We start from the raw sequence: 136526 nt of genomic DNA on the forward strand, positions 1-136526 counted from the left end.
CTTATCCTCTGAGTCTCACTGGGAGCAGACAGAGCAATTACGAGCTTCAGGTCGGTACAGTTAGCTAAAGCTGCTTGCTCATGTGTTCAAGTATCTTTTTTGATAATAAAAAGTTCGCGTAAAGGAAGATGCTTCACTTGTTCCATTATTTCACTTGTTGCTGACAGAGATGCTTCGGTTCTAAATTATTTTTCATCAGTATGCCAATGCTCAGCGATCACTGACTATGCCTAGGTACTCCAGCATCAAGACTTGCAGACGCCACTGTCAGGATTTGCTTATAGAATTTGCAAATTGTTCCATATGGATTCTCAGCCGAACATATCCATAGTACCAAATTACCAATCAGGTCATCGTGTCTATCACTCCATGTTTGTTTGGAATGCTGCAATGCAAGCAACCTACAACTAAACCACATATTGCCTTTTTTAATCTCTTGGCCATGAAAACCGCTGAGAACCTTGGAGATGGAATCTTCTGACAAACCAATGCACACTTCACTCCAGCCTCACCAGTAAGTCATCATCCACTCGCATAATCACATGTACCACCGAATTAACAATCCCCTTCATCACTTCACTAATAAAGCAAAACTCGTAGGCATCAACCCTCTCGCTTGTCACTCTCTACCAGAGACACACAGGCAGCCTCAATTATCTAATCAGCCATAAATTTCTCAAGCCTGCCCCCCACTGCCACAATCTCAGTTCCTGTCTACCATTTCCTCATAAAAAACAAGAGGGCAGGGCTGCAGGGCCCAGGGCCTCAGCCACAGCACAAGACCGAGGATTCAAGGAACTCCTCGCTGTTTGCTCAGTTCTGGTAGAATCTGGTCACCAGCCTCCTCCCCACTACAAGAGCCTCAGTGGCCAGTGCTAGCTGCAGGGACAGAGGACGCTAGAAACGAGTGGAGTAGCAGCTCAAGGCTTTGAAACACACACACATCCCCTGAATATAACCTCACGCACACAGCCCAACACAAAGCACAGCTCTCTAGTCAAGCAAGCATAGGTCCATTGCCTTCCTGCTTTGCTTGCTTCAAGAAGCCGAGGTAGCTCAGGTAGAAGAAGACAGCGAGCACCATGAGAACCATCACGGCGAGAAACCCCCATGACTCGCTCTCTTTCTCCCGGCGGCACTTCAAGTGGCCGGTTCTTGGCAAGAGCAAGAGCCATGGCGCCACGTTTGGGGACGAGGAGTACATGAAGAACTCGGAGGCGGAGGAGGAGGATGAGGCGACCATGGCCTTCTCCTCCGCCTGCCCGTCCTTCCACTCTGAGGACTTCGTGTCCCCTCCGCTGAAGGCGGCGGCGGGCACCGCTCCGGTGCAGCAGCAGCAGCCGCCGCCGAGGCGGAGGAAGGTCCGGACGGCCGTGTCGCGCCTGCGCTCCGCGCTGGCCAATGCCGTGGCCGGCCGGCACCGGCAGGTCGGCCTCGGCGCGCGGCTCACCGGCACGCTGTATGGGCACCGGCGCGGGCACGTGCACCTCGCGTTCCAGGTCGACCCGCGCGCGTGCCCGGCGCTGCTACTGGAGCTCGCCGCGCCCACGGCGGCGCTGGTGCGCGAGATGGCCTCGGGCCTGGTGCGCATCGCGCTGGAGTGCGAGCGCGCCAAGGGCTCCGCGCTCCCGACACCGACCGCCGGCCCCAACAGCGGCAGCGGCAACGGCAAGAAGCTGCTGGAGGAGACGGTGTGGCGCGCGTATTGCAACGGCAAGAGCTGCGGGTACGCGGTGCGGCGCGAGTGCGGCGCGGCGGACTGGCGCGTGCTCCGCGCGCTGGAGCCCGTGTCCATGGGCGCCGGCGTCATCCCCGCGGCCAGCTGCGGCGGCGGCGAGAGCGACGTCATGTACATGCGCGCGCGGTTCGAGCGCGTGGTGGGCTCCCGCGACTCGGAGGCGTTCTACATGATGAACCCGGACAACAGCGGCGGCGGCCATGGCGGACCCGAGCTCAGCGTCTACCTCCTCAGAGTCTGATCGATCATGGCACTTCAGCTGTGCGTCGATCACGTCTCCTTTTTGTGCATGGTATGCTGTGAAATTGTATTAGGCACCTAGGTGGTAGCTGGAAACGTAGCTGATGGGGTTGGAAATGGAAACGTTTTTGTGGTTTCTTGTGGTGATCAAATGTGATGCAGAGTAGGAGGAATCCATGCTGTGCTGTTTCAGGTTGTGATGGCTCTGAAGCTGAACAGTGCCCCAGTAAACCAGCTAGAGTTGTAGTAGTGCTTGTTCTGCATATGGTGTAATGATCAATAAAATAACCGTATTAGTTTCCTTGCTCTCATTTGAGATCCTATTTAAACTTTGGTTTATGTTGCAAATTCTCACGATGATTGAACAGTCCTTTTTTTTGTAAAATTTATGAAAGAGACTCGAAGCTCTTCATTTCAAGCAGGCATAAAAGTTCTTTCTATTAATTATACATTCCTTACTAGCGCTTGACTGCTTGTTGTTTAGGTCGCTGCTTGTATAGTCAACATGTCAGGTTGGGCAGGACAGTCCGCCATGTTCCTCTCAAAAGACTCAATTTTGCTTTTTTGTGGGCCTGTACCATACCAACGTGTAACTACTTTTTTCTTAAATCTGTTTCCTTTTCGTTTTTTCATCTTTACGTCCTGATTTTTCTCTTTGAACATCTATCTATCCGAGCTGAAGCAGCGGGCATTGAGTGCTCCTCGATTCGACAGGCTGACACTGCTGCGCTGCAATGGCCGTGCTTCATGTTCTATTTCTGCAGCACCGCATCACGGCTAGCATCCGACCAGAAGCATCAGTAGTTCAGAGTTTCAGACACGAAAGACACCGAGTCTCCTCTAGCATGGTGTCATGCGTCCTTGCTTCTCCCAGAGTATGTACCTTGGTCGTCGTCCAGGTTAATTCCAATCCCGTCAAATTATCCATCGGATATGATGCACAATCCGGGGATCATCGCTTCTGAACACGCCCATCGATCACACCCAGCAGAAGAGTGCACAGGCAGGCAGCCCAGCTGCCCAGCATCGCCGACCACTAACATGAGAGAGGAAACCCTGGAGGCGTGGAGAGCAGAGACAGAGGCACCGAGCGACGGACTACAGTGAACAATTGAACGTACATCGTGAATACAGTGCAATACAGACTGTTATTGCGTGTGCTTTACGGTAGAGTATGTGTCTTTTTTCTTTTTTTTCTCGTGAAAAAGTTGTGGTAGGGTATGTTGTAGAGTGATGAAAATGGAGGAAAGGGGAGCGAGGACATGAAAGTGGACGGACCTCTTGGTGGGGGCGAGAGGTGTAGTAGGCATGCATGCCTAGTCCTAGTCGCATCCCGTTTGCCATCCCGAGGCAGGCATGGCGCAGACCGCAGCGGCATGCCGGAGTAGAGTCCACTACCCATACTGTGGCAGCACCTCAGGGCCTCAGCACAGCACCAGGGATTCTGACACCTGCGGGGCCGCGGCGGCAGCAGAAGTCATCAACGCAGAGTATAGAGGTGAGCAGCTTTGCTTACGACCGAGCGGCAATGGGCCTTTCATCAGCAATGGCGATGGCCTTGCCGTCTCCAGGCCAGGGCCCCCAGCTCTGAAATTTTCTGAACGCCAACAGCCAGTACAGAGTGCCCCTGGCTGCTGGTGGCCTGGCCCCCATCATTCCGGTATCATTATCGCTAGATGCTGCTAGCTGATGATGATTACCATGTATGGTGGCGCCTGCTTTTGCAGCCTCCTCGTCTTGCTATACGCTAGTTGCTCTGAAGCACGGTCCTCGATAAAGAGCAGGGAGTGAGGCTGTGAGGTCTCTCTCTGTCTCAGGCTCTCTGACCCCTGCCTGCTTTCGTGCCTTGCGAGATCGATCCCTTTGGTACGGCAGAAGCCGGCATGTGATTGATGCGATGCGAATGCGACGTGATCTCTCGCTTTGGTCGATCCGAGGAGCATGGAGCGGAGTAGCGGACTGTACGCAGCACAGTGCTGCCAGCAGCTGGCCCTGGCCTGGCCTCCTCTGCCGAGATCTTCTCCTCGGGTTCTCACGTCTCAGGGTGTGTTCGGTACCGCTATCTAAAGACCGAATCCTCTAAAGTTTAGAGGATGGGTACCGAACGGCCCACTATTTCGCTGTACTGTTCACTTTAGAGCCCCCGTTTCTTTTAGAGGCACCGGCCACTCTATTTTTCCTCTAATCCGGCGGTCACGGTTCCCAGCGCGGCCTGCTCCTCCCCCCGCGGCGCCCCTGCTCCGCCTCCCCCGCCGCGGCCCCTCCCCCGCGGCGCCCCTGCTCCGCCCTCCCGCCGCGGCGCCCCTGCTCCGCCTCTGCCTCCGCCCCTCCCCCGCCGCGGCCCCTCCCCCGCGGCGCCCCTGCTCGCGCCCCCCGACGCGGCCCCTCCCCCGCGGCGCCCCTGCTCCGCCTCCCCCGCCGCGGCCCCTCCCCCGCGGCGCCCCTGCTCCGCCCCTCCCCCGCGGCGCCCCTGCTCCGCCCTCCCGCCGCGGCGCCCCTGCTCCGCCTCCGCCTCCGCCCCTCCCCCGCCGCGGCCCCTCCCCCGCGGCGCCCCTGCTCCGCCTCCGCCGCCGCCCCTCCCCCGCCGCGGCCCCTCCGCCGCGGCGCCCCTGCCCGCGCCCCCCGCCGCGGCCCCTCCCCCGCCGCCGCCCCTGCTCCCCCCCCCCCCGACGCGGCGCCGCCCCCGCCGCGGCCCCTCCCCCGCCGCCTGCGCCCGCGGCCCTCCCCCGCCGCCGCCCCTCCCCCGCCGCCTGCGCCCGCGGCCCTCCCGCTCCTCTTCGCCCTCGCGCTCCTAGCCGGCGCCGCCCGCTCCTCCCCCGCGCGCCGCCGCCCCGCCCCCTGCTCCTCCCCGCAAGCCGCGCGGCGCCCCTGCTCCTCCCCGCGTGCGCGCGTTAGACGCCCCGGTAACGAACGCCCCTCTAAATAGACTCTAAAATGTTTACACCTCTAATTTATCCATCTATATTTTAGACCCCTCTGGTACGAAACGAACACACCCTCAGTCTCACACCAACCAGTTGAACTCCAGCCTCGGGGCCTAAAGCTTTTACATTTCCCAATTGGATGGCAGTCGGCAGCCGCCGGCCCGGGCACGGGGCGCGTTGGAGATGCACGGGGTTGAGGACGATCGCGATCTTATCGGGACTCAGCGATCCAGCGAGCAAGGTCATCTTCCCCCTCCATGTCGCGGGGGCGGTGGCATTCTGGCATGGCAACGCGCGCGACGCCTGCGAGGTCTACGGCGTGCCGGCCACATGAGGCCAGTGGTGAAGGAGAGACGGCGCGCCGAGTCGTCGCGAGGGAATGGGTTTCCTCTCGCGTGCGGTGTTACCACGCTACGGAGTCCTTCCAACAGCCGGGAATCACCATTGCCGGCAGCGTGAGCTCAAGCCAAGGTTTTCATTACCGGAAAATAAAATTATCGGAGGTTACAGATAAACAGGATAGACAAGATAATCAGGATATATCGGATCAAATTCAAATTTTTTAAAATTTTTGGCAGAATTTCACTTGAAACTGCCTCTAATCCATTAGTTATCACTGATTGCATATAACACCAAAAGAATATTGCAATAAAGGAGCATATATGAAAGGAGCATATATGAAAGTTTCAGCATAGAATGTAACTAAGTGACACATATTACAGTCACATAGGCTATATTACAGTCCATTGGATAGCAAAGTATTGGCTGCCTCAAATATTAGCATGTTACAAAAGTTTGGAGTGCATTAATTTAAGCTACAGCACAACCACACAAAATCCTGAACTAATGAAACATGCCACATCTTTTCCTCGGAGTTGTATAGCCCTACAAATAATTACATAGGAAATGTTTAAACTCTATTCATGAAATGAAATCACACTAAAGCAATGGTTATAAAGTTAGCAAAGGAAAGGTTCATCAAACATTTTATAGTTCATTGATGCTCTTGAGAGTTGGCTTCTTTTTCCTAGTTGATCTTGGCCGTAGAGGAGCTGATTCCCCATGATTAGCACCTACAACGTATATCAAACGGACTGTTGTGGCCTGGGTAGAAAGAATGCAATGAACTTTGTTTACTCAAGCTACCACAGCTACTGCCACTGCCACTGCCAACTGTCTTGCCGACATTTCCAGCTTCACTACTAGTTCCACTTGCTCTCCCAAAAGAAGACTTGGTATTTGCCCCTCCAAGATTGGATACCCTAGAACTACTAGCAGCCCGAATGACAATACCACCACCTCTTGCTCTACCATCACGAGTCAAGTTAAAATCCCTTAGCGACTCACTCACTGCCAACTCATATTGTGCCTCTTCATCAAGGCTAGCAATAGCTGTTCTATAATCATGCTCTATGAGAGCCTTCTCAATATAGAGACGACTTTCCCTTGTGTCCCTCTTCTTTTGTTTGCTTTTTGCTAATTCATCCAACAGTATGTCCCTAACTTCGCGTGGCACCTTAGAACATGGCTGCACATTACCTTGTAATCCACACAAGTGCTCCCTTAGACGGGTAACACCTCCGCTTTGCTGGCCTGTAGGACAGTAGCCACACTTCCATCCAAATTTACCAACTTTTGTCCCATGGCTCCATGTGTCTCTAATTTTTCCTTTCAATTCTATCCGTTTCCCTGAAAAAGAATGAGATCTATTGTTACAAAAAAAAACACACAGATGGAGGAAACTTGGAAAAAATGGCATGTATTTTGTGTCAAACAAACCTGCTCTATCAACTACATATGTTTTGGACGACCCATCAGCCGCACTGCATACCTCGTCACTATCTGGTATGGCCTTCTCTTTGCCCTTGCCACTGCCACGGCAATCCATTCTCTGCAGTATGTCCTTAGCATTAATTTCAATTAATATAAAAGAAAACAAAATCTGTGTATAACCTGTTCGTTAAAGAACAATCAGACAATATATTTTTACTAGTATGTGATCCAGCAAGTCGAAACCAATAAAATAAATCATCACTCAAGCAGCTAAAATGAAAAAGGAACTTTCATTACTCAACAATTCAACATTAATCTACTACGTTCATGCACTCCAAAATTTCAATCACTTCTTACAAATTTTACACTACACATCATCACAAATAATGTTGCTTCACGGACAACCAATTGGTATTTAATACACAGATGCAGATCATATGGCTCAAAACAGAAATAAAGATGCTAGCTACAAATCAATTACTTTAGTTGAAAGGAGGAACCTTAATCGCTAGAGAAAATCAGGAGCCAGTCATAGGGAAGCTTTGCTTCAAGTCCGGCCGCTTGACGTTCTTCTCCAAGAGCTCCTCTCAGGGCCTTCAACACTGACAGGGAGCGGAGGCCAGGATTAGTAGTTGTTAAGCAGGAACACATACACATCATACTAGAAATTCAAATCAATGTGACCCATGGCAGTATGGCACTCAAATCAGCAAACAGTAAAAGCTTTAGCATGCATCCTGAATATAGATGAAGAAATAAAGACATCATATATATCTGAGATAGAGCAGAGAAGGTTATCTTTCTCTACGTCCTGCAAATTAAATTCACTAGCACTGGAAGCACTTGTAGGAGGAGGAAGAGCCGAGGATGGTGCGCCCTCTGCGGTCAGCCGGTCACAACAGGAGGCGGCACGACGGGAGGGGCGGCGGCGGCGCTCCCGCGCTTGCGCTTCTTCTTCTCGTAGGGAATGCCGCGCGCCTTGGCCTGCGCCTCCCGCACCTCGCGGAGGTAGATGTGCACGGCGCGGGCGGCGAAGGGGTTGGACTCGGGGCGGCCGCCGAACTCCTCGTATGCGGCGCGGAGGCGGCCGATGAGCGCGTCGCGGCTGCCCCAGGCCTGGCGCAGCGGGCACGCGCAGGGCGCCGGCGGGCACTTGGGCTGGCCGAAGTATGCGCAGGCGCAGCCCTCGCCGGCCTGGAGGCCGGACCGCCGCCCGCCGGAGGGTGGGGAACTGGGGATTTTAGGGAAGAAGGAACAAGCGCCGCCTGTGCCTGGAGGCTAGAGCGTGGGGGATTTTAGGGTTTGGATGGGCTGGAAAGATAAACGGGCCGGCCTGGGTAAATATTGGACCACGGTGGCGCGCGTGGAAAAGGCTGAAATTTTTGGCCGGTATTGGAAAAAATCGGACCCCACCGATAAACAAGAAATATCGGGAAAATCGGTAAAAATCGACCGATAAAAAAAAACTCTGGCTCAAGCTCGCGGCTGGGGTTTGGATGGCATCGAAATCAGCACCTCCGTTCCTTGCTGCAAGCAAAGCGAAGAGCTTTGATAGATCTAGTGGGGATGACATCGGCGTCGGGTGGCCGCGCCGGAGGAGCCAAATGACGGGTTGTAGGTAACATTCATGACCCAAATCACTAGCGGGAGCTTTTTTACATTTATAAGGATATATTTGAAAATATTCGGATCACGATTATTAATCGCGATCTGAATCAGGAGTTTATTTGAAAATGTACAGATCGCGATTATTAATCGCGATCCAATGTAGGGGTCCAAAAGAAAATATTCGGATCGCGGTTAGGGGGCTTCTGCAAATTTTAAAGTCAGCGAAAGTGGCAGCCGGCGGCCGGCGATAGTCCATCGCTACCTCCCCGGCTCCCCGCCCACCACCTTTGCCTCCATGCGTCCAGTGCTCTCCCTCCATCCAGGCGCTCGGAAGCTTCTTCCGTGGCGGCAGCGGCGCAAGAGGGAGTGCTGATTGTCACGATCTAAAGTTGATAAATATGGTTAATAATTAAAATAACATTATCATAAGCATCATCCAAGCATAATGAAGCATCATGTGCATGTGATTGGGTTGAGTTAATTAATTTTCTTGACTTGTTTAAGTGAATGTTGTGAAGTAAGTTTAAATTTTCCTGAGAAGCTGTGCTCCCAAAAATTTTATTCAAATACTAGATTTCAAATGGTGAATTTAAAATATTTTTTATTAATTTTTTGATGTTTATCTGGAGCCATAAAATTCTTGGAAGCTTTGAAAACTGCATTTTTGTTTGAATTTCTGTGAGCAATCCTTAATAGCAATTAAGTTTTAGTTCTTGCATTGTGTTCTTGGTAGTTTGATATTGCTCCAGTAAATTTTTGGCAAATTTTGGAGCTCTAAAAGTACTAGTTTTTGAATTTGGAAATTGAATCACCGTTTTTCCTTTTTCCACTCGCCCCGGGCCCACCCGTCAGCCTCCGCCTCCGCCTTCCCCACGCCTCCGGCTTCGCCTGTTGGCCCGCCCGCGCGGCAGGGCTGTGCCGTCGGCCGTTGGCTACACCAGCGTGGCCGCGGATGGAAAGCCATCCCGCGGCCGCTCACCTTCCTCCCTCACTCCATTCAAACGTCGCCCCTCTTTTCTCCCGAAAACGCCTCCCGCCGCCTCCTCCTTCCTTCTCTCCACCGGCTGCCGCGATTCGCCACCATCGATGAGCCCCCGCCCGATTCCTCGCGCGCACGGCACCTCCTCAACCCCCTTGCTCGATTCAAACCCTCACCGGCCTTCTTCTTTCTCCGCAGGAGCTCCTCGACATTGGCTTCGTCCGCCACCGCCGCTCCTCGCCGTGCCGCCGCTCGCCGCCCTGCTGCACCCGTTGGTGCTGCGGGTGAGCGTCCCCGCCGCGCCAAGCCGCTTGTGCGCACGCCGCCCTCGCCCCGCTCACACTCTTGGCCGCATCCCCTCGCCTTCCGCAGTCGTGCGCGCTCGTGCGCGGGCCGCGTCGTGGGCGCGCCCTAGCCGTGCCCCTGCGGCGAGTCAAGGCCAGCGGCCGGCCTTGACTCGGCCCGGTCCTGCCTGGCCTCCTAGGTCCACTTGTCGGCGCCTGGGAGCGCCGGATCCGGGTGGCCCCTAGTGTTTTTCCAAGCTTTTATTTGTTTCATTTGAGCTGTTTCATGGAAATTTGTGTAGGTCTCCAAAAATTATGAAAATTATTTTTTTGTTCCTATGTGATAGATCTACATGGCAAAATTATTGTTGTTCTTTCTAATGTTTTGTATACTTATTTATGATTTATCTTTGCCAAAATGATTTAATTGCTTGATAAATGGTAGAATGCTCTAAAAATGCTAAATTAAATATTGTTGGAATTTTGTAAAATGTGCTATCTAATGGTGCAACTTGTGCAAATAAATCTATGCTTTTTGGTAGGATTTTAGTGTGTTTAATTGTCCTCTGCCTACAATCTTGTTTAATTCATAGCTTTTGTTTGAAAGGTGATAAATGGCAAAGCCACTTTTTTTATCTTTTTATTCATGTATTTAACCTCTGATAATTTTTTGAGAATTTATGGACAAGTTTTGCATGTCTTTTAAGATTTAACTTGTTTAGAGTAGCTGAAAATTATGAATTGCATAAGTAATTCTTCAAAAATAATTTTTCTGAAATCCAACTCCCATGAGTTTATTGTGATGTCCCCTATATGCAAAAATTAAATCTTAATTTATGCTTGCTAGATGAATTGTTTTGAGCAATCATCGCTTTCGGTCTTTATGTTTAAGAGCGTAGTAAGCGAGATCTTTTTTCTAGCATTCGTGATGCTTTCTTGTTTAAGTGTGATATTCATTCCTCATTTCATATCATATCGTTTTCATATCATCGCCATCATTCTAATATATGCATTTTATTCATGCATTATAGTGACCTAAACGCCAGAGAACAAGCCAGTTGAGCCTGCCAAGACCGTCAAAACCGAGCTGGGAGTTGAGTTCGTTGTCAAGTTGGAAGAAAACTAAGGCAATCAGCTAAGCATGATTCCTTGACCCGCTTACCTTAATTGGATTTAGTTATCTTACTTAGATATACGTGTTTATGCTATATATTTATCTATTGCATCGTTGATCCTACTTTCGCACATTGACCTCCCTTGTTTTTATATGTCCATATCTTTGACACTTGTAGTTAGTAGCTAATCAATTGAATAAATGCTTAGTCATGCTTAGAGTTGATCTATAACTTGTAAGGAATTCTTGGAATAGCATCACTTTGCTCACTATACGACTTGTTACCTTGATCACGCTTGTCCGGTTTTGGAACGTTGGAAGTTCGGATTGGTCTAGTTGGAAAAATGGTTTCGTGGTTTGGATGAAATGTAGGACCTAGAGAATGGAGTCTCAGAGGCATGGTCCGCTTGAATCGGTTAAGGACTGTCCGTGGATGACCTCAGTTTTGAGCATTTTATCGTACGACCACATATCCATTCGTGGTATGGATGAGCTGATTACCTTCTAAGTTTTAATCTTTGATGCACGGTCCTAGATGCCTGGTCGTAGGGTTTTGTAGAGAGGGTTAGGGGTGTCCACGGTGGACCTAGGTGACTCTTCGCGCAAGCTAGGCGTGATGTTCAACGGTTGAGACTTGTCGGAAAAGGTTGATGCGGAGTACCCTTTGCCTAACATGATCGGTTGGGTGAGTCGTATCGTTCTTGTATCATGTGGGTAAAGAAGTACACCCTTGCAAGGTTAATTAATCAATTTGAATTACCATGCTCTCGGTTATGAGTAAGCTCAATATCCAATAATTTTTTGAAGAAATATCGTTTATGCTTGATTATAGCTCATGTTACCCTATGTTACCTTATTTGTTCAGTAATTCAATCAAGTAAAATTTGAGGTGGTTGGGCAAGATAATTAAAATGCTAGAAAGTTTGGTGTTGGATTAGAGAGCTCATGATTTTGCAAATTTACTTAACCCTAAAGCGTACGAGCCTTCATTTGCATACTCCTTGGTTATTAATTACGTAAGTCTTGCGAGTATATTTGTACTCACGTTGATTTTTAAACTAAGTTGCAGGTGAGCCGGAAGTTGTGTTTGGCCACTTCTACCCCGTCGATCCCGGTGTGGGTGAGGAGTATGTTGATGTGGCCTTGATGGTGTCCTTGAGCAAGACTCCGTTATTTTATCGCGTTATCAAATTATTTGCCGCGCAATTGTTGTTTTGGGGATATCATGTTAAATGTTAAACTTTATGATTTGTCCCTCTTAAATGCTAAATTGTGAGCCCAAGGTTTATATATTGTTGTTAAACCTTAAATTTCAGATTCGAACCCTCCCATGTAATATTTATTTGTTAAACCTTGTTATGCTTAAAAATTGCTCTTTATGGATCATCGATAATTTACGTGATCGTAAACGGTACCTGTGTATGCGTGATCTTGGTATATGGTGGAGTACGTACCGGGAGTATCCGATTTGATATTATTTTTATCGAATGATGTATCAGTTGTGTATAATTTAGATGTAGATTAACACGTGGCGTGCTCTTAGATCTCATCTTAATAAAAAGAGCGGCGGTTCACAGTGGCCTGACACGGTGAGGCCGCGAGGGTGCGAGGGGACCGTGCCGTCGCGAACGCGGTGGCGGCGCTCGAGGTTGGAGTCCTCCTCGGGGCAGAATCAAATGCGTCCGGCGACAGAGAGGCCTCGCTCGTCGGCTTTGCCATGGGAGGAACAGGGTCGAGAATTCCGTTTCAGCACGGGGCCATGGGGCGCCGCCATGGCTGAGCTTCATCGTCCGGTTGCCAGCGGCAGAAGCATACCAAACGCGCACTGCAGGCAACAATGAAACCCGCAAAGAATCAGAAGGTATCACTATCACCACCACCGAATGCCGCTCACGATTTCTCTCTTTATCTCGCAGCCTCCTCCGCGTCGCTTGCTTCTCAGCTGGTCCGCCGGCGCAGGCTTCGCCGGCTCGCGAGCTACCCCGCCGTGCGCAGCAGCGTGCCCGCGAGCGCGAGAGCACGACGCATCACCTGGACCTCCTCCTCGCCGCCTCCTCCCTGGCGCTGCTGGCCTTCCTCGCGGGCGCGATGCTCGCGGCGCTCGCGTGGTTCAGGGAGGTGGATGAGAGAGAGAGAGAGAGAGAATTGGCAGGCACTGGGCCGGCGGTGAAAGGCTCGGGAGAGACAGCGGGCGCCGTGTGTGGTCCGGTATGACATGGGGCTCGGCCCGGAACGTGACGAACTCACGCGCTTGCTGGCTGCGCGGGATAGCCAGCCCAGCAGCAAAGCCGTGGGCCACTTTCTTCTGGGCTGCCGGTAGTACGACTTGATCTTTCAATCTACACTCACTTGACTCGTTCCTGCTCACTCCTACCTCTCTGCATGCAGACCGACTCGTTCTCACAGAACTACCTCCTCATTGCACGCGAACTGACTGTTCCTACACTCTCGACCAACCACATTCAATCAACAGAATTCCCCCCCGCGCGACCCAGGAGGGATCGGCAGATCGGGAGTGAGTTCCCGGCGATCTCTACCGCCGCCAGCAGGACGCCGCCATGATATCGTGGCACGACCTGTACACGGTGCTGTGCGCGGTGGTGCCGCTGTACGTGGCCATGATCCTGGCGTACGGCTCCGTGCGGTGGTGGGGCGTCCTCACGCCGGAGCAGTGCTCGGGCATCAACCGCTTCGTTTCCGTCTTCGCCGTGCCGCTCCTCTCCTTCCACTGCATCGCCGCCAGCAACCCCTACGTCATGAACCTGCGCTTCGTCGCCGCCGACACGCTGCAGAAGGTCCTCGTCCTCGCCGCGCTCGCCGCCTGGTCGTGCATCCCCGCGCGCGGCGGCAGGACCCGGGCGCCGACGATCGACTGGTCCATCACGCTCTTCTCCCTCGCCACGCTGCCCAACACGCTCATCATGGGCCTGCCGCTCCTCGTCGCCATGTACGGCCGCTACTGCGGGGACCTCCTGGTGCAGGTCGTCGTGCTCCAGTGCATCGTGTGGTACACGATCCTGCTCGTGCTCTTCGAGTTCCGCGCCGCGCGGGTGCTCATCGCGGGCCAGTGCCCGGACACCGCGGCGTCCATCGCAGAGGTGCACGTCGACCCGGACGTCGTGTCCCTCGCGGGAAGCCAGGCGGAGGCGCAGGCCGAGGTCTCGCCGGACGGCAAGACGCGCCTCGTCGTGCGCCGGTCAACGTCACGGCAGTCCCTGGCGGTCGCCGGGACGCCGCGGCCGTCGAACCTGACGGGCGTGGAGATATACTCGGTGAGCTCGTCACGGAACGCCACCCCTAGGGGATCCAGCTCCGCGCACGCCGACGTCTACGCCGCCGGCTTCGCGCCGCTGCACAGCGCGTCGATGCGCATGTCGAGCTTCGGCGCGGCGGATCTCTTCTCGCTGCACTCGTCGAGGCAGCACACGCCGCGGGCGTCCAACTTCGACGAGCACGCGGTCCGGGCCAGATCAGCCGCCGCGGTGGCGCCCAGCTACGACCCCAAGGACATGCCCACGTTCGAGTGGAGCTCCGGTGCTTCCGCCGCGTCGGAGGTAAACGGCTTGCCAGTGTTCCGCGGCGGCGATCACCGCGCCAAGGATGTACGCCGACTAGTCCCCTCCGAGGAGCCGCCCGTTGGCTTGTCGAGAGGTCAGCCTCGACATCCAAAACTCCTTTCCATGATTCCGTCGCACGAGAACTGTCGAAGCCAATGCGGAACACGCACTTACCGATGCAAGTGCATGGGGCCGGGTTTGGTTTCAGCGATGCGGCCCGAGGAGCGTGTCGGCAGCTTCAAGGCGGAGGCCGTGCAGGACGCGCTGGCGAAGCTGGAGTCCGGCTCGACGGAGCAGCGGCAGAACGGGAAGGATGCCGGCGGGGAGAACGCCGGCGGCGCGGGCGCGGGAGGGCAGCAAAAGGCACCGGCCGGCGTGATGATGCAGCTCATCGTCACGATGGTGTGGCGGCGGCTGATCCGCAACCCCAACACGTACGCCAGCCTCGTCGGCCTCACTTGGTCTCTAATCTCATTCAGGTAAATCGACCTCCTAGTGTTGCTACATATGCTACTGCATTTGAGTTTGCTGCATCAGAGTATCGGACAGAATTTTCCATGATTCCTATTGCATTATTATATATTTATTGGAATGGTTTCTGCAGATTCCACATCGCGATGCCAATCATAGTGAAGAATTCCATCTCCATACTCTCCGATGCAGGGCTAGGGATGGCCATGTTCAGCTTGGGTCTGTTCACCCCCACGATTACTTCCCAAATAATTTTCTTTTGTTTAGTTCACTGTTCAGACCGTACTCACGCACCATCTAACACATGCCCGGGCTATCCCTGCAACAATTCTTTTCCTTCCAGGACTCTTCATGGCCATGCAACCGAAGATAATCGCCTGCGGAAACTCGGTCGCGGCCATCACCATGGCCATCCGCTTCCTCTTCGGCCCCGCGGTCATGGCCGTCACGTCTGCCGCTGTCGGCCTCCGAGGCACGCTCCTCTGCATCGCCATTGTTCAGGTAATCGCTGGTCGAGGATTTTTGGTACACACATTGAGCCAGCCAGAATGCTGCTCATTCTGTGCGTACATCTTGGTAGGCCGCTCTGCCGCAAGGAATTGTGCCTTTTGTGTTCGCCAAGGAGTACGATCTGCACGCCGCCATTCTCTGCACCGGGTAAGCCAACGCAAACAGAGCATCTCCATTCTGTTGGTTGCCATCAGGGTCGTTGTTACTGAATTGTGAAAGGAGTGGGTGTGTGCCTATTTTTTTTTTGGCAAATGTTTACATCCTTTTCAGGGTCATATTTGGCATGCTAGTCGGTCTTCCCATCGCCTTGGTCTACTATATCATCCTCGGATTTCTATGACTGGTGGCCAAGAACGACTGCGCCAAAGCTCATTCCTAGCACATGGAGATTGGACGATGCAAAACCACGGACGGAACAGTGCATGTCCAGGAAGTTGTAGCCATGCCTGCAGCTGCTGACTCGGCGTTCATTTGATCTTAATAGATCATAAGGAGACCGAGAGACCGCCCATGGAACCTCATGGTCATGGCCAAGATAAATGAGTTCACTAGCTACAAGAACAACAATTGCTGGCTGGAGGACCAAAGGAATAACACTCGTGGAGACGACAACTGAATTGAAGTTTGAATTTGTGTTGTGGCGGGAAGTAAACTAAAGATTGTCCACATTTGGTTTCTATATTCTTTTGATCTCATCCGCATGATGCATAGCTAGAAGCTATTTGTGCCTGTATTCCCAACTTCCTGGCATAGTACGTGATACCATGATGATGTGTAATAACGACATAAATGGCCATGATGTGTAGTAATCACATGGAGTAATTGCACATGATGCGTGTGATAACCACATTCCAAACACGTGTTAACGCAAATAAAAAAGGACACCATCATATGCCGTTTAGGACAAGCCACACATGCCGGTGTGTCGACTGTCAATCTGTATTCCTGCATTTCGATCTTCTTGACTAGAGATACAGCATGGTGAAGTCTATTTTGTGATTCAATACTTCTCAAAACTGGATGATCTGGTTTTATAAAATTGAATGATGCCACTTTCCTAGAGCTGCCAATTTTGGTTGTCAACAACATGTTATTTAAGTTCAGGAGATAGATATAAGTTGAAATTTCACATGCTCTAGACTTAGCTGTTGGATGTGTGAAGAACCAGCTAGAACTCCTGTAATCTCGCTGCTTCTTAGTAATGAAATCAAGGTGAGGCCTGTGTTGGGAAAAAAGTTGGAATGGAACATGATTGAAATATCAGTCATGTCGAACCGAAGTACTACTATAGATCAAGTAAGATCTATAATGAATATGAAAGTTCACTCAATTATCAATACTTGATTATTATTGTGCACGCACGTAATTATGTGCGTGCACGTAAACTACTGATAGTATTTATCAATACTTGATTATTATTGTGCACGCACGTAATTATGTGTTGTTTGTGCACGCGGGCGCACGTTGTGTGTGTACCCCACAGACTATTCCAGGATCCCATGGAACGAAGGAAATGGGATAGGTCAAATGAAAAGCTGCAGGAGAATTTCCTACCAGAGGTCTTATCCTTAAGAGTTTATGTGGATGGAAGGAGCCATAGACGGCAACCTTTTCTTTTCCCAAGGGACGAAATGGGTTGTATGCATATAAGCGAACAACCATAAACGACTCGGGTGATCTATATTCAGCTCTTCAATACCTTCTGTTTTGTTGGATGGTGCTTATCTTTAGCAATCTAGTTACAGATAACAGGTTTTTAATCACACTATATTAGCTTATGATATGATTAAAGTTAATGACAATGGTGAAGCATAAGGAGGGTCATGCTTATGTAATAAGCACACAATTAAACATATAAAATTTGTAGTTTGAGAGAGAGAGAGAGAGAGAGAGAGAGAGAGAGAGAGAGAGATTTATGACGGAGAAGAACCTTGGTCTATTATATATGTTTTATCACTCTCGCTCGAACTACAGGTGCACGCCATACATGTAGGCATGAGAAGACGTGCAGCTGCCAACTCGGGATTCACATGAGCATATCACGCAGAGGCTGATGACGAGAGATGACCCATGCATAGCATCTCGCGGACAAGCTCAATATAGTTCACTAGAAGAACTTGTTGCCATTTAACAATTATTGCTAATAATTGCCAGACCAACAATATAATTGAATAGTATTCTCGTGCCAAACAATAGCGGCTGAATTGAAATTTAAAGTTGTTCGGAACTGAAGCTTGTCCACATGTGTGCTATCTGTATTCTTTTGATCTGAACCGTGCAATTCATACCTGAAAGCTTCTTAACAAAAATTTATTCCATTTGTCTAAAAATAATTACGTAGGTATCCCCAAATTTTCAGAAGACTAGATCATAACATCTTAGCATTATTTGAAACCACATTTCGACACATTTTGTTCTCGTTTGAGAATTTGAAATAGATGGGGGGAAGCTAGCATAGTACGCAATTTGTGATGTATATGTACTTTTCTAAATGACATGATTGACAGGACCAAATATGATGTCGTGGGAAACGACCATTCAGTTGAGTTTAATTTGAAATTTTGAATTGGTCGTGGGAAATGAAGCTTAAACACGCAGTTCCTTGTATTTGTTTTTTGATCTGATCCTTGCATACCCCAAGTTGTTTGCGGCCATCTGTACTCGCAACAGAGCATGATATGTAGTAACCACTCAACTGAACCCATGAAATTTTATTTCTAGTTTGAGGGATAGAGGATGGTGGTGGATAATAATGTATAGTCCATGACACATGCATATCAGTCCTTTTTCAAAAATGACATGATCGAACTAAGCTGATGCAACAGAAGATGACATCACTGTTGATCAATACATGATCGATATATAGTACTGAATCATAGACGCACATACATAAGTTCAAAGGAAGGAATTGAAGAAACAAACGATGATCTAGCTAGTGAAACTCCGATCGCATAAATGCGGCTGAATAGTTGACCATCCACGATCTCAAATGACACCAGGGACGAACCTTGTTCCATCCCTGTTGAGCATACACTCAACACATCAGATGCTGGAACGGCCGTCGGAAGGCGGCACTGGTGGAGCGCTAGAAGAGGGTAAAGCAGCAGCGGCCGCACTGCCTTGCTGTGTGTTGAGGGCAGCTGCAGCCGCGGCTGCCATGTCTGTCACCTTGCCCTCGAAGCCGGGGTACAGTCCTGCAAGTGTGTTAAGCCCCGCCGGGAGAGGGACCAGCATGACAGATGGTGATGGTTGTGGTGGTGGTGGTGGTGGTGCCTTAGGTGTTGTTGCTTCCTTAAGCTTCGCTTTTAGCTCCTTGTTGCGCTTCTTGAGCTTGTCTATCTTGCGCTGGAGGCGGTCCTTTTGCTTGGTCAGTTCTTCAACTTTCTTCTTATGCTGCATAAGGTCCTCCTCAGCCTGCTGCTTCCTCAACCTACAGTCACATACAAGATACGTAAGATTTTGTTAGATGAAACATGATATATATATGATGCAATAGTGGTCAACCGCAAACACTGTAACCCGTAAGCTAGAGACGTGTGTGTGTGTGTGTGTGTGTGTGTGTGTGTGAGACTCTTCTTGTGTGATGGAGTTACCTGGATCTGCGGTTCAAAAACCAGACATCCACCTGCTTCGGCGTTATCTTGAGCCTCTCAGCCAAGGCCTCTTTCGTCCTCTGAAAAGTGTTCCATTCATTTCATAGGTCATTAGAGCTAAATTGATCCATTCGGTTCACATTGAACAGTACTGCTATATTAGTGCCCGCTTCAGAACAGCATGCTAGAAATATTGCATGATTTAGAAAAATAGATTTTTTTTCTGAGCTAACAAACAACAACAACAGATGCATATAGTTTCAGATTCTACAAGCATTTCCAAAGGCCTGAATGAAACTACACCATATGCGTACAGTTCAAACAGATCGAAATCGAAGTGCTAATAAATAAAAATAAACCTGCAAAACTACTCTTTGGTCCATGATCTACCCAACCGAACTACGAAACATCGACTAGATCTACCACAGATCATGCATGAAAGTTCGTTCAAAAGAGGGCTCGACGGCTCTGGATTGGAAACCGAAAACTAGCTAGCTAAGTAAGGAAAACCGATCTCACCTTGTCTATGAAACTGTTTTGCTGAAAGGCTGCATCCAGCTCGTCACTCTGCTCCTTTGAGAGCTTCCTGTACTGGGTGCGTGTCACAAATGACCCGCCACCGGCATCGCCCTCCACGTCCACGCCGCTCCTCATCAGGGCGTCCTCCTCTTGTCCGCCATGCTGTGAGTGATTATTGAAGGTGTCCACGAGGGCCAGCTCCGTCGCGTTCTCGTTGCTAGACCCGTCGTTACCACCACCTGTGTAGCGCACACACAAAAACGATCGATCATTTTGTGCTACGATAATCATTCCATCATCACTGCATCGATCGATCCTAAGACAAAGGAGATTGAATAACAAAGTTGAAAAGGATCGCTACAGGCTCCTGCATCTATTTTTTTTTTCGAGCAACAGGCGTGTGCATCTAGTTTCATAAAAAAAACAGGCGTGTGCATGTATGATTTGTTTGCAAGCTTACTGGATCCGAAGGAGTTGAGGTCGATTCCTGCTGGTGCTGGGGTAGCAATGGTGAGCTCTAAGCCCGAACCAAGCTCGCCGAGGCCATTGAACTCCATTGGGACACACGGAGGTATAGCTAGCACTAGAACCCTAGGAAGGGGAAACTGGAAATGACTGAGAGGGGCTAAGGAAGAGAGAAATGGCTGCGGGCCTGAAATGATGGAGGAGCAGGTACCAGGAAGGGTTTTTTATAGGATGGTGAAGGGAGGTATAGAATGGCAATTGTCAAGAAGGGGCCAAATGAGTTGCGTGCTGATTAGCATACAGCCAAAAACGATTTGGTGATTTCAACACATCCTGCTTAATCTGGAATCTGGTGGGTAATGATGGTCTGTAGTATCAACGTCTTATAGCTAGCAAGCTGTTTATGGCATGCTAATGAAGATTTTGAAATACAGAAATATTTCTTTCTGGTTAAGGCTAGTGACAAAAATTAAGCAGATGGAGTGAGCGAGAAAAATCATGCACTTGCAAGAACCCCTTGTTATTATTATTATTATTATTATTATTATTATTATTATTATTATTATTATTATTAATATTATTATTATTATTATTATTATTATTATTATTATTTTTACGGGACAAGGACGTCGTTGTGCTCCAGTCATCAACTTATATTAGCCGAAGTACATAGTAGAAGCTCTTATCGGGTTAGCACACATAGTATTATATCGTTAGCAACATTACCTGCTGAACAATTCTTTAAGCTGTGTATAAAAGCATTACCCACAATGCGGCATTATGTCATTGTGAAATTAGAACTCATGACCTATAACTATAAAAATAAAATTACTTTGCCTAGCTAGATGCCAATCCATCGGCAAGGTGAAGATGAGTAAACGTCAAAGCTAAGCTTAGGTGATTTATATATATATATATATATATATATATATATATATATATATATATATATATATATCCAATTCTTTAGTTCCTTAGGGTATGGCAAGTACTTATTATCTTTAATATCATCATTTTAGCCATCTTGTTGAGCTTTGTCCAATAAAAACCACAACTAAGTTGAATTAATAACGGTAACTATTAATCTAGTGCACGTAACCAACAGAACCGCTTTCGGACAACTTTGGTTTCTCTATATATATGTCCATAAATCATTGCTCATAACGCGGCATCGTATCTAGTAATCGAAAGGTGGGTTTTTAAATTACTGTAGAAAACAGTGTTGATGACTTAAAATAATAATTAAACATCATTTTCCACATGAATAATTTTTTTGAAATTAAAAAAAAAATCATGATGGTGATATCGCTGGGGCATGAGATGTACTGTGCATTTGTGTCAAATCTTGACAGTTGTGCTTTGAGAAATTCTCATTACTAACATGGTCATCATCCAGTTAGACACATAACGTGCAGCAGAAATTAATAGCATGCAAAATCAGCAGTCTGATGAATCCAACCCATTTTTGAACTTCACCAACGTTGCAGTATAATAGGTAAAATGCGGTAGGTCACACGATACGCGTCTCCGTATTAACGCTCGTTTGGAGCCAGACACGTCGCAGAAAGAAATGTTAAGTCCTTTTACGTTCTGACCGTATGTATCATGGTGATGTCCTCGTGAGCGCCTGAGGACTCTACATATATCTGCGTGACAGCATGTCCGTAGGAACGCTAGGTTTACTACTGAACGAATGACTGAGATGATCTCGTCCGAGTAAACGGCCCCATTTTTTCCGGCCTTCGTGTCCTGGCCAACAAAATGCACTGGCAGTCTAGCATTGGGAGACGTCACACACATCCATTTTTTGTGTAGGGCCGGGTATGCATTGTTGGGGGACCTGATCACATATTCACATCGCCCAGCTGCGAGGCTGCAACTGGGACACCTGATCTCATCATATTCACGAGAAGAGAGAAAAGGTTGGCCACTTTATTAACAAATTATGTTATTTTTTAGGTAAAGGAAAAGTTCCGGCCTTTTCCATACGTGATGTATATATACAACCAGCATTATTATACATTACAATCAACTGCATAATAACAGAACGGGTTAAAATAAAATGAAACAAAGACTACATGTGACATCAAATACAGTCTAGTGTGTGAAACCGCCACCCATTCTTGACAAAATTAAAAAAAATTCATGGCAAAACCACTTCTATGGAATGGCATGCCTACATAATACTTCCTCCGTTCCAAAATGTAGGTCGTTTTGGCAAATCTATATCCATATCTTTTGTTATGCATCTAGATAAACATTATGTCTAGATATATAGCAAAAATTAAGCATCTAAACTTGCCAAAACGACCTACATTTTAGACGGAGGGAGTATCCTCTAGCTCTGCTGCCTTTTGCAACAGTCTCCAAAATCTTAACCAGTGTATGCACTTAATAAACCTGTATAAAGGAGATTATTGATTATACTAAAAGTGGTATCATTTTGACACAACCACATAGCCTACAAGAGACCATAATGAGTTTCTCCTCTATGTTACTCCTGTATTGCTAAATCAATCTAGGGCAATGTCAATTTTTACTATACACCAAATGGACTTAGATAGCAAAGTGACACTCAGATAGAACAAATGATGAATATAGTTCCATTTAAAGTAGAGTCTTTCTAATTTCTTAAAAAAATAATGAAATTATGCTAATATTAGAGACGATCTATTGAGGGATGAATTGTGTTTAGTGTTTTGTCTCTATATGACACATGGATAAAGCTTAGTTACGGAGACAATGATAGTCTTTAGTATTGAACACGCCTAATAGCCCTTCCTTCCGGTTCCCAAAAAAAAGATCTTCCCCCATCAGCTTGGTTTGCTCTTCATTTTGGACTACCATATGACCGGTCAAGACTGACAGTGCCAAAGACTCATATGTGGTGGGGGAATTTCGATCAGGAGATTTCATGACCTGATGGTGCTGATCCGTGTGCATACAATGGTAAATACTTGAGGTTATTATTGCGAGTTGGGCATGTATAGTTCCATCTGATGCCGTCTCGTCATTCTTTGATCGCCCACAGGTCACAGAGATGTACGGCCAATGTAACTTCCTGGTCAAGATCATCACTAGCAAATGACTGAAGGGACAATAAACTCGAAGTTCGAAATTGTTGTGGTAATTGAATTGAAATCACTGTTAAATGGAGGTTAGCGCAATGAGATCAGCTTTCTGTGGTTGAGCACTTTCTATGAGAATCACCATTTGGTGGTCTTGTAGCAACTATATAACTATTGTAATAATGAATAGCCACAAACACCTCTCTATGTAGAGGTTGGGATTTTTATCCGATCATGTAACAAAATGTTCCTTCTATGATCTTTTGATCTGATTGTTATTTGTACCTCAAAAGTTATTTGTCCATTCCCAACTTTCCATCAGAGTACCTACATATAATAACACCATGTTCATCATGTTAATGCAAAATAAAATAATGAACATGATTCGAGACCACACAATTTTTCTGGTTTGAGAGATACAAATAGGTGGGAAGATCCACATTTTTTAATGAAACAAGAGGGATGCCCCCTACCGAATATAATATATTAAAAGGAGGAAATTTCATGAACAAAAATAAAGAGATTTCTGATTTGGAATTTAATGTATTACAGGAAACCAAAAACATCGCATTAAAAATTATAATTCATGACAGTCTTTTTTAAATAACATGATTGATTGTCCCAAATTAACATCACATGTATGTCCAAAATAAAGGTACAACAAAAATTGTTTGGAATGACATAGTTTTTCTGATTTGGAATCTAGAAATAGATTTCTAGTTTATTGAAAGATAGAAATAGACGGGGGGAAATTATAGTTTACAATAGCCTTTTGGATGGTGCAGTGCTACTAAGGCAGTTGTCACTGAATTTTGCAATACCAAGACTAGTCATATCGATAAACTTTTTACACTGATATATGTCCTTGTATTAGATTGGTTTATTTTTCTTACATGTATTTGAAAATTGATACTAAGTTATATGGTTATTTTTCATTGTGTTATTAGGCAGAAGATCCCAGTAAACTTCGATAAAATGGCTACCCGTATGCAAGGTCTTATCCAGATTGCCTCAAGGTTAGTTTGCATTTCCCACTTTTTCTTTTTTTTTTACCTCGGCTTGACTTATTAGAACTAGAAACTAATGCCTTGCAAAAGAGATACTTTTGGATTTAGCTTAATGGTAGTTGTTACTATTTAGAATACTACAGAATCTTTAGCTTTCCTACCACACGGAAGAATGCATTGATGCTATATTAGTAGCAATTTTATTCTAGAAAAAAATATAGTAGTATATGTATACCAGCAGCAATTTGCCTAGATATGCAAGTTTGTGTAAAAATGGCTCTCTTTTGATCGAAACTCATGGGGTGTGTCAATGATCAGTTTTTGCTCCCTTTTAACGAGTAGTTCTTTTGCTGATGTTTTTCAACATGTCTAGGTTGGGGCTGCAAAACTGAAGAGTAGATGTGAGGAGTTTATTGAGTTTTGCAAAGAAAATGACGAGACGAGGAATTAATGTAGCTTAGCCATATATGTTAGTTGTGTGGCCTTTGCTATGGTCTTCCGAAGTGGCCGTGGTCTGTTGATCTAATGCTACATTACCTCTTTGAAGATAATAGTTTAATATTTATTTTATATATTTTAATAAAGAAAAGAGAAAATATCTTCTGTTAGATCTAACTTCCCTGCATGATTAGATGAGGTCTAATATTTCTGTTTTCCCCCTATCACGTGGGCATAGATGCAGGATATACATCGTGCATATTACATAAGTGTACGCTACAAGTTTGGAAAAAAAAAACTACCCTAACCTGCTGTAGTTTCCCTAACATGGTCTAATGTGACACGTGCGAACTTGCAGGAAAAAAAGTTTGGCTAAATTTTCCATGGCTAGATGCGTGCATGTGAACCTTTTGTTTTTTTTTCAAAGAACAACCTCACACGCAGGGGCGGGCCCAGTATTGATCCTACTCCTACATACCTTATTAACAAGTCAAAGAATACTTCAATTCCTCTAACTGAATACCAATAGGAAAGAATACCAATTGCATGGTATTCACAGCTGAATACCCAAAACTTTTGGGAAAAAATTATATACATAGTATATAACATATATATGTATCAAAAATAGAAAATAATATCACAAAACAGGCTTCCCAATCTTATATTGCCTCTTGGGCTTAAATAGCTCATTTATCAATCTCATTTTGGTATTTAGTTAAATCTATACTTTATGTTGTCAAAAAAAACCACTCTTTGTAAGTTTTTGAATACCCAAATCCCAAATCATGAGCCCGTCCCTGCTCACATGTTCTCATATGCAGAAGTGAAGATGCAAACCAGAACCAAAACTAATTTGAGCCCTTCTCTTGCACGATGGCAGCCAATAACCAATTTTCCTACTTATATCATCAGCATGTAATCAACTTGCACAGTTAAATCCTAACTAAATGTGGGAGAGTTCAGGAGTTGGATATTATCAGGCATGTATAGATGCAAAAATGCATGTTGTGATCCAAGGATGCACGCCGACGCCACTCTCGCCATCATTCAGGTGCCCAAGGACCAGGTCCTCTGCGTCCCGCGCCCGACCCGGCGCCGCCTCCGCCGCCGCGCCTGCTGCATGCTGCACCTGCGCCGCCGTCCTCCTCCTCGCCGCGGCCTTCATCGGCGCAGTCTACCTCATCTACCACCCCAGCGCGCCCACCTTCTCCGTCGCTCGCCTCCCTCTCCATCCGCGGCCTCGACAGCCTCACCATCCCCTCGTCCACGCTGTCCCCTGAGATCGACGCCGCCGTGCGCGCCGACAACGGCCGGAACAAGAAGGTCGGCACGAACACCGCGTCGGCGGGAGCGTCACGGCGGTCTCCTACTCCGGCCAGCGGCTTGACACGGGGCATTGTCCCGCGTTCCGGCAGGAGCCGCGGAACGTGACGGTGTTCGTGGCGGCGATGAGGGCCCAGGGCGTGCGGCTCGGGGCAGGCCGCGGGCGCTGTGACGTTGGCGGCGCGTTCCGGACACGCTACTGGCTGGTGCCGGCCGCGCCAAATCCACGCGCCAGCAGGTTCTGGTAGCCACCAGTCCAGGCGGCGCCGGGACAACCTCGCCGGAGCTGGGGGCTTCCGCAAACGAAGACGCCCTCCGCGGTGCGCCTAATCTGGACCGCCGAATCCCGATCGCACGGCTCGTACACACTCAGGGGGTGGACAGTATACGAAACACCGCCCCACCCCCCCCCACCAACTCCGCGCCCGCGCTGACTCACGCCGTGGCTCGCCGGAGCGGCAGAGCACCCAGACCGTCCCTAGCTTCCGGCGCCGGCAGTCTCGCCGCTTCTCCGCATTTCCGGCACGCCGCGTGTTGCCTTCCACAATGCTCGCAGCTTACGCCTGATGGCCGGCGCTGTCGTCCAGCAGGGGGTCGGGCCCGGTGGCGTGAGCGCACAGGGAGGCCTCATCGGAGGTCAGTGCGCGGTGACTGCTTGGGCAATGTGGTTACTCATGGTCGATTGCGAGGGTCCTCATCGGGAAGAACCGGAGAAGGATTATTGCAGTTGCAGCTAACGAACAAGGATGATGCGTGTCTCGTTCCTACTGTAAAATCAGCTCACTGTAGCATCCGATATACGAGCAGAGGAAGACTGCCAGAGTTGACTCCTCTGTTCCATCACTTCTGTTTCCATCAGGGGGGGGCACACAACGACGACGAACCGCCATTAACGAGCAGAGAGGATGGCATGCGTGTCACAGCTCCATCACCTCTGTTTCCATCAGGTAGAACCGTAGAGGTAGTAGTACATAATGTCATTTAACAAAATGCGAAAATGAGTAGTATTGGGAGGCATTGAGGAATAAACTTTTGAGTAGTACGGGGAGGTAGTACATAATAATGCTACTCCAGCAAGAGGCTGCTGCTGGGTTGACATTTACATCATGAACGCTTTGATTTTATTTGCCATTTTGGCTATTTAGCTAATTTTTAGTTCTTTTTCGTTTAATTGGCATGGGAAATGACGAATCTGCCCATAAGATCCTGTGACGTTATCTTTATGGTCGCTGGTTGCCGCTGCGGCTCTGGCCGTCTGCTCGTCGCTTGCTTGGCCGTCCGCTCGCCGCTCGCTCTGGCGTCCGCTCACCGCCGCGGCTTGCGCCAGCTGCTCACCGTCCTGCCCGCCCGGCCCTGCACGCTCCTCGCCGCCCTGCTCACTGTGCTTGCTGACAGCCGCCGCTCGCTCGACCCGGCGTGGCCGCTCGCCGTCGCCGCGAGCTCCATCCACTCCGAGCTATTTGTAAATTACGGGGCCTATATGAAAATTTATCGGATCGCGATTAAGAATCGCGATCCAAATTAGGATCGCGATTAACATACCGGGGTCTATATGCAAATAGTCGGATCGCGATTATGCTTGTAAATGGATCGCGATTACCAGGGGGTGTTTTGCAAAATTGTGCCGGCTTCACGCACGGCGGCCGGTGAGGCCGGCGCCGGCGCCGGCGACTGCAGCCAGACGGGCCGCTAGGCATCCCACGCGAACCTCCTTTCAGAAGCGGCGCTGGTTCCCGGCAAACCCCTACCGACGGCCCTATCTGCTCCGGCGGCGGTGCCGGCTCATCGCGCCGCGGCTCGCCGGAGAACCGCCGGAATCCGGGCGTCCCCGCCAGGCATCTCCTGGACCCTGTGGATCTCTGGCCGCATACATCAACCATGGTCTCCGTGCTCCTGATCTCGTGCCTCCGTTAACTGAAGCCTGATTTGCGCCGCGCGAGCCACATCGGTGAAGAAACACTCTACACTGTCCGGCTGGACATCAGTTATTCAGTTGTTGCAAATAAGCATGCTCTGAGCCTCTGGTGAATTCCGCTCAGGGCATTGTAGCGCTGGTGTCCGCCTTTGGGACTGATCAAAGCACTCGCACAAGAACGAGAATCGAGCACTGCAGGAGAACACAAGATGTACCTCTCCTTCCGTTACAGGAGAGATGACAGCGACGAAATATGATCTCACATTACATAGCAACTGAAAGCATGGCCGTCTCCATGTAAGTGTAGGCAGAATCGTTTTCTTGAGATGCGATCAACATGGTTTGGTTATACAGTTCATGTGACCCGTGCAAGGCCCGGAGTGATGCGTGTTCATCATCTTCGTAAGGATGTGATCGATAGCCCCATTTAAAGCACAGAGACAGTCAAACCTTGACCGATTTCTCTGAATTTACAAAGAGACAGCCAATGTGTCTCCTTTTAGAACATATATAATACAAGGAGAATCGATCAGATTAGGACAGATTAGGTGACAGGATTATCTCGGTGCAATTTGGTTACCTTCACCAAGATCTTGCTCTCGGACCAAGGTAAAGCTTGGCTTCGATCAGCCGTTTCTGAAACTCTGAACCTGTTGAAGAAATCTCTTGGACAACCTCTACTATCAATCTGGTGTATAACCCACAAGTCTGCATTGTATTTGGCTATTACTGAACAGTGAACAAGAACTGAGCAATCCACTAGGTTCAGATGTGCATCTGCATGCAGATCCGAGCTAAAAGATCAGGCACTGAATGAGGCACGGCGCCAACTGCCAACTGTGACATGTGCGGAGCCAGGACTTGCTGGAAACAAGATCGAATACTCATTTGCGTAAATATTTACTTCCAACTGAAAAATTTACAGGATTGTGATGGCTCCACAGAGGAAAACACGCGGAGCTATTCAGTCAGACATAAGTTTGCTTGCAGTCAAAAAACGGGAGGAAATTTACATCGCAACAAAGTTACTGGCATGAGAGCTTGTGGTCTTATTGGCTATAGACTCTTGTCGTAGGTTCATTCTCAGCTTGAGGGAAGCTATCATGCTACTCCAGTGACCTTTGAGAGAATCATGTTTTCAGTTGAGCAATCTTCTTCGACACTTCATCAACTGTTTCGTCAGTCTCCATAATAGGGTCCTCCTGGAAAAATGTAGATTATCCATGGTACATCAGTTCATACTTTATATCAAGAATGAGATATTTACATCGAATAAGGAAGTGAATATACTAGCAGTTTTTGCCCAAAAGAAAACACCGGTGCATGTATTTAATGATGAAGAAATTATGCGCTGATGTGGATTACTTACATCATTGACATGCTTTGATTTTTCACCTATACACTTGGAAGCACTGATGCTTTCACTTTTCAGCAAGCTTCTCGCACTCAAGCCCGGTTGGTTTACCCCATCCGTCACTGAAGCTTGCGCTGGCTTATTACCTGCATTGCCATCTCCATGTTTGTTGCCAATTACTCTTTCCCTGATACAAGATACAAGGATTATTAGTTTCAAGTAGATTCTAACTAGTACGATAATAGGCAGCTCAATGGAATTGTACTTTAAGGTCTCTCTTTGTTTACACAAAACTAATGAACCTAAGCAAACTACACATGCCTAATCGATTGCAACGTCACTGGCCTTGTCCAAATAGAAGGTTCTCTAGGAACAACTAGCATAAAATTCTCAACAAGATAAAAGAAAATGAAAGTTTTGATGATAACCTTGGTAAAGAAACATTCTGCCGCAGCTGTGGACTGGGCTTTTCACCCTTTGCAGTACCTTCTTCCAAATGAGCGAATTGTCGTCTAAAGCGATCCACCCCACTGTCATACAAGATACCAAAGTTATATTTCCAATAAACCCTCAACCAATCATGCATATAATTCGGCAACTAGCATAATCAGCAGAGTTTTACAACGCAAGTGTGTTTGTTAAACAAAAGCAGTAGACCCACCTTGGAAACATGAAGGTCATCTGGTTCTGGTCACCTCCACGTAGGTATTCTTGCAACATCTGAGGATGGTACTCCAAAATCTAAAGAGAAGTAACGAGAGTTAGTAAAGTAACAAGACAGATAGCAGCTCTACCATATGTTAAGAACATAGTTGAGCAATCACACCTCTCGGTAAATTAATTCTCGGACATCATCTTTTCCCAGTTTCCTCTTCTCAAACTCAAACTCAAGTTTTGAGATAGGCTGTGCTATGGGTTCACGTTCAGAATTTGCTAGTCCATTAAAGTATGGATCTGTCAGGGCCTTGAATAACATTTACATATATCAGAATTTGGAGCAACATATCCAAGGTTTCAAAGTGAAATCTATCATTATGGTGAAAATGTTGGTCTCAACTACTCCTACCTCAGCAGCACTTGGTCGTTCCTTGGGATCAAAAGCAAGAAGACGTTCAAGCAAATGGAGGGCCATAGGATCTACCCCTGGAAACTTTTTAGTAAATGGAACCCGAGGCTTTTTCCTCATATTGCTTAAGTATCGTCGAGCTTTCTCATTCCTTATCTGCAATAGTTCAATAGTTTAGTGCAGAATACTGAACGCACGGTTTTGCATCCAACAATTTACATTTCATTTCTAAAAAATCCATAAAAAGAACAGCAAAAGTTTGTTGCTATTGAATATTGATGTCTACTGGTGCAGAACTCTGTGCTTTTTGGAAACTAAACATTCAAGCACTTGTTAAAAGATTTTGGAGTCTCTAGCTATGGGTATGAACACAATATCAAGGGGCATAGTGAAATAGTCCAAAAAAAGGTACAAGGTTATATATAATAAACACTCAATACACTCGAAAGTTTTTGTACTGAAAATCTGAAATAGACGTGCCTGGAATAAAAAGGAATGTTTTCTAAAACTATGGAGGAAATCAGATGCAAGGACTCGCTAATGATGAGTGAGCATGCCTTAGAGATGGACTCTGCTGAAGGTGTACCAAGTAGATCAGTCATAAGATCCAACTGATGCACCACATTCTTCCCTGGAAAGAGTGGCTTCCCCGTGAGCAATTCTGCAAATATACATCCTACGCTCCAAATATCAATAGCAGGAGTGTACTGCAAAAATCAATGCCAAAATTCAGAACCTTGCAATTCTATAACACTAGTAAAACAAGCACAGAGATAATTCCTCACTATGTACACTATTCAATTAATACCAGCCAGTTCTGCAACATTAAATTAGCATGTAATACACGCCTATATGTTCCATATTCGAGATTCAATGAAAGTGGCATTGGTGGGGTATATGTTCTTTAGAAATTGAAGGGAAGAAAAACATGCATATCATAATTTAATGCTGTCCGAAGAAAGGGAAAAGAAAATAGAATAAACATCTGAAGAATACATCTTGCAAGAGCTATAGATACTCTAAAAATAAAAGGAGAAATGATGTTGCACCCAGGGAAGTTAACCAATGTAACTATAATTGGTTAAATCAAGACCTCAAGACATCACCTGATGCTTAAGATTAACCTGAACAACGGATGATAATCTGGAACCAATATCGCTTTATTGGATACAAACTTATCATATCAATACAACAATTTCAGAAGAACACAAGACATGCTCATGGCAAAATGAAGCTCAGGTGAAAATTCCCTCACCTTCGAGAAAAAGGAGCCACATAATTCTGGAGCTCGATACCATCTAGTTGCCACATAATCCTACAGAAAAGGATGCAAAATCATAGGCAACAAGTTTTGGCTGTTCAGTAAATAAAATTATGCTCAACAGTATCAAAATGTCTACCGTCCAGAATATGGCTGATGGGGTGTCACAGAATGACACACGGGCAAGGCCAAAATCACAAATCTTCAGCTTGCAGTCAGCATTGGCTAGAATATTCTTGGGCTTAAGATCCCGATGGAAAACGCTTGCTGCAAAATCAAGACTTACAGAATGAGCATAGAAACCATACATAACAAGATCTGAAAAACTATTAACAAATCCCATATATGTGGAATCTAACAACCTGCATGAATGTACTTCATTCCACGGAGCAGCTGGTACAAGAAGAACTGGTGATGCTCTGCTGTCAGATCATCATTTGCTTTTATTACCTGATGGAGATCCGACTCCATCAACTCAAAGATTACATATATGTCCCTGAATTCTCTCCTCGAAGGAGGAAGCATAATGTGCTTGATCTCAACTAAGTCTGGGTGACGCAGCAACCGGAGCAGCTTGATCTCCCTAAGGATGCGAGTTGCATCGGAGACATGATCAAAGACATCAACAATCTTCTTGATAGCCACACGCTCACCAGTCTGGGTGTCGACAGCAGCAGCCACAACACCGTAGCTACCTTTGCCAATGACTTCGCTAACCTGATACCGGTTTGCCTCACCATACTCTGTAAAGAATTCAGACTCCTGAAAGAGAGCAAGCGAACTGTTACCAAATGCTAGATGGTGCAAATATTCCAGTGTGGTACAGCGGACATATAGGATTATTATGCGAACAGGAAAAAAATACCGCATTTCACTGTACAGACTCTGGTAACCAAGGATTGAAGCTTCAAAAACATGAACCTACTGGAGGACATTTTGTGATCCTTTCAGATTTAGTTTGGATTAGAGGGTCACTGCTACTTGGTTAGTAAAGACTGAATGCGATTGTTCCCAAATCAATAGTAAGTTGGCAACCACCAGTGCCCCATCAAAAGTCAACAAGGAACACTGCACCCCCAAAAGAAAACTTCTACTGCAATCGGCCTGTGCCCTGTTCTACTGCTGGCATTGATTCAGTTTCAAATGACAGGGACATGAAAAAGGCAGTACACCAGTAGTAGTCCCCTGAATCTTCCAAAAGTCAGTACTGCAGATTGCACGATGTTTCCCTGAAGCACAAGGATTGTCCCAAACGCACATTGGTTATCGAAGCATCGTTCGGATGCCTCATTGAGCACGACCATCTCTGAAGTCAGAACCCAACTATGCAGATCCAAAAGCACTTACAAGAAGGCACAAGATCATTCAATGGAATTCTGTTCACCCTGCCCAGGACGCGAAGAGTTAAACTTCCGCACCCCACTATGAAACGGTAACCGCCATCAGGAATCTCGTGACCTCGCAACGAGGGTAATGTGAGCAGCCGCCGTCCGCGCACGGATCCAAACATCACGATCAGAGCAGATGGGAACAGAAAAGAAGCAAAGGAAGGAGAGCAGAACAGGCCGCAAAGATCCACGAGAGCGATCACGGGGACGCTGTTGAGTTGACCCACCTTCTTGCTCGGATCCATGGGTGGCGGCTTCGTGCGCACCGGCGCGCGCGGACCTGCGCACCGCTCCTCGAAGACAATGCACCCCTCGGGCGCGGACTCCGGGCCCTCGGCGACCTCCTGCCACCCTTCCTCCTCCTGCTCCTCCTCCTCGGCGTTGTACTGGCGCGGGAGCGAGTGGGCGTGGAGGTCTTTGCTGGTGGCGGTGTGGTCGTTGTTGGTGGTGGAGGTCAGGTGGAAGGAGGGTGAGGAGGAGACGCGGCGCGAGCGGTGTCGGAGCCAGCGGAGGAGGGAGCGGGCGCGGCCGCCCATAAACCGCGCGCCCTGGGCATCGGGCGCGCGCGCGGCCCGGGCGGTGGGCGTGCTCCCGGCACCTGGGGACGCCCGGCCGCCGCGGGGAGCGCGTCGCGGGGGAGGAACGGAGGGGGAGCAGCGCAGCGAGGCCGAGGCCGAGGCGCGCGGGGCGGTGCCGTGGCGAGGCGTGCGGGGACGTGGCGGTTCGTGCCTGTTGGGACTTTGGGGTGGCCGGGCCGGGGGATGGGCGGGGAACGGCGGAACTCGAGTGGGAGGGGCGTGGGGAGCACGAGCACGGACGGTAGGCTAGGGAACGGCGTTTCAATCTGCAGACTGGGGAACACGTCGGCGTGGCACGGGAAACTGTTTCTGCTTCCCCCTCGAGTATGTCTTGTTTATTTATCTTTATGGGAGGTGAAATCTTAGAAAACACAAAGTCTAATGAAAATGATGGAAATTGCAGTCAATCGAATCCGTCCATTTTTCATCTGACGGCCATCTATCTTTCTTCATTATCTCTCTCTCTTTTCAAACTACTTTCATGCTATGGGAGCATAGGAAATAGTGGTCAAAGTTGTTTGTTGAAGATTACTATGTCAGATATCCAAAACATTACAGATTTTAATAATGAATGGAGTAGGGTTTTATCTCTCAGCAAAAAGAAGAGCAATGAGATTTTCACAGAATCAAAATAGCTATTGCATGCACCACCATGTGAAATGTATCGCTGTTGCTACAGTTGAGCCACGAGGTCTGTTTGGTTGCCAATGCCATGATCAAGTTGTCAGCCACTTTGTCCACAAACACTCTGCACTGCATGTAGATTCCAGATGTGAAAACATACACAACGGGTAAAAGGTTAAAGCTCCTGTCAGTGAAAAAGCTCAGTTTATCAAACAAAAACGATCTACAGTAAAAAATGTCAGGGTTTCAACTTTCAACTAATTACAGAGGTAAATAGTTGAAGGCCGGTGCTTCCAATAATATCCAGGAAAAAAATAGTGTAAATTTCCAGCATGGCAGCACATATATCTAACAGTAAGAATCCACTATTCCTTTGGATAAAATAAATCTAGACTAGCATCCAGGTTCCATGATAGGGTAATGATGACATGCTCCATCCTGTGAGCCTGATAAACTCCCCTCATTTTTCCTGTGACACCCAAGCGAACCAGCAACCACCCATTATCAAATGAGCTACAAGCTTCCAAGCCACAGGTCTTTTTGTGTACCACAGCACTACAGCAAGGCCAAATCAAAAGACACGAAGATGCGGTCTTCCCTCCCTGTACCATCAGCATATGGAAATTTTGTCAGCTACCAGGTAGTACCACACTGCTGGACACAGAGATATGAAAGCGACTTGTGTGATACATGACTTCGTTTTTGCAAGGGGATAAACAAAGATAGGCAATTGCAGAGCCAATATGGGATGAATAAGGCCAGCCACATGTTCTGGTGGTGTATGTTCACCAGCTCTCGCAGGCACCGAGTTCCTCCTCCTCCAATCCGTCTTCAGGCTAAAGATATGAAGAGAGTTTAGCCGGCTAGGCCATTCATACTTGCTTTAGCTCTGCTTCGGCGTCTTTTTGATGAGTAGAGGCTCTCCGTCTCGGCCCTCCTGCCGGTTGAGGCCGGCAGAGTGATGAGTGATCTGAGTCATGCTTGTGAGATTGGGCTTCGTCGTTGTAGCCTCCGTCGCAGCTTTTACTCTTAAGAGAGCTAACAGTGGGGGCAGGCATCATAAAGGTAAGATTCAATAGTTCAATAGCCCCTTCTGTTCAGTTCAGTTAGTCACTCAAGCTTCCGTGCTTTCAGACAATGGCCAAGCAAGGGAAAGGAAGGACAAGACAAGCAATTCTGAACATGTATGTATATCTTATTCCAGTTGCAACTTCCTAAAAGAATTATGTTGTATGGGTGGCCTATGTCATACTGATCTCCCCAACTGCTGTTGCAGGGTGAGAAAGAAGACGAGAAGGAAGAGGTTAAAACAATCAGCAGCATGATCAACTCAGCCCGATCGCTAGACGATGACGATGATGATATGCTTTCCGAGATTGAGAGCCTCCTGTCAGGAGACATTGACATTCCTATACCAAGGGATCGGTTCGATGTAAATGGACGGTCAGGGTACAACGCTCACATGGCTAATGAGGCCGCTGAAATAGACAGGCTGCGCAGCCTGGTGCGGGAGATGGAGGAGAGGGAGGTGAAGCTCGAAGGCGAGCTGCTGGAGTACTACGGCATGAAGGAGATGGAGACCGACGTCGCTGAGCTGCAGAAGCAGCTCAAGACCAAGACGGTGGAGATTAACTTGCTCAACAACACCATCAATTCAATGCAGGCGGAGCGGAAGAAGCTGCAGGATGAGGTTGCGCGTGGAGAGGTAGCCAAGAAAGAGCTCGAAACGGCTAGGAGCAAGATTAAGGAGCTGCAGCGGCAGATACAGCTGGAGGCTGGCCAGACAAAAAGTCAGCTGATGCTGCTGAAACAGCAGGTCATCGGATTGAAGGCCAAGGAGGAAGAGGCGGCCAAAAAAGAAGCCGAGGTCCAGCGAAAGCTGAAGAAGCTCAAGGAATTGGAAGTGGAGGTAATTGAGCTCAGGAGGAAGAACAAGGAGCTTCTGTACGAGAAGAGAGATCTAATAGTGAAGTTGGATGCAGCAGAAGGGAAAATAACAGAGGTATATTACCACTGTTACTCTACAATCAATGGAGCTTTGAATTCACATGATATTATTGTGAATTTCCTCTTATGCATGAGCCATGACTGTCATTATGCAAGATATTGCACAGCCTAATTATCAACATATTTCATGGCTAGCTCAACAGAAATTCAGTTAGCTAAAATATTTTACTAAAGCATGAGTTAAGAGATAGCCATATTTAACAATCAAATCAGAATTTATTTACAAAGGAGGAATGAACCTACTAGTTTCCTGCAAAATATCATTTAGTCTTGATATACACTTGAGATGTGTGCTAATGGCATACCCAATCATGTATCATGCAGAGTGATGTAGTCGCCCACGCAAGAGAAGAGATAAACAAACTGAGGCATACAAATGAGGACCTCGCAAAGCAAGTGGAAGGGCTACAAATGAACAGATTCAGTGAAGTAGAGGAGTTGGTGTACCTGCGTTGGGTCAATGCTTGTCTGAGATTCGAGCTACGCAACTATCAGATGCCATCAGGGAAAGTCTCTGCCCGTGATCTTAACAGGACCCTGAGCCCCAAGTCACAGGAAAGGGCCAAACAGCTTATGTTGGAGTATGCAGGATCTGAACGAGGTCAGGGTGATACAGACCTTGAGAGTGCTTCTTCAATGCCTTCTTCAATGCCTTCTTCACCTGGAAGTGAAGACTTTGACAATGTTTCAATTGATAGTTCTTCCAGCAGATACAGCTTCCTAAGCAAAAGGCCTAATCTGATGCAAAAGCTCAAAAAGTGGGGAAGCAGGAAGGATGACAGCAGTACTTTAGCCTCCCCAATCAGTGGCTCTCCAAGGAGAAAACCAAAGGGCCCCCTGGAAGCTCTCATGCTAAAAAATGCAGGAGATGGTACAGCCATAACGACGTTTGGACAGAGAGATCCCAATGACATCTTGGACGAGGAAAATGTTGCATCCTCATTCCAATTGATGTCAAAGACAGTCGAAGGTTTTGCAGATGAGAAATATCCTGCTTACAAAGATAGGCACAAACTTGCAACTGAACGGGAGAAGGCGATAAAAGAGAAGGCTGGGCAAGCAAGAGCACAAAGGTTTGGCGGTGGCCATAGTTCAGCTCTTGTTTCTTCTCCAAATGGTGCACTCCCACCAAAACTTGCTCAGATTAAGGAGAGAGCCCCTGCAGCTAATGCTGCATCCAGTGATCAATCTAGTGACAATCAGAACAACACCCTGGTGGTGAGCCAGTTGAAGCTCGCCAACATTGAGAAGAGAGCAACAAGAGTCCCCAGGCCACCTCCCACTCGATCAACCGCTGCTTCAGGGGCTACCAATACTTCAAGTGGAGTACAAACACCACGTCCACCAGGTGCACCTCCTCCTCCACCGCCACCTCCTGGGAAAGCTGGTGGCCCACCGCCACCACCACCGCCTCCAGGTGCTCTACCCAGGAGCCTTGCTGGGGGTGACAAGGTACACCGTGCACCAGAGATCGTGGAGTTCTATCAAAGTCTCATGAAGCGTGAAGCAAAGAAGGAGACATCTCTAGGATCAGTGTCATCCAATGTTTCTGATGCCAGGAGTAATATGATTGGAGAGATTGAGAACAGATCAACATTCCTCTTGGCTGTAAGTATTTTCTGCTGGCAACACCTTGCATAAAAATCCTGCCAAATTTATGCATTCCATTATTAATGTGGAATATAATTGATAATCTAAATTTGATCTGAAAATGATGTTTTTTTATTAAAAAAACATGGAATGTTGCAGGTCAAAGCTGATGTAGAGACACAAGGAGAATTTGTCGAGTCTCTAGCAAGCGAGGTCCGAGCAGCAAGCTTTGCAAATATTGATGTTGTTGTTGCATTTGTTAATTGGTTGGATGAGGAGTTATCCTTCTTGGTAAGTAGCCCAACCATACATCGCATACAAAGTAGTAGAATATTTTGTCCCAGGTATTGTACTTAGGACACATATGATATAATACTAAAGAGGATCAATGACATTTTAGGTTGATGAACGAGCAGTGCTAAAACATTTCGATTGGCCAGAGAGCAAAACTGATGCAATAAGAGAAGCAGCTTTTGAGTACCAAGACCTGATAAAGTTACAAAACAAGGTCTCATCCTTTACCGATGATCCACAACTTGCATGTGAAGAAGCTCTCAAGAAGATGTATTCCTTGCTTGAGAAGTAAGTGTCGCATCTGACATATCCCTAACGTAGTTCTTCTGAGTGAAACAGGAAATGTTTTTTGCTGAGTATAAGACATATTGATAAAATGATTGTACCTAAACTGATGACTTCACGAACTAACTGGTATCATACTTATACCAGGGTGGAGCAGAGTGTTTACGCACTACTCCGTACTAGAGACATGGCCGTCTCACGTTACAAGGAGTATGGGATCCCAGTTGACTGGCTGTCTGATTCTGGAGTAGTTGGCAAGGTGTGCAGCTCTAGCGCATACCCCATTTATGTTCGCCTAATAAGCAACCTATTTTTCCATCCTTAATTTTAAAAGATACATGTCTAATTTCCTTACAAAGGTGAGTATGTTTTAAGTCAGAGTATGCATCGAAACTAACTCAAATCTATTTTACATGTTGGAATAGATAAAATTGGCATCTGTCCAGCTCGCAAACAAGTATATGAAGAGGGTTGCTTCAGAACTTGATGCTTTGCAAGGCACCGAGAAAGAGCCCAATAGAGAGTTTTTGCTTCTCCAGGGTGTGAGGTTCGCTTTCCGAGTTCATCAGGTAAAAACCTCAAATCTATATTCGAAATCAGTCATTTAACAGGTGATTTCGAATCAATAACTTATTCCTCGACCTTCTGCAGTTTGCCGGAGGCTTTGATGCAGAAAGCATGAAAGCTTTTGAAGAGCTAAGAAGCAAGATGGCTGCACAGCCATCAGCTCCGCAGATAACTGAGGCGTAATTTGAACACAGGAGTTAATACACATCTGGTTCGGAAAGCCATTTTTAGTTGATTAGCTTACGTGTACAAAAGAGAAGTGTAAATTTCAGTGTTGCGTAAGACAATAAAAGTCTTCAGGTTTTGTTCATAGATATACCAGTTTTACTTAAAGCGTATAGCTTTTCATTTAAAGGCTGTAAATTGTACACAAGCAATTTCTGAAAAGGAAACCTAGCAGGTAGCCAGATATGTAGTTTTGCTACTGTTTTTTGAACTGAGAGCATAGTTTTGCTGCTAATGAATGTCCATTCAGGTAGTCTGAAACTATGGAGATTATTGTTGTAAATGAACCTTACTACCTTGCTGGATTTGCAATTCTGAAGGAATTTCCCAGTCACTACCCACAGACATACAGTGCTGGAATAGCAGATCTAACTTTGAAAAATCATATCAGGACAAAAGTCCACCTGATGGGAGAAGGTCGAGGTTGCGGCGGCGAGCTCCACCTGAACGGAGAAGCAACCGCTTGCGGTGGGCCGTGGGCGACTTCCCTCGTTTCGCCGCCTACTAGCCGCCGGAGCCTCCTCGGCTCGCGTCAGCGATCAGAACGGTTACCGGTGGCGACGCCGCTCGCCAGTGGAAGAAAGTCACTGCAGAGGAGGCTCCTTCCGGATTCAGTAAGGTGAAGCAAGGTCATCGACATCGTTGATTATTTGGACCCACGTGCAGTCTAACAAGGATCCAGCCCATCTCAACTCGCCCCGCCGCCAGCTCGAAATTTCCCCCCGCAGGCCGCAGCCGCAGCAAGGTCACTGACTCACTGCTACCGCAGTGAACACTACCAGCTCCGACTCGGACTCGGCCTCCGCCTCCGCCGGCCATCTTGACCGGCGACTCCGAGTTCAGCACGGGATCGTACTCATCAGAGTTCCTACATTTATTATGCTGCGCTACCCAGACCGAGAGCGCCGAGGCCGATCCAATTCCCGGCGCGCTCCCGTGATGGAGCGAGCGCGCTTGGCGGCGGAAGCGAGGGCGATGTGGAAGGGGTCGCGGGCAGAGGACGCGAGAGCGGAACGAGAGACGGGGCCGCTCGACTCCCTCGCCATCTAGGCCGGCGAGTATCGCCGCCACTGGGTCGCCACACTGTCGCGCTCCCACGGATCATTCGACGACGCCACCAGGATCCCTCCCATGCGCTTCACCGATGAGCCCGCGCCGCCCAGAACCGCGGGCCTCTTCGAGACCCTACAGGTCTTCTCGGTCAGAGTCGCGGGGAGGACAGAAGCAGGAGCCGGCGCCGGGGCCGCGTTGCGGTGGCCGCTCGACGTGTTCGGCCTCGTCGCCGTGCGCGACGGCGTCGACTACAACCGCAACGTGATCTTCCGCCGCGCGAGGGATGAGTGCCAGACCCTCACCGAGGAGGACCCGTACCTGGAGCTCACGGGCCCCACCCGCGCCGGGCTCCTGGACTGCGTGGTCGTCGAGGCCGCGCTGAAGGTGAAAGGCGCCACCGAATCCGACGACAGGGACCTTAGCTTCCTTGCCGTGCCGATGATGCGCCAGTCAACGCTTGCTTCGTGCCTGCTTATTGGTGGGGAACACAGCAGCAAGCTCAGCACGTTGGAGGTTAAGCTCGGGCACATCGTCTTCTCCGTCGAGGCCACGATCCTGGTGCGCGTCGTCGGTGGCTCTTGGCCGGACGGAATCCACGGGCTATTTGCCGCTCGCACGGCAAGCATTGAGCACGAGGAAATCGTCCTGCTTCGTTCCAAGGATAATAAGAGGTGAGTAGTTGTTGCCGGCGATGGCATCGTCAGGATTTCGCGGTCCGTCGCTTCTGTTGAAGTTGAGGAAGAGCTCAAGGTTTCTGTCAGGGCGTGGGCGGCGTATTTTACTGGAACATGAATTTAGGTAAAAAAACACGCTATAAAAATATATTTAAAGGTTTATACTTTTTATTAGGAATATATTTGTTTATATTTGGACCGACGATGTGTATTTTTTTTAGAGTTCTAGCTATGGTGATAAATTATCCTTTGATTTTTTAAAAAATATCTACCTAAGTGATTTGATGTGTACCACCAGAACTAATAAGTAGAATTAAATTTGAGTTCATATTGAAACCTTAATGAGTATTGGAGGCATCCTTTTTAGTTGTTATTGTACCAAAATCTCTTTCCTTTCCTTTGTTCTCTGATCTCTGCATACTACATCCCCATACATGCATGTTCCCATGCTATATATTTGTTGCATCTTTTTTTTTCAGAATGAACCGTGTGGCTGAGTCAACAAATTAGTTGTTATTGCTAGGAAGGTGTAGCCTTATCATTTGTACTCCTCCCTTCCCCTCTTTTCTGTCTCCCTTTCACTCCATCCCTCCCTAGCTCTCTATCCTAAGGATCTTTGCCTGCTACCTTTCAGTCATCAAAGATACAACTTTGATTGTGTGCGCCATTTTGTCTTATCAAACACTAACCTGCAACTTATATGGATGGCATGCATGACAAACTTTAATGTCTAAGTTTCTTTATTCTAGATCACATCGCCACCCTACAGTGTGATAACAATTAACATCATCGTTCATCTGTCCTAATTTGTAGCTCCCGGTCGTCCATTCAACATAGTGCTACACAGCAAGGTATCGCCATATCACCGCTTCAGTTGCTGGTAGCGATGGACATGCTTAATAGCACGTAGGGTTGTCCCTAATCGTCGTACACTGGTTATTGTTGCGCTTTCCAAGGCACGCAGCGCCGTCAGCCAGTCACCGTTCTCTCGACTGCCGGGCGAACGCCGATGCCTCTTCACCGCTCTGTTTCACTGGTCACCAGAGCGCCACGCCGCCATTGCGTGCGGCGGCGGCCGCCGGCCGCAATGAACAATCCCCCGCGCGTTCCGCCGGCTAGTGACGATCAAATCATCTCCCAAAGCCAGCTTGATTTTTTCTCATCGAACTCACGTGCGCGGTGCCTCGCTACGAGACCTGCACCCGCGCGCCCACATGGCGACCGCGACGCGTGCCGGCCACCTGCGCCGTCGCCGTCTCGCGGACTCGAACCGTCGATGCCCTCGCCCACGTGTGCCGCTAGATACTTCAAGCAGCTAGGCATCTCCCGCGGTTAGAATAGAGTCCGATCCGAATGACACGGTGAAAAAAGCAAGGCCAGGAACCCAGGAGCAGGGTCGCGAGCAGAGCTAGCGGTCGTCGCCTTGCTCCCACACACGTCGCGCATGCACGCGCGGCGGCCGGACACGTGCCGGCGCGGGCACGTCCCTCTCCGCGCCTTTAACTCCTCCCCGCCATTCTCCAACTACTCCCACGGACAGACAGTGCCATCTCGACACCGCCCGCCGAGCTGCTGCCTCCGGCTCCCCCCAAAAGCCACGCGGCGCGAGTCGAGCCAGGCACGCACGCGACGCGAGCGAGCATGGCGGATCGGCATCAGCACGTCCACGCGCACGGCGAGCGGCCGGACTCGCCGTCGGCGACGCTGCTGCGGCGGGTGCAGACCCACGCGCCCAACTCAACGCAGGTGGTGGGCTTCCTGGCGCTGCTCGTGTCAGGCGCCGTGCTCCTCCTCCTGACGGGGCTCACGCTGACGGGCGCCGTCGTGGCGCTCGTCTTCCTGGGCCCGATCGCGCTGCTCACCAGCCCCATCTGGGTGCCCGTCGCCATCGCAGTCTCCGTCCTCGTCGCCGCCGCGCTCTCCGCCTGCGGCTTCGCCGTCGCGGCGCTCGCGGCGGGCACCTGGATGTACCGCTACTTCACGGGGCGCCACCCCGTGGGCGCCGACCGGGTGGACTACGCGCGCAGCCGGATCGCCGACACGGCCAGCCACGTCAAGGACTACGCGCGCGAGTACGGCGGCTACCTGCACAGCCGCTCCAAGGACGCCGCGCCAGGCGCCTAGGCGCGGCGGCGGCGCGCGCGTTGCCGGTAGCTAGGTCGTCGCGGTCTCTTTTCGTTTCATCTTTGCGTGTGTGCTCCAATCCAATCTCTCTCCGTGATGTCAATTTCCTCTGCTTTTTGCTAGGACACGTAAGGTGTTTATCTTGGTACAATTTTATCTTGCTTTATCCTCGTGTAATTAGGCATTTAGTTGAATCATAAGAGGACTCGTCTTGGCAGCCCGATGAACTCCCTCCCGGAGCCCCGAAATGTTTCTGTTGACGAGATGAGGACTTAAATTGCGTGCCATTTTCAGCAGTTAGATGTCACACCATTGCACAACCGAGGAAAATTGAGACTTCACAGGAAGCAAACGCTGAACACAACGCGTCTAATCTCCCTAAAAAATGCCCCAAACTCGCTCCGGTCGAACTCGGTGCTTCCAAGTTCCAATCCGGCAATCCCACCCGAAAACTCTGGTGGCGAGCGAGGAGGAAGAAGGAACTGACGGTGAGGCCCACTAGCAGGGAGTGAGGAGGTGACTGGATTCTGCGGTTCTGCCTCTTCCGGCCTTGCATCTTTTTTTTTTAGGGGTATTCCGGCCTTGCATCTCTGAGGCAAAAGAATAAAAAAATGGGCCGGTAGTGAAGAATAATAGGGCCCACTTCTCGAAACCTCGGACATTGTGATTGTGGTTCGGAGGCCCATAACGCTAATCACAATAAGGTTTTATGGCACATCAGTATTTTTGATGACGTGGCATTATTTAACGAGAAAAGAGAAGAAATCAGTTTCGTCCCCACGACATTCTGCTAACTCATTTCCAAGACGTTGAAAATAACGTGAAACGATCGCTATGACCGCCGTTGTTTCATGGAGAATCCCGTGCGTCAATAGATCAACTAGCATTTAATTACACTGGTTAGCTTTGAAAATAGTAAAATAAAACTCTGCATTGAGGCATAGTATTGCATTTATCCCCAAGCTGACGTGGCATTCTTGGATATGAAACCCTCCATTATGATTAGCCTAACCAAACCGAATTCGGCCGGAGGACAACCTGACATGCACTTTTCCAAAAAAAAAGAATGGAGATGCGCATGCGGATGCCTTTACCGCCTTCCCGGCAGAGCGACACAGAAAATAATAGTAAGAACAATAGTAAATGGAAAGCGAACGAGAAGAAATAGGATGTTTCGAAGATCTGCATACAGTAGTGTTGATTGATTTGCATCTTCTTTGCTTTGGAATCGGACACGAACATTCTGAAAGCCCAATAATAACCTCTCCATCCCATCAGCATCGTGGCTCCGCCTCCTTCCTAGACCCGGGCACCTCCCGTCGCGACTCGCAGGCTGTGGCCGGCGTTGCGCAAGATGCCCGTTCCCCGTGCTGCCAGCGCTCGCTCATGCTGCTCGAACGGAGGCTCTGCTGGACAATGCCCCTGGTGCCGATCCGTCGTGCTCACCCGAGGCCGGCCGATCCCAAAACTGGAGTTGGCTCGTGTTCAAAGACCACCGGTAGGCAGTGGCGGAGCTAGGATTGAGAACTAGAGGGCTCTTCTTTTCTCATTCTTCCTTCCTCCTCCCTCCTCTTCTTCCTTCTTGCTCTCAAAATTTTAGTCTTTGGTCTTTTGATTCTCTTTGGGGAGTGTTCGAGGGCGTTTAGAGTGCTCTTTGGTGATGTAAGCTTTGCTTCATCGGGGTCATTGGATTTTCAGAAAACTATTTCAATGAACTAGATATTTATTTCAAAGCAAGAAAAATAGGATATAAATAAACCATAAACAAGCGATGCCACCAATTGCGTCACTAGAGCCGAGCAAAATGCGGGCCGCACCGGTAAAAGCCCAAGATGGCCCGCGTCGAAGATACATGCCCAGGCCCACGTCCAACCGTTTTTTATATAATAGTTGTACAAGCTTACCTATTTCCACAATTCATAATAGCAGTCTCTCTAGGGGAACATATCCTGTGTTACATAGGCTATCGGTGCTACCATGTTACGCCAGAATTAGAACCGTGCGATTGACTTTGAATGGACAGGATCAGTTCAGCAGCATCTACTCTTACCAATTTGTATGAAACACCCTGAAAGAAGTCACCCATTCTCAAGCGAGTCCTGATGTATGGTACATTTACAAGAAGACTCCTGAATTTGTTCTCCCTCTCATTCCAGATCCTTCCCCTTTCCAGTTCCTTCTATTAGCTTCTTTCCTCTGATGTATAAGTATTTACACCAGAGAGGGGAAGTAATCTACCATATTGTGTAAGTATTTTAGTAGTATTCACTTTATAATCTTTGATTTTTCTTATTCTAAAATGTGTTTATCCATCTAGGGGTCAATCTATGAGCTGAATGTGATGCCAGCTTACAACCCTCTCTTGGCATGGTGTTTGATACTTGGGAGCAAGGCGAGGCATTTTACAAAAATTATGCTCATCATGTTGGTTTCTCAGTTCGTAAAGCACCACATCACAAATATGATGGTGGTGTGCTACTGTGGAAGCGTTTTTTTTTTTGGCTCAAGGCAAGGTTGGAGGCAGGAGACAGAAAAGGTAGGCGAGCAAGTTAAGAAGCGTAAAAGGAAAGTCAAGCTTACAAGGTGTGGTTGCGGTGCCATGATTGTATTTCAGAGAAGACCAGATGGCAATATGAGGTAGCCCGGTTTGTAAAATCACACACACATGAACTTACTTCTCCAAGTAAGACCCATCTGCTTAGATCAAACAGGGAAGTGAGTGATGAGGTGAGGAGCAAATTATTTGCATGTCACAAGGCAATGATTGGAACCTCTGCAGCATTCCGACTTCTAAGTGTGGAGATGGGAGGACATGAAAACATAGGGTGCACAAAGAAAGATGCAGAGAACTATGATCGAGATTGCAAAAAGGCATTAGTTGCGGGGATGGACAGATTTTGATTGATATCATGAAAGACAAGCAAAGGCTTAATCCATCCTTTTTCTTTGATTACAAACTGGACGGCAAGAATAGGCTAACTCATATTTTCTTGGCAGATGGTACTTGCAGGAAGAATTATTCACTGTTTGGTGATGTTGTCTCCTTCGACTCTACATATCGCTCAAACAGGTACAACCTTGTATTTACCCCTTTTACAAGAGTCAACCATCACAAATCTTGTGTTACTTTTGGTGCTGCGTTTATACCAAATGAAAAGATTGAGTCGTACACATGGGTATTCCAGAGTTTCTTAAAGGCAATGGGAGGGGTTCCACCTAAACTTATTATAACTGATGAGGATCTTAGCAGGAGGGCTGCTATTAAATTTGTTTTTCCAGATACTAGGCACAGGTTGTGCATGTGGCATATTCTTAACAAACTCCTAGAAAGAGTTGGTCGACCTTTAATTGAAGATGATGATTTCTTCTGTGAGTTCATGTCATGTGTGTGGGGTTCAGAGAGTCCAGATGAATTTGAGGCACGATGGACCTCGATAATTTCTAAGTACAGTCTAGAGAACAATTCTTGGCTGAGTGATAAATACAACATGCGCAATCATGGATCCCAGCTTACTTCATGGATTTGTCTCTTGGGGGAATACTTAGGACCACTTCAAGATCTGAGAGTGAGAATGCATTTTTTAGGCATTTTCTGAACCGACGACTCCGGTTGCTTGAGTTTTGGATTAGATTTGAGACTGCTTTGGAGGAACAACGGCAATTGGAGTTGATGAATGATAATGCCACACTTCATTCGCTGCCTATGCTAGAAACACCATGGGGCATTGAGAGGCATGCTAGGGATGTCTACACACATACAATATTTGGCATTTTCCAAGATGAGGTGATTTGTGCTAGGGATAAGTGTGATATACAAAGTATGGTTCAGGTTGGTGATGAACGTATATCAAGAATTAGGGATGGTGGTGCCAAAGTTAGAGAGGTTTGCTACAATACCTACACAAGGGTGGCACAATGTTCCTGCAAGTTGTTTGAATTTATGGCATTCTCTGTTGCCATATTATTCTTGTCCTAAAGGGTGCAGGCTGCAATGAAATCCCTGAACATTATTTGCTACGCGGGTGGACTAAAAGAGCCACCCAGAATGTTGTTTTTGATGCAAATGGGAATGTAATTAAAGGATCATGTACATCTCTCCAACCATTCATGAAGAGGCTGTGTTCTGAGACATGGTCCAAATTTAAATCAGGAATGCAGGCAGCCAAACAATGTGAGGAGAAAATGAAATATTTTCATAAGTGTATTGGTGATGCTATTGAACACATGTCAAAGATGGACCTAAATAGCGAAAAACGTAAGGTTCCAGAGTTTGAAGCCTTTGTTGGAACACAATTTCCAGTGGAAATTAGTATCCACCCACCTGAAGTGGTGCACACGAAGGGAAATGGGAGGAGACCCAAGCGCAGTACAGAGCAGTCATCAACCAACCAACGAAAAAAGAGGTACTGGTTGCAAGTTTTAGAACCTTGAGTTTGGGTATGTCACATGCTAATTAATTAGCGTTCATATTCTTGCAGGGCAAGAAGCACCAAGAAGGTTGGGGAGAATTAGGAGGTGTGAATTTTTGTTTTGTACCTTATGGATATGGTGAGTGCTTCCTGTTTATTATGCATTTCTGGAGCAACCTTGATAACCATTTCTAATACGCGAGAATTGACTTTTTCCCTGCAGGGCAAAGTGTTTTTGCATTCACTAACTATGTGCTGCTCTTCACCGACGACTTCAAGGACAAATTGATGCATCAAGTACCAGCATGGCCAACTTCAGACGAGCCTGGATTAAGTTAGTGTATTATGTAATATATATTCGCAACCATCAACTTTTCTAGGTTAGGATTTGATGGTACCTCCAATCTAGTAATGGCAATTGCACTTGTGTTAACTCTTGTGAAACTTAATGCTTTTATGCATCATGCATCTTGGGTACCAGATGCAGCAAGACCTAAGGCCGGTTCTATTAAAGTTGCACATGGATGGTTCAATATATAACTTATTATGCTCCAAAATCGTGTGTTCAATGCTTCTGGCGAGGAAGTTGAGATGCTTCCTTAGAATTTGTGATTTGATAATTAGTTACTAAATACTTATGGTTCTTATAGAGCAAAACTGTTTTTGCAATCACTAACTTAGTGCTCCTCTGCACCCACAAGTAGCGCTACTTGTACAGTTGTACTCCCACCAGCAACATATACATTATCATTTTCTGCTTTGATACTCAGACGAAGGTAATTAACAGCTGATTTGGCACACACACCCACAACACCAAAATCATATCCAAGACAAAATACCTAATCAGTACATGGTTATACTAGTCCACATCTGAAAACTTTTGCATATATAGGTTCACGGAAAAGATGCCATGGTATGGCAATACAATGAAAATGCTAAGGACCATTGCCATGTCATTTAAGGAGATGAAGCATGCTGGTTCTTACAAAATTAATAATATTACACTCAGAATCTTATGCTGTCAAAAAAAAATTATTGGCTTTAGCAGCCCCTTTCCAAAGGAAAACTTTTCTTATGCTGCCAATTTTTTTATTACACACTTCAGTTGGAAGACACTGAGAAAATAAGTTGGGATGGTTGTCAGAATGAAGTTGATCAACTTGAGCCTTCCTGCAGTACTCAGATACCTGCTCTTCCATCCAAGTAGTTGCTGCCACTTTATCAATTAGCGTCTAGATGTCCACCTTCCTCAATTGCCTTATATGCAATAGTAAATAATTGAATAATCAATGCAACACAATAGGCTCCTTTTCTGATACACAGACATGCAACTGAAAATGAAGTTGCAGAAAAGTTTTTTATGGTCATTGTCTATTTTTAGGATCAAACTGGATGTAAAGAATCATGCTGTCACAAAGCGACTAATCACCGATGTCCCCATCTTTTACACATACTGATCGATAACTTGCACTACTTTTCTCTTCACAAATTTTATGGTGCCACTTGACCCGCAAGCACAAATGAACACATCTGCAAGCATAAATATTGCCCATTCTAACTGAGAATGCATGAAAATACGGCAATCTCATTGAGCATTGTCCAGGTACGGGAAAACATGCATCGTTTGATTTTTTAAGAAATTAAGTCTGCAAGGACATGGACATTGCACGCACGGTACAGATTGAATTGAGCATGAACAGACCAAACTACTAATCGAATTGATTGGCCTTTCAACTGTTGGGCGTAGAGCAAACATATTAGTTCAGATAAACACTAATTGGCAGTACAGATAACTCACCACAAGAAATACATGAAGCACCTAAATGGATCCAATCTCACCGGACCATATCCATCTTGTTGTCCATGCTTTCGCACACAGCTTGCGTACTTTTGCTCAGTCTGGACTGCGACTGAGCAAACCGCCGCCGCCGCAAAGCGCGCACGCGCGAGGGAGGGAGGGGCGGGGGGCGACGGAGGGAGGGAGATAGAATCCGCCACTGGAGGAGAACGATGGGGAGGTGTTGCTGCGTCGATCCTGGTCGGCGGAACCGCCGGAGCCCCAAGAAACACGGCGGCCACAAGATGAAGAGTGGGTTATTTTCAAGGGGTTTTGCACAGAATGGACTGCGGAATAACCTGAGGTTTGCATCTGGTCTCTTCATTTCCTCTCGAACGGTGACGATTCTGCTGTAACATGGTAGCACCGATAGCCTCTGTACCACAGGATACGTTCTCAGCTAGGTTTTCAAAACTAACTAGCTGAGATTCCCATACTTTGCTATGGAGGAAATATATGTGCCAAATGCTGTCTGCTTAGGATATAACTGGCTGCCTAAACGGACCGCACCAGGGATGCGTTAGAATTTATATGGGCTTGGCTAGTTAGCTTGGCCCACGCAATATGCTAAAATTCCAAATGAAAATGTTTGATCCATATATGGCAAGAGGCCGGTGGATTCTACTGTCCATGTCATGGGTACGGGACCGGGAGAGAAAAAAGATCACCACTACTGGGGTTGCGCGCGCCCGTCTTCTTTCACCAAGACAGCCGCCCCGACGCCGAGAGCCCGGCGATTCCATGGCTGCGGGCCGCCGTCCGAGCCCCGGTGCCGTGCGTCAACACCTGCGGCTAGCTGATGCCATGACTGGGGAAGGAACGCTGCGTTTCTCGGAGCTGCCACGCCATGCCCAATCCCCCGGCCGGCCGTCCGTCATCGAGCATTTGCCTCCCTCACCGTACGTACGTGTACTCCTGCAGGCATGTAACCATCATGGGGCCTGGGGGTATTACCTCGCATGCTTTGAACCATGTCCAGGCATCTCAAACACGTGGGACGCCAAGGCAGACTCGCGCGCCAGCAAGCCATTGACCGGCCCGCCAGAATCCCCAACCGACGATCGATCGTTCATTGACTATTATTTAGTCGATTGGTCTTTTTGTCTCTCATCAAATCTCAATCACGTGCGTTATTTCGCTACGGCGTTTTACTTTGACCACCAGAGATGCTAGTATGGTCCATGACTTGACGCGATTATTCCTGTCTGACTTTTATCTTTGGCGGCAATACAAATCAAACTCGATTCAAGTAAACCAGTAGTTTTTTCGAAGAAGAAGTAAACCAGTAGTTTCCCGAGAGCGAAGCAACAGAATTTTTCAGCTGGAACCCGCAGAACTTTCTGCGCGTTGCTTGCGGTGCGACGCATGCCCTTCGGGATTCAACGCTTCATTTCCATCTAGATGGTCAACACGGCCCAAGAGGCCTTTCACATCTCACGGGAGAAGAGCGGTGGTACAAACCTGGGGGCTCGCAGGGGTCGGAGAGCGACCCGTCTGCCATTCCCAAACGAGTCACCACTCACCGTGCTTCCAAAAGCAAACCGCATCGACACCAACTCACCGGCGCGCTGCGCGCACTTGCCGGGAACGGGAGGCACTACACACCCTGACCTGACGCGCATCATCAGCCCGTGCGCCACGAACGCCACACGGATCCACCCACCACCAGTAAACTCCCCGCCCTCCCCCCGCTGGCTCGGCTCACCAAACCCTGCCGCCTCGTGCCATCCTCTTCCTCCTCCCTACTTAAATGAAGCGTCCGCACCGCCGTTTCCACCAAACTCCCCTGCCCCCTCCTCCTACTCGCACCACCCGCACCAACCAACCCCGGCCAGCCACCCCCTCGCGCAAGCGACAGCGCGATCCCGTTCCATCGTCCATGGAGGCGGAGGCGTTCCCGATACGGTTCACGCGGGGCGTGCGCGCCTACTGGCGCCGGCGCAAGTACCACCGCCTGGAGGCCGCGGACGGCACGGCCAGTGGCGGAGCCACGCGGCAGCTGGGCGCGGCGCGGCGCGGCGGGTGGGGCGCCATGCGGCGGCTGCGCGTGCGCGTGCGCGTGGCCCTGGCCGCGCCGCGGCGCGCGCTGGCGCGGGCGCGGGACGCGTACGTGGGTGCTATGCTGGCGCTGGCCAGGCGGGCGTCCGCGCTCGCGCTGCCCGGCGGCGCCGACGGGCTCTGGGCCAAGCGCGTGCCGCGCCGGAAGCAGCTGCCGGCGCCGCGGGCGACGGAATTCGAGCAGCGGCTCATCCTCGAGATCTACAAGTCCATCGTCGCCTCCAAGGAGCTCACCACCATGCTCCACTCCTCCGCCGCGCACCTGCCGCCGCGGGCGGCTGCCGCCCCGATGCCCGCCAAGCACCTGCTCGACATGTAAGCCGGAGAGGGCGTGCGCTGCTGTTCCGATCCGACGCGAGCTGTGTACGCTCGTAGCGAGAGTGCGAATCTGAAGCTTAATGAGCGCCGTTAGTTATGATGTGCATCCAGTAACACCGTCCTTGCCCTGTGAATTAGAGAGAGAATTTAGAGCCGTTCCGTGCTTCCTCTTTGGGTGCATGTAGAACCCTAGGTGGGCGGGTGCATGCAAGCAAAGCAAGCCGCCCTGCTGCGAAAGAGGCAGCGTGCAAAGTGTAAATTCAAAGAAAATCCGCAAAGCAAATCCGTGGCTTGGCTTTGTGTATGATTCAGAGATAATTCAGCATCGTTTTTTTTAAAAAAGAAAGATTATTCAGCGACTACCACCTGTTACCTTCACAGTTGTTCTCCAGTTCCTTCCGTTATGGTCTTCATCATTCTGCAACGACTTGGGATCGAAAAAGACATGCAGCAGCGGCCTTCTAGGCGGCTGGCTGTGATGTTTTTCCAAGATTCGCCCGCCGCACGGCACGAGAACATCGCTGTCGGCGGTAAACTTGGCCGCGACTTTTCGGATCGCATCGGCATGCCGCAGTCCAACTCCCAGAGACATGTGGTTTGACGAGAGTTCTCGTACGTGACGGTGCCTTCTTGCTGTGGAACGTGCTGCTCTTAAGAGAGAGGAGAAAATGCGCAGGCGCCTTCGGCCATTGGCTGCTTGGCTGTTGAGAGTGCCGTCGAAACTGCCTGCGGCCTCTCGCCGTCAACGCACTCACGTGGCTGCGTTGCGTGCGATCGCGCGGCACCATGGGGGTCGCCTGTCCATCTAGAAGATGATTGAAGACTTCGAAAATTCAGGCATGGCATGGCTCCTGCAGGGGAAAATCAATCGCGCATGGGCGTCTGTTTTTTTGTTAAAAAAATTGCTTGGCAGGGCATTGTGGGCGGTGACCCAGCTGCCATGCCGAGAGAGTGATGTCCGGCTGGTTAAACAGCAGAGGCGACTTCAGGTCTGATCCGGGAGAAGATCGAGCGAGGACCGTGCCGCGGAGCGAGAAGATTATTCGCAGGCCAGGTAGCCAAGCGTGGCTCTGGTCAATGTCCATCCACCATGGAAGAAAAAAGTCTGCTTGCGTTTGCGCCGGCCTCTGGCTCTGGCTGGACGATGATTGATGAGAGGGGATCCCGTTTCTACTAAAACCTTTTTTTTTTTTTGAGAGAGAGAGAGAGAGAAACAACATTTCCGTTATTTCAAGCAGGTCTCATCAACTGGTAGTTGGGCAAGATTCCGAACGAGGAACCCAATAGCCGTAACGGGGCCTTATAGCCTGAACCTGAATAGAACCTGAATAGTTAGTTTCTCTCGCGCATCATCAATTCGTTCTGTCTTAACGTTGTCGCCTGGTCGCCCCTGACCGGAGAAGACACCGGCCGGACTTCCTATGGTCCCAAACACAAACAAACTGGCAGGCATTACGGAAATGGACAAATCTAGTTGTGTCACCGAGGACCAATTCATCGCTCATATGCCGGATCTGCTTTTCTAAATGCTTGCAACGCGACCATTCAGCCAAAAGAATGACATCCCTAATCATGTTGGTTAATGAAAAACCTGGCGAACGTCGGATCTATTCAGACAGATGATCGGGGAAGCCTGAAGCGTTCGTGCGTGTAAACATCAGTGACTGTCATTTTTCGGATCAGTCACTGGCTGACCGAGGATTTGTCCGCAGCTGACACAGGCAGAGAATTTAAGCGCAGACCAGGCCGCCGCCTATACTTACTCTGGTGACTTTATCGTGGAATAAAATAATAATTAAAGCAGTTCATATCCTCTAACTCAATTCAGCTGGTTTTTATAGTATTAAATACATTGCCATGTAAGAAAAAACTAAGATGGTAGGAGAATTAATGAAGAGAGAATGAAAAATATGAAGAAATCGTTTCTCATACAAGAAATCATGTTTACGCAGAAACCAAGATAAAAGAAGAGAGGATAGGGGGAGAAAAGAGAGAGAAGAGATATGATTGGGTAGCAATTTATTTTGAAGACACCATCCATTAGGGATGTAGTTTCCACACATATAGTGTCTATGTGATATGGTAAGTATAAAAACTACTAGTAATGTATTGGGTTGGGATTGGCCTAAGATAGTTCCAACTAAAAAACTATGTAATGGTGTCTATGGTATGCCATATCACATTGACATCACCTAAAGCCATTCACATTGGAGAGTGTCATCTCACAGTTACCAAAATTGGAAAGTTGATAACCGAGTCGGAGGAGTGTCATGTTGATGACACTCCTCTCTCATTTTATGAAACTTTCCCTTCCTCTCCTTATAAATAACTCTATCGTATCAGCAAATTTACTGATGTAGCATGACATTTAATGCTCATGACACTCTTATGACACTTCCACTGAGATTGATCTACTATCTACTATAGCTTCCAATGCATAATTTATAATTATAGTTGCAAAATAAATTTCTCAAATGACCTTTCTCCTCTCCCTATCTATCCCCTTCCTTCCCACTCTTTAATTCTATCTTGGTAGTTTTTTAGACTTTGGTATTTTTGCAAAAAATCATTTGGCTCTTTCTTCTCTCTCCAGTTTAACTGTATTATCAAATCAGCAAAATATTCTACATAGCAGCATATTAAATATTAAATGCTACGGATACTATCACGAAACTATCATAGTCACACTGCTCTTACACATTTGCGCCGGCAACTAGAAATTTTTGATTGACAGGATGCAGTCTGTTCAGTTTCCACTTTCTAGTTGGGCCAACATTTTGGGTCGGACCGCTCACGGAACACCCGGAGTTTTTAGGCCAGTAATTAAATTGAGCCTAAATGCAAAGCCCACTTGCTTTCTCTCGAATATTGGTCCAAGTCGGCGGCGGCGGCGGCTGTGCTGTCTACTCCGAAGCCAGACCACCAACCACGACGGGAAGCAAAGAAAGCCGCCCCCATCACCATCGAAGAAGACACGGAGTGACGGGGCTCAGCTCAGCACATCAGCTCAGCTGGGACGGCGAGGATGGGCACCGATGCGATGCAGCTCCCAAAGATCGACTTCTCCGGCGTGGACCCGTCGGCGCCGGGCACCGGCACCTGGTCGGCGGTGCGCGCCCAGGTGATGGACGCGCTGGCCACGTTCGGCTGCTTCGACGCGGATTTCCCGGCCCTGACCCCGGAGCAACGTGCCGCGCTCTTCGACGGCGCCGTGAGGCTGCTCTTCGCGCTGCCCGTCGACGCCAAGCGCCGCAACTACCACGGCGCCGACAAGCCCTTCCACGGCTACCTCGGCGGCATCCCGGGCTACGACGGCTACGAGAGCCTCGCCATCGTGGACGGCACCAAGCCCGAGCCCGTCCGCGACTTCGCCGGCCTCATGTGGCCCGACGGCGGCAGCAACGACGGCTTCTGGTAAGCTTAATACCTCCTTTAATTTCTTGCAGCAGATCTTGCTCCGTAGAGAAGCAACGTTTGGTTTGACTTTGCTCTGCTGCGGCTGCGCAGCAATGCCGTCCATGGCGTGGCGGCGCGGATCTTTGAGCTGGAGGAGGCGGTGCGGAGGATGGTGATGGAAGGGCTCGGGGTGGCCAAGTACCACGACGCTCTGAGCGCGTCGACGTGGCACCTGTTCCGTATGTCGGAGTACCAGGCGCCCAGCGCCGCGGAGAAGACGGTCAGGTTCGGGTCGCATCAGGACACCAATCTGCTCAGCATCGTGTGCCAGCACGAGGTGGAGGGGCTGGAAATGCAGACGAGGGACGGGCAGTGGGTCCTCGTCAAGCCATCGCCGACGTCGCTCGTCGTCATGGTCGGCCAGGCACTCCGGGTACGAATCAATGCGGCTCTGCTCCACTTTTACCTCTCCTTGCATTTGGCTAGAGCAAGCAAGAAGTGAAGAAACTCCCGCGGTTGCTAGCTCCCAATTTTGTGAGATGAAGGCAGTACTAGCTGTTGGACAATGAGAGATTAAGCAAGGATACCTCACTCTAATCTGTTGTGCCGGTAGAACGTTTCAGCAGAAGTGGCCCATTCCCTATTTCCCTTTCACAACATCAATGGCAGCCATTCAGAAAACATTATCAACCGCAATAATATGCAGATTTCAGTTCTAAGAGTGATAAGATGGAGGCCTAGTCCTAACAGATCACCAAAAAAGCTTCTTTTGCAGGTCGGTTAGTCAACACTTGTGCTGCTAACCGGAACATTTTTAGACCTGCTTGTTTTCTAGGATGTGCAAGTGCAATGCTATAATCATGTGCATGAATATTTTCAGGCATTGAGTTCAGTTCAGCAATTGCTAAGCTTAAAAAGTCACTGAGAACTACAGACCGTGCCTGCACTTTCACAACTACTAATTTGTAACTTCTACGGTTGAAAATTCAGGGACACCCATTTCTGTACTGATCATGTAGTCTTACTTTCTGCACTGTGATCATGTTATCTTCTGACTTTCTGCACTGATGATTTTTCACCTTACTCTAGGCATGGACAAACGACCGCTTGCACGCACCATTTCACCGGATTTCTGTCGCCGGGGATGTCACCAGGTACTCTGCCATGCTGTTCTCCGTCCCGAATTTCAAGATTCAGGCGCCAGATGAACTTGTGGACGACGAGCACCCTCCCCGTTTCAAGCCTCATGACAACAACGACTACATCCGCTACTGTGTTTCTGAAGAAGGTGCTCGCCAGGAAGATAAGCTCAAGGCCTTCTGCGGAGTATAGGCAGCAACAGACATCTGGGCGAGCAATCTGTCCGGCCGTTTGGCATTCGTTTTATCTGAGCACGTCAGAGATGAGAGGTGCATCTGCAGGCTGGAAAGTTTAGGGAGGATGCCCGTTTCATTTCTTGAATTCCGAAACATGAACAATCTGGTGCCTTGGCATTGGCAAGCATGAAAGAAATGAATAAATTTATTCTGAGTTTTCGCAGTAGTACAGTGTAAATTGTAATCACGTAAATTCGAGCTGCACTCGGTAAATGGGTAAAGTAGTTCGTGACAAAGCTACCAGCCACCATCAGTACCAGCTACTCATACAAGTCCTCGGCATGTGACTAAGCTTCACCACCGCGCGAAGCAACCACCAGCCACGCCATAGCACACGGAGTTCAGCTGAGCAGAGCTGAGACACTGACGATGAGCGCCGAGGCGGCGCAGCTCCCCCGGATCGACTTCTCCGGCGTGGACCCGTCGGCGCCGGGCGCCGGCACCTGGTTGGCGGCGCGCGCCCAGGTGGTGGACGCGTTCGCCACTTTCGGCTGCTTCGACGCGCACTACCCAGCCCTGGCCCCGGAGCTCCGCGCCGCGCTCTTTGACGGCGCCGTGAGGCCGCTCTTCGCTCTGCCGGTCGACGCCAAGCGCCGCAACCACTACGGGCCCGACAAGCCCTTCCACGGCTACCTCGGCGAGCTCCAGGGTCTCGACGGCCAGGAGAGCCTCGCCATCGTGGACGCCTCCAAGCCCGAGGCCGTCCGCGCCTTCGGCGACCTCGTGTGGCCCGGCGGCGGCGGCGACGCCGGTTTCTGGTAGCTTTCATTTTTTCCCTTCTCTCCGGAACGTTTGATTTGCTTCCGCAAGAGACGGAAAATAGCTTACGACTTCTCACTTCTGCTACGCGTGCGTGCAGCGAGGCCCTCCATGGCGCGGCGAAGCGGATGGCCGAGCTGGAGGAGGCGGTGCGGAGGATGGTGCTGGAGGGGCTCGGGGTGGCCGAGCACCACGAGCCGCTGAACGCGTCGACATGGCACCTGTTCCGGATGTGGGAGTACGACGCCGGGGAGAAGAAGGTCAGGCACCCCGGATCCCCCGGACCCCACCAGGACACCAACGCGCTCAGCCTGGTGTGCCAGCACGAGGTGGAGGGGTTGGAGGTGCGGACCAAGGGCGGGGAGTGGATCCGCGTCACGCCGTCGCCGACGTCGCTCGTCGTCATGGTCGGCAACGCGCTCCGGGTACGCATCGCTGCACTTCCTTTCGATTTCCTCTCTCACTTGATCGTGCAGGAAACGACCGAAGAAATCCATTTCTGCACCGATCATGCACCGTGCTACTGATCTTTCAAGTTCTCTAGGCATGGACAAACGACCGTCTGCAAGCGCCATTTCACCGGGTTACCGTCCGTGGGAATGTCAACAGATACTCTGCCATCCTGTTCTCGATCCCCAGCTGCAGGATTCAGCCGCCCGTTGAACTTGTGGACGACGAACACCCTCCCCGTTTCAAGCCATATTACCACGACGACTTCGTGCGCTTCTCCGTTTCTGAGGAAGGCGCTCGCCACGAAGATAAGCTCAATTCCTACTGTGGATTATAGGCAACAGAATGCGTCTGCAGTTCAGCCCGGTACACCAGTGTGGCCTTTGCTCTGAGAGACTCAGATCACCCCTGCTAACCAGAATGTTTGCAATACACCATGGAATACACTTGTTGTATATTTATTGTAGCCTGAAACATGAACAATCTGGCATTCTGGCAGACATGAAATAAATGAATAATTTTGTGTTGCGTGTTTGCACTCCAAATAAGCAGTTTACCACCCGGAACTTTCACTGTATGTAAAGTGTAATCACTAATCACTACCGAGAGTAACAAAGATCGCACAAATTAGAAATCCACAATATACGAATATAGCAAAATTTGTTCACACCGTGAAACAACTTGTTCACAATATATGAATAAACAATTTACCATCCATCAGCTGGGCACAAGAGCAACTGGGGTAAAATGTCAGGCAAATCACCATCCATAGCAGTGATAGTCTGATTGAGAGACTGAAAATTAGGGCAGCAGAAGTTCTCTCGGAAGAAAATCAGAACAGCAAAGATCTGCAGAAAACAGAGCACCAGAAACTGGAGGCCAAATCTGCAAGCTTCACATATTCCACAAAAAATATAATTCATTGCTTCAATTTCCCAGAAACAGTACAGCTCAAGGTGCTTGCACTTGTCAAATGTGCAAGTGCAAGTGCTCAACACATCAATGAACATTCAGATAACAGCCTTACCAAGTTTACTTACAGGAGTACGCAGACTTTCGCCTCTTTGCCCGAAAAACACTGACTAGGAATAACACCATAGCCTATACCGCGTATAATAAACCATCTGAAAACTACCACCATAATAACTCACATATTTGATGATCGGACCCATATGAACAGCTTGGTGTCTAGAACTCTATATTCACATCTTGCCTACGTGCTAATTATGTAGCTCGATTTCGTTTGCTATCTATGTATTTAGCTATACCTTATTTACGGCTCTCCTTTTCAGCCTCACCTGCGATAATGACATGGTCTTTTTAGGACTGACAATGGCATAACGGATGACGTTGGAGAGGGTGGAAGCGGGCGAGGGAGTGCCGGAGTGGTGGTCGGTGATGGACCGACAAAATCAGGGCTGCCGGGGGAAGAGGTCGGTGGGGGTGATGGAGTGGCGGAAGTGGCAGCGGTGGCCGTAGGGGCAGACGACGCCCGCGAGCACCATGCGGCAGACCTCGGTCTTGTAGCGCGGGTGGCGGATCACGGGGCGGAGCTCGGCGATGCCGTGCGCAAACTGGCACTGGTCGCCGTACGGGCACGCGCCGGTCTCCTCCCACTTGTTGCACAGCTCCGTCTTCAACATGCCCTGATTGTACACCTCGAACTCCAGCCCGCTGTTGGGCTGCTGCTCCTCCCCACCCTTGAGCTCCCCCTCCCCATTGACGCCATTGTCCATGCCTACGAACACGCGCTGCTGCTTGGATTGCCGCGTTGAGAACAACAGACGAACAGGTAAGAGTCATGAACTGATTGATCGGACACTGGACGCAATCACAGCAAGGGGGAAAATGGAGAGGGCATTGATCTCACCGAGCCCAGCTTCGTTGGCTTGGACGGGCGATGCTTGCCGCTCTGGTTCATCTTGAGGTAGCCGGGCGAACGAACGGAGATGCTCTTCGGTATCGCCGGTGCGGCTGGCAGCGGTGTTAGAGGACCAAGTGGGATAGGGTGCTCCTCGGCGAGACTCAGACCGCTGAACTCGTCGACGAGCTTGCCGCCGACCATCTTGATGCGGCGGGCGAGATCCTCGTTGGCGATGCGGAGCTCGTCGTTCTCCCGGCGGAGCGCCGCCGCCTCGTTGCTGGTGTCGGCGAGGTACGAGAGGCAGAGTTCGAAGCGGGTGACCACCTCCTGGTACTGGAGAGCGAGGCGGGCGAGGCGTTGGCGGCGTTCTGCGGCGGCGGCGGCCGCCGCATCGTTCCCATCATGGACGACGGAGCCGGAGTCGGAGGAGCCGCGGGAGAGCGAGGCGGCGCGCGGCGACGGCGTGGAGAGGACGCGGCTGAAGCCGAAGGGGGACGAGGGGGAGGCGTAGCCGTAGAAGAGATCGTCGCCATTGGTGAGCAGGCTGGGCGAGGAGAAGCGTCGATCTCCAAAGCCGCAGGGCTCCTTGGGCCCGAACGCCGCGTGCAGGCCGTCGGGCTGGGTCGGAGCGAGGACCACTTCCATGATGCGCAAACAACTTTTCCCTGCAACCAAATCGGATCAAAACGTCAGGAAAAATCCAAGGAAAATCACACGAAATAAATCGCTGGAGCGAGCTGGACTGCACGCCGCAGGAAACATCCACGAAGCATATTGCTCAAGGCGATGGAGGAACAGAACTAGCTGAACACGAACCAAATTTAAATAGAAAAACGAACCACGAACAATCACAGAATCTACAAACAACTTACAGATTCGTTTTCACTTAGAATTGAACCTAACATTCTAATACGAATTCAGTTCAAACAGAAACACGAGCAATAAGCAATCAGGGAGCAGCCAGTGAGTCGAATCTACTGAAATTACTAGTTCGTCTCACGTAGAACAGAACCCAGCATCTAATCTAGTTGCAATTGCAACAGTCGCATCAAAATCCACCCCAATTAAGCAGGGAGAGAATCAAACACGGCCGCCAGAATCGATCAAATGCACAGCCCAGATAGAGGAACGAGGATGGAAGCTAAGATCAAACAGCTCGCGCCCTCACCTCTTAGCTAGCTCCCCCTGCTGGAGCGCGCGCTCGACTCGGGGCGCCGATTTGGGGGTTGGGGAGAGATACGAGAGCCGGGAGGGAAGAGGACGTTGGGAGGGAATGAGAGGGAGGAGGAATGCCGCTGGGTGCGAGCGGGCGCGTATACATAGGCCGCCCAACGCACGCAGCGCGCGCCTGGCTGCTGCGGCGAGGCGGGCGATCGAGCGGCGGATTCAGTGGGCCCGCGCGCCTGCGGTGTGGCAGGCTGTTAGAGAAATTAACACGAGTGGTTTTTTTTCTTCACGCCCTTTCTGTTCTGTTATCTTGCCGTGCACGACGCTTGGGTGTGCTGCAACCCGTCGTACAAGCCTCAGCTACTGCCCGCTGCCGCCGCCACTCGCCGCGCTGCTGAGGCAGGGGAGGGGGAGGGGGAGAGGGAGGGGGTGGAGCGGCCGCCGACGAGAGGTGGAAGGTGGAGGGAGCGACCACCGGCGAGATCGGAGGCGGCTCTAGAGGGGAGGTCAGGGGCGGCGGTGACGGTTCGGCCTTTGACGAAGGCGAGGCTGGTCATCCGGAACCAGCGACGGGGGCAAGAAGAAGGCCGGTGTTAAGAAGGAGGATCGGGTCAGTGTCGGCGGCGGTGTAGGGCAGCGGAGCGCGGCCAGCCCACCCGCGGCCCAGGTGGTGGAGGTGGGGGAGTCTTCTGCAACGCTTCCCTTCGCAGTTACACATGTGATTGCGAATAGCCCCGCGCGCGATGCCACGGAATTTGCCCGGTTCTGGTGCCCTCGCTCATCAGCATGACCGAGTAAAGGGAGCCAGGCAGAAGGAATCTTGTGCAAATATCAGCGATTAGTTTTATGGTGGACTGGTGGTGTACCTTCAGGAGCGCAGCTTAACCGCTACGGTTAACACTTAAAATTTGTTGCATATTGTCATTTATTGTTACCGTTTCCAGTGGATGAAAATGCGTACCCTGTTGCTGGTTTGACGGTCCATAGCGGAATGTGGTGAGTTTAGTGAGCCACACACCTCGTCGGAGGAGATCTCCATTCGTCTCTGATGAGTACCCGCTCAAGACCATCGAACCACTAACGAATCACTGCGTGGGCCAACGCGAAGCTATTTTTATTGTTGTGCTCGTTCTTGCAGAGCTACTTCTGATCCGTGTATCGGTGTATGGTTATATATGGTGCGGTTCTTGATGGGATCTACATATATCGCTAGCTACTACTGTAGCTTGCTTCGCTTCTACGGGTCCGTCCCTCTCAGCTCCGAGCGAACCAGCGCCGTCTCGAGGAAGAAAGCAATAACACCACCCACAAAAGGCGAAAGAATTCGGGTGTCACGCTCAACCGTCATCCGTAGCGTTGCTTCCTCGGCACAGGTTTAACTAACTTGGCCCACCCATGCACGCTCGCCCGGGTCGCGCATCACCCACGGGGCGTGGTGCGGGGCCACGGCCGCCGGTGCACCGTGCGCGGCAAGAGCGGGGGGCAGGTCCGACGAGAAGCAAGAAGGGAGGGAGCAGGTGTGCCGACGACGCCGGCGGGGACGCGACGCCCGAACGAATCGGCGAGACTTTTAGGTGCGCGCTTCCGTTTGGCGGTGGCAATCAGGTCGGCTAGGGGGATCCCAATCGGATTAGTTATGCACCCGCGCTGCGTTTGGTTCGGTACGTGCGGGTGAAGGCATGCACGCACGGCGACGCGGGGCGTGCTGACGTGCAGGTCGGACGACCTGATGAAATTGACCCCACGGGACTGACTCCTATCATTGCCGGTCATGCACCAAGCCCGGACAACGGGACAAGCTAGCCATGTTGACATGTTGTTGCATGTACTAACCCAATTTGTCAGTCCCTTGTAGAAAACTCAAGCCGGGTCGGAACCGGTCTTTAACAGCTTAATTGAGCTTCACGCGAAGAGAAAACCGGCCCAACGCAGTGGTATGTTGACCGCAAATATTTTCCTCTCCTCGGGTTGACAATCGAGATCCGCTCTAAAAAAAAAAGAAAAGGTAGTAAAAAACATAGCATGCCGGCTGGGAATTTCCCATGTCAATCTCATCCTCTGCCCACTATGTGTGCTTCCACGGTTGCCACTGTATGTAACTATGTGGCGCACATTGTATATCAATCAACTATGCATCCACGATGTCTCTGCTCTACTGTCTACTCTCTCAATTATCCTGTTGGAAACATCGTGTCAGGACTCAGGAGCTCGGCATTCACATGAGAATATGATGAGCACCCAATTTTGATCTTTCCTATATCTCTCTTTCCAAACAGCGGCGTGGTGTTTTACGTGGAGCCGTGTGACACAATTCAGCGCTTGGCGATTGCAGAACATTCAGGAGCTTGTCTTAGATTCCATATCTTCTTCACTCTTCAGAAGCAACAACGTCAGTCATAAATAAACTAGTAGTATCGTAGAACCGCCAAATTAAAACTCAAAATAAGTGTAATGGCCATCATTTGAACATATTAGGCATATACACTTAACGGCTTAACTTGACAGCCCGCTTTGAACCAATATACCGATCGAAACAAACATTAGTAGTCCCACACGAAAGTGGTTGCAGATAGTACAAATACGATTGAGTTTTACATAAACTAAGGTACAGAACAGAGTGCGAGATATAAGTTACAAACCAGAGTTCAAATACTAATTATACATAAATCCATAGAGACAGCGGAAAGAGAGTTCAATATAAACCAAAGCCTAACGATGCTATATGCGAAGGATGAACTGGAATTCACACACTGAGCTCGCAAGTGTGCAATCCACAACTAAAGTATCACTGAGAGTTGCGACCGATCACAACACAATCTTCCTCATCATGAAGAACAAACTTAGCACAGTAGGGATAAAAATCTATAACATCTGGATCTGAAAATAATTCATCTACAAACCTTGAGTATACTAATACCCAACAAGACTTACCCTACCAGTGTGGTATATACTTAGCCGACTCCTAGCATGCAAGGCTTTTGGCTGGTGGGTTTATTTTGCCAAAAAAAGCTACTAAGAGTAGATCCTTACTTTCAGAACAAGTTTAAGTAAGAATTACTTATTTACTATATTTGCAACATAAATAAAATATATTAGAGTGGAAAAACAATTAATTAGATAGTAGTAACAGTTAATAACAACAATAAATAATATTTATTTTAATTCTTTTATATGATGTGACTCAGCGATCAAGGTTCTCTTATCCGAGAGGTACGGCGAATCGATTCGTTTTACATCCTTGCAAGGGAAAAACCTAACAACACGTTGAATGCAACCCGTGGAGTCACACACATCAACTGTTATTTTATGCCGCCCCTCGACCCGCAAGTAGCTAGTCCCCACCGATACCTACGACGGGTCAGCCATAAGTTAATGACTAGCACTCGACTGGAGAAGCAGGTATCAACTCAAATACCAGAGTGACCGAGGTACTACGCTTATCGGGTTCGACTACCTCCTACTGCCGACATATGATTAGTACTGTTCAAACTTGATCAAACAGGACCAACAATGAACGGACCTTAACTGACACAGACGGGACTACATATCCCTACCAATATCACATAGACCATTCTCATCCTCGTCCGGTCCCAATCTTTCCATGTGAAACAATTGCATAAATAAGTTACCCATAATGAGAGATCCTATAGCTCGCGAGTGACAGACAATCACTCGACTTCTACCGATCTTAATTAAGCATGGCAAAGATAGCAACCTATACATACTACTATAGCCCAAAGGAACCTAGAGAACATGCATCTATGATTTTATTCAACTCCTAGAAACTTAATGCATAAATACTTAATTAAGAACAGTACATAATTTTAAATTAGTGGTTATGCTCCGGAGCTTGTCTTCTTGCTGCTCAGCCTGTGGCTCTCCCGGATTTTGGACCGGGTCTTCTGGATGTTCTAAGATCCGCTGCTATTCATATGGTGCCTGCTGGTCCTAAGGCATGGCAACTAGCTCGTACACGACGTCAGTAGCTACCGGATCTACATAAAATGCAAAATGCAATGCAAAATAAGCATGTAAATAAGACATGTAAGCTATCCAATCTTATCTTATTACTGGATCTAACTAAGTAAATAAAAATACACATTATGTACAACCTCAGCAATATAAATAATAAAAATATATGTATAAATGATATTACAAATTGTGTGACTAAGCTAGAAACTAAATAAATTCGTCAAAAGAAGTTAAGAATACAATCTGGTGAGGAACAAAATATATCATGATAGAGCAACTGATAAAGTATTCTAGTAGTATTTACCAAGATTTTTCTCAAGCATAAACTATTTATTAATTTAGAAATACACTAGCACATAGATAAATCAATTAACATATCAAATAATGTCTTCCAGATATGAAAAATTTATTGAAGCTAATACATCAACAAATTAGTCTAATGTAAATTTTACAGAAGTTCTGAATACATAGAGACATTACAACACAATAAACTATATTTTTCATGTTCTAATTTTTAGCAAAGGAAAAATAAACACTTAACTAGATCTAGTATTTTTCCTGTGTAAACATGTTCTCAAAAAAGCCAACACAACTAATTTAACATTTTTATCAGTTTCTACGATTTTCTATGCATTTTCAATGTTTTCAGCCTATTAAACAATGTACCAGAAAATTTATAAACCGAGATAAATCCTAACCAAACTTTTTCTACCGGCCCTAACTCTACCAATGAACCCCTTTAGTCACTGACAACCCGGGCCCACGGCCAACCAGACTTGGACCAGTCAAGGTCAGCCAGGGCCAGCCATGGTCGGACCTTGACAGGCCGTTCCCGGCGACGGCGAGGCCAACCGGCGACGAGGTTCGGCACCAGCAGCTTTTCTGAAGCCTGGGACACCTGCAACGCCGCCCGTGACGGCCAAAAGACTGGCCGGCGATGAGCAGCGGCGCCCACGGCTGCGCGGACGAGCGGCATGGCCGCGTTCCGGCGAAATTGACGTTGAACATCGCGAAATAAGGAGAGCATGAGCATCAGTGGCTCACCTGCAATCGATTTTTGTGGTTGGACGACGAGAATGATGGCCGGAGGTGGGACTTCGACGGTGAGGGGTGGAGGTGTTCGGCAATGGCGGTCTGATGGTCAGGATCTTCAATCCCCGGCCATGGAGGTCGCTTCTCAGGGGAACAAGTGGGGGAGAAGGGAAGTAGGAAGGATGTGGAGGTGTGGATGGTGGCGATATGGTTTCTATGGCTGGAGGCTCATGGATTCAGCCGGAGCAGTACTGACAACCATGGTGTTTTTCGACAGGAACCGGAAGAAAGAATGAAAAGGAGAGAGTGGGAGAAGATAGCTGGCCGCGCTATGGGTTTATGGAGCAGGCGAGCGAAGAGTGGGTATGTGGGGTTGCTCGTGGTGAGGCCGTGGTGCCGCTGTAGGACCACATCGCCGCGTGTCGGCGACGGTCTGACGGCAGCACAGGAACAGCCATAGATGGCTGATTCAGTTCAGGTTTCATCAACGCCAAGACATCCATGTCTGTCCTATAAAAACTTCAATTTTTTGTATATAACTGGATCAAATGGTAAATATAAAAGTTGTAGCCTAACATATATCTATAACTTTTATTAAGAGTTCAAGTTCTAATTGTACACAGTTCATAAGTTATAAAGCCCTGAAATTAGCCAAAAACATGATGAATTCTGAATTTTTCAGTCATGTGCAGTCTATTTATTTTAGCGAAGTTTGAGATTGATTTTAAGCACCAAAATACGATGAATCAATTCAAACTTTCTGTGAATATCAAGTTGGAAAATAGGAATACAAATTTGTGCAAAAACATTGGATAGTTGACTAGAAGAATTTGGAGAAATAAAATCGAAAAAACATGGCGACAAGCTGTCAGATAACATACTTAACCAAATTTCAGAGGTGACTGAAACAGGGATTTGACCAGTATTTGACTGAGATTTTGAACTATATAATCAAGTTTTCACATGATAATATCATATTCATATTAAAGTATATATATTGGGCTATCAATTTGCTGTTGACCGAATTCCAAGTGTTTAGCAAAATATATTTTAATTAGCTTCTCAAAATAGGTACTTTTGGAAGTTCCAACACTCTAGTTTTCATATGAGTGATGTCTAAACTAAAGTTTTGAATTGGTTTCATAGATCAACCATGTTTATGAGTCACAATTGATGAGTTTGACATACTAAGCAATATTTGAGCATAAAATTCATATTTACTACTTTTGTGTCTATTTATTAATGAATAAATGCCAAAACGCATATGCTAATGACATGCTTTGTGGATGATTTGCGTCTAATGGTTTTTCTAAACACCAGAGGTGTGACAACGCATGCCATCGTAATTAATACCGAAAAAACACCATTAGGAACCAATTGCATCCCTTTTATCATTCTTATTCATCAACCAATGATGATATAAACGTTGTGGTCTTGCAGCACTAGTGATTCGCTTGCTGCTTACACTGGGACGGCGTGCTTCCGGCTCACCCGATCCATCCATCAGGCCCTGGCAGCGCAGGGCAGCTCTGGCGTGACGACCATGCTGTATATGTGCGCCATCATCCGGCGCTCGAAGTCGCCGCCCCGCGCGCCGCCGCTCCGCTGCCCGGGCTGGCCGCGCGCCCGCGGCACCCGCTTCGCCCACAGACCGGCCTCCGCGCCGCTCCGCGACCTGGCCAGCGCCGCGCACGGCCGCACGGCGCCCCCGCCCAGCGCCACCATCGCGTCCACGTACGCGTCCCGGAGCCGCGCGAGCAGGAGCGCTGGCGCCGCCAGCACGACCGCGGCGCGGACCCGCGCCGCACGCGACGCCCTGGCCTTCCACGACGACGAGCGCGCGGAGGCGGGGCCCGCCGCCGGCGCCGGCTGCGTCGACGCCGCCCTGCTGCTGCCGCCCGCGCCCAGGCGGGCCACCCTGAGGCGCCGCGACGGCGAGCCCAGGCGCTGGTAGTTCCTCCGCGCCCAGTACGTCTGGATGCTGTGGCGCGGCTGGGACACGAGGCTGGCCATGGTCAGGCCCTGCGCTAGCAAGCTGCCTGTGTCTGACTATGCGATCTGTTGATGATGCCACGGCGAGGTGTGTGCACTGCTGGTGGATGTGTGCTTATATCGGTGAGATCGAGCTGAGCAGCTTAGCTGATGGGTGGCTGGAACTGGAGCCAGGTCAATACAGTTCGCGTGATGTGATCTCTAGGGTCTAGCCGTCTAGCTACGTGACCATGAATTCTTTCTTGCCGGCGCATCGATGGGTGGCGCTGGATGTCCAGGTCGCGTCAGCTTTGAAATGGTCTAGCTCGGCGGTTCACGGTTCTCGTCGAGGCTCCAAGGAAGTTTAATTTTCAGCCGCCAAAACTGCACCGCTTCGTATATGGAACTGGAACCTGCCTGGCCCGTGTGGGCGGACACACTAGAGAGAGCCTGCTTGGCTGCTTCCGCGCGATTGGCTCAATCTGCTGCCTGCCATCCAAGGGAAATGCAATGCACCAGTTTTCGGATTGGAAGTCAACATGACAACATGCATGTCTGGATGTGAAATCACTTCAGAGCTGACGACGGATTCGCTGCAGTTGGGCCGGGCGCAGATGATGGATCTCGCATTGGTCGAGGCCCAGAGCTTCATGTCGGCCCATTTTCCAAACGCCAACTGAAACCAGAATAGGTCTGACAAGTGGACCAGTTGACCGAGGATGCGTGATTTGAATAGCAATAAGGAGCTACAGGTACCTCGAGCTGGATTACTGGAACATAGAGGGGGGAAATGGTTTCGAATCTTCAGTAAGATTTCCGGATTTCAAGAGCGTTTTCTTCGGATTTTGTAGGATCTACGAGGATACTTTTCCGGATGTGTGTTCCGGACTTCCAACTTAACGGGGGAGCTGGCTTTGGCGCGAGCACGATTGTTCAGAATTCTCAGTTCATGAGCGGCTGCTTCCTTCTTCGGGATCTTGTATTCTTGTGCAGAAAGGTTGTACACGATGAATAATGGTCACTTTCGTACTGCAGAAACGTGTCGAACAGTTCTAGCTCCTGTACTTCACTCAAAGCCGCGGTACACTTGTACTGCAGCTTAGTGCACGCAACAGAACGGGCAGCTCGTACGTTCAGTCCGAGCGAACAGTCGTACGTGCGCCACGCCTCCCTCGCTCTCGCACCACGTGAAAAAGTAAAACGAAAGGAGCTCGGACCTTTGTATTTTTGCGAGCATTTCTTTTCTGAAACTAGCTCGATCAATTCTCGATCTCGTTTTCATGTGCTCGCTGTGTCTGGCACGCTTTGTACTTTTCCAAGAAAGCAACGGGATCAGAGTCAGACCAGACCATCTTTCTCTGGATCAACAGAAGCTTTCGAATTCCATTGGCCATCGATCGACACTGATGAATTATTGCCAGCAAAAATAAAATTAATGTACATGGCGAGATCCATCACCCTAGTAACTATTGATCGATGAGTGGGGGCAAATAACTTTCGCAATAATCTGTTTCAAGAAAAACGTTCGTCAGAGGGAGAAGCAGCCCGTCCCGGGGCGCGGCGACAGGAAAGGAGGCAACACCAAGTCCGGCGAGGGCGCCAGGGCCGCCGCCGAGATCGAGACGCTGCTGAACGTCTTGCGCGCGGACGCGCGGGGCAGGTTCTCCGGCACGACGTTCTCCAGCGAGTTGGCGCGCCACGCCGGGCACTGCCTGCGGTTGCTCCACCGCGCCTGCGCGCGCGGGACGCCCACGGCCGCGGCGACGTCGCCGGTCCTCGACGCGGCCGCGCCGTCCCGCGCCAGCGCCAGGGCCAGGGCCATGTCGCCGCCGCCGCCGCCGCCGCACGCCATCCCCATCACGGCGCACGCCGCGGCGGCGGCGCACGCGCGGCGCAGCGACGATGGCACGCCCGACGACGACCTGCGAGCAGCAGTGGCAGCAGTAGCAGCTTCCTTGGGCGGAGCAAGAGGCCCGAGGCAGCAGCTGATGGAGGAAGCCGCCATTCTTGAGCTTCGAGCGGTGAAGTTTGGCGGCACGCCGGCACACAGGAGGAAGTGTGATGTTGCGATGGTACTGGTCCGTTGGCTCGTTTGAGCACGGAAGTTATATACTTTCCACGGGGAAAGAGCTGCTTGGATAGATCAGAGCCGTCGATCCAGACGTGGACGTTGGATTTTGACAAGCGGTAATTCTTCTCACTTTTTTTTTTGAAATCATAAAAATTCTTCTCACTTGACCACGGGTGGCGTGTAACCATGTTGCAGTGGGCCCCGCTTGGTTAGATATTTGTCCACAGTGGCGTGCGCGCAGTTAGGACTTCGGAGGTCGGAATTACTACTTGGCAGTTTTTTTTTCTTGACAGCAGTGTCTCGTAAAAATATCTTTACCATTGAGAGCCTGATTAATTTGGTACCAGAGTCTGCCCAGCTAAAATTTGAGCAAGCTAATAATGTCACACTCGTTTGGTTGGAGTTTAAAAATAGTCCACCTAAATATTATTCTAAAATAGTCAAAATTTTGGTAAAAAAGGATTGGCACGTCCCCATTTTGATCCACATAAACTTCTGAAATAGCCAGAAACAATTGCAACTTGCTGAATGTTTGTGCATATTTATCCACAGAAACTTCTGAACGCAGAGTATAGTCCAGCCGGATTCTCTCTACAGAATCACATAGGCCTGTTCTTTATTTATTTCTATTTTTTTTAGGCAGAGGTCTGTTGTTCTAGTGTTCTTTCAGCATCCACGAATACACCACTGGGACAGTACACAGTTACTCACTGAAGGGTCAAACTGTTGTACGCTTCTGGGCTTCTGTCCTCACGCTCTACACATTTCAGTTCGGGCCTTCCTCAGGCGCAGTGAGAGCGGCTCGGCCCAACTTACGGTGACGACGTGGGCCTCCGCAGCTCACAGTTCCATCTCCGAATCTGGCCCATCTAAACCCTTCTGCTGCACTACGGCCGGGGGGCCCAGCGCCGAACCTCGCCACTTGGCACGCCGTTTCTCTGCCACGGAGGCGGCACATGAACCGGATCAACCACCATCCATCCATCCACCGGGTGTTTCCACAGGACGGCCGTCCCCGACTCCCCGTACATGCTGCTTGAGTTTGGCGTTGGGTTTTGGACCTGGTCACGTTATGCGTGATAGGGGCCTTGGGGGAGAGCCAAAAAACTGAAGGAAACGTAACACACGAATAATTTCTTCTAAAATCTACATGAATCAATACAATTTTCTTGGATTCAGATCCTTTTTCAAGCACCCCTTTCGCTAAGCTAATCATCCCACTTTCCAATTACAAATACAACAAGAATTCTAGAAATGCAGCTGCGGGATGGATTTGCGGTTGCGGTGTGGTCGGGTCAGCTACTTGCCTAGAGGGAGAAGCAGCCCAGGCCAGAGTGCTGCGCCAGGAAGGGCGCCACCGCTTCGGGCGCGAGGGCGGGGGCCCTGTCCGGCGCCCTGATGCTGTTGAACCTGCGGCGGGCCGACGGGCGGGGCAGGTTCTCCGGCACGATGTTCTCCAGCGAGTTGGCGCGCCACGGCGGGCACTCCCTGCGGTCGCTCCACCGCGGCGGCGCCCGCGCGTCCACGGCCACGGCGTCGTCGCCGGCGATCCTGGGGACGGCCGCCCCATCCCACGCGAGGGCCGCGTCGCCGCCGGCCCCCGCCGTCGCGATCACGACGCTCGCGGCGGCCGCCACGCACGCCCGGCGCAGCCCGCCCGACCTGCAGTAGATCGAGATCGCGCGCACGCATCAAAACAAGTGGGTCCGGAAGGGCATGATGCTGCAGGCTGCAGCCGATCTTGACGTGGTAGAAGTGGAAACTTACCACGGTGTGCCCGTGGCTGGTGGCGGCGGTTGCAGGCGAGCGCTGGCTTCTTTGACGGGAGATGGAGGCTTGAGCGAGCAGCTAATGGAGGAAACCGCCATGATCGAGTCCCAAAACCTTCGCGCAGAACGAAAGGCTTCCTCGTGTTTGGCGGCAATAGATCGAGACGAATTGTTGAGATCGACGGTAGGTTCGGCTGGTCCGAGAGCTTGGAAGCTATATAGGCTGCCTTTTCCATGGAAACTGGCGGGTACGGTGTTGTTGGTGAACGAGGCAGAGGCCGCTGGTCAGCAGATCCCGGCGGTTGGTTCGGACCTGGGCGCTGGATTCTAGCGGCGGGAGCGTGCACTAGTTCGCTCCGCTAACTTGGCGTGTGGAACCACCGGTGGCGTGTCACACGGTGCGCTAGGCACGTCGGGAGCGCGGGCCCCAGCCGGCGAGATATTTGCGCGCCCGGTCGCGTCGCGGTTCAGATCGACTCGGGCATTCGACAGACGGCAGCAGGCAGCGGGTAGGCAGTTGAGTTCGTGTTCTGAACCAGTGAATTCTGAGAGGAACAGACACCCCCCAAACCAACACCATGTGTGCGACGCATCCCGTCCAGATGACCCGCTACTTCGTATGCGTATCCCCGTATGGCTACTACTCGAGAGGCGTGGCCCAGGGACTCGTTGTAGACTCGTTCAATCAGCCGCAGCGGCGGGCGGCTAATAGTCCGCCGTCGGCACTTGGCATGTTGTGGCCGTGCCAGCGCGGCGAAACAGACGCCGGACCTCCTCTTTTGCCGCACGTTTCGACTAGCCCCGGGAGCGAAGCCGAGGCTAGAGGCCACTAGCAAGGCAACAAGTGCCTTTTCCCTTGGCTCGTTTTCTGTTTTCAATTCAATTCCGAGTTGGCGAACGGAGGTTTCAGCCTTTCAGGACTCTGGTCACCGTGGATTCAGAATCAGAAGAGAATAAGAGTCAATGGCGCTCTGGGCTTCTACGGCCGATCGTCTCGGTTCGGGCCTCGTCCTTTCGGCAGGCCTGTAAGATCGGCTAGGCCCAGAATACCGTGACAAACTGGGCCGCCGGCCATCTCCTCCCAGAGCGCTACAGTTGAGAGCGGTGGTCGGAGGCGATTTCGCGTTCCCCCCGTCGATTCGCCGTCGTCCTCGCCTCCGGCGGCCTCGCCGGCGTCGGAGGAGCAGGGGGGCTGGATGAATCGACGGAGGATTTGTATATTTCCTTTTTTCTATTAGTTCTGGTTTGAATAAGTTAGAATTAGATTTGCCAGCTTTCTTCGTCGCCATCGCTGGCTCGTCTCAGCTCCGCCTCGTCCGTGGATTTGGTGGCCTTTTCCGTGCGCTGCTGCGCGGCGTTCTTGGTGGCGGCACAGGCCTCTGCCATGTCGTCGTCGCTGCTGCGCGACCGGACGCTGGGCCTGTACGTGGTGGGGAACGGCGACGACGACGATTTTGAGGAGCTGGTTCCCTTCTCCACCTCGCCGGTGTTCGTTCTGGCAGCGGGGTAGCATTGGTGTGTTGCATCCTCGCCGGATCTGGTGAGTTCTTTTGTCCCTCCCTCGTCTTCTTCGAGGACGGTACCGATGTCGATGCCATCTCCGGCGAGGATCCAGGGAGATTTGCTTACCACTTTTTTGAGGAATCGGGGAAGTGGTTTCATTGCAACTACTTGGACGGTCTTCCCCTTTCGGTTGCTCGGTTGTTCGGTGTTTTGGGGTGGCCGGCGGTGCTTGTTGTGACAGAACCCAAGTTCCTCGGCGCTGAGATGGCCGGAGGGCATCTTCTACTGCTAGGGCATTCAACGTTTCTACGCATGTCGATGTTTTCAATGTGCTACTCGGTGTGTCAATCAAAAACTTTGTTTCTTCGTCGGGAAGGGCTTCGGCTTCAAGCTGCATCCTTGACGCGTTTCTCTTCCAACCTTGGTGCGGCGGAGACTCGTCGGGATGCTGCTGTGGGTGCCGGCGACGAAGACGACCGGGAGACCCTTGCTTGGACTGCATTGTAATTTTCTTCTTTTCCGAGGTTGCCTTTGAAAATGTTGCAATATAAACCTTATCTTTTATATGTGAAATGCAATCCCGGTTTCTAAAGAAAAAAAAGGGCCCCGTGTACGGTCGTGCCCCGCCGCCTCTGCTGCCGTCGGGCGGGCAGGCCTCAGCCCTCAGCCGCCCTCCCGCGCGCCGCGGGATTCTGTCGCCGCGACTACGCCGGGCGCAGCGTCACAGCGGAGGTGGTAGACTGTGGTAGTCTGGTAGTGAACAAACAAAGTAGGCGTCTGCGTGCTGCGTTTGGCTTTAACCATGGCTGATAGGAATCTCCATTGTCACAAACGATGAAATGCATTGATCATTCGTCCTCCACTTACGAGAACTCATCTACCGATCATTCCGTGAAATAGCTACATTAATAAAAAGGGTAAAAGCCAATGCCAATATGCCATTGCCTTTCTTTTTGTTTTTTTTGAAATATTCAAGTATTTTAATATATGAGTTCATTTTTTTTGCACTATTTCAACATTCTCACATTGAAGCTGGTTTTAGAAAATGTAGATTCGCCTTTAGGGAAAAAAATACAAAGCGATTAAAGAAAACTTGAGAGGGAGAAAATGACTTGGGTGTTTTTTTTCCCTCTCCGCATTTAGAAACACCTAGAGGATGAGACCCATTGTGTTCGTAGGTGGTAAGAAGGAGCTAATATGCTCACAGCTCACGTGGGATGGTGCGATCAGCGTGAGTGTCCATGCTTGACGACATTTGAGCTATCTACCGTTCTTAGAGCGTGGAGTCATGAGTGTAACGTTGGACGCACAGGTGGAGGGGAATAGTGAAGCACGGAATACTTAGCACGAAATACTCATCGCCGGAAAGAGTACGTATGGAATGCACACAGAATGCTCATCGCCAGACAGATCATAACAACTGGCTAGCATGGCTGGTGCGTGAAGCCCCTATGGCCACACTACCCCGGTTCTCCCATAGCCCCATTTTTAATTGGCGCATACGACGCAAGGGAGGGGCGCTTATGAGGTGAAGCGTAGGATATCCTGCTGTACAACGCGGGTGGATAGTAAAATCTACAAATATAAATATTGACGTTAAAAATTTGCAGATTTATTTATGGAAGCCGATGGAATTCCGGAGAAGTTTATTCAGGTCAAATCTATCAAGGGTGACATGACAGTTGGTCAAAGCTGATGCAGACTCGGAAGATGACATCATCAGAAGATCTGGGAGCCCGATTCCTTTTGAGAAAATCTTGTAAATATGGTAAATTTAAATTTAGTTAGATTCTTTCGAGATAAGTTGGTTAAGTCGTGATAAGTTAGGAGCCATAGCCTCAGGCCATAAATAGTAGACCTTAGAATTTTGTAAAGAAGATCCATCAATCAATACAACTCTTTTTGGCACTTCGTCAAAATCCTAGGAGTAGAAGTAGAGTACTTTATCAGCCAATTCTTCAGCAAGTAGGGCTACATTGAATCGATATCCAGCTTGTTGGTAAGTTCGTGTTTATCAGATTTTCTAGGCTTTAACTATCGGCGCATCGTTGTAGTTTCGTCCAATTCAATCTACAAGTTATCAATTTCTATCAAGTTCTTGTAAGGCTGCGTGGTTGGATCTTATGCTAGCTCTTAATAGATTTCACAATTTATCAAGTGATAGTCATCAGATTATCGGCTTTGTCTAATCTTCTCATGCAGTTATTTTATACCTGATTCATTCTATGATTATTGCTTCTAGTACCGGATCATCTACGGTCTCGTCCTTTGCTGCGTGTAGGCTGACCGAACGATTCGCTTGCCTTTGCTGCGTGTAGGCTAACCGAATGATTCGCTTGCCTTGTCGCCATTATCTCAGACTGTTTCGATTAAGTCCGATCCTTGAGTAATGATGCTAAGTCGAGTCTTATCGGCTGGATCTGTTTACTTGTTAGCGGTGGCATGATGGTGGTGGTTCAGTATTATCAATCAGCTTTGTTGGCCAATTCTAGGCTTAATGATAAGCGTAAATTCTAAGTAATTAGATGCATCGGTTAATTGTGTTCGACTTGTTGCCCTGATGTTAGCTCTGTCTCGTATTGCTCCGATCCGACTAATAGCACAATAAATTTAGCTTAATTAAATGTATGTGTTTAGTTGTGAGGTTTTTGTTCTTAATCCTATTTCATCAAGAAACCAGCTTTGTAGCCGATATTCGGTACTATGCTTCGGATGTCCTGGGCAATGCATTTGTTGGAACTATTCCGATACGTTTCTCATTATTTTACGGATTAATTTTTTTCCTTTGTCAATTGTATGTCAAATTGACTGACACATTTACAAGATCTTCGCTGGAGATAAGCACAGCTCCCAAGCTTTAGCGTGTCGTGCTCCGCTAGATTCATCGTCCGATTTTTACAACAACGGTAAAAAAGTCAAAATAACTAATTTAGGAGGGAGGGACCGAGGGAGTAGCAACTAGATGGCACTTTTAGTGACCCTCTTACTACACCTCCCCTTGTTTTTTTTTACTGAACGGCTAGCATGTTTAGTTGTTGCGGATTTTGATGAAGAAAAAGGAGAGATAATTTGAATGGCGCATACATGGTTGTCGAAACCGACCCTGTCAATGACCTGCTCAATCTCTACGGAACAGAGACGATTCAGGGGAGTGACGTGGTATGCACAGATACTAGCATCCTGTGAGCTCCATTCATGTCGACGACCACGAGTGGCTGACCGACCATCCGCCATGGCTCCGAAACTAGCCATCCAGCCCCACAGCCAAAAAGAGGACGACGAGCACGAGGCCCCATTGCCCCAAGCTAAGCGGCGAGCAGCCAACCAACCAACAAGCAACAAATCAACCACCGGCCAGAAAGGCGGGGAGTTTCCCGTCCGCGGCGAACCCTGCATTCACTGCGGCGCTCGCCGCAGCCCGCGCCCTCCTCCCAAAACGAGCAAGGCGTCGCGCTCGTCGTCGTCGTCAGGTGACGGGCGTGGCGCGGGCGCCCGCGCCCCCACCCACCCCGGCGCGGCCGGTGGTTGGGCCGCGCCGTCCGGTTCACTGCGCGGCTGCGCGGTCGCTGCGGAGAGCAGAAGCCGCAAAAGGCCCGGCAGGCGCCAGGCGCCTGACGTGGACGGCGTTGGCGTGGCGTGTGGCGTGCTCGCCGATCGCGTGGGGTCGGTTTCGCGCAGGGGGCGCCTGTCGACGCCACCCGTTTCTGCACGGGGCGATGGGATGGCTGCTTCTCTGAAACTGAAAGGGGAGCAGGCCTGGCAGGTTCCTGACCGAGCTGATGAGCGTATTGTTCAGGTCTGCCGTTGCTGGGGCCCTTGATGAGGCACAGAGATCGAATGCCGTTCTCATCCCGCTGGAATGGCGGCGAACTTCGATTTCAGAGCATTGGGAATCGGGTCATCAGAATCAGACTGAAGGATCACCAGTCCACCACTACATTCAACGACCGTAATGCGTTTCGTAAGATCAGGTCTAGCATTTCAAAATCTCAAATAAAATAATTGGCAGGCGGCAGCAACATTTTTGTCTCATCGCAGGCTACTCAGACTGAAATTTTCATCCTAAACTCGATCACACAAACAAAAACCAGATCATCACGACCCATCTGCTACGACTATTATTCGACTGATCGCCCCTCTCTAACTGTCGCTGCACGATTATTCCTTCGTCTGCTCCCACCGTCCCTAGGCAATCGCCAGGTTTCCGGTGCTGTTGATCTCACGGCTACCGTTCCTAGTCTTGCGGCGGCCGTTATTGTCGCGCCCCTCGGTGCCAGCCACGGCGCCGGCAGCGCTTCCCCCTGCCGCGCTCCACGCCGTCGCCGCGTACAGCGGGCGGTCGTGCCACGCCAGCGCGAGGCTGCCGGCGCACTCGAGGATGCTGTACCCGGAGCCGGGGGAGGACGTCGCGCGGAGCAGCTGCGCCGTCGCCAGCTGGACCTCGTTCCGGCCGAACGGCACCTGGGTCAGTCCCGCGCGGGCGAGCCTCTCCCTCCAGCGACCCAGCGGCTCGTGGCGCTCGGCGCGGGCGCTGCCCTCGCCGCAGACGATGTCGAAGATCTCGGCCCGGAGGTACGCCTCCGCGAGCGAGTCGGTGGCGCCGCCGCGGTGGCCCACGGCCGCCATGGAGTCGAACATGGCCGCGTAGTGGAAGAGCGCGTTGGTGAACCTCTCCAGCAGCGGCGGCCTGTTGTGGTCTGCCTCCTGCTCAACGACCGTGAAGACCCTGGGCTGTAGCTCGGTGACGAGGTCGAGGAGGATGTCAATCGGCGCGGGCACCGCCGGGTCGGCGTCCGGGTCGACGAGGAGACGGTGGAGCTGCAGGATGGAGTTGAATGCCAGCGCCTCGCCGTCGCCCGGGACGATTTTGAGCATCCAGTTGCTCAACCCATCGAGCTGGTCGACGCAGACGCCCTGGAAGTAGAAGGGGACTCCCAGGGAGCGCGCGAACTCGGCGAGGCGGACGCCCACCTCACGGAGCTCGTCGCCGGCGCCTGTTGGTTGTGGGCCAATGCCGGTGATGCGGAGGCGCGGTGGCCCGCCTTCGCGCTGGGACAGGGCGTGGATGAGCGTCGGCCACTGGAGGCCCTGCATGAGGGCGAAGTCGACGACGTGCACGCGGTCGCAGCCCTCAAACGCATCGAGGATCGCCTGGTTCGCCGTGGAGTAGGCGAAGTTCAGGTAGGGTCCTGCATCGTAGAAGTGGCTGTAGAGGTCGGCCAGCGCGGCGGGAGGCGGAGCAGGCGGCGCCGCTTGCGGGTACGCCGGGAAGAGGCGCTGCGCGAGCGCGTCCGCGAAGTGGTTCGCGACGCGGCCGATCCCGGTCGAGGTAGTGATCACCGAAAGGATCGCGCGCGCCTCGGCCAGGTTGCCATGCGCGGCCGAGTAGTCGCCGGACTGGATGGCGCCGGCGCAGGTGACAAGGAGGTGCACCAGGCGGATGGCCGCGCCCTCCTCTTCCTCCTCCTGGCGCCGCCTCGTTTCCTCCGCGGCTGCTGGGGCAGCGGGCTGCCTGCCGGGCGGCAGGAGGGACGCGAACAGGGCCGGGTCGATGCAGTACGCGGCGCTGTTGGCAGCTGCGCCGGCAGGGAACGGGGGAGAAATGGCGCCGGTGAGTGTGGCGGCGGTGCCGGGGTCCATAGGCAGCAAGCCGAAGGGGATGAGACCCATGGCTCCGTCGCAGGCGAGCGGGAGCAGGGGGTGCTTGCGCTAGACGGTGTGGGCGGTGTGAGCGTCCACGCTCGGCGCCCTGCCAACTAGGTGATGTTTTTGTAGGGAGCGGGCGAGTCAAGGGTGTGACGTCAGCCACACAGATGGAGGGGGATCTAGTGGTGGTGCTGAGGTGTTATATGGGATACCGTCACGTGATAATTGGCTAGCACAGCACAGCTAGTGCCCCTCTGATTACAGTTCCGTTAGCTCTTCAAAATTTTTTTGCGTAAAAATGAAGTAGGAAGGATACACAGTGGTGGTACTCATAATCACAAGTCATGCGGCAACTCGTGGGAGAGAGATCCCTATCGTTGCGAACGAGCCTTCTCTGCAGTACCGCAGAGGAACCGGTTCCCTCTCTCGTTGCATGTTGCATGACAACTGGCCAAGGGAGGGGGTTACCAAGTGGTGGTGCTGAGGTGGAGCACGGTATACCCCTTTGTCGCACGTCGCTTGACAACTAACAAGAACGGTTGGTGCCACTCCGACTACACACCTTTCCTGATTCTTGCTGTATTTCTTTAGGATGGCTGGATGGTCATTCAGGATTTTTGTGCCTAAAAAGGAAGAGAGGCACTTTGAATGAAGCATGCATGTTTATAAAATCCGGCTAGTGAATAACATGCTGGGGAGGAGATAGGGCCCATGCATTCATCGAAGGCGAGCGGGAGCAGGCATGCTTTGCACTTTGACGGTGTGGGAAATGTGAGCATCCTGCGTCCAGTACAGTGCCCCTGCAACGGTTCTTTCATTTTTGAGTGGTGTATACTTGTATGCGAGGAGGGGTATCTAGTGGTGGTGTACTGGTGCTGAGGTGGAGCGTGGGATGCCTTGTTGCATGTCGTGTGACAGCTGGTTGCGGGAGGGTACGGTATCCTAGTGGTTGGTATTAAGGTGGAGCACGGAAAGCCCTCGTCACACGTCGTGTGAAAATTGGCTAGCGCGACTGATGTTACTGAGATTATACGTACCTTAGATTGTTCTTTTGTTTTTATTTGGACGGTGGGATGAGTTTGGAGGATTTTCGGTGGATGAACTTGTAGAGGGAGGAAGGGAGACGTGTATAGTTGGGATGAGCAAAGAGGAGTGTCGTTGCACGCACAGATAGTGCTGCGAATGGAAGAGAAGTATTTGTTGTCCGTGCTTGAATGTCGCATGCCTAGTTGTAGAAACTGAGCCGGATATAGGTTGTTGCATGTTGTGTCGATGCCTGGCTGGCGCAACTAGCGCCCCTGTGATTGATGGCTCACTGGTAATGGTATGGTCGTTGATGATTTTGATACAAAAGAAAGACAAATATGTATGCTAGAGACTGGGTGACCCATCGATAGTTGTCTTTGGACCATAAAAACACTGCTATAGACGTAAAATAAGCCAGCTTTACAGAAAGTGACACGAGACGGTGCGTTCGAAGTAGCATTACCACTCTCAACAGTTTAACTTGCGTCGCTCAGTATGGAAGGCATGGCCAGGGGCTTTTGGGCAGAGCCATGGTTGAGGTACAACTACCCAGGCAGCTACCGGGGCACTTTCAGAAATTGACGTGTAGTACCAACAGTCGCGGTAACTCCACCATTGCAGAAGCTGTGTATACTAGCGATCTTTTCAGGGACGGCGAGCTTGAGGATGACTCTTCTCCGCTCCAACTCCAAACCCGTTTTCCTGCAAGCGCTGGCCATCCTGGCATCCTGCGTGGAACCATGCAGCACTCCAGATCTGTTACGTCGGTTCCACAGTGTGCGTGCAGTGCTCGGCTGCTCGACGCGGACTTGGTCAACTGCGTCATCGCCGGACCTATCCAAGTATCCATCACCTATTAACCTCGGACAAACGAGCCGTCCAAAATCACCCGGCCAGTTCCGTTCCAACCTGATGCGCTGATGAGTGATGACCTCTGTCTCAAGCTGTCAACTGTTTACGCTGGAGTCTGGAGGGATCCTGATGTCCAGTACAGCAGTACTTGATCTTTATACAGGGAAGATGCAAAAAACCAGTGCCCTGTGCGGGCAGAATGGCCCGCACCAGAGTACCAGACTCACCACAACCTCGATTTGGCAAAGTCATATTACTTTAGTTTGAGTGGAGGAAGTCAGATTACTTTAGTTTGGAACATTTGTAATCCATATTTTCAGCTCATTTACTAAACTTGTAGGAGACTAGGATGCAAAATGGAGCACATATTATTTGCCCAACTGCCCAAGTGGTTTGTGATTTGCTGATAATATCCAAATGAGCTTGCAAGAAGAGGCCATGTCCAAGATTTCTATATCTCACAGGAACTCTTAGTCTTGAATTATCTATCTGCATGGTCCAAGCATAAATCCGCGTCCCAGATTTTCCTTTTAGTTGTACATGATTTATCAGCTTTTGTTTTCCAAATTACACCAAAGGACACAATGCAATGCCAAAATATATAATTTGAAGTTTCACATACTTAATATGACTAACTATGGCAAAATTGCAGCTCTATATCTCTCTAAACTATGGTTGATAGGCATTAGAATTACAGTTAAGACTAATAAAGCCTATTCAACAAAACATTATGCACCAACTAAACTATCCTCTATAGCTCAAGCTTTCTTGATATTTCTTTTTGGCAAGTTGTTGGAAGCAAAGATAAGCTCCAAGATAAGCTTCAGCAGACTGAAAGGAAGGAACATAACTGTTAGACAAGCAACATGACCTCTGTATCAACTAACCAAAGAAAAGAGGAGCGAGAAATTACCTTCAATGGGCATGCTTTGTGAGAATATGAAGTTGCATTACATGAGTATAATTTCTGCACTTGCCCTGTAACAAGTTAACTATTCTGCACGAAACTGCTATATATAACTCAAAATATGAGTTCTGTTGATCCAAGCAGTGCTGCTGCTGCCATGTAGGCTATCTCGAGCTTGCCAAGTATCCAGCTTGCCCTGCTACTTGCTAGCGACTGACGTGTACCATATAAATAATAGCACAAGGGTATATGCAACATAGCTAGCTAGCCTCCCCTCTGCAAGTCCTTCACACATAACCTTCATCTCCACATGTACAACTTCCATCCTTAAAATGGTGGAGTTGATTACTGTCCCTAACAATTATATCTCTTCGTACGATGTTAGAAATCATCTTCAATATCCTGTGACAACTCTGGCATGTGTACTGGTTTTTGGTGACAGAAACTAGGGTGCCAGGTGCGGTATTGATCAAACCAAAAGCTACAGCAAGTCTTTCGCTGTGACCACAAAAAATGTCATCCTTGGATACTTCTTTATCTTCTGGAGAATGAGATTCAACAGGAGCACAACCAGATGCTTTCATCCGCTCATATATTCCTTCAAGAACAGTATTTATTTCTCTGATCTGTGGATGTGATTCATCATCCGTTAAAAATGCATGGACCACTCCTTTAACCTCAACCCAGCTACATCCAGAATCATGATCCAATCCTTTATCCCGCATGGTTTTCCTCACCCTGGCCAATTTATCCCATCTACCAGCATCGGCATATAGATCACACAAAAGAACATGATATCCAGCATCATTAGGCTCCAATTCAAGAACATATTTTGCCGCAAGCTCGCCAAGTTCAACATGCCGGTGTATCCGGCATCCATTTAGCAAGGCTCCCCAAACAGCAGCATCTGGTGCGATAGGCATTTCATTTATAAAGTTGTGAGCTTCTGCCAGTTGCCCAACACGACTTAGCAGATCCACCATGCATGCATAGTGCTTGAGATTTGGAACAATAGAGTATTTCTCAGTCATGCTGTGAAAAAGTTCCCAACCTTCACTGACCATTCCACCCCTACTACAAGCACATAACAGAGCGACAAACGTAACTTCATCCGGACACTCTCCAGTTTTCACCATTTGATTGAAGAACGATAGAGCAGTATCCCCATGCCCATGAGCTACAAAACCAGCAAGCATGGTATTCCAAGACACAACATCCTTTGCACCGTGCGCACAGAACTGTGTCCAAGCATAACCTGTCTGGCCACATTTTACATACAGGTCGATAAGGGCATTGGGTAAATAACCTTCAGATCCAATACCATGCCTTAAAACATGTGCATGGATCTCCTTACCACTCCTCAAAGCCCCAGTAGCAGCACAAGCCGCAAGAGCAGCTATAAAAGTGACAGAATTGGGCTTCACATCTGCCAGCATATGCCTGAAATAATAAAGAGCCTCAAAGTTCCTATGGTTGAAGCAAAATCCTGCGATCATTGAACTCCATGATACTACATCCTTCTCAGGCATGCACTTAAAAACTTCAATAGCCTTATCAATGTGCTTGGACTTTGCATACATTTCAAGGAGTGCATTTGCAACTATGATGTAGCTCATGAATCCCTTGCTCTCAGCAAGCTCATGCAACTTGACGCCAACATCCAAACGCCCCAAGCAAGCACAAGCAGCAAGGGCACTTGCAATAGTAATATCATCAGGACTTACATTGTTCACTTCCATCAGTGCATACACTTCAAGAGCTTTATCTGGGAAACCATTTTTCTCATACCCAGATATCATAGCCGTCCATGACATGGCATCTCTAGTATCCATTCTTGAGAACACTGTTCTTGCTTGCCCCATCATCCCAAGACTCGCATACATTTGAATCAAAGAGTTACAAAATGCAACGTCGGTGGCAAAACCCCTCTTCACGGCAAGCCCATGCATTTCCTTTGCAAAACTTATATCTGATAACAAACCTGATGCAACAGTCACACTAGTTATCGTCATGAGGTTAGGCTGCACCTCATCCTCCAGCATGGTAAGAAACAACTCCAACCCTGTGTTGCACTCATCATTCTCAAAATGCCCAGCAATCATCGCATTCCATGAGATACAGTCCATCATGGTCATACTGTCAAACACCTTACGTGCAGCCACAGCATCCCCACATTTAGCATACATGGTCATGAGTGCATTGAGGACGTCAACCTCGCCCCCAAACCCAAACCGGAGGACATGTGCATGCACCTCCCTCCCCATCCTCCAGTCTGGGACGCCGCCACAACTCCGCAGCACGCAAGGGAACGTGTAGACATCCGGCCTCACACCTGCCCACATCATCCTGTGGTACAGGTCCAGCGCCTCCTCCAGCAACCCGGCCTTCCCGTACCCGCCCACCATGATGTTCCAGGAGAAGACGTCCCGCTCGGGCATTTTGGCGAACACCTTCCACGCCTGCCACGTCTCCCCGAACCTGACAAGCATGCTGAGCATGGCGTTCCCGAGGCGGAGCCCGAACCACGCGTGCCGTTCGTCCGCGTGCGCACACGCGCGCAGCCCGGGTTCCACCGCGCGGCGCCACTCGCAGAGGCGGAACAGCGCGACGTAGGCGTCCTCGTCGGGCGGCTCGGCAGAGGACTCGAGGAGCCAGAGCGCCTGCGCGAGCTGGCCATGGGAGCAGAGTGCTCGCAGCTCCGCGCTCGGGTCTGCGGAGAAGGAGGTGGAGGCCACCACCGAGACGGCGGCCGAGCTGAGACGTCGTGGGCGCTTCTCCGGGTAGAGGCGGGTGGGCGGGATGGCGCGCGCCGAGGGAAGGGAGGCGAGTGGGAGGAAGGGTGGGTTGAGCGTGGGGTTAGTGGGCGGGCGCGGCATCTCGGAGGGCGGCGGAGGAGGAGGCGCGCATGGCGCTGGAAGCCGCAGCCGCGAGGTTTTGGAGAGGTTTGGGGAAGGCGAGGTGAGGAGCGCGTGGCCAATCTCGTGGCCGCTTGCTCGGCGAGCGCGAGTGGATAAGCAGAGTGGGTGGGAAAGCCAGAGGGGGGTTAACGACATTAACGCCCTCCTCCGTGCTCAACCCAGTTGATTGATTATGGGCCTCGTCAATCTTACTGGACCGCCATCTCTGTCTGTAGGGCCCTTATATGGCCCAAATGTGTGAAGCGCGGAGCCCAGCCCGGCCCGAGCCCAGACATGTCGAGGAAAATTACTGGTCTGAATTAATTTTCCACTCCTGAATAAACTGGAGGCAGGGACGAAGCATCCCACATCCCAGGTTGCGACAATGGCGTCGTCCGCTGCTGCGACCGCGAAGCCGATCGCTCTCCCGCCGGCGCCAAACCACCGCCGCCGCGGCGGCTGTTGCTGGAAGACCAGGCCAGTTCCCCTCGCCGCGGCGCGGCTCATGGTCTCCGCCTCCGCCGCCTCGTCGGACGTGCCGGACTTCCTCTCGTCCAATTGGTCAGTACCGCCGTTTCAACTTCCCTTACCCCTTGCTGCATCTTGCTGTGCGCGTGTGAGAGGTCGACTAGGTTGAGTACACGTTACTGGATTTGGGAAGATTAGGTTGCGTAATCAGGAGAGACCGAGAGACACACTTGTCCTGATGGGGCTTGTTTTTTTGGTTTTTAGTGTGTTCTCAAACACATTTCGGTGACTGCTTCCCAGCTTTTCCAACAATAAAGTAAAACTACTCAGTATATTGGGAAAATTGTCATGAAAATTTCATTAGATTGGTTACCGGTATCTCTTACCGTGATGCTTACAGTTCAGAATTGGACGAAAACTCGAGGGAGAAAAGTATGCCATTATCAGGCCAAAATGATGTTTCCAAGTGCATACATTAACCAAACATCATATTATCATCGGCAATAAAAGTGGCTGAAATCAAGTTTATCTAGGCTCGACTAAGTCTATCAGGCTAAATGAACTGTCAGTGATTGGATAAAACCAAACAGTCAAGTGATTCCCCGTCTATTTGAGGCGTCCGATTGTAGTACAGAGATGTAAACTGACACTAAAGCCTCAATATGCTTTTCCGTGGAAGGAAACCATACTACTTATTTTGTCTGGCAAGAGTGGAATTTACCTTTCACCTACCAAAACAGTCACATAGTTACAGCTGTAGATGGTACAGGCTTGTTATGCCTGCATATTTAACAGCATGATGGTAGTTATTCATTCACTTCACTTAGGATTTGTTTGATTGGGGATAGCTAAACCACACATGACAGTTAGACTGCAAAGTATCAGTGCGAACATAATTAAGAATTGATAGATACTGTGTCAGGAGTGCCTATCTCCTGCAATTTCCAACAGCAGGTGCAGATTTTGTGACCTTTTGTGTCATTTCTGAAGACTCTGTTTCCGAACATCATTCCTAGTTTATTTTTGTGGTACTTGCATAGCACATATAGGGAACCTGTCACCTGTGGTGAATGGACCAATTCAGTTACGAAATTTTGATAAACCGCCCTTCGATTCGATGTTATAACTAGGGATTTATGTACCAAACTGCCATAGTGAAGTCATGTATTATTGTAACACATAATGTTTTACTCATCTCCTGCCTATCACAAAAAGTATTGCTGTATTTGTCACGCACATTGTGCTCTCAGTCCTACCTAAAAACTGCATAAATAACTTAAACTAATGGCATGCTATAAAATCTTCCAAAATATGCAGTTATTAGATACTGCAAACCAGGACAGTATTACCTCTTTTTCCTAATAAAGTTGTTTATAATGGCTGGTTTTGATGACTTTCAAGCCTCTACTTAGGAGTAGAAGCTTGTTAGGTTTGGTCGAGTATAGAGCACACCAATTGCATTTGGAATATCAGATGTTTATGGCATACTATACCAGATGTAGACTTAGATTGGCATACCACATGTGTACTAAATATGAACATTGGTGTTAATCCTATGAGTCGATGAGCTTCCTAAACTGGCTGGATCTTACTGTTGTTTCTTGTTTCTTTACTCTTTCAATTTTGCTCCAGGCTTGAGACACGCAAGAGAAAGCCCTTTGGTCCCAGGTTGAATGTAATGCCCCATCTGAAATAATCAAAAAAGAGCATAATTATTCAAATATTGATTTTGGACACTTAAAATGGTTCTATCTTTCAGTTTAGTGCAGAAGAAGCAGTGGAATACCAACTTGAGTCCTTGAAATACAATGATCAGCCCCGCCAGGATTATGGGATAGAGGTCATGTACCGGGTAATTACACAAGCATGAAAACCATTCATTTCATTGGACATAGTGTCCATGAAACCCAGCTTTGATCAGGCTGACAAGTCTCAGAGTCTTTATGGTCTTATTAGTTTGCAGGCTTCGACCCCTTCGAAAGGTCAACTTACTTCGGACGACAGTTTGATCTAGGACAGGTAGTCTAAAACCTATTCCTTTTGGCATATGCTGGCAGTCATAGTGTGTTACTTACAAACTGCCACCACTACTATTCCAGTTTGAACGCTTCCGACGCTTGTTTCACCATTCAGCTTACAGAGTGTTGCTAGGCCACAAAGAAAGAAAGATATTAAGCAGATTATGGGTTGAAGAGGTATCCCCCCTGGACATACTTTTCTTCTGAGCTGTAGAAAGCAAGACAAAACAGATGGAAGTTAGCATATTTATACTTAGATCTCCATTCTCCAGCAATTAAATTTATCTTGTTCTGCGTCTCATTATGCCAAACAGAACCAATTTAAACAAAGAGTTTGGGTACAAGGAGCCCGTCCGGAGGAAGAAGGAATATTTCAGTTTACAATGGTTCAGGTACCTGTCAGCTTGTCTTTCTCTTACCGACGTTTCAGCTATCTGGTGATCTTAATCGACTGCTCTTGCAGAGAGTCGGAGGCTCGTGGGATGGTTACTGGCTAACTGAGAGCTTAATCAACGATGGGGACGCATTCTCTGGTGGTATTGCTTACTGATGGCGTGATGAATCGATGTAAATATTGATCCGGTAAATGTATAGCAGTGTAAACCGTTGGCTCAGGAATAGGATCTTTCTTCGTCGTTGAATATGTGATACGAGGGGTGGCAGAACAGCAGGTGGTATGAACAGTGCATAGAATTTGGCTTGGTCGCTTGGATAAGACATGCCTTTCTGGAGATCTTTGGCATTGTAGAACACGCTACTATTGTACAGAGATTGCCCTTTCATGTTCCCCACAAATGGTCAAACCTGCATGTCCTTGAGGTACTTTTGTGTTGTACTCTTGCAGAAGTTCGCAGTAGAGCTTTCATAAGTAACACAACCTGGATGCTTAGGTCAAAAGGATTGCGGTGGCGTGCCGCTTTCGTATGAAACCGGATCTAGCCATACGTGCGCGCGAGCACCTGACTTGCGAGTTCATCTTCGATGCTGCCTGCCTCTGCCTGCAGGTCAATGACGTAATATTGGAGGTAAAACACATGCTATTTGTAGCAAACTACGGCGCTGTTCTTCCCCCCTATCCTTTTGACCGTCGTCGCTTTCACTCTTTCGTGTTTGATCGAGGTTGTGGCGTCGCTCTCGGTCAGCATGCGTTCAGTGTTCTCGCGACATACGACTACTTAAAGAAACATTAAAACAGAGACTGCCGGGCTGCACTGAATATCTATGTACGATTTTAAATTTTTCACACTCGACGGAAAGGCGAGGCGGAAACTTGCAGGGCTGATTTCTAGGTGACGCGGGCGATGATTGGGCAGGTCAATAACGTGCCCGCGAGACGAAAGGAACGTGAGATCGACTGCGTATACATATATCCCACCAGGTGTCTGACCAGGTGATTCAGTGAAGGACGCAGCATCTCTTTGACCCAGCCTTTTTTTCGTCCCTGTTACTTGCACTAATCGTCGACCATTGTGAGACTGGCCCTGCCTTTTTCGTACTGCTTACTTGCTACTTGCACTGATCATCGACCACAGTATAAGTCCAAAAAATCACTTGGAAAAAAGTTGCAACGGAGGACTTCATGCTGCACACGGTTGCATGAAAGCGAGCGACGAGATGGGCCCGAAATAGCCACTCGCTCTCAGGCACGTACACCGCACACGTGCACGTTACGCTCCAGGAAAAAAAAAACGTCCACACCCCCGCGCGCCGCCCGTTCGTGTACCGTACCCCCGAGCTCCGCGCCGGGCCGCGTGTCTGCTCTACCGGCTAACCGCCTAGCTCGGCCGCGCCCACGGCGCGCCGCTACGAGAGGGCGCCCACCGGCCGCCACGTTGCGCTCGCTTGGGGCCGTCCCCTTCCATCTCCTCCTCCTTCCCCGCGGCGCCCGGCCCGGCCCCAAGCAGCAACCGTCGCCGTCGAGCCCCCAACCCCACCCGCGTTGCGTCTCCTGGGCGCGTCAGGCGGAACGCATGAGCCGCCGCTGCTAGCGTGTCCGGATCCCCGGTTGCTTGCGGGCGGACGCCGGCACGCCGCACCGGCCCGACCGCGCGCGGGGTTCTCTCCTGCCTGCCGCCTTGCTGCGTCCGGCCGGCTGCTTGGTCGTTGCGTGGCCGTGCCGGGCTATCTTTTGGTCGGTCTGGATCCCGCGCGCGGTCCGGCCGGTCTCTGGTCTGGTCTCCGAGTCCGATCGGGTAGGTGGGCGCCTTTTCTCGATCCCGTCACGGCTAGCTTTTCCGTGACATGTCGGCCCCTCTCCTGAACGCGCACCTGTGTATTGGTGTAGGTCTCGGACTCGTACACCACCTCGGATCGGTGCGCGCGGGTATATAGTCGACGGGCGCGCGGCCTGAGGGTCCATCGGCCACACCACACACGTCGAGACAAGTTGTTCGGAGATAGTAGTAGCGAGCGATCTCGTTTCCGGCGGTGATCGGCGATCCTTGTCGTCCCCCGCGAGGTCTCGCTTCTGCAATGGCCGAGGCGAGAACTGAGCAAGCGCCGCCGCTGCAGAGGCAGACGACCACGACCACGACGGCTGCGGCGGCGAGCGGCATGCCGGACTTCAAGCAGTCGGTGAAGCTCAAGTACGTGAAGCTGGGGTACCACCACCTCATCACCCACGGCGCGTACCTGCTGCTGGTGCCGCTGCCGGGGCTGGTGGCGGCGCACCTCTCGACCTTCACGCCGCGGGACCTGGCGGACCTGTGGCAGAGCCTGCAGTACAACCTGGTGTCCGTGGTCGTCTGCTCCACGCTGCTCGTCATCGCCGCCACGGCGTACGTGCTGACGCGGCCGCAGCCCGTGTACCTGGTGGACTTCGCGTGCTACAAGCCCGAAGAGGAGCGCAAGTGCAGCCGCGCGCGGTTCATGAACTGCACCGAGTCCCTGGGCTCCTTCACGCCGGCGAACATCGAGTTCCAGCGCAAGATCATCGAGCGCTCGGGGCTGGGCGACGACACGTACCTCCCGGAGGCCGTGCTCAACATCCCGCCCAACCCGTCCATGGCCAACGCGCGCAAGGAGGCGGAGATGGTCATGTTCGGCGCGCTGGACGAGCTGTTCGCCAAGACGGGCGTCCGGCCCAAGGACATCGGCATCCTGGTCGTCAACTGCAGCCTCTTCAACCCGACGCCGTCGCTGTCCGCTATGGTTATCAACCACTACAAGCTCCGGGGCAACATCGTGAGCTACAACCTCGGCGGCATGGGCTGCAGCGCGGGGCTCATCTCCATCGACCTCGCCAAGGACCTGCTGCAGTCGCACCCCAACACCTACGCCGTGGTCATCAGCATGGAGAGCATCACCCTCAACTGGTACTTCGGCAACAACCGCTCCATGCTCGTGTCCAACTGCCTCTTCCGCATGGGCGGCGCGGCGATCCTGCTCTCCAACCGCGGCTCGGAGCGGCGGCGCTCCAAATACCAGCTGGTGCACACGGTGCGCACCCACAAGGGCGCCGACGACCGGTGCTTCGGCTGCGTGACGCAGCGCGAGGACGAGGACGGCAAGGTGGGCGTGTCGCTGTCCAAGGACCTGATGGCCGTCGCCGGGGACGCGCTCAAGACCAACATCACGACGCTGGGCCCGCTGGTGCTGCCCATGTCGGAGCAGCTGCTCTTCTTCGCCACGCTCGTCGCGCGCAGGGTCCTCAAGCGCAAGGTCAAGCCGTACATCCCGGACTTCAAGCTGGCGTTCGAGCACTTCTGCATCCATGCCGGCGGGCGGGCGGTGCTGGACGAGCTGGAGAAGAACCTGAAGCTGTCGGACTGGCACATGGAGCCCTCCAGGATGACGCTGCACCGGTTCGGCAACACGTCCAGCAGCTCGCTCTGGTACGAGCTCGCCTACACCGAGGCCAAGGGCCGGATCAAGAAGGGCGACCGCACCTGGCAGATCGCCTTCGGGTCCGGGTTCAAGTGCAACAGCGCCGTGTGGAAGGCGCTCCGGTCGGTGAACCCGGCCAAGGAGAAGGGCCTCAGGAACCCCTGGATGGAGGAGATCGACAGGTACCCCGTGCCCGTCCCAAAGGTCTCAGCCATTTGATCCGGCAGCGAGCGTGTGCAGGCATCACCATTGCCGTTGCTTGTCAAATTAGCAGAGCGCTTCGCAAGAATCTGTTCCCTCGTATGATGATTACTTTTGTGTTACCCCATGTCCCCGTCCAGGAAAGAAAAAAAATAAATTTGTAAAACATCCACGTGTTTCTCACTTTCTAATTTTAGAAAAGAGGGTTCCCGTTTCATCTCAGTGATATAAAATGTTCAAAGTTTGTAAGTTCAGACGTATTGGCGCGCCCGCCAAAAGCGAAAGAAAGGCTCTTCAAGAGCCGCACAGTTTTGTAAGCTAAGAGCTACCGAAAAGGGACAGGAGAGCCAAAAACATCAGTTGCTCTTGTAGCGTTTGGCAGCATCTACCCTCCGCTTGCTCTAGGTTGCTCCGGCGCAACAGCGTAGCCCCCCAGCATTCCAGTTCCTTGTGTCGATGGAGCCCACCCAAGCTCCGGCGTTGCCATCGGCTTGCACTCCAGTTTTCCAGCAAAGATCTCCAGCCCAGTCTCTTTCTCTGCTCAGTGGTTTCCATCTTCTCGCCGTCTTGACAATCCTGATCCATAACGTCTTCATATCCTTCCACGCCACACCCTGAAAACATAAGTCATTCCTTAGTCTCCAAATTGACCACATAAGAACAATCAAGTCAGCAAATTTTTCATTTCTAATCCACCACTTGGCTACCGATTCAAAATCGGGACCAAGGGCATGACCACAGGCCTCAGAAACAGCCTCTCAAGTTAACTTGGCAACACAACAATCAAAAAACATGTGGTGGATCGATTCTTGCTCACTAAGAACAGGTTTTGTCATTGACCTCTTTTCTTTTCGCCACGTTGTCTCTGGTGATAAGTTTATTATTAGCTAGCAGCCATAAAAAAATGTGAATATGTGATGGAACTTTCAGCTTCCACATCACGGGGGTGTAAATATGTTTGACACCTCCGAAGCTAATTGTAGCATAGAGGGACTGAACAGAATAAATGCCCTGGGAATTTAACTCCCAGATTAGGGAGTCGCTAACTAGGCCCCGTTTGGTACCGCTCTCCCAGTGCACCTATCAGCCCTAGCTCCGACTCCGCTCCGATTCATGTCCTATGTTTGGTACCGCTCCTCAACCAGCTGCACCACCATCTCCTCCTCACGCTGGACGATGCAGGAGGCCGCATCAGAAAAAGAAGAGGCGGGAAAGCTCCAGCAGGTGCTCAACTGCTCATCTAGCGTGCAGGTCGGGGTCGACGACGCAGCAGGCAGCTGCGAATCGATCTCCGGCGGCACCGATTGGACCTCTGGCGAGCGGCTGAACCTCTGGAGCCTGCGAATCGACCTTCGACGAGTAGCTCGAACTCCAGCAGCTGCAAACCGAGCAGATCGACCTCCGGCGGCTCCGATTTGATCTCCGGCGAGCGGCTCAACCTCCGGGGCCTCCGAGTCGACCTTCGACGAGCAGCTCGAACTCAGGCAGCAGCAAATCGAGCAGATCGACCTCCGGCGCCCGTGAATCATGCTCTAACAGCCGTGAATCGCGTGAATCGAACTCCAATAGCTACAAATCGAGCTCCTAACGTCCAGCTCAGATGATTAGGCGGCTAACAGAGAGGGGAAGCGCGAGCAGAGAGGATCATTGTTGAGCTATGGTTTGGCCATTCATTCTAATCAATACATTAAAAGTATTTAAAGCCCACAATTAAATGTTAGAGAATCAATGGCTTAATTCCGTACCGGGAATTGAGAAGGATCTCAACCGATTTAAAAGATAGACTTCGTGTACACCACTTGTGAAGCCGGTAAGAAAAGGACGGTAAACCACACGCGCGCGCGCTCGCTCGCCTTGCCGGGCCGTGGCCGTGGCGGGCAGTGCGCGGCTGGACGGACGGACGTGACGTGCAGGTGCGGTGCGGTCTCATCAAAGTCATTCATGACGTCCAGGTTCGTTGAACCTAAGGCACCTCACGCCTATATAAAGTACTACGCGCACAACTCTAGCGAGAGGCCTCGCTCCCTGAACACTGCCTATTCTGGTTTAATTCTTTGTTCATGCTTATTAGTAAGAATAACATGGACACATGCATATGTCTTATTCACACATTATCACTCATATATATCATGAAATTGCTAGTAATATTTGGAACTAAAATATATCAAAAATTGCCTATAATTCTAACAATCCAAAAACCTGATTTTGTTAATAGGCTTTCGGTATCTAGCTTTGCTGTATCAATCAAACCACCACCTTTTGATGGTTCAAATTACAAACGTTGGCAAGAGCGGCTTATATTGTGGTTAACGCTATCGAGAGTGATCCATGTAAAAGAGGGTAAGCCTGAACAATTCTCTCCAGAGGAAGAGAGTGCGTTCGATGAGGCTGATATCCTCTTTCGAGGCTTGATCATTAGTGTTCTCGGTGATAACTTGGTGGATTCTTATATCCGGCTGCCAACTAGCAAAGCATTGTGGGATGCTCTTGAGGCTCAATATGGAGTATCTGACGCCGGGAGTGAGTTGTATATCATGGAGCAGTTCCTTAAATATAGAATGGTCGAAAGCCGTTCTGTGGTGGAACAGGCTCATGAAATACATACTCTGGCAAAAGATCTCAAAAATTGCAGCAAAGAGTCCCCATGTGTGTTACCCAATAAGTTTGTGGCTGGAGGTATAATGTCTAAGCTGCCACCTTCTTGGAGGGACTTTGCTACTTCTCTAAAACACGAGAGACAGGAGTTCACCATAGATGGACTCATAGGGACTCTTGATGTTGAGGAGAAGGCGAGAGCAAATGACATACGTGGGAAAGGAGTTGTTATTGCTTCTAGCACCAATCATGTTCAGAAGAACAACTCCCACAAGAATAAGAAAAAGCCACCGCAGAACCAACCAAAGACTAAGCAGACAACCACTTTTAAGAAGAAGAAGAAGAAGGGAGCTTGCTATGTGTGCGCTAGTATGGAACACTTTGCTGCAAAGTGTCCGAACCGCAAAGGCAACGACTCCGCCAACATGGTTATTAGCGAGCCTGGAGGAACATCGGGGTACGATAATTTATTACCTACCGTCTTCTGGTGGGTTGACACTGGTGCTAATATTCATGTTTGTGCTGATGCTTCTTTGTTCTCTTCTTACCAGACCGGCGGGACTTCCTCCTTGCTGATGGGGAACGGATCGCATGCGCGTGTTCTTGGTGTTGGTACAGTAAATCTGAAGTTTACTTCAAGGAAGACCGTGCAGCTGAAGAACGTGCAGCATGTCCCCACCATCAAGAAGAATCTAGTCAGCGGCTCTCTACTATGTAGAGATGGTTTTAAATTAGTCTTTGAGTCTAATAAATGTATCTTATCTAAGTTTGGTACTTTTGTTGGAAAGGGTTATGAAAGCGGAGGTTTGTTTCGTCTTTCTTTGTCAAATGTTTGTAATAAAGTTGCATACAATGTTATTAACGTTGATGAAACAAATGTTTGGCATTCGAGGCTTTGTCACGTTAATTTTGGTTGTATGATGCGCTTAGCTAATTTGAGCTTAATTCCAAAGTTTGCTTTTGTCAAAAATTCTAAGTGTCATGTATATGTTGAATCAAAACAAACTCGTAAGCCTCATAAGACCGCGGAGGCAAGGAGCTTGGCACCTTAGAATTAATTCATTCCGATTTGTGTGAAATAAATGGAGTGTTGACAAAAGGTGGTAAAAAATATTTCATGACTTTGATTGATGATAGTACTAGATTTTGTTACATCTATTTGTTGAAGTCAAAAGATGAAGCTTTACACTACTTTAAAATCTATAAAGCTGAAGTAGAAAACCAACTTGAGAGAAAGATCAAAAGAGTTAGGTCAGATCGTGGTGGCGAGTATTTCTCAAATTTATTTACTTTATTCTGCGAGGAACATGGTATTATTCATGAAAGGACGCCTCTCTATTCACCTCAGTCAAATGGGGTTGCCGAAAGAAAGAACCACACTCTAACGGACTTGGTTAACGCCATGTTAGATACAGCGGGACTTTCCAAGGAATGGTGGGGTGAGGTTATATTGACTGCATGTTGAAAGCATCTAGGCCCCTAATTCGTGTTTTGGTAATTAATGACAACGGTTTGTGGATTAACAATTCTTTTTGAGAAAATGAGTATAGGTTGATCCACGGATGAATGAGAGTTATTTGCGAACGTGTGGATCTTTGGAGACGATGAGAAAAGTTTGGGCTCAAGGCAAAGGTATAAAATAGGGTCCTTTGAATTTTACCGGTCACAAGGTGCTTAGTGGATGATAAGTGACCGGATTTGTTGGATAGATAGCCGTACTATCAAGAGGGGTCATGTACTCGTGCTTGACAGGTCTCTAGTGCCATTTTGCTCAAAATATATAAATGCATGCATGAGGGCTAACTACGTTTTGCCGGGTTTTGAAAAAGAACATGTCTGCTCTAGCGCGGACGGTCCGCTCCTTGGGTGCGGACGGTCCGCTACCGTTCCAGAAAGGCTTAGAGGGTTTATCTGGTGGCTGGCGGACGGTCCGGCTCTCCTGGGCGGACGGTCCGCCACTGTAACTTTTTTCGTTCCAGAAAGGATGTTCTCTGGTCTGTCTAATTTGTGTGGCTCGCGGACGGTCCGCTTCTGTGGAGCGGACGGTCCGCAGGCACTCTGATAAATTGATCCAGAAACATTGTTGTCTCTGCTTGTTCCTCTAGGTTGAACGGCGGACGGTCCGCCCCTTGGTGGCGGACGGTCCGCAGGCTAATTCCAGGAGTGTTCCAGAGACCCTCTTATCTCTGGAGTTGTGGAACTCTTAACTGCGGACGGTCCGCTGGTTGGGGGCGGACGGTCCGCCAGGGCTGTAACGGCTAGTTCTAACACGCATTTAATGCACGTTGACTCTCTGGCTTATAACGGCGGACGGTCCGGTTTTTGAAACCGGACGGTCCGCGATCTCGCAGAAAAGACTGTAACGGCTAGTTTTTGATGGGATGTCTATATATATCCAATGCCCGGCCTTTGGGTCTTCCTCTTGGCCATTTGGACTGCATTCTTGACTCTCTAGAGCTAAGACATCCCTCTCTCTCACACACTTGCTAAGGATTTGCATTTTTGAGAGTGAGAGTGCTTCCTAGTGCATTGCATTTAGAGTTTGAGCTTTGTGGCACTAGGGAATCTTCAAGCAAGGATCATTGGCTTGTTACTCTTGGGAGTTGCCGCTCCCTAGACGGCTTGGAGAAGGTGATTTCGTGGAGCTTCTTGAAGGAGATTGTTGAGAAGCCCCGATTTCGGTTGTGAGAGGTTTTGTGCTCACCTTGCCGGAGTGGTGAAGAGCAACTCTAGTGAAATCGAGGTGTGGAGCGGTTCCTTGTTTCTAGCCGGCTCAAGATCAAGAGGTTCTTGATAGAGGAGCGGTTAATTCTTGGAATCCACCTCAACGTGGATTAGGGGTGACCGGCAAGTCATCGACACCACGGGATAAATTTGTGTGTCAAGCTTGGTTATCTCTCTTGCTCATTTTTATCTTTGTTTTACTTTGAGCAATTTAATTTATTAGAGCTTGAATTGTATCTTGTCACCCTAGGTTGCAAACCTTTTAGAGATAGTAGTAGCATGACATAGGACTCTCTTGTGTTACTAATTAAATTTTCTCTAGTGTTGTGAGTTTTAGTTTTAAACCGCCTATTCACCCCCCCTCTAGTCGGTGTTCTTGATCCTACAAGTGGTACCAGAGCTAAGTACTCCATTAATTGCGGATTTAACCATCTTGGAGTAGAACAATGACTAGTGATAATGGAATTCATGTTGGGAAGCCACCGTTCTTTGATGGGAATAATTATGATTATTGGAAGACTAGGATGTCGGCTCATATCAAAGCCATGAGTAGAAAGCTATGGAGAGTGGTAAATGATGGATATGTCATTTTGGACTCAAAAAATTTGACACCCCTAGAAGAAGAAAATGAGATACTAAATGATCAAGGGGTCAATGTGCTCTTTAGTGCCCTTGGTGTGACCGAATTTAATAGAGTCAAGAGTCTCACAAATGCACATGACATATGGGAAAAGCTCATGGAAATTCATGAGGGCACATCAAGTGTGAAGGAGGCCAAGTTATATTTGCTTAAGGGCAATTTTAGTGAATTTACCATGAAGAAGGATGAGAGTATAGCCGAGATGTTCAACCGGCTAAATGACATTGTGAATGACCTCAAGGGACTTGGATTTGAGGTACCGGATGCGGATTTCAACCACAAATTTCTTAGATGTCTTCCGGAAAGATATGACACAATTGTGACCTTACTTGTAAGGTCAAATGTGAATACCGCAACTCCCACACAAATATTGGGAGAAGTTCTCGCCCATGACATGTTCAAGAAATCTCAAGATGAAGCTCATGGGGGAGAAATTGATATGAAAAAGAAAAGTGTGGCATTCAAAGCTCAAGATAGCAAAAAGGAAGAAGAAAGTGAGTGTCAAGAAGAAGAATCGGATGAAGAGATGGCTCTCTTTGTCAAGAGATTCAATAGAATGATGAACAAGAAGAACTTTGGCAAGAAAGGTCAATCATCAAGAAAAAATCCTTTTGTGGACAAGACATGCTTCCAATGTGGTGAAATGGGTCATATTAGTGTCAATTGTCCAAACAAGAAAAATGACAAGAAGGACAAGAAAAATGATGAAAAGAAGAAGAAGTTCATCAAGAAGAAGAAGAATGGTAAGCTTATTTTGTTGAGTGAGATTCCGATGCAAGCTCCGATGATGATGATGATGATGACAAGCCATCCAAGGGAGTTGCCGGGATCGCCATCAAGGAGGCTCCATCACTCTTCTCCACACCACATTGTCTTATGGCAAAGGGTGGTGCAAAGGTACAACAAGATGATGAACTTGATGAACTTTCATATGATGATCTTATTGAAATGCTAAATGATGCCGATGAATTCATGACTAAAGAAAAGGCCAAGTTAAAGGAATTGAAGTTGAAGTTTACTTCTCTTCAAGATTCCTATGAGGAGCTAAAGACTTCACATGAGAATCTCAAAGAAACTCATGAGAAGCTTGAGGAAGCTCACAATGCTCTACTTAATCATGAAAGAAAAGCAACATTGAGCATTGGTGTGAGTTGTGACTTAATTGATGATAAACCTTGCGATTCTAGTTCAACTAGTTCCTCTTGCACCAAAATTGATGACTCATCTTGCAATGAATTTCTTATTATGGAAAATGATTTGTTAAAGAAAGAGGTTACTTGCTTGACTAATGATTTGAGAAAGTGCTATGATAGTAGAGCCATGTTTAATCATTGTTGGGCAAGTCAAAAGTTCACTTTGAACAAGCAAGGGGTTGGATATATTTCTAAGAAAGGGAAGAAGGCTTTTGTGCACATCAAAACCACTTTTGTGAAGAGTAGTGGTAAGTCATATTGTGAAAAATGCAAGAAGGTTGGTCATGTTGAGAAGAATTGCACCAACATGAAAGTCATATCCTTTGATTCTAGTTACATTCTTATGAGAAATTCAAATGGCAATGTTAGTGCAAAATTTGTTGGAATACCTATAGATGGTGCTAAAAAGAATGCCATTTGGGTGCCAAAAGTCTTGGTCACTAACGTTCAAGGACCCAAGAAAGTTTGGGTACCTAAAAGAGTTGTCTCTTTGTTGTAGGTAAATTACAAGTCCGGAGGAAGACATTGGGTGCTTGATAGTGGATGCACTCAACACATGACCGGAGATCCAATGATGTTCTCCTCTCTAAATAAGAATGTGGATGGCTATAGTGATATCATCTTTGGTGACAATAGCCGAGGCAAAGTCAAAGGTGTTGGTACGATTTCAATCTCAAGTGATCATTCTCTTTCAAATGTTTTGTTGGTGGATTCTCTCAAGTTTAATCTCTTAGCGGTCACTCAACTTTGTGATTTTGGATATAAGTGTAGTTTTACTAAAGATGATGTTGTAGTGACTAGCTTGGATGGACTAAATCACATCTTTACGGGGTTTAGATATGAGGATGTATATCTTGTGGATTTTGCTACTAAAGAGGCAAACTTGTCTACATGTTTGTTCACTCAATCATCTTTGGGTTGGTTATGGCATAGAAGACTTGGTCATGTTGGCATGAAACAACTCAACCGTCTCATAAAGCATGATTTAGTAGTTGGCTTGAAGAATATAAAGTTTGAGAAAGATAAATTATGTAGTGCATGTTAAGCCGGAAAGCAAGTTGCAAATGGTCATCCCTCTAAGAGTGTCATGTCAACCGAAAGACCATTGGAATTATTGCATATTGATTTATTTGGTCCTACAACATATAGAAGTATTGGTGGAAATTGCTATTGTCTTGTTGTAGTGGATGATTACTCAAGGTATACTTGGGTTTTATTTCTTCATGACAAAGCCGATACTTATGATATATTCAAGAAATTCTTGACAAGGGCCGAAAATGAATTTGAACTCAAGGTGAAGAAAGTGAGGAGTGATAACGGAAATGAATTTAAAAATACAAGAGTTGAAGAATGGTGTGATGAGAAAGGAATCAAACATGAATTTTCAACCAAATATACTCCGGAACAAAATGGTCTTGTTGAGCTGAAAAATAGAACCTTGATTGATATGGCAAGATCAATGCTCTCCGAATACAATGTTTCCGATAGTTTTTGGGCCGAAGCTATCAACACGGCATGTCATGCATCTAATAGATTGTATTGCCATAGATTCCATAACAAGACCCCATATGAGTTGCTCATTGGAAGGAAACCAAATATATCATATTTTAGAGTATTTGGTTGCAAATGCTATATTCTCAAGAAGGGAACTCGGTTATCAAAGTTCCAAAGCAAATGTGATGAGGGTTTTCTTCTCGGGTATTCATCTTGTAGCAAGGCTTATCGGGTCTACAATAAAACGCATGGCATTGTTGAAGAAGCGTATGATGTTGAATTTGATGAAACAAATGGGTCTCATAGTGAACAAGAAAATCTTGATGATGTGAGAAGTGATGGCTTAAGAAATGCTATGAAAAATATGTCAATTGGTGATGTTAGACCAAGAGAAGAAGATGAAGGTGATGATGGCCATTCTATCTCTATTAGAGTTAATCCTTCAACTTCTATCTCAAATGATCAAGCACAACAAATAGTTCAAGATTCTAGTAACGATAATTCTCAAGTACCTCAAAGGACTCATCATATTCTTGCAAAGGATCACCCCGTGGATCAAATTATGGGTGATATTAGTAAGGGTGTCCAAACTCGATCTCGCATCGCTTCATTTTGTGAACATTATTCCTTTGTATCTTTTTTTGAACCTAACCGTGTAGATGATGCATTGAGAGATCCGGATTGGGTGAATGCTATGCATGAAGAATTAAACAATTTTACCCGGAATCAAGTTTGGGATTTAGTTGAGAGGCCTAGAAATTATAATGTCATTGGCACTAAATGGGTTTTTAGAAACAAGCAAAATGAAGATGGATTGGTTGTGAGAAACAAGGCAAGATTGGTGGCTCAAGGCTTCACTCAAGTCGAAGGTTTAGATTTCGGTGAAACTTTTGCCCCCGTTGCTAGACTAGAAGCTATTAGAATCTTATTAGCTTATGCTTGCTCTCACAACATAAAACTTTTTCAAATGGATGTGAAAAGTGCTTTCTTAAATGGCAAAATTAGTGAACTTGTTTTTGTTGAGCAACCTCCCGGTTTTGAAGATCCCAAGAAACCAAATCATGTATATAAGCTCTCTAAAGCTCTTTATGGTTTGAAGCAAGCTCCACGAGCTTGGTATGAAAGATTGAGAGACTTTCTTATTTCCAAGGGATTCAAAATTGGTAAGGTTGACACTACCTTGTTCACTAAAACCATTGGTAAGGATTTGTTTGTTTGTCAAATTTATGTTGATGACATTATCTTTGGTTCAACTAACCCAAGTTTTTGTGAAGAATTTGGTGAAATGATGTTTAGGGAATTTGAGATGTCCATGATCGGTGAATTGAGTTTCTTTCTTGGACATTGTGACGCCCTTAAAATTTACCAAATTAAATCGCGCGCTAATGTGTTTCAATGAAAAACCACTCGTCATCGAAACCCTAAACCTAGCCCCTCATGTCCAACAGCGGACTTAACCGCCGTCACATCTCGCACCGCTCACGCGCGACCGTCCGCCGTAATTAACGCAGACGCGACCCCCTTCCTTTTTCTCCTCTCCTCGTGCCGCGCGCATGGCCGACCGGCCGCGACCAATGCCGCAAGATGCGCCGACGCTCCTCGTGCCGCGAGCGAACCCCGCGCGCGCGTGGCCGCGGTCGCCGCCGCGATCGGCGCCGGCGCGTCCTTTTTTTTTCTCTCCTCTCTCTTTTTCTTTTTCTTCCCCCCATTTCTTCCTTTTTCTTTTCTTTTTCCAACCTCTCTCTCTCTTTTTCTTTCTCTCCTTTCCTCTCTCCCCTTTTCCTTTTTCTTTCCCTTTTCCTTCCCCCTCTTCCCTTCCTCTCCCCTCTCTTTCCCCTGGCTCTGCTCCCGGGCGCCCGAGCGCCGCTGTGCGCTGGCCCCGCCCGGCAGTGCCGCGCGCGCGCACGCCGTGCGCTGCCGCGCCGCGCGCGCGCACGCCGTGCGCTGCCGCGCCGCGCACGCGCCCGCTCTGGCCCGCGCCGTGCTGCGCCCTCCGCGCGACGCGCTGCGCCCCGGGCCGCGCCACGCCGCCCCGCGCGCGCACGCGGCCGCGCCGCCCGCCGTTCGCCGTGCCGCTCGCCGCTGTGCACCCCGCCTTGCCGCTCGCGCCGCTCCTGTGCCGGCCCAGCACCACGTGCGAGCTCGGCGCCCTCCCCGCCACGCCGCGTCGCGACGACGGAGTGCGGCCGAGGCGCCATTAATGGCCCCTCACCGGCCACCACCGCCCCGCCATTTCCCCGGCTATAAAACGGCCCCTTGCGCAGCCCCTCACTCCCCCACAACTCCCTCCGCCGCCGCTTGCCTCCCCCCCTGTCCCCAGCGCCGCCGCCGCCTGTGGCCTTGCCGCCGCCCGCCTCCCACCGTGGGCCCACTCCCCCACCGCGCCCCAAGCCGAGGTGAGGCCGGGAACTGATTTCCCGTGACCCCCTCTCCCTTTCCCCCCGCGCCCCCGAGCCGCTCTGGCCCTGGCCGGCCGGAATTTGGGCCGCCGGCGCCCCCTCCATCCCCTCCTCTGCTCTGTGCGGGAGGAAGGAGGAGGAAAGGGGTTATTTGCCCAAAACCCCCTCCCCCTTTCCTGTTTTTCCAAAGGAAACCCCCCCTTCCCTCTAACACACATATCCACCTCTTTTTACGAAAGGAACCCCGCTCTTTTTAATATTTCGAACCAAGCCCCCCCCCACCACGTAAACCTAATTACACTCGTCACCCATTAGTATGCCTGAATGTTTCTAGTATTTGCAATTAGATCCCTACCCATTTCAGATAATCGCGAATGAGCCCCTGAACCCCTGTTTAAGCCCTAAAACCCACTTTAGCGCGTCATTTTATGTGCAAAACGACCTCCGATTGACCCGAAACTCTACCACGCCCTTTCTAGTATAGTTTTAGCCATGCCATTAAGAAACCACCCAGAGATATTGCCCCTAACTCCGTAACTAAATTATTTCCGATTCAAGCCTATCGGTAAAAGCTTTTAGTTCTTTCGCTTGATTGTGTGTCTGTTTGTTTGCGTCGTAGGACACGGAGTAAACGACGAGGTTTCCGACCGCGACCAGGCAACTGAGGACCAGTACTGCGACCCCGAACCCGAAGGACAGTGCTTCGATCAGGACTTCCCGCAAGGGTTTGACGATGGCAAGTTCAATTCCGCCCTTTGATGCATGTTTCTGTCCTAGTTTTTATAAACACAACCCAGTGGCCTGTTTTATAAAATTGCATGGTTTTGCGTGCTGAAAACATGGTAGGATAGCCACCCTTGTTTGAGATAACCCTACCTTGACCACCTGATTTTATAAAGAAAATGTGTGTGTGTGGGAAGGGATACAATGTGGTTTTGAAAGACGAGTTAGACGGGATGGATGGCATTTCTGTGTGAATTGCCGTTGGTGTGCTCGTACCTGTGTGGTTGAGCGAGGAAGGGAGATATCCATCCTGTCACCCCTAAGGACCGAGTTGATGTGACATCTCACCTAGCTTCTTGTCGTGCGAACCACTTGACCGTTGTATGGGCAACGGCTTAGCATAAATCCCACTAGTTAGCCTGATAGCCATCAGGAGAGCTGAGAGCAACGGGTGATCAAGGAGACGGGATAAGCTCTGTGTGACTTATGCCCCGGTTAAACCTCGGTGATAGGTCGAATGACCCCTTGATGGATCCCGTGGTGGCTGGTCAGGTCTAGCTAAGGTGGGTAATGGCTTTGTTGGGATCTGCACCGGCACTAAGGTGTTCGTGCTGTGGTACCCCACCTGTGGGTAAAGTTGCACACCTCTGCAGAGTTAAAATCTATTCGAATAGCCGTGCCCACGGTATTGGGCAAGTTATGGTGTGGTCACATAACTAGTGTTTCTCTCTGGGAAGGGTTGAACCCGTGTGAGTTGTTGGAAAGTATCCGGTGCCATGTGCTACTACGGACGGGGAGTCCGGTAGCGGCTTGAAACTTGGATCCGTACAGATTGACATCGGGTGACACTCGAGAACTTGTTTTAAAAAAATGCTTTTAAAACGAACCCCTGCATATAATTGTGTTTCCGCAAAAGAACCGTAAATTTATCCTTGGATTATCCTATGCATTTAACTCTGTTATAACCCCCCCGTGGGTGTAATTGGACTTGCTGAGTACGTTTGTACTCACCCCGTTCTTACTTTACAGTGGAGGATCCCGACTACAACCCCGAGAACGACGAGTAGGGTCCCGTCCTGCACCCAGTCTTGCCTGTGGGTGAGGTCACCGTTGGAGCTCCGCATGGCGCAAGACTCTGATGATCCTTTGTTCGTAGCTAGTGTAGTTGTGTGGGTTCTGGTTGTAATCCTCGCGATAGTGGCGCTTCACTGCCCATTACCGCGTAGAGTTGTACGGTGATGTACCATCTGATGTAATAAAAGTGTTATCAGCCTCCTGGGACTGATAAAGTGACACTTTTAAGTCTTCCCTGATGGGGGGGACGCTTCAGGTGGTATCAGAGCCGTAGGCTGGCCGTAGGACGTGACCCTAGGAACGAGACCCCTTTTCAGATCCTAGAAATCGTCCCGGTTTAGAACGTTCTGCACAAACACTCACCACAGGTCTTTTGCTTTGTTCCAGATGGCTGGCAATGGATGGGTTAGCGGAGTCTGCCACGCAGAGCCCGGCCTCCCCAAGTTACTATTGCTCAGCCTGGAACGCGTCGGGATTATGGAACCACCGGAGTATGCCTACCGTGAGTACATCGCCGGAGGCACCCTTCGGTGCGACGTAATGGTTTTTGTGGAGAAAAGCACCCGCTACCCTGATGTGGACCCTTGGTTCATCTCCACCACCGGTTTCCGCTTCCCCGACACCTATCGAAAGGCCGCTCGTAAAACCCTGCGACGACTGCGTGTGCTCTACAGGCGCCACCTTCAGCGGACTCCTATGGGATTTTTCCCACCCGCTGAAAGAAGTGGACGCACTTGGATTGCCCGAATGAGGAGCCTTGGACGAGAAGAAGAAGATCTAGAAGATACGGTCTCCCACCTGTCTATTTACCTTACGGGCTTAGATGCACTCTGCAGCGAGCAGGCGGCACAACTGAAGAAATTAATCCATGGGGTTGAAAAATTAACCCAGGAGCTGGAGGAACAACGGACAAGAGCCGCAAGCGCCGAGTATTCCTTAGCCGCCCTCCAAGCCCAGATGCAAGAGTACGAGAGCCGCAACGGAATAGGTGGATGGATAGAGGAAGAAGAAGAAGAAGAGCCTATGGAGACCCATTGGGATAAGAGTACGCAGACCGAAAACGAGATGGATCGGTTCCTTCCAATAAAGAAGCGCTCTATCAGGACCGAGGAAGAATCCCCATGATAGGATTAGCACCCCTAGCAAAAACCCTACCCTAGTGACCACGTATCCGTGAAAACTGTACCACCTTTGTTGTAATAATAAATATCATCTACTCGCTTTTGCACCTGTACCAGGTTGTTTACCCTACTTCTGTTTCAGATGGCTGAGGAAGGATGGACCCAGGGCGATTGCCAAGCTGCACCTGGATTCCCCAGCCTCTTGATCAACACCCTCGAAGACCTTGGCGTTACGGAGCGCCCAAGGTACTACAGCCGAGAGTACGAGCACCATGGTACCCTCCACTGCAGGGTGATCCTGGTCATCGCCAGGAGCAACCGCTACCCCGACATCCAGCCCTGGCGCGCGACCGCCACAGGGTTTAGACACCAAGACACCTACCCCTTGGCCATGAGAAAAGCACTCCGCTACTTGTGCCGGATTTTTGAAGAACACCTCGCCACTACACCAGCGAAGTTCTTCCCGCCGGCCATCAGAACCCCAGTCTGGGAAGCACGCATGAGAAACCTGGAGCGACGTCGCCACGAAGAAGGCCCCCTGTACCAAGTGGCTACTTACCTAGCCGCCCTGGACCAACTCTTTGACGAGCAAGCCAACCTTCTGAGGGAGCAGACTCACCGAGCTGAGCAAGCAGAGCTCGCGGTGAGGATATAGCAGATCCGAGCCGCCCATGCCGAGGCGAGAGCCGCGGCCGCGGTCAGTAGCGAAGCGGTCGCCCAAGAGAGCCTCAGGCAGGCCCGAGACCGGCGTATGCAAGATTGGACCCAAAGTGGAACACCAGTCTCGGCGATAGGGGAAGACCACGTTCTACTCGGGACACCCGTCATAGGGTGGGGATCACTCTTCGGGAGCGCACGAACCCCACCCGAGAACCCTGAAAGCTCTGCTGCCGCCGACGAAGGGGATGCTGCAATGCAGCCCCTGACCGATGGGAACCCAGTGGACGGCGAGCGAGAACCTCTCGCCCTGTCCGCCCCGGAAGAAGACACACCACGCAAGTAGAGCGACCGACGCCATCCCAGTGATGCCTTCCCAGCCTTTCTGTTTAAGACGCGCCCTTTCGCAAGACCCTGGCCGAATAGCACGAGGCTTAGTCGTACCCCTAAGTTGTACCCTCCCTGCTTAATAAAATAGTTGATGCTTGTTGCTTGTGATGTCGTGTGCTGATTTGTTGTGTGCAGCTTGTTTATATGGGTATCGGCAGAAAGTGGATTCTGCCCTATATATACAAATTAAACAACTTAAACGTCACATAATCGTAACCCCAATTTACCCAATCAACAGGTGACCCCCCGGAACGTTGCGAGGGCCTCCCGTGGCCGGAACCCCGTAGCCGCTAGTGTCGGAGCACACCCCGTCGAACAAGATCTTCCCCAAGGAGAGCAAGAAGTAAGCCAGAACCGAGGGGGAAGTCAAGAAGGAGAACAACTACCACCACCCCCACCCCTCGGGGACCTGGCACAAATCATCCATAACCAGACCCTCATACTGGAGACTCTGGCAAACGCCCTCTTGAACCGGCAACCGCGAGGGCAGAATATGAACGACAAGCTGACGGCCTTTCTAAGGACCAAGCCACCAACCTTCGCCGGATCCTGCAACCCGTTGGATGCTGACGACTGGTTGCGAGTAATTCAGAGGAAGCTCGAACCATTCGAATGCCAGGACCGGGATAAAGTCCTTCTGGCAGCCCACCAGCTCACCGGAACAGCATTATCTTGGTGGGAAAACTATTGTGCTGCAGCCGAAGATGCCTCCACCATCACCTGGGGAGAATTTGTAAGGGAGTTCCGCCGCTACCACATCCCTTCGGCCACTATGAAGCGCAAGGCGGATGAATTCCGCGCACTACAACAAGGGAGTATGACGGTGGAAGAATACACCCACCGGTTCATAGAATTGGCCCGATATGCGCCGGAAGAGGTGAACGACGACGATAAAAAGCAAGACATGTTCAAGAAAGGATTGAGCCCAGAGCTACGGACCTTGCTTACCCCCCAGATCTATCCGGACTTCAACACTCTGATGAACAAGGCCATTCTCACAGAAAGGGCCAAGGCCGAAGAAAGAAAGGATAACAAACGCAAATTCTTGGAAAGTAAGGCTCGCCAGCAGGACCGCTTCCAAAAGTCGAGGAACTCCAACTACACTGCACCAAGATCCCAGGCCCCAATGCAGTATAGGGCCCAGTCCCAAGTGACCGGGTCACGAGCCTCTGAAGCACAGCCCAAGAGTCAAAATACCATGAGGGCTCCGCAGGGCAACACAAGTCTGGCCGCCTCCGACAACAACAATGTTAGGGCCTGTTTCAACTGCCGTGAGACAGGGCACTTTATCGCCAATTGCCCCTACGCCAAGAATAAGCCGGCCACGTCAGCCTTCTCCAACACGGTGAACGGGCCCAGACCAGCCCTGACCGGTGCCAACCGAGTGCCCGTCCGCAACAACGACGGCAGTCAGCAGGTGAAGCAGCAGTCATTTGGACGAGCCCGCGTCAACCACATTGACGCGCAGGAGGCTCAAGAAGCTCAGGGCGTTGTGCTCGGTGAGTACTTAGTCAACTCAGCTCTGGCGACAGTATTATTTGATTCTGGAGCATCACACTCGTTTATATCCTCGAGCTATGTGGAGAAACACAAAATACCTACATTACTACTAAAAACACCCCTATTAACCCGGACGCCTGGAGGCGACATCAACTGCCAATTAGGTTGTTCACGGGTAAGGATCAATTTAAGTGGGGTAGACTTCCTAGCAGATTTGGTAGTACTTAAGCCTGGAGGAATAGACGTAATCCTTGGGATGGATTGGTTAAGCCGACACAATGGTCTTATAGGCTGCACTGACAAAGTGGTACACTTAACCAACCCCGAAGGGATACAAGTGATCTGCTATACCCGGGATAGTAAATTTGACCCAATGGTGTTTAGTATGGAAGCCAAGCCCTTAGAAGGAGTCCCGGTAGTAAACGAATACCCAGATGTGTTCCCCGAAGAGCTTCCCGGTATGCCGCCAGATAGGGATATAGAGTTCGTCATAGACCTTATCCCCGGAACATCTCCGATAGCCAAGAGACCCTATAGGATGGCAGCCTCGGAATTGACGGAATTAAAGAAGCAACTAGAAGAACTGCAACGGGTTGGTTTCATCAGACCAAGCTCGTCGCCTTGGGGAGCCCCAGTCCTATTTGTCAAAAAGAAAGATGGGAGTATGAGGATGTGTGTGGATTACCGGGCACTGAATGAAGTTACCATTAAGAACAAGTACCCTCTTCCCAGGATTGATGACCTGTTCGATCAGCTAAAGGGAGCCAAGTACTTTTCCAAGATCGATCTAAGGTCAGGATACTTCCAGCTCAAGATTAGAGAAAGTGACATCCCTAAAACAGCTTTTGTCACCCGCTACGGGCAGTTTGAGTTCACTGTAATGTCCTTCGGACTAACCAATGCTCCTGCCTATTTTATGAATCTCATGAACAAGGTATTTATGGACGAGCTGGATAAGTTTGTCGTAGTCTTTATTGACGACATACTTATCTACTCTAAGAGTATTCAGGAGCATGAGCAACATCTGCGGGTAGTATTGGAAAAGCTGAGGGCACATAGGTTATATGCCAAGTTCAGCAAGTGCGACTTCTGGCTGGAGAAAGTAGCTTTCCTTGGTCACATTCTGACTGCGGAAGGCGTAGCAGTGGACCCAGAGAAGGTCGAAGCCGTTTCCAATTGGCAGCAACCAACTAACGTTAGTGAAATCAGGAGCTTCCTTGGTTTAGCCGGGTATTATCGGAGATTTATCGAGGGATTCTCTAAGATAGCCCGACCCATGACGGAACTTCTCAAGAAGGAGAAAAAGTTCGCTTGGACAGAATCCTGTGAGAAGAGTTTTCAAGAATTGAAGCGAAGACTGACAACCGCCCCAGTGCTGACCCTACCGGACATTCATCGGGACTTTGTCATTTATTGTGACGCGTCCCGACAAGGTTTAGGGTGCGTACTGATGCAAGACGGGAAAGTCGTTGCATATGCCTCCCGCCAACTCAAGACTCATGAGCAGAACTACCCGACCCATGATTTGGAACTAGCAGCCGTAGTGCATGCCCTTAAAATTTGGAGACACTACCTGATCGGAAACAAGTGTGAGGTTTACACCGACCACAAGAGTCTAAAGTACATCTTTACTCAGCCAGATTTAAATTTAAGGCAGAGGAGATGGTTGGAGTTGGTCAAGGACTATAATCTGGAAATTCAGTATCACCCCGGAAAGGCGAACGTGGTAGCCGATGCCTTAAGTCGGAAATCCTATGGGCCCACGAATGACCATCTGCGAGAGGAAATGGCACAATTAAATGTGCACATTATACCCCGAGGTTCCAGCCAAGTGCTAAACGTCCAATCCACATTAGAGGATAAGATTAGAGAAGCCCAAAGCTCGGATCGAGAGTTAGTAAAAATTCGCAAACAAACCGGAGAAAACAAAGCACCGGGTTTCAGAGTGGACGATAAGGGAACATTATGGTACGAGGATAGAATTTGTGTACCCCAGAATGGAGACTTCCGGCAGATAATTATGGACGAAGCACATAACTCGGCCTACTCTATCCACCCAGGATCCACTAAAATGTACATGGACATAAAGCAAAAATATTGGTGGTATGGAATGAAAGCGGATATTGCACGATTTGTGGCTCATTGTGATACTTGCCAAAGGATCAAGGCCGAGCATCAGAAACCGGCGGGATTATTGCAACCCTTGCCTATTCCGGTATGGAAATGGGATGAGATAGGCATGGACTTTGTAGTGGGACTGCCCAGAACGCAGAAAGGACACGATTCCATATGGGTAATTGTGGATCGACTCACTAAATCGGCACATTTCATACCCGTAAGGACCACTTATGGCGGAGAAAAGCTGGCAAAACTTTACGTGGAAAATATAGTAAAGCTACATGGAGTGCCCAGCAGAATCGTCTCGGATAGAGGGACCCAATTTACATCTAGGTTTTGGAAAAGCCTACATAAAGCCATGGGCACTAAGTTAGATTTTAGCTCCGCGTACCACCCACAGACGGATGGTCAAACCGAAAGGGTAAATCAGATCATGGAAGATATGCTGAGAGCATGTGTACTAACCTATGGGAATGATTGGGAACAGAGTCTGCCCTACGCGGAATTCTCATACAATAATAGTTACCAAGCCAGCCTGGGTACGTCGCCATTCGAAGCTCTCTACGGAAGAAAGTGCAAAACTCCCTTAATGTGGTCGGAGGTCGGAGAACGTGCCCTAGAAGGACCCGACTTTATAAAAGAGGCAGAAGAAAAGGTAGCGGAGATCCGCGAGAAATTGAAAGCAGCTCAGTCCCGACAAAAGAGTTACGCAGACAGAAAGAGGCGAGAGATAAGTTTCCACCCAGGAGATTTTGTTTATCTCAAAGTCTCACCCATCCGAGGAACGCGAAGGTTTCAAGTACAAGGAAAATTGGCCCCCCGATACATTGGACCGTATCAAGTTTTAAAGAAAGTCGGAGCCGTGGCGTACCGACTAGAGTTACCAGAAGAAATGTCAGATATACACCCAGTGTTCCATGTCTCGCAATTAAGAAGGTGTCTGAGAGTACCCGAGGGAGAACATGTGCTGGTGGAAACAATAGACCTGCAGCCGGATTTGCGATATCAGGAAGTGCCGGTCAAGATTCTAGACACTGTCACTAAGAGGACCAGAAACTCCGAAGTACGGATATGCAGAGTTCAGTGGAGCAGACACGGAGTAGAAGAAGCGACCTGGGAACGCGAGGAGGCTCTAAAGAAAGAATTTCCCTATCTGTTTAGGAACCAGCCGAATCTCGAGGACGAGATTCATTTAAGTGGGGTAGGTTTGTGACGCCCTTAAAATTTACCAAATTAAATCGCGCGCTAATGTGTTTCAATGAAAAACCACTCGTCATCGAAACCCTAAACCTAGCCCCTCATGTCCAACAGCGGACTTAACCGCCGTCACATCTCGCACCGCTCACGCGCGACCGTCCGCCGTAATTAACGCAGACGCGACCCCCTTCCTTTTTCTCCTCTCCTCGTGCCGCGCGCATGGCCGACCGGCCGCGACCAATGCCGCAAGATGCGCCGACGCTCCTCGTGCCGCGAGCGAACCCCGCGCGCGCGTGGCCGCGGTCGCCGCCGCGATCGGCGCCGGCGCGTCCTTTTTTTTTCTCTCCTCTCTCTTTTTCTTTTTCTTCCCCCCATTTCTTCCTTTTTCTTTTCTTTTTCCAACCTCTCTCTCTCTTTTTCTTTCTCTCCTTTCCTCTCTCCCCTTTTCCTTTTTCTTTCCCTTTTCCTTCCCCCTCTTCCCTTCCTCTCCCCTCTCTTTCCCCTGGCTCTGCTCCCGGGCGCCCGAGCGCCGCTGTGCGCTGGCCCCGCCCGGCAGTGCCGCGCGCGCGCACGCCGTGCGCTGCAGCGCCGCGCGCGCGCACGCCGTGCGCTGCAGCGCCGTGCGCTGCAGCGCCGCGCGCGCGCACGCCGTGCGCTGCCGCGCCGCGCACGCGCCCGCTCTGGCCCGCGCCGTGCTGCGCCCTCCGCGCGACGCGCTGCGCCCCGGGCCGCGCCACGCCGCCCCGCGCGCGCACGCGGCCGCGCCGCCCGCCGTTCGCCGTGCCGCTCGCCGCTGTGCACCCCGCCTTGCCGCTCGCGCCGCTCCTGTGCCGGCCCAGCACCACGTGCGAGCTCGGCGCCCTCCCCGCCACGCCGCGTCGCGACGACGGAGTGCGGCCGAGGCGCCATTAATGGCCCCTCACCGGCCACCACCGCCCCGCCATTTCCCCGGCTATAAAACGGCCCCTTGCGCAGCCCCTCACTCCCCCACAACTCCCTCCGCCGCCGCTTGCCTCCCCCCCTGTCCCCAGCGCCGCCGCCGCCTGTGGCCTTGCCGCCGCCCGCCTCCCACCGTGGGCCCACTCCCCCACCGCGCCCCAAGCCGAGGTGAGGCCGGGAACTGATTTCCCGTGACCCCCTCTCCCTTTCCCCCCGCGCCCCCGAGCCGCTCTGGCCCTGGCCGGCCGGAATTTGGGCCGCCGGCGCCCCCCTCCATCCCCTCCTCTGCTCTGTGCGGGAGGAAGGAGGAGGAAAGGGGTTATTTGCCCAAAACCCCCTCCCCCTTTCCTGTTTTTCCAAAGGAAACCCCCCCCCTTCCCTCTAACACACATATCCACCTCTTTTTACGAAAGGAACCCCGCTCTTTTTAATATTTCGAACCAAGCCCCCCCCCACCACGTAAACCTAATTACACTCGTCACCCATTAGTATGCCTGAATGTTTCTAGTATTTGCAATTAGATCCCTACCCATTTCAGATAATCGCGAATGAGCCCCTGAACCCCTGTTTAAGCCCTAAAACCCACTTTAGCGCGTCATTTTATGTGCAAAACGACCTCCGATTGACCCGAAACTCTACCACGCCCTTTCTAGTATAGTTTTAGCCATGCCATTAAGAAACCACCCAGAGATATTGCCCCTAACTCCGTAACTAAATTATTTCCGATTCAAGCCTATCGGTAAAAGCTTTTAGTTCTTTCGCTTGATTGTGTGTCTGTTTGTTTGCGTCGTAGGACACGGAGTAAACGACGAGGTTTCCGACCGCGACCAGGCAACTGAGGACCAGTACTGCGACCCCGAACCCGAAGGACAGTGCTTCGATCAGGACTTCCCGCAAGGGTTTGACGATGGCAAGTTCAATTCCGCCCTTTGATGCATGTTTCTGTCCTAGTTTTTATAAACACAACCCAGTGGCCTGTTTTATAAAATTGCATGGTTTTGCGTGCTGAAAACATGGTAGGATAGCCACCCTTGTTTGAGATAACCCTACCTTGACCACCTGATTTTATAAAGAAAATGTGTGTGTGTGGGAAGGGATACAATGTGGTTTTGAAAGACGAGTTAGACGGGATGGATGGCATTTCTGTGTGAATTGCCGTTGGTGTGCTCGTACCTGTGTGGTTGAGCGAGGAAGGGAGATATCCATCCTGTCACCCCTAAGGACCGAGTTGATGTGACATCTCACCTAGCTTCTTGTCGTGCGAACCACTTGACCGTTGTATGGGCAACGGCTTAGCATAAATCCCACTAGTTAGCCTGATAGCCATCAGGAGAGCTGAGAGCAACGGGTGATCAAGGAGACGGGATAAGCTCTGTGTGACTTATGCCCCGGTTAAACCTCGGTGATAGGTCGAATGACCCCTTGATGGATCCCGTGGTGGCTGGTCAGGTCTAGCTAAGGTGGGTAATGGCTTTGTTGGGATCTGCACCGGCACTAAGGTGTTCGTGCTGTGGTACCCCACCTGTGGGTAAAGTTGCACACCTCTGCAGAGTTAAAATCTATTCGAATAGCCGTGCCCACGGTATTGGGCAAGTTATGGTGTGGTCACATAACTAGTGTTTCTCTCTGGGAAGGGTTGAACCCGTGTGAGTTGTTGGAAAGTATCCGGTGCCATGTGCTACTACGGACGGGGAGTCCGGTAGCGGCTTGAAACTTGGATCCGTACAGATTGACATCGGGTGACACTCGAGAACTTGTTTTAAAAAAATGCTTTTAAAACGAACCCCTGCATATAATTGTGTTTCCGCAAAAGAACCGTAAATTTATCCTTGGATTATCCTATGCATTTAACTCTGTTATAACCCCCCCGTGGGTGTAATTGGACTTGCTGAGTACGTTTGTACTCACCCCGTTCTTACTTTACAGTGGAGGATCCCGACTACAACCCCGAGAACGACGAGTAGGGTCCCGTCCTGCACCCAGTCTTGCCTGTGGGTGAGGTCACCGTTGGAGCTCCGCATGGCGCAAGACTCTGATGATCCTTTGTTCGTAGCTAGTGTAGTTGTGTGGGTTCTGGTTGTAATCCTCGCGATAGTGGCGCTTCACTGCCCATTACCGCGTAGAGTTGTACGGTGATGTACCATCTGATGTAATAAAAGTGTTATCAGCCTCCTGGGACTGATAAAGTGACACTTTTAAGTCTTCCCTGATGGGGGGGACGCTTCAGACATCAAATCAAACAACTCAAGGAAGGCACCTTTGTGTGTCAATCAAAATATGTGAAAGATATCTTGAAGAAATTTGGTATGGAAGATGCAAAACCAATCAAGACCCCTATGGCCACAAATGGGCATCTCGACCTAGATGAGGGAGGTAATCCGGTTGATCAAAAGCTTTACCGTTCTATGATTGGTAGTTTACTTTATTTGACCGCATCTAGGCCCGACATCATGTTTAGTGTTTGCATGTGTGCACGATTTCAAGCCGCACCTAGAGAATGTCATTTGACCGCCGTCAAAAGGATTTTGAGATATTTGAAATATACTCCTAATATTGGTTTATGGTATCCCAAGGGTGCTCACTTTGATTTGGTTGGATTCTCGGATTCGGACTATGCGGGGTGCAAGGTTGATAGGAAGAGCACTTCCGGTGGTTGTCAATTTCTTGGAAGGTCTCTTGTCTCTTGGTCTTCAAAGAAACAAAATTCCGTGGCTCTTTCAACCGCGGAAGCGGAATATATTTCGGCCGGAAGTTGTTGTGCACAATTGTTATGGATGAAGCAAACTCTTCTTGACTATGGTGTGAATTTTGATGAAATTCTCTTGTTGTGTGATAACGAAAGTGCCGTGAAGATTGCTACTAACCCGGTTCAACATTCAAGAACCAAGCATATTGATATCCGTCATCATTTTCTTAGAGATCATGTAAACAAGGGTGATATCAAGATTGATGGTATTGGCACGGATGATCAATTAGCCGATATATTTACTAAGCCCTTGGATGAATCTCGGTTTTGCAAGTTAAGAAATGAGTTAAACATCATTGACTTCTCAAATGTGGCTTGAAAGCTAGCACATGTGACATATGGTTCTTCCATGTTTTCCTTGTTTCAATTTTCTGAATTTTTGATGGATTTTTGAGCCGTTTATTACTTTTCATGATTTTACTCGATTTATTTTTGAATTCTTGTTGTAACTTGCTCATATGAGAGTTTGGAAGGTTTTCATGCAAGATTTGAGATTTTTTGATTTTTATATGAGCAATGATCCCATATTGAAGTTGGAATTGTGAAAATTGGCTGTATTCTGAACAGATTGAAATTTGGTTCAGCGGACGGTCCGCGGGTAAGAGGCGGACGGTCCGCCATGTATGAGGTTTGTTCAACAGTGACACTGCAACTTGTTTTGGGCCGCAGAAGTTATGAAGCGGACGGTCCGCTTGTCAGCCGCGGACGGTCCGCCTGTCATGTGAACTGGTCACCAGAGGGACTGCAGCGTTAATTTTGGGGCGCAGTGTTACTAAGCGGACGGTCCGCTTGTAAGGCGCGGACGGTCCGCTTGTAAGGTGCGGACGGTCCGCGAGCCACCTGGATTGGTCACCAGACGCTCTGCAGAACTGATGGCAGCAGCAAAAATTGGAAGCGGACGGTCCGCCTGGAAACCGCGGACGGTCCGCCACTTGACCGAAGGATGGGGCCGACCAGGGTTGCCTTATATGGGGCTGTCTCTTTCTCTCCTCTCACCAACCCGAGACATACTCTCCAAAAGCCCTCTCTCTTTCTCTCTCAAGCACGTGGGGAAGACTTCAAGGTCAAGGATTTTTGGCGTGATTCGCGGACAGTCCGAGCACATCCCCGGACTCTTATCAACATTCTTCATCATGTCCTCTCGGTATTTCAATGAATTCCTAACTCTTGTTCTTGGATTTACTCATTGGAAAGAGTTAGGGTTAGTGGCTCCGATCTATTTTTGGGCCATGGATTCTTGCAAATAGTTGGGGCATTTTGTTTCTAGTGATGAGGAGATGGTGTAGTATTAATTTGGTTGGTGGATTTGAATCTAAACTCAAATTGTGGATGGATCAAAGGTTGGGGCGACTGCTGAGTTCATGCGCTGAACAGATGCGTCGCGGACGGTCCGCCAGTGTCCTGCGGACGGTCCGCCAGTGTCTTGCGGACGGTCCGCCAGTGTCAAATTTTCTCAGCAAGAATCTGGATTGACTTGTATGCTTATGGATTGGATATCTTATTTTTGTAATTGTTCTTATGGTCAACTCATGATCTCAGGCCACCTCGGAAAATCTTCAAAGCCTTCACTTCAAAAATAAAGAAGGTTGGAACATCAAAGAGGCAAAGGGATGGTGATAATTCCGATGACTCGGATTATGCTCCTAACCCTAGTGACATGGCTGCTGCATCCTCCGTGGGTGGTGTTGGTGATGATTCTTCAGAGGAGGACCTTGAGGATTTTGAAGATGATGTTACTGTCTTGATGGGGCTAGATCTTCCTAGCCGACAGTGGACTGCTGAGAGCTATGCTAGTGCTAGAGCAGTGAATCAGTTCGAAATGCCTTGTGACACCAACATCCTCTTTTTCAGAACCAAGGTACAACAAGATGCTTACTTTGGTCATTTGGTTAAAAAGACTGTGTTCAAACATCAAACCATTGACTTGGGGTATATGAGATCACATCCTGTCATGACTGATCTAGTAGACAGATTTGAGGAAATGGGGTTAGCAAATTTTCTGCAACATAGATGTGATTGGAATGAAACAGTCATACGCCAGTTCTATGCCACCGTAGAAATTGATATGGTAGCTGGCAAGTTTTGGTGGACCACTGGGAAAAGAACATATTTTGCCACATTTGCCCAGTTTGCTGCAGCTAATCAGTTGGACTACGATTTCATCACCAGTGAGCAAAGCATGAATGTAGTCTTGGAAAATCCTCTAGATGAGAATGACTACCCCATGTACTATGAGCCTGCACATCTTGGTATTGCCAGAAGCTTTGGAGGAACTCAGGGTATGAGTCATCATCCTGCAGTGATCAATAAAATTGCAAGAGTCACATTCATGCCTAAGAGTGGCAACAAGGACAAGGTTAGAGGGCTCTATTGGAATGTGATCTCTCATGTCATGAATGGAAATAGAATTGATGTCATTGCCCTCATCATGGATCAGCTTGCAGATTTAAAGCTCAATATGGAGATGAACTTATATTTTGCTCCATACATTATGTCCATCATCAAGGAAACGACCTCTTTTCGAGGCATTTGTGAGTGCAAGCATACTCCTTTCAGGCCCTACAAGAACGATCATGCCTTTCTTATGAGGCCGTTGACTCCTTTCCCTGGAGATGCTGAAGCACAGGGGCATGATGGTGATGACGATAGTGACGATGATGCTCACATAGGAGCGGCTGCAGCTCAGCATGGCATGCCACCACCACCCCCTCCCGCACAGCAGCAGTGGGCTCCTCCAGCTGGCTATTTTGATCAGTATTTTACATCCATGCAGGCAGATCTCTCTTCTCAGATTGCTGGGTTGACTAGTCAGATGCAGAGTCAGATGGATCTCAACTTTCAGAACATGCAGCAGCAGATGTTCCAGCCCATGATGGCTCAGATGCAGGGTGTTCAGGAGAGTTTACACTCAGATATTGCAGCTCTTGACTCCCGTTTTGAGAATTTGCCTTCGTCTGAGCAGGTTGAGCAGCTCGAGCATAGGCAGCAGCATTTGGAGCAGCGCTTTGACACCTTCAGCACAGCCTTCACCGGGTTTTCTGACCACTTCTACTCAGTATTCCCGGCTCCAGTGCCGCCTCCGGAGTTCTACCCGCACCAGCCGTTCTATCCACCGCCTCCTCCTCCACCGCCGATGGATTGATCCTTTTGGAAATTGATGCCAAAGGGGGAGAAGGAACTTTGGAGTGCCTTGATCTAGGGGGAGCTCATGGATTTCTCATGGAACTCATTCGCTTTTTGCTTCCGCTTGCCACTGATATTTTATTTTGTGTTGAACTTTATTGGATGGACTTATATTTTATATCTTGCATGGATTTGGCTTGTTATTTGTGATGAACTATGTTGATGTACGCTACTTCTATTCACTTATGTTCATCTTGTGGTTGTGAGGCTATGGTAATCAAACTAAAATTCATGTCATATATATTGTGTATCTTGTATGCCTCGATTTCCACTTGTAGGGAAAACTCCGTCAAAATGCTCATATATAAATATGTGTGCTCTGGATATTGATTCAAATTTATATGCACACATCAAGGGGGAGTTCTCTCTACTCATTGAACTTGGTTAACTTATTCATACATATTCTGAAATTTTCAAGGAAAATGAGTAAGTTTTTCCAAAGTTCAATTTCAAGTTCTCTTTATGCCTAGCGTATGAAGTTGACTTGAATACTTTTATCACTCCAAAACTTAGTGTTGTCATCAATTACCAAAAAGGGGGAGATTGAAAGCATTTAGGCCCCTAATTCGTGTTTTGGTAATTAATGACAACGGTTTGTGGGTTAACAATTCTTTTTGAGAAAATGAGTATAGGTTGATCCACGGATGAATGAGAGTTATTTGCGAACGTGTGGATCTTTGGAGACGATGAGAAAAGTTTGGGCTCAAGGCAAAGGTATAAAATAGCGTCCTTTGAATTTTACCGGTCACAAGGTGCTTAGTGGATGATAAGTGACCGGATTTGTTGGATAGATAGCCGTAATATCAAGAGGGGTAATGTACTCGTGCTTGACAGGTCTCTAGTGCCATTTTGCTCAAAATATATAAATGCATGCATGAGGGCTAACTACGTTTTGCCGAGTTTTGAAAAAGAACATGTCTGCTCTAGCGCGGACGGTCCGCCCCTTGGGTGCGGACGGTCCGCTACCATTCCAGAAAGGCTTAGAGGGTTTATCTGGTGGCTGGCGGACGGTCCGGCTCTCCTGGGCGGACGGTCCGCCACTGTAACTTTTTTCGTTCCAGAAAGGATGTTCTCTGGTCTGTCTAATTTGTGTGGCTCGCGGACGGTCCGCTTCTGTGGAGCGGACGGTCCGCAGGCACTCTGATAAATTGATCCAGAAACATTGTTGTCTCTGCTTGTTCCTCTAGGTTGAACGGCGGACGGTCCGCCCCTTGGTGGCGGACGGTCCGCAGGCTAATTCCAGGAGTGTTCCAGAGACCCTCTTGTCTCTGGAGTTGTGGAACTCTTAACTGCGGACGGTCCGCTGGTTGGGGGCGGACGGTCCGCCAGGGCTGTAACGGCTAGTTCTGACACGCATTTAATGCACGTTGACTCTCTGGCTTATAACGGCGGACGGTCCGGTTTTTGAAACCGGACGGTCCGCGATCTCGTAGAAAAGACTGTAACGGCTAGTTTTTGATGGGATGTCTATATATACCCAATGCCCGGCCTTTGGGTCTTCCTCTTGGCCATTTGGACTGCATTCTTGACTCTCTAGAGCTAAGACATCCCTCTCTCTCACACACTTGCTAAGGATTTGCATTTTTGAGAGTGAGAGTGCTTCCTAGTGCATTGCATTTAGAGTTTGAGCTTTGTGGCACTAGGGAATCTTCAAGCAAAGATCATTGGCTTGTTACTCTTGGGAGTTGCCGCTCCCTAGACGGCTTGGAGAAGGTGATTTCGTGGAGCTTCTTGAAGGAGATTGTTGAGAAGCCCCGATTTCGGTTGTGAGAGGTTTTGTGCTCACCTTGCCGGAGTGGTGAAGAGCAACTCTAGTGAAATCGAGGTGTGGAGCGGTTCCTTGTTTCTAGCCGGCTCAAGATCAAGAGGTTCTTGATAGAGGAGCGGTTAATTCTTGGAATCCACCTCAACGTGGATTAGGGGTGACCGGCAAGTCATCGACACCACGGGATAAATTTGTGTGTCAAGCTTGGTTATCTCTCTTGCTCATTTTTATCTTTGTTTTATTTTGAGCAATTTAATTTATTAGAGCTTGAATTGTATCTTGTCACCCTAGGTTGCAAACCTTTTAGAGATAGTAGTAGCATGACATAGGACTCTCTTGTGTTACTAATTAAATTTTCTCTAGTGTTGTGAGTTTTAGTTTTAAACCGCCTATTCACCCCCCTCTAGTCGGTGTTCTTGATCCTACACATGTCATGTCCTAAACCGTGTTCCTATAAAGAATAAAGAGATAACTCCATTCGAGGAATAAGAGAAGAAAAGGGCATCACTGTCATACTTACGTACATGGGGTAGTTTGGCAAAGTTGAGTGTGCCAATAACCAAGAAACGTAAGCTTGAATCTAAAACTGTGGATTGTATCTTTCTAGGTTATGCTATTCACAGCGTCGGGTATAGATTTTTAATAGTGAAATCTGGAGCACCTGACATGCATGCATGTTGGTACTACAATGGAGTCCAGAGATGCTACAATTTTTGAAAATATTTTTCCCATGAGAGATGAAATAAGTTCATCTAGGCAAGAGTTCATCGAGGATGATGGCTCTGCTGAGCCGATAGAACACAATGAACATACACTTGTGAAAAATTCTGAGGAGGATAACAATGATGCTCCGAGAAAGAGTAAGAGACAAAGGACTGTAAAGTCTTTTGGTGATGATTTTATTGTATACCTCGTAGATGATACACCCAGAACCATTTAAGAGGCATATTCATCTCCTGATGCTGACTATTGGAAGGAAGCAGTGAGGAGTGAGATGGATTCTATTATGTCTAATGGAACCTGGGAGGTCGTTGAACGTCATTATGGATGTAAACCGGTTGGATGCAAGTGGGTGTTCAAGAAAAAGCTTAGACCAGATGGTACTATTGAAAAGTACAAGTCTAGGCTCGTGGCCAAGGGTTATACCCAAAAAGAAGGAGAAGATTTCTTTGACACTTATTCACCAGTTGCCCGATTGACCCCAATTCGAGTGTTACTTTCCCTGGCAGCCTCTTATGTTCTTCTCGTTCATCAGATGGACGTTAAGACGGCTTTCCTCAATAGAGAGTTAGAAGAGGAGATCTATATGGATCAGCCGGATGGGTTTGTATCAAAGGGTCAAGAAGGAATGGTTTGTAAGTTGTTGAAATCTTTATATGGTCTCAAGCAAGCGCCTAAGCAGTGGCATGAAAAGTTTAATAGAACTTTGACCTCTGCTAGATTTGTTGTTAACGAACCTGACAGATGTGTGTACTATCGCTATGGTGGGGCTGAAGGAGTAATTTTGTGCTTGTATGTGGATGACATACTGATCTTTGGCACAAGACTTAATGTGATTAAGGAAGTCAAAGAGTTTTTATCTCAAAGTTTTGAGATGAAGGATCTGGGAGAAGCTGATGTTATCCTTAATATAAAACTGGTAAAAGAGAGCAATGGTGGGGTGATTCTTACACAGTCTCACTATGTGGAGAAGGTGTTAAGTCGCTTTGGTTATAGCGACTATAAATCTGTTTCAACACCATATGATGCCAGTTTAATTCTTAGAAAGAACAAAATGATAATGCGAGATCAGCTGAGATATTCTCAGATCATTGGTTCATTAATGTATTTAGCGAGCGCTACAAGATCTGATATCTCGTTTGCTGTAAGCAAACTGAGCCGGTTTGTTTCAAACCCCGGAGATGATCATTGGAAGGCTCTTGAAAGAGTAATGCGCTATCTAAAGGGGACAATGAACTATGGAATTCACTACACTGGGTACCCAAGGGTACTAGAAGGGTACAGTGATTCAAACTAGATTTCTGATGCTGATGAGATAAAGGTCACAAGTGGATATGTGTTTACACTTGGTGGTGGAGCTGTTTTCTGGAAGTCTTGTAAGCAGACCATCTTAACGAGGTCAACTATGGAAGCAGAACTCACAGCATTAGATACCGCCACTGTTGAGGCTGAGTGGCTTCGTGAGCTCCTTATGGACTTGCCGATAGTTGAAAAACCGTTACCGGCAATTCTAATGAACTGTGACAATCAAACGGTAATTTTCAAGGTGAACAGTTCAAAGGATAACATGAAGTCATCTAGACATGTGAAAAGGCGATTGAGATCTGTCAGAAAATTGAGAAACTCCGGAGTTATAGCCCTGGACTATGTTCAGACGGCTAAAAATATGGCAGATCAGTTTACAAAGGATCTTTCACGAAATGTGATAGACAATGCATCTATGGAATTGGGCTTGAGACCCACGTGAGTCATTCTATAGTAGAAACCTGTCCTATGTGATCGGAGATCCTGTGAATTAGGATTGTGAAACAAACTAGAGTCTGACTGTGAGAAGAGAACCTTTGTGAAAAGGGCTCATTCCGTGTATAAGGTGCATTTCTCTTATAATCTGTATGGCAGGTTGGTCTATACTTTAATGCGTTCCAGGTGGTTTCTTTAAAATAAATGAGTTGTTTTCTTGAAACAAAGATATTGTCCTACAGAACATCTAAAAGGAACACACCTATATGAGTCTGACTACTGGTCATAGTCTATGAGAACTGGGTATTCTCTAGAAATTCATGAAGAGCCTGGAGTATGACTTATAAGCTCCAAACCGCGGGGATGCTTTTGCAGCCTAGTATTAGTGTAGGGCTCTGGTCAAACTTGTTTGCACAAAACTGGCAATTCAAGGCATAATCCATTGCACAGTTGTGAACAAGTATAGCTTTTGTCCTAGATGGAAGTTCAACTTAACAGTCTCTGTCGAATACTGGTATATCAATGAGGGAACGAGGGCATTTGTAGTGTGGCTTGAATTTCTTGGTCGGGATTGTTGGAGTTATGGGCTTGGCCCATTCATTCTAATCAATGCGTTACAAGAATTTAAAACCCACTATTAAATGCTAGAGAATCAATGGCTTAATTCCGTACCGGGAATTGAGGAGAATCTCAACCAACTTAAAAGGTGGACTTCGTGTACACCACTTGTAAAGCCGGTAAGAGGAGGACGGTGAACCACACGCGCGCGTGCGCTCGCTCGCCTCGTCGAGCCGGGCTGAGGCCGAGGCCGCGGCCGGCCGGACGGGCGGTGCGCGTGCGGTGCGCGTGCGCGGACGGACGTGACGTACAGGTGCGGTGCGACGTGACCCTCTCCTCCCATCCTCACTCACCTCAGCACTTGATCCATGTACTCCTTCTTAGGAGACCTCTCCCTTCTCCCTCATCTGCTTTCTGCCATTCCCATCGCTAGTACTGCGCGCACAACTCTAGCGAGAGCAGAGCCTCCGGAACCTCCGCTCGCTGATGGTCCTGCACGGGACGCGGGCAATCAGGTTTATTTGGAGCGTCTTGACGCGACTGCTCGCTCACTGAACGACTACTTCGTCTACTTCCCGGCGTGACCGCTCGTGCGAACGACTACTTTGTCTACTTCCTGGCGTGACCGTTCGTGGGACTGCACGGCGAACCTCTTCCTGCATCGACATAGTTCGGCTACTTCGAGGAAGGCCAGTCGAATAGCATGTCTATTCTAGCTGGTAACGGCGCAACCGGTGCCCCCGGCACTGGTCCCGCCTTGGGATACTTACTAAACCTATTTTGATTTAATTCTTTGTTCATGCTTATTAGTAAGAATAACATGGACACATGCACATATCTTATTCACACATTATCACTCATTTATATCATGAAATTGCTAGTAATATTTGGAATTAAAATATACCAAAAATTGCCTATAATTCTAACAATCATTGGGGGCGGAGACGAGCGACGCGTGCTGCGCGAGGAGGGTGAATCGGGGGAGGAGCGGGGGGAGCAGGTATTTTCCGCTCCCCACGTTGTGTTGGAAAACATGAATCAATTCGCGTCGATTCGGCCTGGGAGCGGGCAAGGCGCAACGCGTTTGGTAGCGCTTCTCGGAATCTCTCATGGAGTGGAGCGGGAGGAGCTGTACCAAACGAGGACCAAGAGAGTCTCTCGCAACAACTCCTGCTTATCCCTATAAAAATAGAGTCTGCCCAAATTTTTAGACTCTAAAATTTAACCCACAACTACTACTTCATACCCCCTACCTTTATATAAAATATGGGATCCACGCGTCAGTGGTTGAATTTATTTTTTTCTTATTTTTACTCCCCTCACTCACCCCTCCTCTCTCTTGCACTCTTCTCCCTCCCCCTACTCTTCTCTCTCGTACTCTCCCTCCCTCCAAGCACTTCTCTCTCCCCTGAGCTTGGGCCATCCGCCCACCTTCCTGCGACGAATCCCAGCAGAGAGCTTCAGCTCTCCATGGCGGATTTGGGCGTGAGCAAGTTGGAGCTTGGGCCTGGCGGGGCGGACACTGCATCTCGGGACCGCAGCGAGCAGGCTACAGCTCGAGGCTGGCGGCGCGGGTGCTGCTTCTCGAGCCGACGGCAAGCAGGCTTCAGCTTGGGGCGCCGCCGCATCTCGAGCTGGCGCCGGGGTGAAGAAGGGGAGTATCGCGATGAATCAAGCTTGAGGTGCAGCGAATCGAGCTCCCCCGTGGATCCACGCGGCGGCACTCGAGCTCCCCAGATGGCTGGCGGATTCGGCTCTGCGGCGCGGCTCGATTTGGCCAGCGGCAGCTCGGGCCGTGTCCCCATTGGCCGGCAGCAGCCCACGCCGTGTTCCACTTGGCCGGCAGCGGCCTGCACCGTGTTCACATTGGCCGGCGGCAGCACGTGCAGGTGCTGCTCCATGTCCCCCACCTCTCTCTAGTCTTGCTCCACCTCGTCGACTCCTCGTATGCAGTCGAGCTTGGCCGGAGGACGGCGAACCTTGGCTCGGGGAGCTCGGGAGGAGGAAGACGAGCGCGCGGGATGGGGAAACCAGAAAAACCGTCGAGTAGGGGTCTCCCTCGGCACCCGTGGGAGATGGGGCTGGAGGGTGGGATTTGCCTCCCTACTCTAGGGACTTTGCTGGAGTGGATTTTTTTTACCTCGATTCCTAGTTTGTCCTTAGTTTGTAAGTAGGGGGCTTTACTTGAGTTGCTCTAAAAATACTAATAGCTATGGCTACAAGCTCCTCCCAAAGAGTCATGAGCTGCTCAGAAACAATTTTTCTGAAAGTCAGTCATCTTCAGATTAGTGCCCTCCCAAACATCAGCTATGGAAGCACCTTTTTCATTAATCAAAACATATATCTTCCAATACTAAATAGCCAAACTAGAGGTATCAAACCACACATCTTCCCAAAATCTCTCTTCCGATCACCAATCTTCCACCTGTATCCACGCCGGCGGGCGCGCGGTGCTGGACGAGCTGAGAAGAACCTGAAGCTATCGGGCTGACACATGAGCCCTCCAGGATGACGCTGCACCGGTTCGGCAACACATCCAGCAGTTCGCTCTGGTACGAGCTCGCCTACACCGAGGCCAAGGGCCGGATCAAGAAGGGCCACCGCACCTGGCAGATCGCCTTCGGGTTCAGGATCAAGTGCAACAGCGCCGTGTGGAAGGCACTCCGGTCGGTGAACCCGACCAAGGAAATGGTGTTCAATCCATGGGTATTGGCTCGGTAACTTGACTTCAGTCTTTCAGATGCTAACACTGCAAATGAATTGCAGAATCAAAATACTTCTCTCAGAGCTGCTTCACCTCCGTATGACCGTATCCAACATTGCACCATCCTATATAAGCTAATAACTGCCTTGCTCGATCGAAACTGTAAAAGTGAAACAAGACTTGGGTTCCCAAATCCAAAGGCATCCACCAGACTCCATGGGCTCCGTGGACGGCCATACCAGAGGAGACGCTGGACACTATGCCATTTTATACTTCTGAAAGCAAATCTTGAGTTGTGAGGCCTTGGATCGGGAATGAAAGAAATGGCTTTTGGCTAGAGTTGTGTTTGGAACAAGTGGATCAATACTATTGTGTTCTTTGACGATTTGGATGAAAAAGACAATGCAGACAAACAAGCATTAGCTGAAGAAAGCCAGAAAGGCAGGATGCGACTATAGAAGAATATAGTTGCTACATGCATCATCCCTAGGCAAAATGGTTAGCAACACTACCTAAGTAGATAGATTGTCTCTTCATACCTTCCATATTTAGGACAAACTTGTGACAGCAACTTCATCCTCGGTGGTGGTCTGTATTTTGTGTTCAACTGCTTCATCAAAACAAAATAAAACATGTATGATTTAAAACTTCCAGCAGTTTTGTTTACCAGTCTTAAACTCGATGTTACATGTATCCATCTCACTTTCAAGTCTATAACATTGCATTCCAGGCGTTGTCCTTTGATGTGTGCTCTGAGATACCGGCATGGGCAAGCAGCGAGCTCAAAGATGAAAGCAGTAAGAGAGTTGAATCAGGATGGTTGAAAGGGTAATCGAGTCTACGTTGTCAGATGTGCGGAACATTTGCTTTGTATATTTGGCTGCTAATTTTGCCGGAATTGGAACTTCAATTCAGGTTGTCAAACGAAGAAATTTTTACTGCCTTAACGGAGAAAATAACTCGATTCCGCGTGGAGTTCACATTGCGTTAAAAGAAAAGATCACACGGCGGCCGGCGACCAGCGGGGGTGGGAAGAAAGCAGCTCTGTTTGAACTCCCATGGCGGCAGGGCAAGCTGCAGCAACCATTGCAGCCTAGGAGTGGGAATCGCGTGAAGATGTGGCACTGACTCCAACAAACAGAGGCCGATGACCGCGTAGAGTACCGTGTCTTGGGAGGAGACGACGACGCCAGACCCGGCCATGCCCGGGCGCGCGAGCTGATGCGCGCGGCTTCGGTGCGCGCTGCTTGCTGTCACAGACAGAGCAAAGGAGTGAAGCTCTTTTGCTAGGGAATGGCCTGAGCTAAGTATGGGACTTAAAACTGAAGCTCGAGCGGGCGGCGTACCGCCGCCGCCGTTGGTGCCGGAGCCGGAGGCAGTCCAAATCCAAGGAGTTTTAGGCAAATACGAGTTCGAGAAATTTACAGGACCCCTAAGCGCGATCCAAATCAGGAGGGTTTCTGCAAATATGTAATTAGATATTTACAACAATACCTCTTAATTTGGATTGCGATTTATAATCCCGATCCAATCCAGAGGGCTTTGCGAAAATATATAATCCCACGGTTTACAAATAACCTCCTGGATCGGATCGCAATTATCAATCGCGATCCAAACTATGAGTTATTTTGAAAATATATGATACAACTATTTACGAATCCCTATTTGGCCATTTTGCAAATATACGACGCCGGCGTAGGAGCAGCCGACAAGCCCGCGTTGCCGCCGGTGATCTCCGCTTGTACGGGTGCGAACGCGATGGATCTGCTCTAGCCTCCGGATTTTACTCGTCTAGTCGCTACCTCGGTTCCCTTGCGCTCGTCTCACGCTCCTAGCTCCTCCGGCGATTCGGGCGGCGGCGGCCGCCGCGTTTCGCTAACTCCTTGGACTGAGACGGTGAGGACGTATAGCTAGGTGAGGCGGTGCCCCGGCAGTGCCCGGTCCGGTCTCCGGTGTTTCGTCTTGCAGTGCATACCTGAAAGTCATGAGGATTGACGCCGGTGAAGATGCTCTACAGCCGCACGTCTGCCCTCATTTTTTGCTTCTCGCGGCGTCACATTTGCTTGGGTTCCTGATGTTGCCGACAACATGCACGTCCAGGCTCTGATGCAAAACTATTCATTGTTCTTTCTCTTGCTTGACAGAGTTAGTTGTATCAGAGCCGGGGGGGGGACTTTGCTTGCATTCTTGACTTCTCCAGATTTGTTGAGCTCCACTCCAACCTCCAGTATGACTGTATGAAGCAATAGTAGTGACAATTGAAGTAGTAGATCATGAAAGATTCTTGCGAAGAGACTACTCCGCAGGCTCTCAGGCAATAAGCTCCTCCAGCTGCGTTGCTGTGTCATGCGATCCTATCACATGAAAGTTGTGACCAGTTGTCATTTCATTTACATGAGTTATTCTCTATGAAATGCACAGTGACACCTCTGGCGAGCTTGATACCTGCATCTTCTACTAATTTTTTCCAACAGTTACTTGTGTAGTTGGGAATTAGAAGGAAGGGGGCATCAAAGAGCCTGTACATTATGTTTTATTCACATGACTTGTCTTTGGCATCATCTTTTTTTTTCTCCTGGTTGCCCCAGTCTTCTTGGGTTGATGGCTATGGTCGCCTCCACCACGGAAATACAGTGGAAATTTCATAAAATAATTCATGCAAATGAAATGACAACCGGTGCGGCTCTCATGTACTAGCACACAGCTAAAAGGAGTAGCAGCAGTATATAACCATTGGTAAGGGGCCTGAGACATTTGTATTACTAGCACCCTTTTGTGTCTGATAGTTTACTGGCACACTTGATTCCGGATCAGATGGCTGAGATCTTGGAGGACATCAACAGCTACCCTGTACCCGTGCCTAAGGTCTCGGCCATATGATCCGGCATCAAGTGTGTCCACGCATCGCTATTGTGACATTCAGGTATTTAGGGTTAAGATCCACTAGATGCTAGTAGAAAGTATGTATGTTTGATCTTTTGTATGTGTGCTAAGACTTGAATGCAAAAGGGAAAAGGATATTTATGTAATTCTGAAAAAAATTTAGGTCCTTTAGTGTTAAATGGGTGAGAATGGGAGGTAAAATCAAAACATATGAAGGTTGATTTGCAAAAGTCAAGAACTTGCTTTTAAACCATAAATATAGGTGAAACTACCCAAAGGATGCAAGTGTGGTGTAGATTTTAAATAGGATTTAATTAAAGTTTAAAACTTTACCAAGTTTTAAGTTAATTTCAAATCCTTAGCTCTTTTGCCACTGAACCTTAAAGCAAAATTGTAGATCTTGTTGAACTCAAAACTTTTGCTTTTGGGCATATTTCCATTTGAGCTATGGTTTGAAAGTTAATTAGGCTTTACAGTGGAGTCCCTGCACTTTTGGAAAATTGCAACTAAGTCCCCTTCATCTACCTCCAGCCCCTCTGCTCTGTTTCCTCTCTGCCCGACGCCCCGCCGCCCTCGCCAGTGGAGTTATGTGACCAAAATGGAGAAGATCAAGACAAGGCTTGGCTTGATGGACCGGTTGCAATGGAGAAGGGCAAGTCAAGGCTTTGAAGTGAGGGACCGTGAGGCGGTGAAGCTTGGGCAAGATTTGGCGCCGATGGACCGAGGCAACGGTGAAGAGCGAGCAAGGTCAAGATCGATGGACCAAAGAGGTCATGTGATGATATGGAGTGGATCATATCATTCAAAGAAGATCAAGCCAAGTGTTGACTTATGAAGATGATCAAAAGGCTTGATGGAATTTGGTGCTTGTGTGGCATCAACATTTGGGAAAATGAAATGAAATGCGCAAGGCAAAGGTATGACTTGTAGGGCATTTCATTTCACCGGTCAAAGGTTGTGTAGAGAAGTGCATGACCGGATTTAGGATAGATGGCCGTACTATCAAGAGGGGCAAACTTGTTTGCATATCGGTCATCTAGTGCCACTTGAGCGATCTAACATTGCGATGTTTCTAGGATCGAGTGGCGTGGTGAGATCAAGTGAAAATTCTTAGAAAATGATTGTGAAATGCTAACACACATGCACATGGTGTTGTTCACGTGGTGGTGTTGGCGCATTTGCAAAGGAGAAAGAGTTGGAGTTGATGTTGATCAACTTTGGGAAACAAGAAAGTTTTTCGGTTTTCTCCGGAAATTAGGTTGTCTCTTTGAGTGGATTACTGCTTTAATCCATTGTGTTTTGGACCAAGTATTCAGTTGGGTTGTGTAGCCCTCCGAATTAGCTTTCCATAGATTCCAAGATCACCTAATTTGGTCATCGGAGCTAAGAGTTATGGCCGTTTTACCGAGGTACATTTCTGCTGTAAATAGATCTGCGGACGGTCCGCCCATGGGGGGCGGACGGTCCGCCGTTATCCCGGATGAGCTCTAACAGAGCCGTTTTTGGCTCTGTTGGTGGTCCAAAATGAACTGCGGACCGTCCGGTCTTTGGGGGCGGACGGTCCGCCTCCTACTAAAAATTTTGGGACAGAAACACTACGGTTTCTGTGTGTGCTCACTTTTTGAACTGCGGACAGTCCGCCCATGGGGAGTGGACAGTCCGCCGGTCACTTCCAGATTTAGTCAGAGACGTTTGCAAATCGGTTGGTTCGAAGTTTTGAACCGCGGACAGTCCGCCCCAGGGGCGCAGACAGTCCGCCCGGGGCTCTAACGGTCGACTCTGACGCATAATAATTTCAGTTCTACCCGTTGGTTTTGAATGACGGACGGTCCGGTTTCTGTGAGGTGGACAGTCCGCGAATCTCTATTTTCACGGGATTTGAGTGTAACGGCTAGTTTGGGGCCTCCCTCTATAAATAGAGGGTGTGGCCGGCCATTTGAGGGTGCTGAGCACCTTAGGGACTTGGTGTCCATGTGTGAGAGTGCTTGAGAGCCCTCTACTCACTCTAACTTGATAGTGGTCATCCGATTGAGTGAGAGAGCGATTCTAGTGCGATTGCTTTGAGAGATTGCATCGAGTGGCACTAGATGATCGTGTTGCAAGCCGGTGTGCTTGTTACTCTTGGAGGTTGCCACCTCCTAGACGGCTTGGTGGGAAGAGGCTCCGTTTAAGCACGCAAGAAGATTGTATGGTTCTCCGGAGAAGAGATTGTGAGGGGTATTGTGCTCACCCGCGGGAACCGCGAAGAGCAACTCTAGTTGAGCGAGACGTGAAGAGCAACAAGTGGTTCGTCCGGATCATGTGCTAGAGCTCGGTGTGAGCACTCCACGTGGGAGAGTGTGACTTGAGAGTCACCACTAGCAAGAGGATCGGCGGCAACCTTGGAGCTTGTCTCAACGGGGATTAGCTTGGTGGCAACCAAGTGAACCTCGGGATAAAAATCACCATGTCAATCTTGTCTACTCTTCTCGGTGGTTTGCATTCTCCAAATCACAAGCCTTATATTTACATTCATATATATCTTGTGCTTGTGTAGTTGCTCTCTACTGTTTAGTTAGTTTGTGTAGTTTGCTAATCATCTTCAAGTTGAGCTCTGGAGTTTGTATTGTGTATCCTTATCCTTGAGCATCAAGTGAGCTTAGGTTTGGCCATTAGAATTGTGTAGGAGCTCCCCTTGTTTGTGAAGTACTAGTGCTTAGACTTGTGTGGCTTGGCATTAGAATTGTTAGGAGAGCTCTTACTAGCTTGGCACTCCATTTTCTTTGTGTAGGATCTTTTTGTAAGTGCCTTAGAGTCATAGTTAGAGGGGTGAAGTCTTGACTAAGCGAATAGTTTCAATTCCGCATAAGTTTCGGTTAGCCGGCACAATTAGTTTTAGAAAGGACTATTCACCCCCCTCTAGTCCGCCATCTCGATCCTACAGCCGGCCATGTGCCGAGCACCCACTGCCCCCGCACCACCCCTCTTCGCGCCACGTGCCGCCCCAGCACCCGCGCCGCCGCTTCCCAGGCCCGCGCTGGCCTGCTCCTGCCTCTCCACGTCGCGCTGCCGCCGCCCGAGCCGCCACGCACCCCGCCGGCCGCCCGCACCTGCTCTCGCTTGGCCGTGCCTTCTTCTAGGCCTTAAGCACATCCTGGAGCTTCCCACGGACTCCCTCTTGCGCTCACACAAGTGCATTTTCACTGAATTTCTCTTTCCCGACCACCACACCCCGCCGGAGCACCGCCGCTGCCTCGGCTCACCGTCGACAGTCGCCGCCGCCGCCGCTTCCCATCCCCGATCCAGTGCTCCTAGAGCACCGCCGCGACCCACTGAAGCTCACAAGCCCGCCCAATTTCGCTCTCTTGCAGCAGAACGACCGGACCGCTACGCCGGTGAGCTCGAGCTCCCGCCGCCGCTCGGCCTCGCCGTCGTCCCGCCGCTCCGTCGCCTCTTAGCCCCGGCCAAGCACACCATCAGCACCACATCATCGCGTAGAAACTCTCTGGCCACTTCCCTGCCGCTCTCCTGCCCTCCGGCCACCAGAACACCGTCAACGTCCCTCGGAGCTCCGCCATCCGCCCCTGTTCGCCATCGATACGCCACCTCGGCCCCTCTCCTCCCCAACACTGACCACCCCAGTGACCGCCGTGAGCTCCTGAACATTTTCCCTCACTTTCCCCTCGCCGCCGGTGAGCTCCCTCACTGGAATTTGATCGGCATCGATCGGCTTCCCTGTATAGCCCGGCCAAGGACCCAATTGTAAAGATTTGAATCTTTCCAGGGGTCTTTCTGTAGAAAATCAATACCCCTCTCTAATTTCAAATCAGCCAACTTGTAAAATCCATAGAAAATTGTAGAAAAATCTAAAAATGGCCAAACCAATTTTTGTGTACTCCTGAAATCTAGCTCTACAACTTTTATTAGTAGAGTTCAGTTTAAAACCAACTATTTTTAGAGTTATTTTAAAATTTAGCATAAGGGAATCTTGAATGTAACTTTTGCATATTAGCTTTATTTCCTGTGAATTTTGGTGAGTAGCTTGTTTAGGATACAAGTGATCTTGTGAAAAATTCACCTATAATACTGAACCCTAGCTTGAATTAATTTAAACTTATACAAATCAAGCTTGAAAGGGTTTAAATTTAATTAAGCCTGTTGCTAAGGTTTTCATGCTTAGATCCTTTTACCATGTGATGATCTGTAATTGAGTAGTTCATAATAAATATTTCAAGAATTTATGGCACATAAGATTTGAATTTAAACTTGATATTTGAACTAAATCCAAATACCCTAGTGTCTATTTTCAGAAAATTATGAAAAATTCACAGTAAGCTGATTCACTAGAAGAAAGCTTACCCACAAAAATTCAAGGCTAGAGCCTTTGGGGATTTCAAAATAAAAATCAAACTTGTTAACTTAATTCTATTAAATCAAGTAATTTGATATTGAATTAAGGTATAATTAGTGAAATTGAGTCCAAATCTCCTGTTTTATGAAGTTGTATTTATCAATTAGTTGGATTGCAACTTTATCGTGAAGTAAAACTCTTAACTCGAGAACCATCTAAATCGAATCATTGCATATCATGTAGAATCAACGACACTCGACGATGGAGACTACGAGCTAGTCCCGGAACAAGAGTAAGGGTTTTTTGAAGACCCAGTGAGCGTCGTCGAGACTCTAACTGAAGCTCCGAACCAAAGTTCGGAAATCCTTGACACTCCTGCCCCCAGCCCCGCTCAAGAAGGCAAGCCCCGGTGCATAACCCAGTATTTCAAATTACTACATTTATGCAATCCTATATGTATATATTATATCTTGCATTAAGTCTAGGAGTTGAAATGGAACCCTAGATGCATTGATACTAGGAACCTATATATTGTGCCTGAGTCCTTATCGGATAGATGCTTTCCTAATAGGACCGGTAGAAGTCGGGTGATTTCCTATCACTCGCGCGATATAGGAGTTGAATGTTTATTATTCTGCAATCACTATAAGGATGATGGACGGGGTTATTGCAGTATCATGACTCGGAAGGTTACCCCGTCTGTGTTGATAAAATTTGATAAGGTCGCAGTGTGTGGTAGTGGTGGCTAAGCGTTTGAAAGTACTAGCCACATGCCGCGAAATACGGTAAGCGGTAAGCTTAGTAACCAATCGGTCCGAGGAGTGGACATACCTCCCACCACTCGTAATTTGGTTTTTCTCACGCACCGACGTGCGGGAGTACGTTCCGCGCAGCGGACAGGAGTGCGGTCATGTAGTCGCGCTACAGACGTACGTTCTGCACATTGGATGTGCGTATTGTCCTACAGTCAGCTTGTGGTGGCCCTGTTCCACGAGTCGGAATGAAACGCAAACGGTTGCTTCGGTTTGGATGTTCCAAGCGTGTGAGTTAGGTTATTGGATGTTCCAAGCATGTGAGTTAGGTTTATCCTTGCAAGGTTTAAAAATTCGATTCAGAATCGCCCGTTTCTCGCGGAGATTGAGACTGCTTATTCCTTCTGCCACGTAGAGTAAGAACAATATACATTGTTGGAATAATCTTGATGGATGCTAATCTCTACCTTGCTTGTCTAGTATAGGTGCTTACCTAGAATGGTTAATGAAACTCGAATTTGAAAGCTAAAACATGGAAGTTAGATCATACTCTTTGTTACTTTTCAGCAAAAGAAAATCAGAGCATCTCAAATCCTCCATGGTCTAGTTATGGGCTAAGTATACCCGATTCTGGTTAAGTCTTGATGAGTATTATTGTACTCAGTCTTGCTAGTCTATTTTTAGGTATGACCTTTGAGAACCCCACGGATGGTCCAGCATGGCTAATCTCTATTCCGTTCGGCTGGTCCGTGGAGTGGGATCCGTCCCCGGTTAGCAGTGACCCTCCGGAATGACACCAGGTTTCAGGCTGAACTTGATGTCAATCTTCGCGACGTGTGTAGTCGTGTGTTAATTTCTTCCGCTGTGACTCTACACAAGCTTGCATAGCTTGTGGTTTTCAAACAATGTCTGTATAAGTATACTTAAATTTGAAACGTTTGTAATAATGTTTAATATTCTGTGAATTAAACGTTGGTGAGCTGTTGTGCGATTTTAAACTCGTCTTTGTGCGAGGTAAGCCTGCTTCGATCCTGTTGAACCGTGGTTGCGTCGGGCGGAGACCCGACAGACCAATGGGTTGTTCCGTTTAAAGTGCGTTGAGTTAGTATCGGCTGTATAGCGATGAGTAGCGCACTTGAGCCGGAATAATTCAGGCGGTTCTGCCACAGCTATTGCTATTGCTAGGGGTGTAAATTGGTGATCCTTAGGTGCACCTTCGGTCCTCTCAATTATTTGTGCTAGGGTCACCATTTGTGCCGTTGCTATTGCCTTTATTTTGATAACATCACTAGCAAGATTCTTACTAGCGGAAGACTAGGAATCGTCTGTTTATTTTTTGTTACGCTTGTATATCGGTGTGCTGTGCTTACGTGTATAAGTGTGTTTGGTCCGGGGAATTATAGCGCTTGCGTGTTCGAGACGAGTGATTTGGGGTGGGGACACAATTCATTGCAAGGAACTTATACAGTCTTCATGGTTTCCTTATGACTTATAGTCTGGGGTCTAGCTATGCTGCGTGTGGCAGCTCAATTCAGGCAGAAGCGTTTGATGTCTTGTCATATTGATGCCCTTTTCTTCCCTGCGAGAAATCCAGATTTTCTAGAGACTCCAGGAGATCGACATGTTTATGTCCAATAATTGAGCCTGAGCGAGCTATACTGACCAGCTAGGTAGATCGATTGAGCCAACGTGGAATTTTCGTATTTCAATTTTCAAATCATTAGACGGGTGAATAATTGAGTCAGTAAATATTAAATTATTTTTTTCGAGAGCCTGCATATCATTCTATTAAGACGGAAAAAATAGAAGTTTGTTTACAATGCGGATCTGCTCGAGCACACGCACACGGTTTTAGAACACTATAATGACTTATACAAATAGGATTACAACCAAAATTCTGAAGAGAGCTTCGCAAGAATCTGTTTGAAGCCTGGTTAGCTAGCTGATTATAGAGTGGAGCTAGTAGCTACGGTTCGAATCCTGTATACATAGATTTAAGCTATTTTATATGGTTAGGGTTTACAATCCTATTTTTTTAAAAAAGAATATGTTCCCTCGTACGGAAAAAAACTGTTCCCACGTATGATGATTACTTTCGCGTTACCCCGTGTCCCCGTCTAGGAAAGAAAAAAGAAATTTGTAAAAAACCAAAGTGTCACTTTCTAATAACTGGAATTTTTATGCATGCCGCCGTTAATGAACCAACAGAGTTGTCGCAAAGTTACAAATGGAGATCGTAGCAAGGTCACCATAGAGTTTTCTCAAAGGCTGTCATGTTCACCATAGAGATTCGTCCTCATTTTTTCATGAGTTTGTGTGTCGTAACTGTCCTTCATGATTCTCCTAATCGTGCTAGTTTTGACGCGATTATTTATAAATACGGAGCATCTTTATTTCTCTCAGGCAATAAACTTCTGCGCTGCTACGGCATGCGATCCTGTCACATTAAAATTATGCCGGTTGTCATTTTATTTACATGAGTTATTCTCCTTAAAATGCACAAAGTGACACTCTTTAGCGAGCTTGATACCTGCATTGATACCTGCATGGCTGCATCTACTACTAATTTTGTCCAACAGCTGCTGGCGTAGTTGGGAATTATTAGAAGGAAGGATGGGCATCAAACTGGAGTCTCCACATTACGCAATATTCACACGACTTGTTTTTGGCATAATCCTTTTTTCTCCCGGTTGCCCCAGCCTTGGGTCGCGGCCGCCATCTCCATAGCCGCCTCCACCACGGAAATACAATGGAAATTTTATGAAACAACTCATGTAAATGAAATGATAACGGGTACAACTCTCATGTACTAGCACACAACTAGAAGGGGTAGCAGTAGTATATAAGCATTGGCAAGGGACCGAGATATTTGTATTACTAGCACCCTCTGGTGTCTGATAGCTTACACACCGATTTTAGTTGTCACTATTGTTTTTGAGATATTACGGCTTACCAAATCCAGAGAAGTCAATAACAATAACAAAGGAACTTCTTCTCCACACCGTGTTGTTAACATTGAATAGACATTTTTGCCATGAACCCCTGGATGGGCGATATTGACGGGCACGGGTAGCTGTCAATATCCCCCATCCAAAGGTTAATGATAAAATCCTTGGACTTGTTTTTTTTTTATAAACAGGATGTCATTTTATGTAAGCACAATCAAACATTAGTTACAAAACTACTTCTACATATTAGGTTAAAATAGTATGGATAGAGAAAAGTACTTTTCACGCTATAATCTTGGTATACTTTACATATTAATTACAGCTATGATGCATTTGTATGTGATTGGAGGAGATATTAAGGTAAACCTTGTACGGTTCAAGCACATACTTGCCCACTTTTTAAGGAAAATTACAGACATGTTTTTTTATTAAAAAATAGCTTTTTTGAGGGTTTATAAAAAATTAGCTTGAGCACATTGACCTTAAACAAACACCATATTATCTCAGACCCAAATATCAAAGCCGAAGAAGAGAAAAGAGAGCCCAAATATCAAAGACCCAAATACCAGCCCACCTTGTGCTTTGTCGTGTGAACAACAAGAGAAAGCCCAAACGGCCCACGTTGCTGCTGCAACGGCACCTTCCGGATCCGACGGCCAGAAATCTCGCGTGGGACGAAAGCTAGCCGGATCCGATCCCCACCCGCCGCCCAAGATCCGGCGGCCACAATTCCTGCGTCCATCCAAAGCTAACAAAACCCCGCACCCCCGAGAAAAAAATAACACGCCACCGCAGCTATAAAACCCTGCGCCTCCACCGGCGGCTCACCAAACTCCGTTTCGAATTCTAGGGTTTTGCTTCTCTCCCGTTCTCTGAAGACCGCATCGCCGCATCAGGTGCAGTTCCTGGTGTGCAACCGTAATGGTGAGTGCCCGTACGGATCCGATTTTGTCATATTTGATCTTCGGATCTGGGGTTTCGTGTGGTTGATCTGTGATGTTTTTGTGGTTTTCAGGCGCTGCCAA

General features: G+C 49.0%; 18 protein-coding genes and 1 pseudogene across 19 annotated transcripts in view; 11 read left to right on the forward strand and 8 right to left on the reverse strand.

Moving 5' to 3' along the window:
• Positions 1 to 898: 898 nt before the first annotated feature.
• On the forward strand, positions 899 to 2264 carry LOC112887559 (protein MIZU-KUSSEI 1-like). The gene has a single exon (XM_025953749.1). The coding sequence runs from the start codon at positions 1083 to 1085 to the stop codon at positions 1977 to 1979; it is 897 nt and encodes a 298-aa protein (XP_025809534.1). The 5' UTR covers positions 899 to 1082; the 3' UTR covers positions 1980 to 2264.
• Positions 2265 to 13218: 10954 nt separating this feature from the next.
• Positions 13219 to 15538, forward strand: LOC112887554 (probable auxin efflux carrier component 3b). The gene is made up of 6 exons (XM_025953743.1): positions 13219 to 14311; positions 14426 to 14696; positions 14822 to 14907; positions 15032 to 15189; positions 15269 to 15345; positions 15469 to 15538. Exons 1-6 carry the CDS (start codon positions 13219 to 13221, stop codon positions 15536 to 15538), a joined length of 1755 nt encoding a protein of 584 aa, XP_025809528.1.
• Positions 15539 to 18240: 2702 nt separating this feature from the next.
• Positions 18241 to 19867, reverse strand: LOC112885195 (homeobox-leucine zipper protein HOX3-like). The gene is made up of 4 exons (XM_025950852.1): positions 19771 to 19867; positions 19311 to 19549; positions 18792 to 18871; positions 18241 to 18628 (listed from the first exon to the last, which is right to left on the reverse strand). Exons 1-4 carry the CDS (start codon positions 19865 to 19867, stop codon positions 18241 to 18243), a joined length of 804 nt encoding a protein of 267 aa, XP_025806637.1.
• An 8528-nt stretch (positions 19868 to 28395) lies between these two features.
• LOC112887552 (mitogen-activated protein kinase 17-like) lies at positions 28396 to 33406 on the reverse strand. Its single transcript, XM_025953742.1, has 11 exons — positions 32823 to 33406; positions 31570 to 31969; positions 31347 to 31474; positions 31202 to 31261; positions 30504 to 30653; positions 29947 to 30102; positions 29707 to 29844; positions 29542 to 29621; positions 29309 to 29410; positions 28896 to 29067; positions 28396 to 28728 (listed from the first exon to the last, which is right to left on the reverse strand). Exons 1-11 carry the CDS (start codon positions 33129 to 33131, stop codon positions 28657 to 28659), a joined length of 1767 nt encoding a protein of 588 aa, XP_025809527.1. The 5' UTR covers positions 33132 to 33406; the 3' UTR covers positions 28396 to 28656.
• A 1140-nt stretch (positions 33407 to 34546) lies between these two features.
• LOC112887551 (protein CHUP1, chloroplastic) lies at positions 34547 to 39018 on the forward strand. The gene is made up of 9 exons (XM_025953741.1): positions 34547 to 34862; positions 34932 to 34981; positions 35074 to 35799; positions 36129 to 37412; positions 37554 to 37685; positions 37795 to 37976; positions 38121 to 38232; positions 38399 to 38542; positions 38625 to 39018. The coding sequence occupies exons 1-9, from the start codon at positions 34775 to 34777 to the stop codon at positions 38721 to 38723; spliced, it is 2817 nt and encodes a 938-aa protein (XP_025809526.1). The 5' UTR covers positions 34547 to 34774; the 3' UTR covers positions 38724 to 39018.
• Positions 39019 to 39028: 10 nt separating this feature from the next.
• Positions 39029 to 40684, forward strand: LOC112885196 (annotated as a pseudogene).
• Positions 40685 to 42006: 1322 nt separating this feature from the next.
• LOC112887099 (oleosin 16 kDa-like) lies at positions 42007 to 42843 on the forward strand. Its single transcript, XM_025953189.1, has one exon. It carries the CDS (start codon positions 42134 to 42136, stop codon positions 42614 to 42616), a length of 483 nt encoding a protein of 160 aa, XP_025808974.1. The 5' UTR covers positions 42007 to 42133; the 3' UTR covers positions 42617 to 42843.
• A 7571-nt stretch (positions 42844 to 50414) lies between these two features.
• LOC112886620 lies at positions 50415 to 51598 on the forward strand. The gene has a single exon (XM_025952567.1). It carries the CDS (start codon positions 50613 to 50615, stop codon positions 51237 to 51239), a length of 627 nt encoding a protein of 208 aa, XP_025808352.1. The 5' UTR covers positions 50415 to 50612; the 3' UTR covers positions 51240 to 51598.
• Positions 51599 to 54150: 2552 nt separating this feature from the next.
• On the forward strand, positions 54151 to 56173 carry LOC112888071 (probable 2-oxoglutarate-dependent dioxygenase AOP1). The gene is made up of 3 exons (XM_025954415.1): positions 54151 to 54652; positions 54746 to 55067; positions 55724 to 56173. The coding sequence occupies exons 1-3, from the start codon at positions 54264 to 54266 to the stop codon at positions 55964 to 55966; spliced, it is 954 nt and encodes a 317-aa protein (XP_025810200.1). The 5' UTR covers positions 54151 to 54263; the 3' UTR covers positions 55967 to 56173.
• Positions 56174 to 56257: 84 nt separating this feature from the next.
• Positions 56258 to 57764, forward strand: LOC112888070 (probable 2-oxoglutarate-dependent dioxygenase AOP1). Its single transcript, XM_025954414.1, has 3 exons — positions 56258 to 56768; positions 56870 to 57194; positions 57314 to 57764. Exons 1-3 carry the CDS (start codon positions 56380 to 56382, stop codon positions 57554 to 57556), a joined length of 957 nt encoding a protein of 318 aa, XP_025810199.1. The 5' UTR covers positions 56258 to 56379; the 3' UTR covers positions 57557 to 57764.
• A 356-nt stretch (positions 57765 to 58120) lies between these two features.
• LOC112886987 (zinc finger CCCH domain-containing protein 39-like) lies at positions 58121 to 60363 on the reverse strand. Its single transcript, XM_025953049.1, has 3 exons — positions 60252 to 60363; positions 59090 to 59748; positions 58121 to 58973 (listed from the first exon to the last, which is right to left on the reverse strand). Exons 2-3 carry the CDS (start codon positions 59726 to 59728, stop codon positions 58632 to 58634), a joined length of 981 nt encoding a protein of 326 aa, XP_025808834.1. The 5' UTR covers positions 59729 to 59748; positions 60252 to 60363; the 3' UTR covers positions 58121 to 58631.
• Positions 60364 to 63355: 2992 nt separating this feature from the next.
• LOC112887132 lies at positions 63356 to 67321 on the reverse strand. The gene is made up of 2 exons (XM_025953227.1): positions 66720 to 67321; positions 63356 to 64245 (listed from the first exon to the last, which is right to left on the reverse strand). The coding sequence occupies exon 1, from the start codon at positions 67265 to 67267 to the stop codon at positions 66758 to 66760; it is 510 nt and encodes a 169-aa protein (XP_025809012.1). The 5' UTR covers positions 67268 to 67321; the 3' UTR covers positions 63356 to 64245; positions 66720 to 66757.
• Positions 67322 to 68606: 1285 nt separating this feature from the next.
• On the reverse strand, positions 68607 to 70248 carry LOC112884194. Its single transcript, XM_025949556.1, has one exon. It carries the CDS (start codon positions 69228 to 69230, stop codon positions 68754 to 68756), a length of 477 nt encoding a protein of 158 aa, XP_025805341.1. The 5' UTR covers positions 69231 to 70248; the 3' UTR covers positions 68607 to 68753.
• Positions 70249 to 70404: 156 nt separating this feature from the next.
• LOC112884195 lies at positions 70405 to 71368 on the reverse strand. The gene is made up of 2 exons (XM_025949557.1): positions 71064 to 71368; positions 70405 to 70958 (listed from the first exon to the last, which is right to left on the reverse strand). The coding sequence occupies exons 1-2, from the start codon at positions 71162 to 71164 to the stop codon at positions 70604 to 70606; spliced, it is 456 nt and encodes a 151-aa protein (XP_025805342.1). The 5' UTR covers positions 71165 to 71368; the 3' UTR covers positions 70405 to 70603.
• A 5385-nt stretch (positions 71369 to 76753) lies between these two features.
• Positions 76754 to 78238, reverse strand: LOC112885197 (DELLA protein DWARF8-like). The gene has a single exon (XM_025950853.1). The coding sequence runs from the start codon at positions 78236 to 78238 to the stop codon at positions 76754 to 76756; it is 1485 nt and encodes a 494-aa protein (XP_025806638.1).
• Positions 78239 to 80550: 2312 nt separating this feature from the next.
• Positions 80551 to 84035, reverse strand: LOC112884030 (pentatricopeptide repeat-containing protein At1g15510, chloroplastic). Of its 2 annotated transcripts, XM_025949328.1 has the most exons (3): positions 81249 to 84035; positions 81006 to 81185; positions 80551 to 80923 (listed from the first exon to the last, which is right to left on the reverse strand). In XM_025949328.1, the coding sequence occupies exon 1, from the start codon at positions 83873 to 83875 to the stop codon at positions 81287 to 81289; it is 2589 nt and encodes an 862-aa protein (XP_025805113.1). In that variant the 5' UTR covers positions 83876 to 84035; the 3' UTR covers positions 80551 to 80923; positions 81006 to 81185; positions 81249 to 81286. The 2 variants fall into 2 exon arrangements, with proteins under 2 accessions (XP_025805113.1, XP_025805112.1); XM_025949327.1 differs by having other exon boundaries at positions 81006 to 84035.
• A 194-nt stretch (positions 84036 to 84229) lies between these two features.
• LOC112884032 lies at positions 84230 to 87204 on the forward strand. Its single transcript, XM_025949330.1, has 7 exons — positions 84230 to 84457; positions 85997 to 86039; positions 86124 to 86216; positions 86321 to 86383; positions 86464 to 86559; positions 86697 to 86774; positions 86846 to 87204. The coding sequence occupies exons 1-7, from the start codon at positions 84282 to 84284 to the stop codon at positions 86930 to 86932; spliced, it is 636 nt and encodes a 211-aa protein (XP_025805115.1). The 5' UTR covers positions 84230 to 84281; the 3' UTR covers positions 86933 to 87204.
• A 1514-nt stretch (positions 87205 to 88718) lies between these two features.
• LOC112884031 (3-ketoacyl-CoA synthase 11-like) lies at positions 88719 to 90657 on the forward strand. The gene has a single exon (XM_025949329.1). It carries the CDS (start codon positions 88855 to 88857, stop codon positions 90424 to 90426), a length of 1572 nt encoding a protein of 523 aa, XP_025805114.1. The 5' UTR covers positions 88719 to 88854; the 3' UTR covers positions 90427 to 90657.
• Positions 90658 to 136272: 45615 nt separating this feature from the next.
• LOC112883984 (GTP-binding nuclear protein Ran-2) overlaps positions 136273 to 136526 on the forward strand; it is a 2475-nt gene continuing 2221 nt past the window's right edge. The window contains exons 1-2 of the mRNA XM_025949264.1: positions 136273 to 136425; positions 136517 to 136526. The exon at positions 136517 to 136526 is cut by the window's right edge and continues 60 nt beyond it. Coding sequence (XP_025805049.1) covers positions 136423 to 136425; positions 136517 to 136526 — 13 coding nt within the window. The 5' untranslated portion in view covers positions 136273 to 136422. The remainder of the gene's footprint in view (positions 136426 to 136516) is intronic.

Source organism: Panicum hallii, chromosome 3, assembly GCF_002211085.1.
Source record: "Panicum hallii strain FIL2 chromosome 3, PHallii_v3.1, whole genome shotgun sequence".
Taxonomy (NCBI): domain Eukaryota; kingdom Viridiplantae; phylum Streptophyta; class Magnoliopsida; order Poales; family Poaceae; genus Panicum; species Panicum hallii.

What these genes read in the sequence shown, in the direction of transcription:
- LOC112884032 (XM_025949330.1), top strand. Translation starts at nt 84,282, where the DNA reads ATGGCGTCGTCCGCTGCTGCGACCGCGAAGCCGATCGCTCTCCCGCCG. An exon ending in GGATAGAGGTCATGTACCGG is followed by an intron (nt 86,217 to 86,320) that starts GTAATTACACAA and finishes TGGTCTTATTAG; the next exon opens with TTTGCAGGCTTCGACCCCTT. An exon ending in TTCAGTTTACAATGGTTCAG is followed by an intron (nt 86,775 to 86,845) that starts GTACCTGTCAGC and finishes CTGCTCTTGCAG; the next exon opens with AGAGTCGGAGGCTCGTGGGA.
- LOC112884194 (XM_025949556.1), bottom strand. Translation starts at nt 69,230, where the DNA reads ATGGCGGCTTCCTCCATCAGCTGCTGCCTCGGGCCTCTTGCTCCGCCC.
- LOC112888071 (XM_025954415.1), top strand. Translation starts at nt 54,264, where the DNA reads ATGGGCACCGATGCGATGCAGCTCCCAAAGATCGACTTCTCCGGCGTG. An exon ending in GGCAGCAACGACGGCTTCTG is followed by an intron (nt 54,653 to 54,745) that starts GTAAGCTTAATA and finishes GCGGCTGCGCAG; the next exon opens with CAATGCCGTCCATGGCGTGG. An exon ending in TGGTCGGCCAGGCACTCCGG is followed by an intron (nt 55,068 to 55,723) that starts GTACGAATCAAT and finishes ACCTTACTCTAG; the next exon opens with GCATGGACAAACGACCGCTT.
- LOC112887132 (XM_025953227.1), bottom strand. Translation starts at nt 67,267, where the DNA reads ATGGCCAGCCTCGTGTCCCAGCCGCGCCACAGCATCCAGACGTACTGG.
- LOC112884030 (XM_025949328.1), bottom strand. Translation starts at nt 83,875, where the DNA reads ATGCCGCGCCCGCCCACTAACCCCACGCTCAACCCACCCTTCCTCCCA.
- LOC112887551 (XM_025953741.1), top strand. Translation starts at nt 34,775, where the DNA reads ATGCTTGTGAGATTGGGCTTCGTCGTTGTAGCCTCCGTCGCAGCTTTT. An exon ending in GATCAACATTCCTCTTGGCT is followed by an intron (nt 37,413 to 37,553) that starts GTAAGTATTTTC and finishes GGAATGTTGCAG; the next exon opens with GTCAAAGCTGATGTAGAGAC. An exon ending in ATGAGGAGTTATCCTTCTTG is followed by an intron (nt 37,686 to 37,794) that starts GTAAGTAGCCCA and finishes ATGACATTTTAG; the next exon opens with GTTGATGAACGAGCAGTGCT.
- LOC112885195 (XM_025950852.1), bottom strand. Translation starts at nt 19,867, where the DNA reads ATGGAGTTCAATGGCCTCGGCGAGCTTGGTTCGGGCTTAGAGCTCACC. An exon ending in AAAACAGTTTCATAGACAAG is followed by an intron (nt 18,872 to 19,310) that starts GTGAGATCGGTT and finishes AACACTTTTCAG; the next exon opens with AGGACGAAAGAGGCCTTGGC. An exon ending in TTTTTGAACCGCAGATCCAG is followed by an intron (nt 18,629 to 18,791) that starts GTAACTCCATCA and finishes ATGTGACTGTAG; the next exon opens with GTTGAGGAAGCAGCAGGCTG.
- LOC112885197 (XM_025950853.1), bottom strand. Translation starts at nt 78,238, where the DNA reads ATGGGTCTCATCCCCTTCGGCTTGCTGCCTATGGACCCCGGCACCGCC.
- LOC112887552 (XM_025953742.1), bottom strand. Translation starts at nt 33,131, where the DNA reads ATGGGCGGCCGCGCCCGCTCCCTCCTCCGCTGGCTCCGACACCGCTCG. An exon ending in GAGAATTAATTTACCGAGAG is followed by an intron (nt 29,622 to 29,706) that starts GTGTGATTGCTC and finishes ACTTCTCTTTAG; the next exon opens with ATTTTGGAGTACCATCCTCA. An exon ending in CAGAATGTTTCTTTACCAAG is followed by an intron (nt 29,068 to 29,308) that starts GTTATCATCAAA and finishes ATCTTGTATCAG; the next exon opens with GGAAAGAGTAATTGGCAACA.
- LOC112887554 (XM_025953743.1), top strand. Translation starts at nt 13,219, where the DNA reads ATGATATCGTGGCACGACCTGTACACGGTGCTGTGCGCGGTGGTGCCG. An exon ending in GATGGCCATGTTCAGCTTGG is followed by an intron (nt 14,908 to 15,031) that starts GTCTGTTCACCC and finishes TTTTCCTTCCAG; the next exon opens with GACTCTTCATGGCCATGCAA. An exon ending in TCTGCATCGCCATTGTTCAG is followed by an intron (nt 15,190 to 15,268) that starts GTAATCGCTGGT and finishes ACATCTTGGTAG; the next exon opens with GCCGCTCTGCCGCAAGGAAT.
- LOC112886987 (XM_025953049.1), bottom strand. Translation starts at nt 59,728, where the DNA reads ATGGAAGTGGTCCTCGCTCCGACCCAGCCCGACGGCCTGCACGCGGCG. An exon ending in AGCCAACGAAGCTGGGCTCG is followed by an intron (nt 58,974 to 59,089) that starts GTGAGATCAATG and finishes CAATCCAAGCAG; the next exon opens with CAGCGCGTGTTCGTAGGCAT.
- LOC112884031 (XM_025949329.1), top strand. Translation starts at nt 88,855, where the DNA reads ATGGCCGAGGCGAGAACTGAGCAAGCGCCGCCGCTGCAGAGGCAGACG.
- LOC112884195 (XM_025949557.1), bottom strand. Translation starts at nt 71,164, where the DNA reads ATGGCGGTTTCCTCCATTAGCTGCTCGCTCAAGCCTCCATCTCCCGTC. An exon ending in CCAGCCACGGGCACACCGTG is followed by an intron (nt 70,959 to 71,063) that starts GTAAGTTTCCAC and finishes GATCTACTGCAG; the next exon opens with GTCGGGCGGGCTGCGCCGGG.
- LOC112887559 (XM_025953749.1), top strand. Translation starts at nt 1,083, where the DNA reads ATGAGAACCATCACGGCGAGAAACCCCCATGACTCGCTCTCTTTCTCC.
- LOC112886620 (XM_025952567.1), top strand. Translation starts at nt 50,613, where the DNA reads ATGAAGCGTCCGCACCGCCGTTTCCACCAAACTCCCCTGCCCCCTCCT.
- LOC112888070 (XM_025954414.1), top strand. Translation starts at nt 56,380, where the DNA reads ATGAGCGCCGAGGCGGCGCAGCTCCCCCGGATCGACTTCTCCGGCGTG. An exon ending in GGCGGCGACGCCGGTTTCTG is followed by an intron (nt 56,769 to 56,869) that starts GTAGCTTTCATT and finishes GCGTGCGTGCAG; the next exon opens with CGAGGCCCTCCATGGCGCGG. An exon ending in TGGTCGGCAACGCGCTCCGG is followed by an intron (nt 57,195 to 57,313) that starts GTACGCATCGCT and finishes CAAGTTCTCTAG; the next exon opens with GCATGGACAAACGACCGTCT.
- LOC112887099 (XM_025953189.1), top strand. Translation starts at nt 42,134, where the DNA reads ATGGCGGATCGGCATCAGCACGTCCACGCGCACGGCGAGCGGCCGGAC.